Source organism: Microcebus murinus, chromosome 10 (genome assembly GCF_040939455.1).
Source record: "Microcebus murinus isolate Inina chromosome 10, M.murinus_Inina_mat1.0, whole genome shotgun sequence".
NCBI classification, from domain to species: Eukaryota; Metazoa; Chordata; class Mammalia; order Primates; family Cheirogaleidae; genus Microcebus; species Microcebus murinus.
Genome location: NC_134113.1, coordinates 89,648,128 through 89,771,375, shown reverse-complemented (window position 1 = coordinate 89,771,375; position 123,248 = coordinate 89,648,128). Strand labels below are relative to the sequence as shown.

Genomic DNA, 123,248 nt, shown 5'->3' with positions numbered 1-123,248 from the left:
GCACATATGTACCTGTTGTCTCTGGGCAGTGGCCCTAGGTCCGGGTACTGACTTTAAATTCTGAGCTCCCAAGGGAGAGCTGCTTTCCTCCCTTTTAATTATAAATTGGATAGGGGCCCACTGGCTCCTTCTTTTAAGAGCCTCTTTTCCTTCTCTGTCTACTCATCTGTATTTATGAACGCTGTCAAACAGGCGCCTGTCCTGCAGCCTCCTCGTTGCATAGCTGAAGGGCAGGGTTGGTAGAAGCTGTCCTTCACCCCTCGTGTTATGTCATATACATTTATAATAAATGAATTGTGGGGCTAACAGCAAATGATAGTGTAGATTTCATGAGAGCCTTTATACTTTACAGATTCCATGTCCTTTGTTTTGCTCAAAGTTTTATTCTTAGTAATGACATAGTTTTATAGACTATATAGTCTCCTGCCTCTCAGACGATAAAATCCTCAGAATAGAAACTATATTTTGGACTTAGATACCTACGCAGTGTTCTCTGCAGAGTAAATATTTGATGAAATGAGTTTCAAGGACTCTGTATCCTGAAATGTAGGCATATACTCAAGAAATGGGGTGTTTTTGTTTTGGGGGGTGGCATTCCTTAGTATTGCTTTGCTTTTCCTTCAGACTTCTGAAAGAAGCTGGTAACGCTGCCATTATATTACAGGTATCACACGTGGTTTCCAGGGTTACATAAAGGGCCCTGAGGGCTGACAAGTGCCATCTTTGTGTTGATTTGTAGAACTTACTTAGCTTTGGCATTTCCCCTAGTAAGTCCCAAGGCAAAAGCAGGAATCTCCAGAAATGAGACAAGAGCAAACATGTATTAAAATTCTAGTGATTGGGAACTTTGGTCTTCCTGATTTGTTTATACCTCAGCTAAGCCCAGATACATAGTACTCAATAGAAATGACTTAAAATGTTGATACTAAAGATTGAACGATGGAGTGGGAAGAAGTGAAAATTTTTCTTCTTGTGGACTTTTTAGGTGTAAAACTTCCTTCATTGTGAGAGTTTTGCCTTTCTTCCCCACACCCTGACCTTCATTGCTCTGTGAAGAAAGATACGGTGCCCCAGAGGGGAGGGTTCACTGTTGTTCACTAATTTGTAATAAATAACACTTTCTTGTGGTTTTTGACACAGCAGGCATGTACCTTCCATTCAAATGTCATGGCTACAGAGGGGAAGGGTAACCAGGTAATTATTCACATGCCTCAAAAAATAATATTGGCAACTAATTCTAGTTGTTTACTAGTGTGACCAGCATCATGCGGGTGTATATGTGTGTCCATTACTCTTACGATTTTTTTCAGGGTTATCCGTGTCCATATAAGACCTGATAGAATTTACTAACGGCCTAGTTAATTTCCCTTCACCAATCAAGGCTCATTCCTTGAGGCATGGTTTATGCCAAAGCTTCTGTGAACCCAGTGCTTTTAATCCAGTCTTTGCAACTGTCATAATCCCCTGAGCAGAGAGAAGCCAGACCATAGCTGAACTAACTCTGCAAGTCACCCCTTCTTGCCTGTGACGCTGCTTCTACAAGGTCGTGCCCTGCATTTCCTGTGGGACAGCATTTTCAAACTGATTTTAGTGTTTCAGCTAGAACCAAAGGAATGAAACTCGTTTTTTACATAAATGCAATTTGATGTCTCTGCACATAAACGGCAACAATATGACTGATTTGTAAATATCTTCCAAGACAGTGCTGTAATTTTCCAGTTGGTTTCGCAACATTTTAAAGATATAACCAAGTATAATTTGTGCTGTTCAAGGATGAATGGGTCCCACAGAATGCTAGAAATAACTTCCCTCTTCCATTTATAGATGCAGAAAAGTAATATTCAGAGAAAAGCACTTAAACAAATTTTGTTTACCAGACCTAGAGCATTCCTGCTTAATGTCAGAAAAACAAAACTGGACCAGAGTATTTAAGATAAAGTAATGAACGCTTTGAGGCTAAAAAGCTTTCGCCACCTAGTTTCAGCACACACCCTCCTACCCCTCACATAATTTCTTTGCACAATCAGGGCTCACTCCAATTTGGCCACATTTTCCTTCACATCTCAGAATCCACATCTTCCCAACTTCACCCTTAGTTTAAGTCCTGATCTAATTTAGTTGTCAGACCCAAACTAGTCCTCCAGGAGCAGCCTGCTGAGGCTGGTCTCTAAGGAGCTCCAAGGTCTGTCTTCAAGTAGGCAACTGGCCTGCCCACCAGGCCTTTTTTTTTTTTTTTTATTTAGGCATATTATGGGGGTACAGATTTTAAGATTTCAATAAATGCCCTTTTCCCCCCTCCTCCCATAAGTCTGAGTTTCCAGCATGACCATCCCCCAGATGGTGCACATCTCACTCATTATGTATGTATATACCCGCCCCCTCCCCCCTGCCGCCAGGCCTTTGCAAGACCTGCATCTTCTCACCCGAAGCCTCTCATAGAAACACCTGTTCCTCCTGCTGCCCTCTGTCCCTGGAGGCCGATTTAGTCCACATTCCCTTTATTTGTCTGTCCCACTCCCACCTGTTATTCAGCAGTGTCCTGGCAAGACAGCTCTTCTAGTCTAGCTCACTCCATCCAATCCTTGCTTTTAAATTTTCTTAAATCCAACTTCAACTCAGAAGCCTGTTACAACCAACTTCAGTGAGGTCACCTATGATTCTTTCTATAGTCATTATTTTGTGTGCTTGCACTGAAGGAAAACACTTTATTCCTTCAATGTATAATTTTTATTAAACTGACGAGACTAAGCTGCTAGTTTTGTAAGCGGTCATTTCAGTGCATGAGCAGAGATGTATACGGCAAGGACGGAGATCAGCTATGTTTTTTTTCCTCTCTGAGGCAGATTCTCACTGGGTTGCCCCGACTGGTCTCCAACTCCTGGACTCAAGTGATAATCCCACCTCAGCCTCCTGCGTAGCTGGGACCACAGGCACACAGGCACACCTGGCTCCAAGAACAGCTCTTTAACAACTATCCTTCCTCAGTTTTTCCTGTAAGAATCATAAAATCATTTACTTGTTACATTATAATGTACCACCAGTTACTGTAGCTGGTCTTTTTTTTTTTCTTCCTACCCTTGTGTGTTCTGCAATGAGTCAACAGGAAAATATTCACCAAATGCCCTAAGTGTGTACACTGTGGTGTACGTTTGGTATACACATTAAAGAGTGAAGGCAGGTGCTGAACCGTTAGCTAATGATCCAGTGCTGCCTATGAATGATAGAGCACGGAGCGTATCTGACACCACCACCACTTTATTTTCAGCTAAATCCTTGTTTACGTAAGAACAGGACAGGTTCCACTACTGCCTCCTTTGGCAACTTGGGTGATATGGTTCCCAGAGCATACAGCTGCAAAGAGAGGTCCTTTCTCACGGTTACGTATAAACGGGTACCAGTTTTGATTTTATTTCATCATATTAACATACATGACACATCAAAATGAGAAATGCACAATTAAATCATTCAATAGCTTGCCTTACTCCAAAAGAACACTATATTCATATTAAACATTTATACAGTCTTTCCACCTAACTTTACAAATGTCCTAAACCGTTTTCCAGCATTTCTCACGTAGAATTCTAGTTCTGTTCTTTAAAATCACCACCTGTAGCATCCTAGTAGACTCCAGGGCTTCCCCCATGACCCCACGCTGAAGGAGCCGCCAGGCCGCAAACGCCCGGCAGCGCCAGGCTTGCCTGAGGCCGCCCCTTCGGCATGGTCGTCTTGATTCCAGGAACTGATTATTTGACATTAGTGATCAAGGACTAACGGTCGTAGTGTGTGACTACATCACAGTTAAAGGAAGGAAGGGGACCAGGGCCAAAAGAAACCCTAAATGACGGAATGCAAACTTCTGCCCAGAGATCTCCTTAAAACCAAGTCCTCCAACCCTCCTGAAACATACTCAGCTGTGGAGCTATTGCTTTCATTTCCGAAAAAATGTTTGACAGATGTGACCAGATTCTGGAAGCGGTGAACTGTTACACATTTTGTGTGTGTGCATACATAACACATCAAAAATTACTGTGTGAAACTTGAGGATGTATGATTACTTGAAGGATGTAAATGTATATATAAAAACTCAGATCACTTAGCAGAACTTTTTCAGAATGGTAACAATGTACTCCCTGTGTAGTTCACTCTCTTCTGTCTTCATTTTATACCCATGGCACAGACACATTATTTGTGCATAACTTGTTATGTCTGTGAAGCTCATATCCTCATGATCAAATCAGTCAGTTTTGAATCATGTCATTCTATGCTGGTTTTAGCAGTCACCATAGGAAACATTAAGTCACATCCTAGTCAAAGAAATGTCCATTTCTCAAACATAGAAAAACCTGAGATATGAGTCAGCAACTAGCTACACTTACAGTAAAGGAAAGAACAATGGCAACACCCGTCCCACACCCCCACCCCAAGAAAGCTGCTGACGTGAATTAAGGTTTCAAAAGAGGACCACACTGTCACTGATAAAACTCAAGCCAGGAAGTTTAAAAGCAGATCTGTACTATCGCTTGTGTACTTGCTCTAATCACCTCCAATTTTCAGCTGCCAGGACTGATTCCATACAGTGATTGTAGGTCAAGGACTGAGAAGCCACCTTGGTCTCGCTCCACATGGATCTGCCCCTTCAAAACCATGCTGCGGGGAGTTTCTGGAAATAGCTTGGCTGTGGCTTTCCACTCTACTCACAACTAACAAAACAGTCTTCTCCTCACCTTCCTATACTGTCATATTCAGAATATTCCTTGCTTACCAAAGCCTTTATCAGCCGTCTTGGTAAATCTGAAAGTCTGAAGAAATTATAGAAATACCACCCTCTTCACATGCTATCAGGGAAAAAGTTTCCTGCTTCTCCTCAGCGATTTTTACCTTCCTTAATCTTTCCACAGTTCTTCTCTTGGTAGTTTCCTATAAAATTCTGCCTTGTTATTAGGATTTTACCAACAATCCATGCAGTGAAACAGAAATGGAGAACATCTACTTTAGCTGAGAACTCGAAGGTGCTGTTGCTTCTCTGCTACCAGCCCCAATAAATTCACATTTGGCTTTAAACCAAGTTAATCTTTCTTGAAAGGATTAATAATCCCATTTTAAACAATTCTTTGATTTATAAAGAGGGAGGTAGACTATTTTAGCCTCCCAACCTTAGCTTAAATCATTAGGCTGCCAGATTCCTGGCCATTAAATTGAATCCTAGGCGGTTTCCCCTCACTTTATTCATAAAGCTGAGAAGGAAAAAAAAAAAACCTACCTCCATCCAGGCCCAAATGGAATTTTGTGCATAGACAGTTTCAATTGGTCTGAAAAGTGTGACTAGCTACCTACCTATTCACAATGCCTAGAAAACGGGCCACCAGACACGGCAGTGGTGAAAGCCCTGACTTTCCTGTCTGAGGTACTGGGTTGGTTCTAAAGTAGATCTTGGCAAGGCCCCTAATGGTCCGTCCAGCAGAATGATGCGCGCGTCACTCGGCCGTCAGGTGAGCTTGGATCTGTGCATCGGCTTTGGATGTGACCATTTCTCTTGGATTTACCATTAGGCTCTGTCCCTAGCAGGGTCTACCTACCCAACCCACAGCTGGCTCAGTCTCAGCGCTAAGGTGCACTAGGGAAGGGTCTGGACAAAGATGAGTATTTGAGATCTCCTTGTAGCACAACATGAAAATGGTGGGGGATTTTGTCCTCTAACACCAAATGCCCTTGCTTTTGTGAGAACAAGAGCATGTGCAACTCACTGAATAAAACTGTTTCCTCCATCTAGGGGGAATTCTAGCATCTGCCCTTCCACTTTTGTTGAGAGAAATATTAGCTGACCTCTCAAATGCAGATGTTAAGAGAGAACAACTGGGTTGATCCATCTTTTGATTTTACACCATAGCTCCATTTTCCAAAAATATATATGTATGTACATATATATATTTCAGATTTACAGGGAATATTTTTTGTGAACAAGAAAAAAACTGTCCATAGAAGTCACAAGTGTCTTTCTTCTCAGGAGACCTCAATGATTTCCATGCTGCCTGAGAAGCTAGACTGACTGCCCACTTTCCCCAGTTCCTCGCGCGACCTGTTCTCTGACATGATGCTCTCTCCAAATTCCATCTGGCAACTTCTGCGTTTAAACTGCTTTTCAAAAGGGCTCTCTTCATGCCAGCTCCGCCGAGAGTCAGCTCTGTCACTTGGCTTCTGCCGCCTGCGCACAGAATAGACCGGGTCACTGCAGGTGGGCAGCTGGCTACAGCTGTAGGCAGAATAGCTGGCATTGCCTCCATAGATGGCCGAGGCAGAGTAGAAGTGAGCGGGCTCTGCAGCAAAATACCAACTGTTGGTCAGGGAAGGGGTCGAGGTCTGGGGAGCCCAGATATCCGAATGCCAGCCCTTGAGGCCCAGGCCGGCAGTAGACTTGGTGAGGTGTTGCTGGCTGGTGGAAAGGCCAAAAAGGAAGTTGGTGTGGTGATTGTCCTCCACGCTCCCACTTCGGTGCAACGGAGACAAGAAGGACCTCTGGGTGGCACCACTGTTGCTGGTTCTTACTGAGTGCAATCGCTTGCTCTGGCTCTCTGAAGGCCTGGCGGCCTGGGGCGTCTTGGGGATGTTGGCTTCCTCCTTATCGGGGCTGGTTTCAGGACTCTGCTCTGACACTTCCTGAACCGGGGAGAACTGGCATAGCTTGTTGGACCCATCCAGAGCAGTGGAGGATTTATAGTATTCCAAAGCATCTTCTGATGAGGAGAAACCGTGTAAGGATGCTGCCACGCTGGCTGAATACGACACTGATTTGATATCGAGAGAGAAGGAACGCTTGAGCTTACTGCTGTCTTCCAGCTTGTCTGAGGACAGGTGGATCCCATTGAGCGCCTGTACCAGTGGACTGTCCCCTAACAGTGACGGCTGTACGCTGGGCACACTGGCAGCATGCACAGGCCTCTGCCCCGCTGCCTCTGAGGTAGCAGAGTCGGCACAGGGTGGACCGAGGGACATCTCGCTTTTCTGTCCACCCTCTGAGACCGCAGGGACGGGTTCATTTGGCTTCTCCAGGTGCAGCAGCTTGAGTTTGCTCTTTGGCCCTGATGCTCCAGTCTGGTTCTTAATCTTCTTCTCATAGTCCAGGAGTTGGCCCAGAAAATTGAAGTTTGGAGATATAGTAGGTCTTTTTTCTTTCACAAATCTGTGAAGAAAAGAAAAAACACAAAAAATCCTGTATTTTACAACTACACTGTATCTTAGGAGTATTAAGGGAATAAATGAGATAGGGAATTATTAGACAGACCTTCTCAAATACCTCTGGACAAGGACTGGTTTAAAAGTTCAGGGAGATGCCCCAAGGGGAGAACAGAAAGCTCTCTGAGTCGGGGGAGCTCCATGTCCCTGGAGCATGCCAGACAGGAGTCAGGCCCCCAAAGCCCTAGTTTTGGCCTCCTTATTTTCAAAGATCCAGGGCTCCCAATGCAACTGATAAGAGATGATTCTCTGGCACCACCAAAGAACCCCCACAACACACACATACACCCCCCCCCAGTGCTACCATCAGGAGTGCAGCGTAACGCCCACTCTCCAGCCACAAGTTCCAATATGACCCTTCTCAAAGTCCCCACAGTCACTTCTCAAGATATTTCACATTTTAAATTAATGGCAAAAAGACAATGATATCAGATGGTCAAAATATCAAAGCACGTATTTTTGAATTCTTTCGTTTTTTGCTCAACGTGATGGAATAACCAAACTGCTAAGCACTACACTAATGCACTGAATTATTTATTTAATCCTCAAAACTACCCTATGTGAGGTGGGTGTAATCATCCTCTTCATGTAGGTACACAAAGTCCATAAGTGACTTGCTCAAAAATCACACAGCTACTAAATGGTGGCACTGGATTCCAAACCAGGTCTGTCTAATGTCTGGGTCCATTTTTGTAACCACCACATTAAAAAAGATTCATCAAGGGATCAAAACTCATAATAAAGAGCTTTCATGTTTCATTAGGGAAACACACTCTCTTAGAAATGGCAGACAAATTCTTCAGTGGCCCCGAACCTCATGAACACTCCCCTCAGATGATGCAGGAATAAAACTACACTGAAAATTTTGCATTTTAATAAGGAACCAGAAAAACTAAAACTCCATGGAAACCAAGTGACCTAAAGCAAATTAACAAAGCCAGAAATAACTGGCCCAACCATAACAAGTATAAATGTAGGAATCTGAACCCCCCGTATTTACACAATAGCAAGACCCCATCTCCTAAATGAATTAATGAATGAATGCAGGGTCCTCATAATGAAACTTTGTAACATGACACAAGGGTGCCTTTTCTTCTAGTTTCCACATGGAGCAGGAGGACCTCAGGGAGAAAAGCCTGAATGGAGGACTCGGCCGCTCCAGTCTCCTGCCTCAGATGGGAGCTGTTCAGGCAGCTCATTTCTGTTTTTCAAATTGAGAAAATAGTCCAACTGTTAAAGGCTTGCTCCATGTTTCTATTTTTGATTCTTTATCACATAAAAACTAACCACTTCTACCCACCAAGGCATGCAGGGGACTCAAATTCATGGAGACTAGGGGGCAACCCTGCCAAAATTAAACACTACAAAATCTGGCCAACTCTAGAATGTAGAACATTTCACTCAATGAATGGAGACTGACACTAGTTTTATACTTGCATGCATTAGGCATTTTCCTCACAGCAATACAAAGTTTGAAGCAAAGTAGAGATACTATAATGAGCATTCTACTAGATGTTTTTTTCCCCTCATGTATAAATTAGAACAAACAGTATTTCCCCACTCAGGGAAAAGAATAAAACTCCCATAATAGGATAGGAATCTCTGCCTGGACTTGTTGTTCCTTGGGCTCACGATGTAGCTGACAATGATTTGACACGGAAGGGCAGAATTAATGCTAAATGATAAAACTGCGTTCTTTTCCAATCTTTGCAAGACTGTTTAAAAACCCACAGTAATCTGTAGAGAATGTGACTGAAATAATCAAGATCTGCTTCAAACTGGTTACCCACCCTCATATCTATTCATGTTTCAGGTCAAATGAAAAGCCAATCACAGGGGACACGATCTTGTCCTCACCTGTAAGCTTCATCTAAAGACAGGTCCATCCTCTTCATGATGTAGGCAATGGCGATGGTGGCAGAGCGAGAGATCCCGGCCAAACAGTGCACTAGGACACACCCGTTGGAGGCTTTTGCTTTCTCTGTATGAGTCAAATTCAAGAAAGATCACTATGACAATTTTGTTCGCCAGTGAAATCTTGTTTCCATTCACTCAGTATCTTTCATCTGAAAAACCCCAAAGAAAATCTCATCTATTTATATCATAGTTATTCTTTCAACATCCATTTGAGGAGGTAGGGAGAGATAATTTCCTCACCATTGACATGCAGGACAATTAAAGTCCAAAAAGTGTTAATGAGCAATTTGTTACTAGCTCAAGTTGCCTGACTCTTACTTCGGTACTTTTCACTGTGTATTTTTTACATTTTCATTAGCATTATTAGTATTCTTTAAAGACAGGGTGCTGTTCTGTCGCCCAGGCTGAGTGCAGTGGCACAGTCATGGCTCACTGCAGCCCCCAACTCCTGGGCGTAGGCAATCCTCCTGCCTCAGTGTCCAGAGTAGCTAGGACTATAGGCGCATACCACCACACTCAGCTAATTTTTAAATTTTTTTTTATAGAGATAAGGTCTTACTATGGTTGCCCCAGCTGGTCTTTAAGGATTCTGGCCTCAAAGGATTCTCCCACCTTGGCCTCGCAAAGGGGAGGCCATGGGATTATGGGCATGAGCCACCACACACAGCAGTATTATTAATAAACTTTCCTGGATATAAATGCTATATTGTGATTATATGATTCTATTTGCTCAGTGTAGAACATTTCAGAAACAGAAAAGAATATACAAAAGGAAATAAGAGCCATCTAAAAGCCTCCTAAAATATAATTAATATTTTGTTTACTTGTGTTATCTGACACTTTAATTTCTTTCCTAATTACATAAGAGAGTTAAATTTTTAAAAATCCATTTTCATTTCAAATATATGTGACATACATTACTATTTAAAAAGGAGGGAGCTGGGGGAGGTCAGAGAGATCACAATGATATCACAACACAAAAAGATGCCTGACCAAATAACTTTTACAATGCTGAAACTCATAGTACCTGTCTTCATATAAATTCCCTATTTTTCTTTAGGAAACTTTTCTGTATGTCATAAAATGACTCAATTTTATTTGCTGAATTTATGAAGGAAAATCATGTAATATTCTATGAATCAGGCTTAACAGGTAGGTCACTTTAATGAGAACCAAGAGAACTTTTAGCCCTTCCTTGATACCCAGGAGTTACTTATTGCATCATCTTAATTCCCTGTAACATGGTGGAGGTACTCATGGTCACTTTGTTAGAACCAAAGAACCAAACCCAAACAGTGTTGCCAAATCTCACTATTGAAAGGCTTACATGTAGAAGTGGATGAAGTTATGCCCATATATCCAACATAACACAAATGTTAGTTGCCCGGAAACAACTAGTATTTTAACCAGTACTATGACTGCCCTAATTCTAAACAATCAAATGCATACTTAGTCATGAAGCTGTTGCTGAGGAACTAAATTCTTCCCTTTTCATTCTTGGTAGATGCCACCAAAAGTTTACCAAATCTTATGTTAAAATTTTTATAATAAAATTTTTATATGCAAGGAATCTGTTCTGTCAGCTGAAAAATATAAGGCTGCTCAATCTCACTGCCTATGCTATATATATTACAGATTTCTAGTGTATATGATTTACTATTCATTCATTATGTACAAAACAACATGCGGATTTTGAATAGTGTATGAATAATCAAGCAGCAAGCAGCTTTCCTTCTAAATAGGGAAACCAAATCCAATAAAACAATAAGTGAATACAAAACAACACTGAAACAAAGAATTAAGTATTACACAAAGTAATATATAAACCTGTGCACATAAGGTCTCATGCCTTCCTGTGCCTACAGTACTCTTCCTTCTCTCAGCTATAATTCATCCTATACTACCTGTTTCCCCTTTTGCCATGGCTGCTAAGAAGCTCAAAGCTAAGGTTTTCACTCAATTTCAACAGGAAATGGCAATTTAGATTTTCTGTCATAGTTACTGTAGTCTGATATGACTTGGTTCTTGCCCTGTCATCCACTTTATGTGTATGTGTGAGAATATGTGTATTTTTTGGTCCTAATCTCTTATTGTAACATACTTCAAATCCTTATTGGAAGTAGGCTGGTTTTATTATTTATTTATTTATTTATTTATTTATTTATTTATTTATTTATTTATTTATTTATTTTTGAGACAGAGTCTCACCCTGTTGCCCAGGCTAGAGTGAGTGCCATGGCGTCAGCCTAGCTCACAGCAACCTCACACTCCTGGGCTCAAGCAATCCTGCTGCCTCAGCCTCCCGAGTAGCTGGGACTACAGGCATGAGCCATCATGCCTGGCTAATTTTTTTTTAAATATATATATATTAGTTGGCCAATTAATTTGTTTCTATTTATAGTAGAGACGGGGTCTCGCTCTTGCTCAGGCTGGTTTCGAATTCCTGACCTCGAGCAATCCGACCACCTCGGCCTCCCAGAGTGCTAGGATTACAGGCGTGAGCCACCGCACCCGGCCAGTAGGCTGGTTTTAAGTGGGGTTTTTTTTGAGTGTTGACAATACTCTTATTATTTTTAATAAATATTTCAAAAACTAGACATAAGAACCTAGATGAGTCTTGCTTCTAACATTCCCCTCCAAGAGGTCTAATACTAGGCACATAGCAGCACATGTCCAGTTAATACGAGCTGATAGATACATATTTTAAAACAGCTATCTTTATAAAAATTTTTTTCAAAGGTTGGAAAGAAATAAAACAATCACAGTAACATGTGTTATGATGTTGAGGTTAAAGGGGGGGTTTTTTGTTTTTTGAATGTAGGAAATTAAGGAGCCTCTGTGGGTTTCTGAACAGAGAACAACCAGAAGACAATGATGGTGAAAACTGGAAATTCAGGTTGCCATTACAGAAATTCAGGAATAAAATCTAGGTTAAAAGGGGGAAGAGAGAACTGCAAAGGGAAAGGGCAATTACAGTGAACACGGGTGAATTCAAAAAGTGGGCTGGTGATTGTGCCTGGAGTTACATGCACAGGATAAGGACGATGATGCTAGCGAATAGGACCAAGCAAATGAAATACTGGTAAGTAAAAAATATCTGCAGGTATCACAAACAAATTATGGTATGTGTTTGTGTGGAGGTGTTTAGCCAAGTTGGAACGTAGTAAAGTTCCTTGTGTTTGAAAGAAAATTGGCATGATGACCTCGTAACTTCCATGGAAAAAGAAAGTATGTTGGGGCAAGCTGCTTCACATTCTCTTTTCTTCTCAGCCCTCCTAAAGCCGTGTACAACTTAACAGAATCAGGTTCTCTTCTAGACAGATCCTGAAATTGCATTTTTAGCTGAAAATAGAGCTAAATGTCTCTGGATCAATGTGGGAACATTAATTATAATTGTTATTTTTTAAAAAGGCAAAAAACTGAATGATATGCTTAATATTTCCTAGAAGTACAATGGGGGGATACCAGATACTAATTTGGGGTGTTTTGTTTGTGATTATTTTAATGTGAACTGTCTAGGTCATTTATCTTCAGATGTTTCATACAATGAGTCCAGATTGAAAATGAAACCCTTGTCAATCTGGAAATCTTAAAAAAAAGAGACAGAGAACTGTTTTGGAACTATTCAAATCTCCAAAAGCATTACCTGGAAAATTCCTCTTATAGATGAAAAAATATAGTGAGGTGTTTACTTTACATAATTCTACCCTTTAAAAAAAAAAAGATATGAGTTCTTGCTCTGTTGCATAGGCTGGAGTGTAGTGGCATGATCACAGCTCACTGTAACCTTGAGCTCCTGGGTTCAAGCCATCCCATTGCCTTAGGTGTGCATGACCAGGCCAACCTAATTTTGGGGGGGGTTAGAGACGGAGTCTTGCTATGTTGCCAGGGCTGATCTTGAACTCCTGACCTCAAGCGATCCTCCTGCCTTGGTTTCCCAATGTGCTGGGATCATAGGTGTGAGGCCACCACACCTAGCCTACATAATTCTCCCTTTTTAAAGGCACAAGTTCTTTTATTTTTTAATTATAATAATGAATTCAGAGTGTTTAATTGTGGATTACAGTGCTCAAATTTATGTGACTGGGGGAAAAAACAACAAAAACTCCTCACACGGAACATTGAGACTCACACTCCTTGCTATGCTGCTCAAGAGCCAGCAGTGTTTCCCCTCTGTTCAGACACCCTCAATTAAAAAAAGCATTTCAAGCACACAGTACCAGTTTACTATCAGCAGACCTGATCCTGTGACACTAAAACATCACAACAGCACCTAGGACTCAGAGAAGCTCCAGAATTGAACGTGCCCAGGAAGAAGAACGAAGCATGGCACAGACCAGATCCTGTCCCAGCCACCGCAGGTGAAATGACCAAATGTATGTGCTGGGATTTTGTTAGATCCAATACTATTTGAAATTGTTGGCACATGGACTGAGGCTTAACAATCTTGTGACATAAAGACTTTAAATGTAATGAGACTTATTTTCACAGTATTTGACTTTTCTCTAGGTAAACACAGCAGCAAGGTGATAGGGAATATGACCAGACCTCCCAAAAGTTTTTTATAGGGTTTGAAAAAGTGGGGTAGGCCAGGCGAGGTGGCTCACGCCTGTAATCCTAGCACTCTGGGAGGCCGAGGCAGGCGGATTGCTTGAGGTCAGGAGTTCGAAACCAGCCTGAGCAAGAGCGAGACCCCGTCTCTACTATAAATACAAAGAAATTAATTGGCCAACTAATATATATAGAAAAAAAAATTAGCCGGGCATGGTGGTAAATGCCTGTAGTTCCAGCTACTTGGGAGGCTGAGGCAGCAGGACTGCTTGAGCCCAGGAGATTGAGGTTGCTGTGAGCTAGGCTGATGCCACGGCACTCACTATAGCCTGGGCAACAAAGCGAGACTCTGTCTCAACAAAAAACAAAAAAGAAAGAAAGAAAAAGTGGGGTATTTAACTCCAAAAGCTTAACCAATTTTCAAACACTTGTAGATACATAATGACCGATCCTAAGGATTAACGTTGGCAGTGTTAAAAGTTGGCTAGAATGTCACAAGGCCAGTCCCTTAGGGACAGCACCACACCTGGACTACTGCATGAGTAAGCATCCTGTGTTGTTTTCAGACTTGAAATCTCTGAAACAGGCTCCTTTTCTCTAATGAAAAAAAGGATGGGAAGGAGTACACCCATATGTGAGACAATAACCCAAACGACTTGTAATATTACTTGAGCTACTTACCAATGAAATCTACTGATTTGTCCAACCATGGCAAAATTTTCTCACAAAAGCTATCATTCACAGGCACTCGCAGGAAATGAGACTCAGGGATAAAGTCTGGCTTTGGACAGGTATTGCTGGCATTTAACACGTAACCAATCCCATTCTGCTGCATCAGCTCCTACGGAGAGACAGCAATTAAAATGACTAATAATTTACTACCATGATATGTTGAAAGAGTAAAATTACATGTAATGATAGATAAAAATGACCAATTTCCTTAAAATAATCACAGTTTATTCACATCAGAGAAATCCCAAAATCCAGCAAAATGACATCTAGAGACTTAAGTGTAAAGCAAAAACAATTTTAAGGACAAAAAAGGATGTTTAAAACAGTACACTTGAAGGCCACATATCATTAATATTCACAACTCTCTATTATCTTCATTACTGCAGAGAGAAGTAGAAAATACAAAATAAAATACAAAATAAAACAGCAGTTTACATGACTTTAGAATATATGCACACACAACAAGAACATTTCCTTCCCAAGAACACGGTGGTTGTTCTCTAAGATATAATCCTATGCATTCCTCTCACTCTAAATACTCTCTTTGAAGGCTGCATCTATTTCTATAGCTTTATTTATCAGCTCTACATGCTCATGATGTGTGCATGTATGTGTGTGCACATACATGCATGTATATGTATGTATCTATCTCCCCTTAAATTTTTTTTTTTTTTTTTTTTTGAGACAGAGTCTCGCTTTGTTGTCCAGGCTAGAGTGAGTGCCGTGGCGTCAGCCTAGCTCACAGCAACCTCAAACTCCTAGGCTCCAGTGATCCTTCTGCCTCAGCCTCCCGAGTAGCTGGGACTACAGGCATGCGCCACTATGCCCGGCTAATTTTTTATATATATATCAGTTGGCCAATTAATTTCTTTCTATTTATAGTAGAGACGGGGTCTCACTCTTGCTCAGGCTGGTTTTGAACTCCTGACCTTGAGCAATCCGCCCGCCTCGGCCTCCCAAGAGCTAGGATTACAGGCGTGAGCCACAGCGCCCGGCCTCCCCTTAAATTTTTAACCATATTTCTATCTACCTACCAGATATCAGAATATTCCACAGGCCCTTCAAATTCAAAATGTCAGAAACTAAACATATTATCTTTTCCCCTTTTCTGCCCCAAACTCCTGTTTCCTCTCTGTAATTCCAAAATTAGTTTTGGGATCCAAATGGTTGTCAGATCCTTTTGGAATTATTAATACCTCTTCCATTCATTCTCTTCTCTCTGTTCCCATTCACTGCTCAGTGATCAATCTTCATCAAAATAACTAAAAAAACCACCAAAGAGTTCTTAAAATCTGCAGTGGTTTTCTCTCCAAATCATATTCTGAACAAATTAGTAGTCTTTCTTTATTTTTTTTAGAGGTGGGGTGTCACTCTGTCATCCAGGCTGGAGTACAGTGGTGTGACCATAGCTCACTGAAGCCTTGAACTCCTCGGCTCAAGTGAGCCTCCTGCCTCAGCCTCCTGAGTAGCTGGGACTATAGAAATGTGTCACCAAACCTGGCTAATTTTTAAAAAATATTTTTGGAGAGCCAGGGTCTCGCTATGTTGCTCATATTCCTGGGCTCAAGGGATCCTCCTGCCTCAGCTTCCCAAAGTGCTGGGATTACAGGTGTGAGCCACCATACCCAGCCTTAGAGTAGTCTTTCTTATAATTAAACATGGGCTAAGTGCTTTATCCATATTCTTTTACTTTATTTCCTGCTCTGGTCCCTATAGCCCCAACACTCCCCCACCCCATCACAGGTCCATCCACTACCCTGTGCTTTTGTTCACACCTTCCCTGTGCTCATAAGGCCCTGATGACTCTTCCCACTTTTCCTGCTTTGTTCAACCTTATCTATGAATTCTTTCCCACTGATGCATAATTACCCATTCATTTCTGTCCTTCCACAGTACTTTGTTCACACCATTAATAAAGCACCTAGCAGAGTGTGTTATCATTAACAGATAATTCTTATCTCCCTTGTTAAGTAATGAGGTAATGAGAGAGGTATTGGACTGAGTCTTGCCTGTCTTTCTACCTTGCACCAGGTACGCAGCTGCACTCACCAGGAGTCTGTTCAGCTGACATCCCGCCTACCACGGGCCAGGCAAGCCCACACAACCTCGCTGCATTTAGTCATCCTGTTGCTGCCCTCCCCACTGGAAATGCTCCAAGCCTGGAATAATTCTCTTATTCTGAGCAACCTTGGTCATTTCTTCCTTTTCTTGGAATACTACCTTTTCTACAAATCTTTGCAACTACCTGAAAGACAATTAGGTAATTTTCTTCCCATTTTACCCTCCTGAAATATGCCAGTTCCCTAATCTCTTCGTTTACCATTTGGCACAATAAATATATTCTATTTTACATAAAATGTAGACATAATAAATCCAGATGGTATGTGCAACCCTTTCTCATCTCTGAGATGACAATGTCAAGAAATAGATTTTGGAACTAGGTGGGCTTCTTAAATTGACCAATACCTTTCAGCCACACCAGAGCCCAAGTCTTCTGATGGTATTATGTGCTTCTGTTAGGTTAATAATCAGGCCATGAAGATCTTAATGGTGTTTACCACAACCTTTAAACTTTGTACATGTAGCAAAGGTGACATTTGTTTTTCCATGACTAAACCAAAGCTACACTGAGTTTATCTAGTACCAGTTGATGAACCACAGTATACAGAAACTGGTTCAGGATCTCCCAGGCAAGAAAAGGAACGGACCACTGGAGTTGAAGCAGCCTTTGAGGCCTTTCTCAGCAATAGATAAAGAAAGATGCCATGTTACATTTTTTTCTCCTTTTTACCAATGGTACTACAGATTCATTTAATTAAAAGTAAAGGGAAATATCTTATATTTTCCTGGTTAGAGCTAGAACCCATACTACTAAGTGAAGTATCCCAAGAATGGAAAAACAAGCACCAGATATATTCTCCAGCAAACTGGTATTAACTGAGTAGCACCTAAGTGGACACATAGGTGCTACAGTAATAGGGTATTGGGGAGGGGGGAGGGGGGCGGGCATATCCATACATAATGAGTGAGATGTGCAACATCTGGGGGATGGTCATGATGGAGACTCAGACTTTTGGGGGGAGGGGGGGAAATGGGCATTTATTGAAACCTTAAAATCTGTACCCCCATAATATGCCAAAATAAAAAAAAATTAAAAAATTAAAAAAAAAAAAGTAAAGGGAAATAGTAATATCCCTTTCTGCCCAATTCAATAATGAAGACGCCACAGAAGTTTCTGAGAAAAGGAGTAACAGAGAAGGTGTTAACTAGCATATAAAATTAAAAGACAATAGGCAATTCTCACTAAAGACATGTTATAAGTCAATAATGACTGTCAAATTTGATTTTTCATAGAAAGACTATAACCATGTACACTTCTGACAAGTAGCCTAATAACGTACATTTTATAGAAATGACAACAATTTAATCAACCTATATTGGGTCGAAAGATATTATTGAGAACCTTTGTTAGAAGCCTATTAATAATATATTATAATATTATGACACATGGTAAATATTAAGAAAATAGTATCTAACATTTAATGAATGCTTACTATGTGCCAGGTACTGTGTCAAGCATTTAAATGGATTGTCTCATTTAATTCTCACAACCAACCTTTCATGCGGGTACTATTATTATCCTCATTTTGCAGAAGAAAAAACTGAGATTTAGAGACGTAATGTGCTTCCAAAGTCACAGAGCTAGCAAACGGTACAGTCAAGATTCAAATCCAAACATATTCATTTCTAGAATCTACCCAGTTAATCACCATACTCTACTAAACTTAAGTTCCCTCCAAAGCAAATTAGGCAAAGCAATAAAGTAACCAGCCTACATAAATGTATCTTTTAAACTAAATGAAGTATTAGATGTTAAAGTTTTAATTTTATTCTTTTTTGCCCTTTTAAACTATAACAAATTAGAAGGCCTTTTCTTTTCTAGGTTAGCTGGCTGAAGTTCTTGAGCAAATCATACCCAAATGCATCTACCACTTACAGTTTCCAAAGAACTAGTGAAACACTATTGGTACAGAAGCCTTCTAGATAAGACTGTGCCCCAAATATTTTACAGTTGCCTTATTCCCATCTAATCTGACAGAAAAAATATACAAAGCAATCTGTCTTTCCCAAATCTTTCCAAAACATTTAACTTAGGTCATAGAAAAACAACTCCCTTCTCTCATTCATGTTTCATCCATGTACGTAATATTTTAATTAATGTACATAATTCTAATAGCAAGTACACTGGCCTAAACAGGTTCAAGAACAAGCACAGCTGACTCCTGGTAAGTATGTTCAAACAGCAGAGGCAGATGAGCCACAGCAAGAGCCTACTGCTGGCGTGTGCCAGGCATTCGTTTGCTGAATGCACGGCAAAGAGATGTTCCTGGACCTCTGAAGCCAGTAAGAAAATTTCTGAAGTGTCATGTAACTATTCTATCAGCTTGCTTTCTTCATTATTTTTTCTTGATTTTTTAAAAAATCAATGTACATACAAATGGCTGAAAGGGCATCTTAATGTTTTTTGTTTCTGGTCTTGAACTCCTAGGCTCAAGAGATCCTCCCACCTCAGCTTCCCCAGGCAGCTGGGACCACTGGCACGCGCCACCAGGCCTGGCACATACTACTGTTTTTAATGTTAGAACTGAGATGGAACTGTAATTATGAAGAATGATTCTATTTCATGGAATAATGATTGCTTATATTCATAGATGGATGTCAATGACTTCTTACTAAATTAATAAGAGATATTTATATAATCCATTCCGTTTTTTTTTACCATGTTATATAAAACATATACAACTGAATACTTATTCTATCTCATAATTAAGCATCATTAGGCTTCCAGAGAGCAGGCATCTTTTACTGTTAAATATGTAGCTCAACTTTGTGCTAAGTCTACTAATACATACTTTCTACTGATAAGATAATCATCCTTCTCTGGCCTTAAAATATCCTTCTGACACTTTGACCTTGCAGTTCTTTGAACTCCTCACCTCAGCCATTCACTCTTGTGGGATCTAGCCTGGTATCTGTCTTTACCAATAACCACAAACCCTCTATAATGTCAATTCCATGCAACCCACCCTTGGACCACTCCTCCTCTCTCTGGCTCTTGTAACGCCATACCCAGAATCCTTCAGTCCCTCCAGGACCTACAGTCTGATGGTTCTACCCACTTTTCTGTGCTTCGTCCCTTGATGTCTGTCTTCCCCTTCCTTGCCCAACTTAACTCTGGTCAATCATTACAAGCACTCCCTTGCTTGTGCCTACAACTCCCTCGCCTCCGTGTCACTACCTCACACTTGCTTGGCAGGATGACAACCTTAGTTAAATCTCACTCTCTGCCTAGTCTCCATTTGCACTCCTGCAGCTGAACACGGCCAGAGAAAAACTCTCGACAATGCTAATGCTACCTCATCTTACTTTCAAGTCATGCTCCTCAGCAACTGCTATATTTCCCTAGTCCATTCACTTTCCCTCTCTCCTATATACCAATTCCATCCACTTCCCCTTTTCTTCAAACTCCCTTCTCTATGCATCCCCACTCATCCTCACTCTTAGCTGAAACATGATCTTATTTCCTATTACACTGGAGAAGTTGAAACAACCAGAAGCAAATTTTGATAGACTACCACCACCACCTTTACCCTTCAACCACACATGCACCTATACTCTGCCTTCTTACCTGTTATTATGGATGAACTTTCCATGCTCCTAAATCCCTCATGCTCAATAAATCCCATCCACTCTTACTCAAGGATATGGCTCTAGCTGTTCTCCCTTACTCCTACATCAATTTCTCACTCTACTGGGTCACTCTTCCTAGCCATAATCAAACAAACACTATTTCTCCCATTTTAAAAATATTCTCTCTCACTCTCCACTTCTCCCTGTAGCTATTACCCCATGTCTTTGTTCCTCTTATCACCAAAATTCCTTGAAAGAGCTGCTTATACTTGCTATCTTCAACTCCCCCCCTTCCATTATCTACTGAACCCATTCCCTTCTGGCTTTCACCCCCAACACGCTATCAGAACTGCTTGTGGATCACCAATGATAGTCACATTGGTAAATCCAATGGCCAATTCTTAGTCTTCATCTATCTTGACCTATATAGGACCACTTGGCATTCTCGATTACTCCTTCCTCCTGAAGAACGCTTTGTTTATTCCTCCCTTCGTCAATATTTATCTATACCTTCAAATTATAGCCAGAATCTCACCATGGCTACCACCTTGATTCCAACCCACTACCATGTAGCCTCCTAACTGGCCTCCTTGCTTCAGTCTATTTTCAACACAGGAGGTAAAGTGATCCTAATAAAACCAAAGTCAGATCATGCTCAGAACCTTCTAACATCCCCCGTTTCTCTGAGTAAAAGCTTCCGTCTTTACAATGCCTATGATGTCTTGTGAAGTCTTGATCTGCTCCCATTTCCTCTTTGACCACACTCCGCTCTTCCTCTGCCACCGCAGGTGTGCCATATGCAGTCTTTGCCCTGGTGGCTTCTTCTGTCTGTACTACTCTTCCTCCAGAGAGTCAAACGGCTCACTCTTTGATACCTCCTTCACATGTTTGTTCTAATGTCGCTATCTCAATGAGGCCTATCTTGACCACCCCATTTAATGACAACCCATATCCCTACAGGTAACTCCCTGGTCTTCTTATACTATTTAAGTATAGTCTATTTTACTATATAATTTACCTCTATTATGCTTACTGTCCAATTTCTCTCCTCTAGAATGTGCACTCACAAAAGCAGAGATCGCTGTCTCATTTACCAATACATCCCCAGCACCCAGAACACTGTCTGGCATATAGGAGATCTTCAATAAGTGTTTGTTGAATGAAGATGTGAATGGACCATTATCCCTTAAAGTTACTGAAGTCAGGATCTAGTAACTCGTTTATTAGCATCTTTTAATGAAGAACCTTTGTATATTTTCCTGGCACATTTTCATTTTGCAAGTCATGGTAAAATGTCATTACCTTACATTCCATTCATTTCATAATTTGTAAAAAATAATTTTACCTGGATTGAAAATTTTAGTTTCTCAAATTTACTAAGAGAGAATTTTCTGAGTAAATTACTTGCATAAGGAAAATTGTTGGGAGGTATGTTTACTTAAACAATTTTTATGGATATGGTAAATTGCATACAAGTGGCACTGGTTACAAACTACACTGGAACTATTAATATTTATTTTGAAATATAATCATGGAGGGCTTACTATGATCGAGGTACTCTGTAGGGGTGCTCTGGGACATAAAAAGCAAGTGTTCCACTGAGGGATAAACAGTCTACAGGCAGATATAAGGCAGCTGCATAAATATCGACAGATACAAAGAGGTATCTGAGCACTAGAAAAGAGGAGCAAAGCCAAACGGAAAGATTCTGAGAGGACCATTTATAATAGGAACTACAGTTTTCATCTGAAGCTCAGATGGGGGTAGAGGCATTCTGGATGGAGTGGAGAAAATGAATAAAGACAAAGGAAAGTACGGCAGTATCTGGGGCACACTCATTAGTCTAGTATGTTCAGACGAGACAGAAAGAGAACAGAAGAGGTAAGAAATGAAAAGACAGAATTAGATCGTACAGGGTCTTAGATATCTAGCTAAAGAGTTTTAATGCCAAGCCACAGAATTTATATCAAATGTCATAATGAGAAGGCTGATCAATGTATTAAAGCAAACTCCTAAAGATCTTATTAGAAACAATTCATTAGTAGTTAATGTGGAATCTCAGTGTGGCATGGAATAATGAAAAGTATGTGGGAACTGGCCCCGGAAAAACCAGAGCCGGCCCAGCATATTACTGTTCCTTACCTGAATGATCTTGACTTTAACTTCCTCACCTGTCAAGTAGAGCTAATGACATGGATTTTGCCATGCCAGTAAGAGGATAAAGTGTCTGACACACAATATAGCAAGTCTTATTAAATGTTAGCTTCTGTATTATATCTTATTTTAAAAATAGCTTGTAAAGCTGGTATGTGAACTATATCTTAATATGGGTGTTACAAAAAAAAAAAGTCTGCGATGTGTATTTTTCACTAACCCAAACTGTCCTTTCTCCTAAATGGTGCTAAGCAGGGAAATTACACTGAATATATCAGGCCAGGTTCATCTGCAAAGTGGAACACATGACCCCTAAGATTTTTAAAATGGCTTCTGTATTCAACATACAATTAAGTAAATTTTCAAAAGCAATAATCTATGAGTAAAAAAAAAAAATTTCATTTTATTTATTTTCCCTCATACCGCATCAACAGAAAATAATTTTATTTTTTATTATGATTTCCACTCATTATTTTTCTCTTTAAAATTTTCTCTCTTCTTTATTTATTTATTTTGGGGGGGGGGACAGAATCTCACTCTGTTGCCGAAGCTAGAGTGCTGTGGCATCAACTCAGCTCGCAGTAACCTCAAACTCCTAGGCTCAAGCAATGCTCCTGTCTCAGCTTCCCAAGTAGCTGGGACTACAGATGCATGCCACCATGCCTGGCTAATTTTTTCTATTTTTAATAGAGATGGGGTCTTACTATTGCTTAGGCTGGTCTCAAGCTCCTGAGCTCAAGCAATCTTCCCACCTCAGCCTCCCAGAGTGCTAGGATTATAGGCGTGAGCCACCTCGCCCAGCCAGTTCTCTCTTCTAAACCCTGACATAAACTTTCCCCTGTAGTTGGAATAGTTTCTAAATATGGGCTCTACGATCTGCTGATGCAGACTGTGGAGTAATACATGGAGTACAGGTTAACATATGGCCCTCATAAAACTGCTGTTTGGTCAAGTTCCTCATGTTCAGCTGGGCTGAGGACAGAGGAGCCCATTAAATCACTGAGGGAACTGCAATTCTAGATAAGAGAATTGTAATTTTTCTTTCTGAAGTCAACTCCACAACTAACTGTATATCTGCCACTCTATTTGCCTTCAAAACTGATCACAAGTCCCACTTACACCAAGCCTTCCTCGAACAAACCCCACTGTGTACCTACCACTCACCCTGGTGTCCTGCATACTCTACTCTATGATGACAATAATGATGAGTGTCCCCTATGGACTGAGAACTGTACTGGGTGCTTATAGTATGTCATTTCATTTGAAAATCACAGGGACACTAGAAGGCAGGTGGTATTGCAGGTGTGCAGGTAAAGAAATCAAGATCTAGTAACCTGACTAAAGTGGTATGTCTGGCAAGGTGGAGAAATGGGATGCAAAACTGTCCACTTCCAAGCTGGCTTCTGAACCATCACACCATGTTGCCCCAGTACTGGACTCTATCTGGTTTGTCATGTGGATTGTTGTTTCATGAATAGGTTTTGTCTAACCAACCAACTTGCACACTGGTGTGCTAAGCATAGTGGACACTTAATAAATATTTTTATTGATAATTTTAATGGCCTTTTGTCTTCCTAGATCATATAGTGTTCTTGGAAACCCTGAAAACATTATTTGGTTGTATTGTGTCTAAGCTATTGCCTGACCCTCATAAGACAAAAGAGAAAGCAGCAGTAGTCCTAGTGGCAAGGCAGAACAATAAGGCAGCATAGGAAAACCAATTTTGGCCGGGCACAGTGGCTCACGTCTATAATCCTAGCACTCTGGGAGGCCGAGGTGAGAGGATCGCTCAAGGTCAGGAGTTTGAGACCAGCCTGACCAAGAGCGAGACCCCATCTCTACTAAAAATAGAAAGAAATTAGCCAGACAACTAAAAATCTATATAGAACAAATTAGCCCGGCATGGCGGTGCATGCCTGTAGTGCTAGTTACTTGGGAGCCTAAGGCAGAAGGATTGCTTGAGCCCAGGAGTTTGAGGTTGCCGTAAGCTAGGCTGACACCACGGCACTCTAGCCAGGGTAACAGAATAAGACTCTGTCTCACAAAAAAAAAAAAAGAAAAGAAAACCAATTTTACATGTTAAACAGCTGAAATAAGGAGCCACACAGAGAATGCTGACAGTAGACTGTTCAAATGGAGAAGGAGGGACAGTAAAACTGTTTTAGAAAAGAAGCTGGAGTGGTTTACCTCAGATACAGTTCTGGCTTAGTAACTACTCAAAATAGGTAATTCCGTCATACATTTCATGTACTTAAGTGTGAAACAAAAGTCCCTATTTGAAATTTTAAGTGATAAGAATGAAAAACGATCAAGAACTTTTTGTCTTTCACATAATAAAACTAGAGATTCTTTCTCAAATCCCACTCATTTCAGATATGAACTGGGCATCCACAAATGACTTTCAGTACAATAAGCTGCTCCCATTTCACCTCTAGTATAAAGACTAGAGGATGAAAGCACAGAGTGTTGAGAAACAAAAGTACAGTTGTGAGGGAAAAGGAAATAAAAGTATGCTTTTGCCACCAATGACTTCTTACAGTCTTTTGTAAAAGAACCATGTCTTTAAAACATCAGTAAAAATTAATACATGCTGACAGTTCTGACCTACACTGTCTAATAAGGTAGCCACAAGCCACACGTGGCTATTAAGCACCTAAAACATGACTAGTCCAAATTGAGATGTGTAGCAAGTCTAAAATACACACCAAATTTGAAAGATAGTATCAAAAAATGTAAAATATCTCAATAATTTTTATGTTGATTCCATGTTAAAATGATATTATTTTAGATATACTAGGCTAAATATGTTATTAAAATTAATTTCACCTGTTTCTTTTTACTTTTAAAGGCTACTGGAAAATTTTACATTATGTATGTGGCTTGTATTATGTTTCTTCTGAATAGTACTAGTAAAGAAGATGCTGTGGAAAAACCAGCCAGGAGAAAAAAATATCAACTGTGATTCAATATACTTAAGATCTGTCAGTCCTTTAAACTGGCCTGCTAAAGACATTTCCTTTCTCCAGAAGATGGGTATTTTTGGTGTTATATATACTTAAGACTTAAAATGAGAGCAGCTTGGGTTTACATATGATCTCTGCCACTGACCAACTCTGAAGTCAGTGACATAATCTAGGGTAAGTAACAAGGGCAAACCTACCTCCTAATCTTATTATGAAGGTTAAATGCAATAATATAAATAATATAAATATATAATAATATAAAGAACCTAGCATTTTAAATGGTAAATATTATGATCCTCCTAAGAAAATTTCTGTGACATTCCTTTAAACATATCTTGGTGGAACTTCATTTAAAAAAAAAAGGACTAATTAAACTAGTGGCCTCGTGGTTGCTGTTTGTAAAGACTGAAACTTCTGAATTTTAATAAAACAGACTGTACTGTTAGGGACAATTATAAAATCTTCATAAGATCTTTAAGAAGAAAAGAAGTTTATCAAGCAATGTTTGCTGTAATTGAAAGAAAAAAGTTTTAAAAAAGAAGATCTAAATGTGCCATTTAATTTAACGTCAAAAGTAACAAAAATAATCTGTAACACAATTATTTGTGGAATGGCCTACTGACTGACTGGTTAAGGTTTACTAGTATTAACAGGATTCTTAAGCAGGGATTTTATTTTATTTTCTGATCTAGGGATTAAATAAATCATCTCCAGCTTTGCCCCAGGAATGTGTGCAACTTTAGGAAATTAATCTTGCTTTCTGTTACATAGTTTGCTATCTCTAAAGAGAATTAGTAATAATCACATGCTCAATGGCATTGTGATCCTACCAGAAAGGCTCAGTACAAGAATGAGCTATCAACTCAAATAGGCAGTTCACACAGTAAGAACAGACATATTAACAACACAGTGTTGGGGCAGTTTTGAGAACAAAAAAGAAAAAAAAATAAGAATGCCTCATTGCTGCCCAATGATAGGGTATCCAAATCCCTGCTTTTCATATGCTAAAAGAAAAAAAGCCAATCTGGAAGTTTATAGTCAGCCCAATTCTTCTAGTTAATCACAGAGAAAATGTTAAGAGGTATTCCCCTTCATATAGGAAAGCAGCACTTGTAAATCACCAATAGTTGAATTAAGATTTCAGATTGCTTTTTCAATTAGCAGTAATATAAATTAAGAGGTTTTGGAGGAAAAAAATCACTTTTCTAGGCAGTAAGAGCACTGTTTTATAGCACTATTGGTTAAAAGCATATAAACCGTGGAGTTAGACTGTGGTTCTCCTGTTATGCTCGTACCCTTCTATACAAAGGCCTCAATTCAATGTGTTCCTCCGTCAGAGCACACCTTGTCCAGCGCAGCCCATGTCACTTCACCAAGAATCCATGCTCCTCCCTCTTCTTTTTCAACCAAACTGCTCCAGTAGTCATTAGCCAAGGGAGGCTGGCAGTGCACACTTTTAGCCTTTGTCCTCCCGTCTTTCTATCCCCTCGTCCCACCCCTACAGCCACTAGTCACCATGAGGACCTTCCTCCATTCAAGACAACCTGAGACCCTTTCTCATCTGCTGCAGTACATAAATAAGTTCCCACATGTGACATAACTTAGGAAGTATTAGACTTCCTTAGCGTGCCCAATTACTATAATAGAACAATTAATACCCTAAGAAAATAAGGCTGAACTGAAAATTCCTGTTCTATTTATTTCAGGTCTCTTGGACCTGTTAGGAATAAGCAAATATGACAAAGGTTTAGGTTCCCTGTGCCAATAAATAACATCAAACAAATTAACACTCCAAAAGATGATGCAACTGCTTAACTGGGCAGTCACCCTGAGAATGGTGCAATAACTTCCTTTCTGGAATTATGGTGTGTTTCAAATGACATAATGGGCAATTGCAGTTTTTCTCCAGCTGCTAAACGATAAATGAAGGATTTTTCAAAGTACCCACCTTGTTGAGGACATCTCGCTGGCAGCCAAGATAAAGATTGGGAAGAATTCGGGTTGGCCCAATGTTGGCAACAGGTAAGCAAGGCTGAGAAATGCAGGTAGGGACTAGAGTGGATTTTCCTTCACAGAGGCCAGGGAAACAACGAGAGAACTCAGCAAACCCACCTAAAAATAAATATTATAAAATTATGCCAGGCACAAAGGAAAAACCAGCTTTCTGTGAACTACTCAGCTATAACTGTTTAAAACAGAAAAATAAAATCCCTCAGATGCAGGTGGATACCACTGCACACATGCTCCTTTGTACAGCTGTTGGAGTATATTCTAACACATGTGAAGTATATTCCAGCACCGAGCCTTGAGCCTGGGCTTGTAAGGCTCCAATAGGGACACTCAAACCCTTAAGGCACTTTAGGCTACTCCCTCCTTTCTGAAACATTCTCTTCATTCTCACATATTTTACAATGTTGGCTCCCCACTCCTCACACCCCATGCAGACATTTTTTTGAGGACTATAAAGAAAATTCAAATTCAGTAGCAAGTAGCCAAGCCAATCATCCACAGAAGCAAAAAGGAGATGTAAAAAAAATGTGAATTGAAGCTCAATGTCACTTCTTCAAAATAAAATCGATCAAGTTAAACATTCTTTTTAGAATTTACTTTCAATCTTCCTACCATATGCGTTTTTTAATCTCAGAGGTATCACACAAATACTCACCCTTAACTCTTACAAATATCCTCTCTATCCAGCACTTGGGATTCCCTGGGCAGTTTGTCAAGGTCTCCATAATTTTTGTCAAATCCCCATGATTTCTGGAGCTCTCCTATTCATTTCACTAACACTATAAAGAAGTGTTGACAGACCTAATTGCTGAGGGGACAGGAGGGCCTGTGGCAAGATTTTTGGACTCAGAATTAGAAGAATTCAGTTTTTTTCTGTTTTGCCCTTGTAATGATGTACTCTATGACCTTCATTAAGTCACAATCTTGCCACCACTCAGTGGAGAAAAATCTATGTGGCCAGAGGAGGCACTCTCACCCTCTTTGGGAAGAGAAAAAAATGAATAAGGTCTCCTTTGGGGTTTCTAATCTAAATTTTCCTTGCTACCCAAATAGAAACACAGGAGCCAAATAGATTCTGATAAATTTTCAGATAATTTCTTTGCTATCCAAACCGTCCCTACTCACTTTTAAATCTGAACTCAGGAACCAAGGAGATTTGGACTATAGGGGATACTTATATATTTTTAATATTAAATTTAAAAACAAGTAACATTTTCATACTTATTAGAAGATAGTACAACCTTACTTTTACCTTGTTAAATGAGCCTTGAATCTCACTAGATTCAAGACCCTAGAATCTCACTAAAGTATTTATCTCCATCTCTTTGAGTACATTGTATTAGACTCGACCCCATTCCCCATTATTATCCCCTGTATTATGTTCATGTCAAGAATAACTCAGCTGGACGCCTGTCTCTACTGTCCGTGCTCAGTACAGGGTCCCTGATGCACGAAGCTGACAGCTATGCGACCTGCAAAATGTAAGACAGTGCATTCCTGGCCTCCAAACTGACTAGGTATCTGTACCTTTTTTTTACTCAAAAGCAATTAAAGTTCTTAATCTTATTTAATTTCTTAAGGTAATCTGATAGAATAAGTGGACTTATTAGAGAAATCACAAATTCCTTTGTATGATAGGCCCTTAGGATCTGTACCTATACAGTTTCATGGATTCATTTCTTACCATTTCCAATCATGACCTCCAGCCACACAAAACTCATTGTTATTTCACACTGCCATGCTGTTCTCTTGTCCAAGAATCCCATCCCTACCCATCCCAGGCATGTACTCATGGAAGCCACAGTACACACAGCATATGCTCTGTACACACACAAGCCACATGATCACACAGCAGAGAAAGTAATAGCACAAGCTGTTATACCTGAGTTCATGTCCTGGCTTCACCCCTTTCCAGTTGTTTGATTTGGTCAAGTTACTTAACCCCTCTGACTCCTAGTTTCCTCATCTATAAAATGAGGATAATGATATAATGATCATACCTACTTCATAGTTGTTAAGGGGAATCAGTTAATACATCTAAAGTACTTTGTGCCTGCCACATAGGTATCAGTGATTACTATTTCATTACAGTGATCGTACATTCAGGACCCAGCGTCATCTGCAAGGCCTTTCTCTATCCTTGATCTGCAGCTAACTGTTTAGGATTCACCTGAGACTTGAAGTGAAAAAAGGAATGCTTCTAAGGTTACATTTCCCAAAGTGAAGTGTCCTCCAGAATGCCGGTGTCCTGCAAAAAGCTGTCGGATGGGACATTGGTCCAAAAAGTAAGAGAAATACTACATATCGTAGCTCCCTGGGAGAGTCATAGCACATACTAACATACTATAGCCTCCAAAAAGTATCTTCAAAGAAACTGGTTTAATTTATTTAAGTCAAATAATTTTCCACCAACTTATGACCATGGAATTCTCCCTGAAATACATTAACAGTTAGTGGAACTAACACTTATGGAAATGCTATACAAGGGCCACTGCAACTACTGAGTCAATTAGAAGTTCTACACCTATGAGTATAACCACAAACTATCTCAAAAGAAGGGCTCAGCCAATATTGGTACATGAATGTCCACTGTTTAGGACTTATAATTTTGTTCTATTAGTGTTTTATTCCTTTTTGGTCTAATTGGATGATATAGTTATTATTTAAGGTCAGGTTTTCCCCCCAAGGCTGTTCTTGTAACTATAGATGTTAAAGACTCTTATCATTCTTTGCTTATCCTACACCTACCCAACATTAACAACTGACAGGCACTATTTTATTATAATTTAATTGTAGGACTTAAATTTTAACTTTTGTTAACTTATAAAGTTCTAGTACTTCTCTAAAAAACTGTTTTCATATTTTTTTCCTCTTCTGGTTCCAAAAGAGTTCGTGGGATGGTCTGTTATTTAAATCCAACAAAACAATATTCCAGTAAATGTTCTTAGAAAAGGAGAAACCAGAGAATCCAAAGAAACTCCACTTGAATTCCCCTTTAAATTTAGAAGTAACCATTTTTATAAATAATATAAGTAATCATAAAATGTACTGAATAATTAATATGTGACAATCACTGTTCTAAGCACTTCACAAGTATTTATTTAATCACAACTGCCCTATGAGGCAGGTGTTACCACCTATTTATAGATAAGAAAATAGAGGTTTGGGATTACATCGTGTAATAACCAGAAGAGCTAGGTTATAAATCTACTTCTCTAAATCCTATGGAGTTAATTTCAACTCTCCCTTGGATGTAGGGATAGCCTTGCTGATATCTGTGGGGTCCTGGCCTTACCAGCTGTGACCTGCCAGTTTTCAGTACCAGACTAAAAAGGCCATGGCCCTCTCCCTAACTGATGCAAGAGCCTTGCTTCTCTAAAGCTATATAGCTCAAACGCTTTGATGAGGGAAAAGAAAAGGAAGATCTGACGTGACCAGAGATATGAGAGTCTCTTTAACTGCACTTTGCATGAAACCAGTAACAAAATTTACAGATGAACTAGCTGAAATGTAAATATAGACACTGGTTTGCTCATGATCACAGTTTGCAAGCTGGCAGTAAAGCTGAAGCTATGTGTTGGCTTTCAGGCCATCCTCCACAGAACAACTTTCAAAAGGGATATAATTCTGCAATAGTCATAAACTGAGTCATCAGCCTGGCAGTTCAAGGTCCATCACTATCATTAATTAGTACAGTCATCCTAGATGACTTTAACTTTGGTGGACCTCAAAAGTAACTGTAGCTCTAGAAAATTCTAAGACAAGGGAACAGAAATAAATGAGAGAAACTATTGTTCAGTCTCAAAACAAAACCAAAAAACCAACCAAACAACATTACATTATAAAACACATTATAAAACAAAATCAAACCTTCTCCACAAATCTTTTCAACTAACATCTAGAACAAACTCAAATAAGACAAATATTTTAAAACGTTTAACAGATTTCACTGAAATTGGAGCATTCATGTAACACTCAGTTTGGCTTGAAAATTGTCCCAAACTGTGGCTCCCGCTTTCTTCAAGAAAACACTACCTCAGCCAGAGTACATTTTCCCTGATCTTTATCTATGACAATGTTCCACTCTGCTGACATCCTCCTTCATTGACAGTTTTTTCCATTCACTGACCTTTCATTCACTGTTGTACTCTACTGACTCCAGTTTCATTTCATTAATTAACAACAGATGAGACACTGCCTGATTTCCCCTGAACTCTTGAAAAACTATCTGTGGCCTTACCAGCAACCCAGTTTTGAAATATGTCTAGAATGTCCCTCTTCCTTTCATCGGTTCTCTTACAAACAAGATCTACATCAGAAGAAAAATGCAATTCATTTACGTAAACTTTCTGTTACAAATGGCTGATACAGACACAGAACGCAGCATCGCCTTATCTGTCCTTGTCATAACTCTGCCGTCCCATGGACTGCAAGTCAGATTCCATTACAAGACGTCACATCAGTTGATTATCTGCTGTTTGATGTAAAAAACAGTAATGAAAAACTGAAAAGTTTCTTGAAAAGTTTTCAAATATTTTTTTAGAGTTGTTCAAGGACTTGACTTACTGTCCAATATTGCCAAGTTTCTCTAATCCCTAAATTTTATGCTCTTTATCATCTAGGAATGCAAAAACAGACAGTTGTAGTAACCCACATGCGTTTCACTAATGTAGACCTAAACCTAAGAATGGTTGTATCCACTATTCCCCCCTACTCTGGAAATACTTCTGTTAAGATGAAAGAAGACACATATACAGACACCTCCAGCCTGCTGAGAACCAAGGATGGGCAGTCTTAGCTGACAGAGATGTGTCTTGGCCTCCACAGCTATGGGCGCATGGGCAGACAGACTGCAATGCTGAAATCTGTTTCTGTCAGTCTTCCACAAATCCAACCAAAAGAATGCATGTTTATAAACAAAAACTTACATATTACTTTGGACAGAGAAAACATTTGGTATAGCTTCTAAGGCATTCATAATTAAGATACCATTTTATTATAATTCAGCCACAAAAACACTTTTTCCCTTAAGAGCACCTCCTTCACAATTCCAATCATAAATACTATTTTCTCTAAAAGCCAATGTGAACCAACATTCCATGGGGAGGGGGGAGGTATGTGTGTGGAAATCTGCCAAGTAAAATAAAATACACAGAAAAACTTTACTAAACAATTCCAATTAGTCACTCTCTTCTCTTTCCTCTCATCCATACAATCAGTTATAAATCACAGGGTATTTTCTTTAAAATTAAAGAACATTTATGTAATAAACAAAAGTAGCACATTACTACAGCTTAGTGATAGTTCTTAAAATATTTTTACGGCCCAAATTCTAAAAATAGGTCCCTGTCCTTTTAGTCAAACTAGAGACAAATGGCAATTCCATTATTTTAAAGGTGGTTCCCTGCAGGGAGAGACAGAGGACTTTTCCACTTAAATGCTTTCATTCAAATAGGTAGCAAGTCTTTAGAGCTTTATCAGTCCAACTGACAGAGCAGCCCAAAGTGGGAAGGTAGAATTAAAGAGAACTCTCCTGCCTCATATTGTGAATGAATTCCATGGTTATACACAGAGATAGTATTGATCCAAAGCTCTACTTTATGGAGGACATTTTTCTAAAAAGTCACATGCAAATTTAACTTTCGTGTTTTAAATCATTTGCCTATAGTTCATATGGTTTCATAGTTTTTAAAACTATGTAGTTAAATCCTTTTGTAGTTCTCATGTAGTTAAATCCGTTTGTAAAACAAAAAAAAAATCTCCCTTTCCGTGACATAAACACAATCCTTTCATGTGCTTATTTTAAAATATATATGACGAAAGGCTATAGTACACCTGTACCATAAAGAACAGCTCTCTCTATACTGAAAATAAAGTCTGTTGCTTTACTATTGCATAAAGGAGACAACTCCAATATTAAAAATTGAAAATCTGAAAATGTTTATCTCACAATATAAGTATTTTAATTGCTCTTAAGAGTAATTCTTTTAAGCCTTAATCTGGAGTGACTGATTCAGGCAACTTTGGTCTCTAGACACTCAAAAACAGACTCAAGTATGGTTACAGTTCTTCCAGGGTCAGTAGACTATATGGAGAAATAAAACTATTTGAAGAAAAAGAAAGGCAACATAATTTTTTACTCCTAAAGAAAGCAAAAGAGGCTGGACGTGGTGGCTTATGGGAGGCCGTAATCCTAGCATTCTGGGAGGCCGAGGCGGGCAGATTGCTCGAGGTCAGGAGTTCGAAACCAGCCTGAGCAGGAGCAAGACCCCGTCTCTACTATAAATAGAAAGAAATTAATTGGCCAACTAATATATATAGAAAAGATTAGCTGGGCATGGTGGCTTATGCCTGTAGTCCCAGCTACTCAAGAGGCTGAGGCAGAAGGATTGCTTGAGCCCAGGAGTTTGAGGTTCCTATGAGCTAGGCTAACATCACGGCACTCACTCTAGCCTGGGCAACAAAGTGAGACTCTGTCTCAAAAAAAAAAAAAAAGAAGCAAAAAAAAAAATGCAACTGTAAATTTTCAATGTAGATATGTTGGTCTATGTAAGCCAAGCCACACAGGTTTGATAAAATCATTTCTGGGAGGGTAGAAAGCATGGCCTAATTTTCACAACATCAACAACATTCTGCCTATTTTCTATATAGCCAATCCTCCACTGAGCAGCACTGAAAAGAAAAATCCTAAGTGATCCAAAACATTAATTTTAAGTTCTTATTCCATCCACCCCCTATCTACTGGAGCACAGACCAAGAGGAAGGTGGACAGAAATGAACTTCTCTAGAGATTCTTCTGGAAGCCTGACAAGTAGCTTACATGCCATAAAACTTGTCCTACAAATGAGACCTCCAAGAAATCTCACCCTATATGAAACAACTCTATTATATAACACAGCTGGAGCACGGAAAGATCCATGCAATCTAATTTTGGGGTTAACAGTTACTATATACACAACAAATGAATCAAAAATTTTGAAAGTATTAACATACAAATCACTAAGCACTAAAATAATGCAACTTGTAATTTCTTGTGATTTTATTGTTTTTCAGGATAATATTATCTAAATCAACTCAACTGGCAAAATCCAGAAATGTTATTTAAGAAAAAGTTCTCAGAAGATGTAGAGTGATAGCTATTTTATTGATCTTTCAACCTGGCAATACATAACTATGCCCAGAAACTCTTCCTCTTAAAACAAACACACATCCCATGACTTAAAATAAACGGGGAAAAAAAAAAAAAAAAAGCAAAGAGGTTTAATTTAATTATATATATATATATATATATATATATAAACCACACACACACAGCCAGGACTCAATAAATACCCTTGTAGAAATATAAAGAGTGCAACCGGAATAACCAATCAAAAGGAAGACAGCCAGAATCCACCAGTTGGCTGAATAAAATTAACAACCTCTGTAAGTAGGACAGCCAGATTCATAGAGGCACCCCTGACTGGTCCCCCAGTGACCTTAAGAGATGAAGACAACAACCAAATTAACAGTATCCTGGAACTTCCTGAGAAGGGAGGATTTATTAGGACTCTACTTCTATAGGTGCTGAAGGAAGGGATTATTAAGGAGATCACATTTGCTCATTTTCACCTGAAAACCAAAGATTTCCCAGTTTGTACTTTTGGGTTTAATGTCCCAAACTCCAATCTAACATTTTCAAGGTCATTTTCAATGACCCCCTTTGGTCATTTCCACTTGAAAAATCTGTTATTGTCACTGCAAAAATAAATTCAAATTTAAAACCTCCCTCTTTCCTCTGTATCCCTGTCCGGGTCAGCACCACTCCCCGGTGCCCTCCGCAGTCTCAGCTGGTACATGGACTGGCTGATTGTCTCTCCACTCCTGACTTCTGTCTGCTTTCTCCACCGTAGTCCACAGCCTTCCCACCTCAGGCTTGGATAAATTCAGTTCACAGCTCCCTCTGATCCACTTATCCTTTTTTGCAACTCATTTCTACTCTACCGCCAGATTAAGCATTATAAAATAAAGTTTTGATGTTGTTCTCTGCTTCCAAACACCCACAGAATAAAATCCAAAATTCTTGGGCAGACATTCAAGACCCTTCCTAATTTCTCCTACCACCACCCTACATGCACCAGACAAATTAGACTTCTATTTGCCTAGCACATCTGTGCTTTCCCATCTCTAGCCCTTTGACAACTCAGTCTTTCCAATCCATTTTATATTTCCTTCCAAACCACGAGTTACACCTCTTCTACAGCAGCATACTCCAAAATTTTTTTACCATGACAAACAAAATGCATTTTACATCAAAATCCTCTGAACACTTACACATCCTCACCACACGAAACAAAAATTGCACAATATAATCTTCCCTTACTCTATGATGTTGCATTAAAAAAATATATATCTTCCCTGAACAGCATAATATGGTCTTCCCAACTTAGAAGTTCTATAAAATTTATACCAATCATTTTTGGCAGTTTTTACCACTGACCTGGTAACTGTGAATTATTATTATTATTATTATTTTTTTTTGAGATAGAGTCTTGCTTTGTTGCCCAGGCTAGAGTCAGTGCCGTGGCGTCAGCCTAGCTCACAGCAACCTCAAACTCCTGGGCTCAAGCAATCCTTCTGCCTCAGCCTCCCTAGTAGCTGGGACTACAGGCATGTGCCACCATGCCCGGCTACTTTTGTGTGTATGTGTGTGTGTGTGTATAAAATTAGTTGGCCAATTAATTTCTTTCTATTTTTATAGTAGAGACGGCGTCTCGCTCTTGCTCAGGCTGGTTTCGAACTCCTGACCTCGAGCAATCCGCCCGCCTCAGCCTCCCAGAGAGCTAGGATTACAGGCATGAGCCACCATGCCTGGCTTTGTGAATTATTTGTGTGTGTGTGTGTGTGTGTGTGCGCTGTGACCTGTCTTATTTCTCCAGTTATGATACAATGTGAATTGCTTATAGACAAGAATTATATCTTATACTTCTTTGTAATCGCCTCAGAATTTAGTATAGTGCCTGACACATAATTAGAATTCAATAAATGTTTATTGAATCCTTCCTTGTTACAATGAATAGCTGTCGACGGACATAAGTCTTGTATATTTTTGGTGTTCAAAGGATTTCCTGATTGCATTCAAAGCCAAAAGCTAAGCTGGCATGGGTGGGAGCACAAAATCTGCTTCCTATTCCTAGACCACAATGCCCCAGAAGATTCTCAGGGGGAGAAGGGGAGGCACAGCACAAGAAAAATGTTTTTCATCTACTAAAGGAAAAGAGGTAGAAAGGGCACATGTCATTTTGGTCATCCAGAGGCAACACTGAATCCTCATTGTGCTCCTGACATATCCAAAGGTCTTTGTATGAAAGATGAAGAACAAAAATTTTCTCTGATGCCCTAAATGGTTCAGGCCTTCATAGCTTGGGGAATCAGGGCACCTCCCTTAGGAAACCAATTAGATACTAACTACAGTTATACCCCAGATGAGGATGAAGTGGCTGCTGGATGTGTCTATGATGACTGTCAAAGTGCACAATGAAATGAAATTATCAATTGTGGTAACTATATGAGTCAAGAGGAAAAAGGAATACAAGTTTGGTCTCTGGAGAATGACTCAAGAATCAAATCTGACTAACTCATTAACTGTCCATGAATCACTACACAACTCATTTCTCGGGTCACCTTTCTGTATGAAGCTCAAAGCTTTCTACTCTACCCTATAGCAGGTTCTCCACAGATACTTCTGTGTATTCCACTCTATCAACAGTCCTCCTCTTTGGCCAAATGCAGTTTTACAGAGATTTCAAAGAGCAGTGAGGAAGAAAGGGACAACTATTCAGTCAACCAAACAACACTGGAGACCACTAGGTTTCACACATAAATTCAAAAAACATTTAATGAGCACCTACTGTGAGCTGGACACAGTGCTAAGTAATGGGGACAGCAGTGGCCAAGACAGAGCCCTTTCTGGAGTTGACAGTTTTACAAGGCAAACTTTAACCAAATAATTAGATAAATAATTAACTAATTATGGTAGGTGGCCAAAGGTGCATGGAAACCAACTTTGCCTGGTAACTAGAGAAGGCTTGATAACTGCTTTGAATGCAGTGGGAGCCACCAAGGTTTGCAGCAGAGAGGAGAGGACAGGTCAGATGAGAAAGCCTCTGCAAAGACCCAGAGAGCATGACGCTGTAGGTTTGGAGCAGCTGGGATAAGGCCTAAAGAGCTAAAACAAAACTTCTGAGGACTTAAAAAGTGGCATTAGATGAAGTTAGCAAGGTAGGTAGAAACCAGCCATTGTAGAGTCTTGTGAGTCAATTAAAGTTTTTGTAATTTATCTTAAGGGCCCTGATGCATATTAAACTGGGAAGTGATATAGTTTGCATTACTTTAAAAATACAAAATAAAATAAAAAATAAAAATATAACTTTGGTTGCAGTATGAGCAATGGATCGGAAGGTGGCAAGACAGAGGATATGTAAAGACCAGTTAAGTACTCCTGGAGCAATCCAAGGGAGGGATGCTGTCCGCCCAACTTCGTTGGTAGCAGGACAGCAGAAGACCAGATAGAACTAGGAGGTTAGAAGAAAGACCCGGAGATTAAGATATGACCGGGGTTGCAGCTAAATGTCCAACAGCTCACAATGCCCAGCCCTCAAAATATAAATTTTTCCTTCTGGTTTAAAGGGCTTATATAATTTGATCTCATTTCTTCTCAATTCCCATTTCTCTCCTTCACAAAAAATATCCACTCTGGTCTCCTCATTGTCCTTCCCCCAAATCTATGTTCATTCCTGTCATCTTTAGTCATGTTTTCTTTCCCCCTCAAAATGCCAAGGACCCTCCTCACTCAAATCTTACTCATCTTTCAAGGTTCAATTAAAATTCCATTGCTGTAATCAAGTCTTCCCCAACTTTCGCAGATGACATTGAATCATCCCTTATCACTATACCACATAGTTTAGCACATGATCATATGCTTCTCTTTGTTTCATCCACTTTGGGTGTGTTCCCCAAATTAACTGCTAGGACTCAAGGGCAGGGCCAGCCTTTTGTTTGTCTGGTATCCCTACAACCTAGGGGCCAGTCCAGGCACAACCACAGAAGTGCCCATCAAACACTGAGAGGCTGACTGAGTGAAAAGGCTGAAGGATATGCTGGACCTGGCGTTTCTCCAGACCACACAGATGGCACAACTAGGGCAAGGGAAGATTGATGTCACTGTTGTCATCTAGGGTGATTTTGTTTGGCTTGTGCAAAGTATCAGGATGAGGAACTGAGAAACTATCATCAGTTGGCTCTGTAGTCTGTTTTTTTCAAAAGACAATCTCAGGCATTAAGTATCAGTCACGGGTAGCTGGGAAAAGACATAAACTGACTTACCACACTGGCAGGTAGCAAATGGAGAAAAGATGATCCAACTTAGACAACCAGTGGGCAAAATAGCACCATTTTCCCCCAGCTTTACTTAAATATGATTGACAAATAAAAATTATATCTATTTAAGGGGTACAGCATGATGATTTGATAGACATATATGTTGTGAAATGACTACCACACCTCATATAGCTACCCTTTTGTTTTGTGGTGAGAATACTTGAGATCTCTCTTAGCAAATTTCAAGTACAAAATACATTAATAGTAACCATAGTCATGCTGTACTTTAAGTCTCCAGAACTTACTTATCTTGTAACTGAAAGTTTGTACCCTTTAACCAATATCTCCCCATTACCCCAACCCTTTAGCCCATGGTAATCACTGTTCTACTCTGTTTCTATGACTTTTACTCTTTTAAATCCACATGTAAGTGATGCCATGCAGTATTTGTCTTTCTGTGTCTGGCTTATTTCACTTAGCACAATGTCCTCCAGGTTCATCTATGTTGTCACAAATGATAGGATTTCCTTCTTTTGTAAGGCTGAATAATATTCCATTGTGTACACATGTGTACGTGTGTATGTGTTTACATACAGCACCTATTTTTAGTCCATTTTCAGTGACTCTCTAAGTCTTTGTAAGTTTTAGACACAAGAATAGCCAATTCCTGGTGTACTTTTACTGAAATCCATTAATTTCAACCTCTTTTACCAAATGCTACAGAATTTGAAATGGAAAGACTGAAGACTTCCCTTCTCTAGACAAAGGAGCAGAAGAAACACCCAACTTGATAACAGAATTGATAATAGCAGAGATAGCAAAATCTGTCACCAAGATGAGGTTCTATTATATGTTCATTAGGAAAGATAGTAACTGATTCTATTAAATTAAAAATATGCATTCATTACACAGAACTGTTGACTGAATCTCTAGGCCCCTATTAAATTGAAAATGTGTACAGACTCAAATACATTTTTGTTCATTCATAGATCTAACTACACTAGCAAATCTAACTGAAAACAAGTTAAGTATTTGGCCTTTAACCATATCAAATATTAATCTAAGACCTTAGCTGTGTTCAGAGACTCAATGTTTATAAAATATTGAGCACAATACCTTAGCACTATACCTAACACTGTAACACTACTAACCTAACAAAGTGCTTAATAAATGACATCTTCTGTCATTATTCAGAGCTATACTTCAGCACAGAACAGAGTAGGTAGACTTTTATTTGATGATCCCCTCTGGCTAAAACAGTTTAATGCTTTAAAAATTTTATATACAGTATATTCTGATATTAATACATTGCTCTGTTCCATTAAGTATAAAGTAAGAATATGGCTCTGAAATCCACAAGGAGGCTGAGAAAGAGCTACCACAAAAAGTGCCTTTCAGAATAAGCCTGATTTGAAATGCCCACCCTTGATTTCCAATCCAGCCTCCTGATGAAATAATTCCAGAAGACTCTGGAATTATTTGCAGACGAGGGCCTTAGACATACAGTGAGAGCCTGGGAGAGTGTCACTCAACAGCTCTGCTATTTTCCTCATTTGTAAATGAAAGGGCTGAAGTCTGTGATTCATTTATGGTTTTCTTCCCCCTCCTCCTTGCTGTAGGGTTATCCTCTGCCTCATCACAGGACAAAAGTGAGTGCTGTTGAATTAAGAAGCTGTTGTGGATCCCTTTTGCTTCTGCTCAAGCTACAGCAGTGAGGAAAGAGAAGGAAATAATAGACTGGTATTTTTCATCTGTAGGTTGATCTTTATTTCTACTAAATTAACCCATTTATTCTCTTTTCTGTATGTTAGCACAAATTAAAAACACACATTCAGTAGTTTTTTTTCTCCTATATTTATTTATAATCTGGCATTTTTAGAAATAGACAAGAGCAAATAGAATAAAGTGGCACATAGTCAATGAGTAAAAGCCAAGAAACAAGTTTATTTTCTAAAGAGAACTCATTTTCTGAAGGTTAAAAAGACCAAAAAAGTTGATCAATAAGTCAATGCTGGCAAGTGTTATTTTGTTTCCTAACTCATAATGATCACAGTTTTGGTTTTTTTTTGAAGAATAGTCTAAAAAGAATAGTCCTTTTAAACTATGGATACAGAGATTTCACAACGCATTATCTAGTACAATTCTCACAAAACGTGGCAGGGTTTTTGTGTTTTTTTTTAAGAGCTGGAAAAAACTAAGATAACTCAGGTAAAATGATTTATCCAAAGTCACTGAGCCATAAGCAACAGAAACAAAAAATATGGGCTGTGGTTTTAATCCCTAGTAGTGTGTAGGTCCCCAACCCCTGGCAGTGGCTCAGTCAGTGGCATGTTAGGAACTGGGCCGCACATCACTGCCTGAGCTCTGCCATCCACCCCTGTCTGTGGAAAAACTGTCTTCTATGAAACCAGTTCCTGGTGCCAAAAAGGTTGGGGACCACTGCCCTAGTACACTGTTCTTTCTAGCTTAAACAGGCTTCCTCGATGCAGATTTTAGCCCACTTAGGGAACAGGCGTGGGCATGGCACTGAGTGGACCAGAAGACCCTGAAACCTCCTGAGGATACAGACCCTGTGCAAAGAGAGCACCTTAACCTAGCTTTCCTTCCCTCCTGCTCTCTTTTCTGATGCTTTTCTTCTGTCAATATCTAAGCTTTAGTAGTAAAATTGTTAAAGGTAATAACAATCTATGAAAATGGGTTAGTTTGGGTTCTCCCAAACCCCATCTCTCCCTTTCCCCTCAATCTTACATTTTATGTCTGTTAAGGAAATAGCAAGGACAAGCCCTGCTCGTGGTGTGGTATAACTCAGGGCAACTACCTCTCTCTTGCTCTACCTTCTATAATTTCTACACCAGATTGCTCCCATTAAGTTGGCCCTGTCTACATTTGTGACTTTTTATTCTTTTAATATATTTAAAATAATCACAAAAGCTTTTCTGAAATATTCTCAACAGAATTAGATTCTGTTCAAATTATTAGAAGTTCTAACTTTTTTTTAGCCAAATAGAAATTATAGCATTTTTCCCTTACTAGGCTATAAAGCCATTTTAATGAAATAAATATTTATGTCACATCCATCCTGTCACTCCATTCACATGAGTCCTTAAGTTTTAACTTTAAAGAGGGCTGTAGGAAAGATATATAGGTCTATAAATTATGCTTATTCAGTAACTGACTTCAAAATTGAAAAAAAAAGGAAAAAAGAGTCTGATATTATCTACCCATCAATGATGATGCGGAACTTTCTAAAGAGATCCTAACTCATTCTTTTTTGCCATGATGAGGTTGCTGATAATTAAACTCTTTAATCCATTGTGGGGGGTGGGGTGAAACAATGCTATGGTAGAACATTTGATTTATACTTTTTAAATATAAAAATTATTCTGACTGTTCTCAACATGGATTCAAAAACTTGTATATTCCTATGGTAGAACTAGGTTTCCAGAGTTGTTAGCTCTTACCAAATTTTAGTATTTAAGGACCACACAAAATTAGCATTAACTGCAAGCAGTATTTTTACTGGATTCTAATATCATGTTTAAATCTACTTAGATAAAAATGTTTTCATATTAGATACTTTTCCCATAGTAGCCACGTTTGCTCTACCAGAATAAATATACTTTACAAATCATTTATTTCAAAACAAGCTCAAATTTTCTCTACACTTTCAGATCTCATCACTGTCTAATACACTTACATTTTAAACTAATAAAATAAATCATATGAAATATAAATGGTATAAAACCTTCAGGTAAGCTAATTTATATCTCAAATATTTACTAAAAACTTAAGAAGTGCTAGGCCTTGAGGGGAACAAAGATGAACAAGACCTGTTCCATACTCAAGAACTAAGCCTACTCCATCCAGCATAGCTTCCTCAAATCCTATCCTTGCTTCCTTCAGTAATCCTTCATGTTTTATGTCCATGTAACTAGATCTTCCAGGTTAAGTTTCGGTCTCCTCTTGACAGAGGGAAAGAGCTCATTAAGATGCAACAATCAATTTCTTGGGAAGTCCTCTTGCTCCCCTTATTCAGAGTCTTTCTTTGGGTAAAGTAGCCCTGAGAGTAGAACTCAGGCCACAATTCTTCACTGCCATGTCAATGCCATAAAACCATCTCACATGTCTAATGCGTTCTTCCTTTCCTGGCTGCAAGTTCTAAACTGATGGAGAAATTATTCCAAGAAACCATTTTGTCTTTCTACTACCATATCTACATGAGGCTGAAAAAAACCTCTAACAGCTATAAGCCATATGGGCTATTTGTAGTGAAAATCATCTCTAGTGACCTTGTAATTTACAGCAGGTCCTGTAAGAATGTAATGTGCTTTTTCCAAGGTCAGTTCTTCCTCCCTAAGTAAAATATTAAAAAAAAAAAAACAAAAACAAAAAAAACTTTTGTCAATACAGCCTGCCTTTTTTTTTTTTTTTCTTTTCTGAGACAGGGTCTCATTCTGTCTGTCACCCTGGCAAGAGTGAAGTGGCATCATCATAACTCACTGCAGTCTCAAACTCCTGGGCTCAAGCATTCCTCCTGCATCAGCCTCCAGAGTAACTGGGACTACAGACACATACTATAACACTCAGCTAATTTATCTGTTTTAGAGATGGGGTCGGGGTCTTGCTCTTGCTCACCCTAGTCTCGAACTCCTGGCCTCAAGCAACCCTCCCACCTCGGCCTCCCAAAGTGCTAGGATTACAGGCTTGAGCCACCATGTCCAGCCCAATATATCCTCCTATCCTACATCCCTGACTCATCCTCTGAGCAGCTAGACTTTGGCAAGAAAAACAGGTTCCCAATATTCTTTTCCACTTACCCCAATTTTCTATCTACCCTGAGGAACAGATTCACTAACCAAAAGAATTCCCAATTGGTCAGAGGCTTTTGGATGCTAGGGTGACTTCTGATGATCCAGAACCCTCTCTTAGGTGTCAGAAGCGATCTGGCTGCTCAGAAACACCCAAACAAGGCAATTCAGACCTGAAGCCACCTCCTAAGCTAAAAGAAACACAAGATTCCGAAGGTGTGATGAGGATACGGTGCTATCATTACCTTTAGTGAGGTTCTTGGCATTGCTTCAATGCACTTTCCTATAGGCCTAAAAAACATTTCCTGTATGAAGTGGGGAAGTCAGAGTGTTCTGATGCAGTGTGTCTACCATGTGTCCCTATGGTTGATCTAGCTGATCAGACTGAGTCCTTTTTCTTCCTTATTGCCCAAAAAATGCCCCTCCCAAAGGGGCACATGATAAGAGCCTTCCCAGGTAAGAAAGGGATGCTTTTTGGTAAAGGAAGTAATGGGTAAGCAAGTAGCTAAAGCACCTGTGCTATAAATTCAAAATGACCTAATTCCTCTGTGGCGCTGTCTACTTGGCCACGCTGTCAAGTCAGAGACCCCCACAGGGAAAAAGTATTTCAAACAGGAACAGGGTGGGATAACCAATTACAGTCTCTTTAAGAAAATCCCAGATCATATTAATAGGATTCCAAGTTCCCTCACACAGTGGCTACAACAAGCATGAAATGAGTTCTTAAACTCATCAAATTAAGTTTAGTGAGACTCTAAATAATGCTTGTTACATTTAACACAATTATACTCCCAGTAAAAGGATATGCCTATCAACAGAGATAGAACCTAATAATTCCCAGTTACAGAATTCTGAAAACTACATTCTTTTTTTTATTTTTATTTTTTTATTTCGGCATATTATGGGGGTACCGATTTTAAGGTTTCAATAAATGCCCTTTCCCCTCCTCCCCCCACAAGTCTAAGTTTCCAGCATGACCATCCCCCAGATGGTGCACATCTCACTCATTATGTATGTATATACGCACCCCCCTCCCCTCTGCCTAATACCCTATTACTGTAGTACCTATGTGTCCACTTAGGTGCTGCTCAGTTAATACCAGTTTGCTGGTGAGTATATGTGGTGCTTGTTTTTCCATTCTTGGGATACTTCACTTAGTAGTATGGGTTCCAGCTCTAATGAAAACTACATTCTAAGACAAACTGGCTTCACTTAAGGACATTAATGGAATGATTATATAGAATCACAGCATAAATGAAAGGTGTGGCTACAGATGATCTGAAAGAGACTGGAAACTACCCTTGTTCTTAGAGAACTAAAGCAAAAGCTTGTGAGAGAGAACTGGAGACATGGAAATCTTATTTAAACCTGCATAGTTTAAAAGTGCTAACATACCAACAATTGATTAGCCCTATTCTCTTAAAACTGAAATGTTTATACTTCTAATAATTGCCAGTAACATCAAGTTCCCTGTACCCTCCACACAACAAAATACTAAAGGTGTGAATATCAATATTGTGTTTTTCTTAGATCAAATTTTTAAAAGCACTTGTACCTATCACTGTGGCTACATCTACCTGACACAGCAGCTTTATGTTTAAGTTACTATGCATTGTCAAACTATATTCCCAGCTCTTCGGGCCATGGCAAAAGAAAGGATTTTCACTTGCAAAATGGGAAGCAAAGGATGAACAGTCTGCTTTGGAATTCAATGAGATGGAACTTGCACAACAGCACTCCGTCAGAGCAGATATAAAATATTTATGTACTTTATGCAACCTACTGAGATGTAGGTCATTTGGTGTTTCTTTATCACAGGTGAATGAAAAAGTCCCTGGACAGAAGCAGCTGGCTTTGAGTTATCCATGTGGGCAGAGAGAGCTATGTGGCACTTCTAGCTAATAAACACCAAGTGAAGAGGCACTTGAACTAAGTCAAAAATTCACTAACCAGGGTGGAAGAATGACAGTATTTAAGTTAAGTAGAACCCTTATATCAATCAAGAGCTACAAACAAATCATTTTATACATCAAAGTTGGAATGATCTATGGCACTTTGAGCTCACTATGAAATACTGCTGACTCATACAGTTCAGTGAGATTACAAGTCCATTTAATTCTATCACAAGCCTTACCTACAAGCAGGTGAACAGAGTTGAAGCTCTTCTCCAGTTTACCCAGAAGTACAGTGAGAAAACAGTCTGAAGACAGAGAGCCAACATCTTGGGAGCTTTGATCGTAAACTACAACCTTCTGACTGCAATCAATGTCAACCTGAAATGCAAATGTCCTACTTATTAGGAAAGAAGGTGAGGAAAATGATCTCATCAACTACTGGTTGAGTAGGAGCTCATATTTACTGGTGTTGAAGCAAATAAATGCTTCCTGTTTTCAATTAATAATTTGAATGAAAATGAGATGCTGTGAACTTACTGGATAAACTTAGTATACAAATGGTTTAAATGCTTGTAAAAAATCAACTTTTAAAAGGCAAAAATGATGATTTCTGTGTGGATGTGCTCAGAACTCCTTGGTTTTAAGTCCTTGACACTATAAAATGATAAAGTTCATAAACCAAGTAATATGCAAAACAAACATAACAATCTCAACCTAAAGAAACATTAAAAAATAGGTTCTATATAATAAAAAAGAAATCAATTGTTTATCAAAATTAAAATGTGAACTCATTTTTATTCCTGAAGAAAAGAAATAGCCTTCTCTACCACACAGGAGCTATTTTGGGATTCCAGGAGTAATTTTCCTTGAAGATAATATCCTTAGGTCTTGACCAAGGTTACATATAGATGTTGCCACACATAAAAAGTACCACTAATAATTCCTACTTTTTCTCCAAAGCACTTGAAAAGAATGACTTTCCTTTCAGTAAATTTATAGATAACATTAAATAAGGTTTAGATTGATAAAAGAATTTTAGTAAGCCATGAATAGGAAAACATAGCACCTGTCCAAATTAAAGCGACTTAACACTTCTGTATAGTTTAGAAATATTCTTAAATGTGACAACATGGTTATTAGTAAATTATTTTAAGGTACCACAAGGTACCAAAATTTAAAAAGCAACCAAAAATTCCTCAAATTACTGTCTCCACTTAAAAATAAGGTTTCAATTAAAATTATCCCCCATTCAGTGTGTCCCTTTATTTTAAAAAGGCAAAAAAGAAAGCATTTACCTTATGTTTCGCTGAATGCTGGATGAGTTCTGTAATTAACACTTTGTCCTGTTGCAACCTTCGCTTCATAAGCTTGGAGCAGTTGATATTAATGGCTTCCAAAATGTGGGATGTATTGTATTCCACAAATGGCCGGCTATCAATTAGCAGCACTTTTTCCGTTCCACTTTCCAGCAGAGCCACCAACCTCTCAGTAACAATTTGAGTTCCAATCATCTCATGGGCCATGACAACAATAAGTCCTCTTTTTCCACCACCTCCTTTAATTTGCCACGATGATGTAATGGTGGTGTGCTCAAAGGCTCAGCCACTCCATTGTACTAAAAATGCATGAGGTCAGGCTGGTGGTGACTGGCAAAAGGAGAGTTAAACCCATTTTCAGCAAGAGCCCTCCAAGTGAATGTCTCTTTCTCTTTCCCGTTGATGTGCTCTTGCAAAGGACTCTGTCCACAAAGCAGCCCCTCACATTTGATTCATAAAGAGATGACTGGAATAACCATTCCACAACAAAAGATGCTTTGGGGCAGCCAGTGCATTACATCATTCTTTACCTTTGCTCCCTCTCGCCAACAGCTTTACACTGGGCTGAAAGCCTACGCGGAGAGAGAAAGACAGAAAACAAAACATGAGGTCAAAAAAAGAAGAAAGAGTATCGGATGAGAGAGAGTGTATGATTCATAATATTTACTCCATTAATCTAATTCCATACTTGATGCACTGCTTCATTTGAACAAACAAATAAAAAAGGACAATTATGTATGGCTTCAGGAAAATGTGTTAGTGATAATTTAATTTTACCTCAGGATATAAAAAGCCAAAGAAAACAAAACAAGACATATTCATGAATTATAATCACCTGGGGCCCAGAACTAAATGACTTGTAGTATGAAATTAAAGGGGCTATAAAAAGCTGAAGTATTACTATTCCAAATGGTTTTCCTCCATTTTATTTGCTTATTTCTTGAAAACAGCATAAAGAACAGCAGCCTAGGAACCAAGTTAGCAATCCCATATTATCAGAACAAAAAACATTTTTTCTGATGGCTTGGGAATGACTGTGATGAGTGTATGTGGGTGTGTGAGGGGTGCACACACGTGCATACATCCAAGCATACGCAAGTACCAAGGCGCAAACACCAGCCCCTTTAAATTGCCTTCACAGAAGAGAGAAGATGCAGGGAAATAGGAGGGTCTATAAATTTCAGCTACCTATTAAGGAAGAGGAGTGACAAAAATGGCTGATATGCTTGTCACAGCAACTGCTAAGCCAACCGCTGGGGGCTGTCATGCATCAGCTCCCCCAGGCAGTCTCACAGTGGTGACCCTGAGCTGTCTCCTTCCCGTGACCACCTCCCCAACCCTGTTCCTGGAGCCCTCCTCTCTAGCCTTACCTTTCACTCTCTTGTGCTGCATTCTTCAGAGACACACTGACTCCCAGCCTTAAAAATCTCACCCCTTTACCTGGGCCTCTAAGTCAGCAACTCAGACATACAGAACCCTTAAAGCTAGACCCAATGCTTCCCTGTTCTTGTCACACTCCTATAATCAACCATTTCCTAATTAACACTAGTTGGAGTTTTGTGCTCATTGCTTGGACCTAACTTTGACCTTCAATATTCTCAGATTCCTATCTTCCCTAGTCCATCTCTGCTTATACGAAATCCTGGCCTACATACAACTAGGTATCTACTGTTAGCATTCAGCTTCTAGAGGATAAATTATTTGATGGCAAAGGTTTTGTACTGTATTTCTTACTTCCACAGAGCTTTGCACATACTCCATTTATACTATTAGAGTAAGCAAAATCCTCCTTATTCCAAAAATGATTTGAGATTCTAAATCAATATCTGATTAACTGATTTAAGATTAGGATGATAGAACCTTCAAACATCTTCGGGTCATATTTCCTAATTTTATCCTTATAAATTAGAAGCTGAAGCATGCAGAAGTAAGAGAAAGCAAGGTTATAGAGAGAAGCCATTTACTTGTTATAGAACTTTGGACAAATCATATAACCACTCTAAACCACAGTTTCCTCAGCTACAGAGTGTAGGTATAATAGTGGCCTTGTCTTCTCGTAAAGTTTGTTCAGGACCAATTATCTAACTTATTTAAGTCCACAGGTAAATAACCAACTGTGCATCGTACAGAGAAAGGAGGAAGCATGCTCTAAAGATGCCAACAGTGAACAAAGCTGGCTTGCATCTGGAATCTAAAAGACATCACTCAGCAGATAAAAACAGATGTAATTCCATCCTTCCATAGTACAGCTGCAACCAAGCTGTGCCCTTTCTCACAGAGCCTGACACACACGGAGTTAGAAGGCACCTGAGATACCATCGCAATCACCCCACATTTTACAAATAACTCCACTTAAGACATTATATGTCCACTTCTCATTTTCCAAGAAACAAGCTTCATTAATTAATGTATTTATTTTTAGTAAAGCTTTATGGCAATGAAGTATAAAAGCCATTTCTATTTTCAATTAAAGAAACCAGACCAGGGAATTCTTCCTAGTCAATCAACTAATAAACTTTTGCAAAGCACCTATCAAGACTCTGGCACTGAATCGGGTCCTAACTGCTCAGTGACACAGTTCACAGCAACGTGAGGTCCTGTACTCCTGTACTCAGATTGTCTGACTACCAAACCAGAGCTTCTACTACTGGGTTACCCTGTTTTCCCTAAGTGCCTGTTCCCATAATGGAGATGGACTGGGAAAGAATGACGTGACTTGTCCACGAGGGTGCCCGGGTGGCACAGAAAGTGGAAATCTGAGAATGAGAGCAATTGATTCCAACAATGGCATTGAGTCTCCGAGTCTGATTGGCTCCTCTAAACGATTAAATCCGGATGGGACAAAGCAGTTATCTGGGTTAGCAGATCAAGAGACAAAAGGAGGGAGAAGACAGCGAACAAGCAAAAGCTGAATTAGAAAAGTTCTCATCTTTGCTTACCTTCAGCCAAATCTCATATGCCCAAAGGCTATGGCAAACAAACAGAAAATGGTCACTCTTGCCCGAGAACCAGAGTCAGTAGTGACAAATATAAAAAGACCCCTTCCCTAACCAAGAAAAGGTCTGGTCAAAGTGACTCTCATATGAGGACATGATTGAAGCAATGGGGTGAAAGTGACATGAGGATTAAGTCACAGCCTGTCAGTGCTGTACTGTAGCCAGCTGAAGCCCTTCTGTTACACTTTTATGCCCAAGGTCTAATTTTCTGTAGTCCTAAATCGTGTATGTAAGAGGCAGAACCCTGACAAGGGGTCGTGGAGGGTGAGGTAACAATGGCCTTAACTTCATTTATTTACAGCTAGAGAATTTTGGTTAAATCCCCATCGGTGGCTACAACTCTAATTTTAAAAATTTCTGCCGGGCATGGTGGCACAGGCCTGTAGTCCCAGCTACCTAGGAGGCTGAGGCAGGAGGATAGCTTGAGCCCAGGAGTTTGAGATTGCTGTGAACTAGGCCAACGCCATAGCACTCTAGCCCGGGCAACAGAGTGAGACTCTGTCTCTAAATTAATTAATTAATTTAATTAAATAAAAATTTCTCTATATTCACTATTTTGTTTTTCAAAATCTTTTGCACCACGTGGGACTGAAAAGATGACACAAGAATATTTATTTTACTGTCTGCAACACTACCAAGCTAATCTTACCCAAAATTTCTACAAGAAGTCAAAAGGAATAAAATTTCTTAGATTAAACCATGAAGCACATATAATAAAATCCAGGGTAGACCAGCCTTGCTGTTTATCTATCAGCCAATTTTTAAAGTTTTAATTAATTTCTTTCAATTTTTGATAGATAATATATTCATATGGTTCAAAAAAAGCCTAAAAATGTATACATATCATGAACATGTACAGTTTATTGTGTCACTTATACCTCAATAAAGGCATTAAAAAATGCCATGATACTGAAATGATAGCAAATAAATTTAAGTTAAAAAATGAATATATTGAAAATCCTCCTATACCCTTGTCCTCCATCTGCCCAGGTCCCAACCCTGCCCTCTAACTGGTAACAATTATTGGCAGTGTCTTCTGATTTCTTCCAAAGATTTTTTTTTAATGAATATGGAATAAAACACAATTACATATTCTTTTCCTTCTTCTTTGTTCTCAAATGGTTGCACAATATATACACTGTTCTGCATCTTGCTTTTTATTTCACTTAAAATAGTTCAATTTGGTTTTCTTCAACATTTAATTAGAAAGAGAATCAATCTACATATTATAGGTCGTGCGCATATGTACTTCTGGAACTCTAAATAAAATATACAGAAATTCTTAAAAGATAACTCCCCTCCTTCCCCTAGAAAAAGGGAAACTCCCCTCTTTCTTCTTATACCTACTCAATTAGCCATTTACTGGGGCACCTAACGGTTGAACAGTAATTCATAACAGTGTGCTCGAAAGATCAGCAAATGGTTTTATGACATCCTAGTAAAAGAGTACCCTCTATAACTGCTCTGGTTTAAAAGAAAGTTAAAATGTGACAGTGTATATTCATGGAATTATGGTAACTATCTTTTAAAGGATACCCTAAAGTCAATAATATTTAGCAAAGAGTTGTAACCTTAACCAGGGGTACTAAACAAATAATTGCAAAGTATCCCATGTTCAAAAATAAAGGTTTTAAAACACTTTATTGACCTAGGTATAAATATAGGCTGAGGCAACATTTTAGTATAACAAACTGACTATACAGATCAGGGACAAAATGGGCAAATCTGCTAAAGAAATACAATTTCTGGTATATTTTACATTTCAGCAAATGATTTATGTTTTATATTTTATAACATTTAATATTAATACAAGTTGTATAAGAAATTCCCTCTTTAATATACAATTTTAAAGTTTTTCTGGTTTTCTATATGTAATTTATTTTATGTTTTAGATTCCATTTGGTTACCTATAGAAATGTATCCATGACTTTATATGGACTTTATTTACTGACACTCACTCTACATCCCACTTTGCACAAATACAGTATATTAATGACGCATACTACTGAATTAAATTTAAGAACTTTAAGTCCTAAGCCTATTTTAATGATAAAGGTGCATAAGTGTAGCCTGTTTTAATTAAAAAAATATAAAGTCTAACCTTATAAAAACCAGTATTTGCCATTAATTAGCTAAAAGGTAAAATGTTTTATTATGATTTTCTTCTGTACTTGTTACCTTCAAAGTTAGTGCTTAATCAGAACAATTTTTAAAATATTAAGATTATTTTTAAATGATTATATTAAGCATCTTCCTCTTCTCAGATGAGGAATTTTTCTCTTCAACTTCCCAAACATGATCCTGGTCTTTGGGTCAGTCATACTGGCACTGGATATATCCCACTTAGAAAAAAGGTGATAACCTTTCTCACACACGACTTTTCCCCTTCTACCCAGGGGTTATATTCTGCAAACTGCAACAGTTCAGCTGCTACCTGGCACTGCTGCCCTAAAACACCCACTCCAAGGTCTACACCAAGGCCTACAGCAGGTAGGGCAGGGGATGGGGCTCCATGAACACACGTGATGGTCTGAAAAGTGCACCCCCCCAGGAGGCGGGGCCTCTGTTTCAAACATTTCCTTTTATAAAGGGAAATTATCAGAGGAAGGAAAAGGATCTTATGTCTATGGGGTGCTTAAAAGGTCTGTTCAGAGAGGAGAGGAATCTACCTCTATTTGGTTAGGCTATAGTTCAAGTTCAAATTCTCAGAGAGTTTATGGAAAGGATATAATAAGGTGAGAAGTTTACTTTTATTAAACTACAAGCCAGGCTTAAATTTTTTCCTACCAATAAAACTAAAGAAACAGGCAAAAGATAAACCAAACAGCCTTTCAGTAGAACCTTAAACACAGACTTTCAATAAGAGAAAAAAACTGAACAAATCAAAAGAAAAAAAAAGTAGTCTATAATGTCTGGAAGCAAGCAAGCAAGAATGCCTTAGGCTTTGACTGCCTTAATTCTATGAGATAAAAGCAACTTTATCTCATATGCTATGGATTAAACTTGACAAAAATTCTGAGGTCTGATATTTGGAAAATATATTCAATAAAAAAATAAAAACCACCTTCACCAAAGCCAAGAAGGCTATGAACTTAATGTGTTTTTTAGATGCCTATTAATGTCATGACCATAATTTCTTACCTAAAAGGACGCATATTCTGACAAGTGATGGCAATAATGGGATAGACTGCTAGAAACAAAACTGTTTAGACAGTACTAGACATGGAAACGGCAGTTACTAGCACCGTGAAACCCAGCCACTTCTCACTGACATATAGCACCACTGAAAGCAACCACGCCAACCACAGGTTCGGGTTGTTTATGTACATCTCAAGGACCCACAGATAAAGGCTGGAATAGCAGCCAGCTTTCAAAGACTAACTATGCCTTTTCTTTTAGGCATAGGCTAGTCCAGGCAGGGGCCAAATCTGTGAGAAGCCTACTGGTTTCTGCCAGGAGCACTGCATTCTTGGTTCTGGTGAGCCCCATCTCTCTACTTAGTGCTGCTTCCTGCCAATGCTCACCTGTTGCACCAGCTTCCCCTCTCTGACCCACCTGAGCTCTCCTCCTCCATCCCCCTCCCCACATTCCTCTTTCCCTCTGCCCCACAGGTCCCCTCACTTACTCTGCATTCAATGCTTGCTCCTGGCACCCTGCTGAAAACAGAGGACCCTGCTCACTAGGAGAGGGGTCTGGGTATGGAGATGGTCTTGAGGGACAGGGAATAGAAGGACTCCTGGATGGAGTTGCTGGGCAACAGGGAATGTGGCCAGGGGTTGATTTAATCTGACGGTTAAAGAGAAAATGCTGTTGGTGGTGGTTTTCTTGTTTTTGTTTGTTTTTTGAGACAGAGTCTCACTCTGTTCATAGGCTAGAGTGCCGTGGCATCAGCCTAGCTCACAGCAACCTCAAACTCCTGGGCTCAAGAAATTCTACTGCCTTGGCCTCCCAAGTAGCTGGGACTACAGGCAGGAAGATCACGCCAGGGCTAATTTTTTCTATTTTCAGTAGAGATGAGGTCTCACTCTTGCTCAGGCTGGTCTTGAACTCCTAACCTCAAGCAATCCTCCTGCCTCAGCCTCCCAGAGTGCTAGGATTATAGGCATGGGCTACTGTATCTGGCCAAGGAGAAAATGTTTTAAAAGGATTTTTCTTTTTTCTTTTTTTTTTTTTTATTTTATTTTTTTTTTTTGAGACAGAGTCTCACTTTGTTGCACAGGCTAGAGTGAGTGCCGTGGCGTCAGCCTAGCTCACAGCAACCTCAAACTCCTGGGCTCAAGCAATTCTTCTGCCTCAGCCTCCCGAGTAGCTGGGACTACAGGCATGCGCCACCATGCCCGGCTAATTTCATATATATATATATATTAGTTGGCCAATTAATTTCTTTCTATTTATAGTAGAGACGGGGTCTTGCTCTTGCTCAGGCTGGTTTCGAACTCCTGACCTCGAGCAATCCGCCCGCCTCGGCCTCCCAGAGTGCTAGGATTACAGGCTTGAGCCACCGCGCCCGGCCAGGATTTTTCTTTTAATAAAGGTAGGCCGGAGGCAGGAAAAAGAGATTTAGAACAAGCCAAACAGAGGTCAGATGGGGATTAATTTGTGCATCGGTTTTCTTGAGCATCTGTCAGACCTACTATAACTTATTCAGTCAACTAACAAGTACTCATTGAGCACCTAATATATGTCAGGTACTGCTGTGAGAATACAGCAATAAATGAAAACTATTCATTATAATTTATAAATTATAAATGCATTGCCTTGTTATAAGTTAACCAGGCAAAAATTCTTGGCCTCTTGGACCTTCTCATTTAGCTATAGGGGACACATAGCAGACAACAACAAAAGCAAAACATTTTCTATGACAGATGGTGATAATGCTATGGAGAAAAAATAAAAACAGAAGAAAGAAGGGGCATGGGGGGTGGTTCAAATTCTAGACAGAATAGTCAGAGAAGGCCTTATTCTGATGGTATCATTTAAGTAAAGACCATAAGAGAGGTGAGAGGGTGAACTACGTGGATACCTAGAAGACCAGGTATGAATATACTGGCCAATGCTAAATTCGGCAAATGCCAATAAAAGATGTGACAGGTGTTTAGTCTTTCTTCAGAACTATAATTATATCTATTAGAAATGATGCATTTCCAGGAAATTGAACTTTTAAAATTGACAGATAAAATTATATGTATTTATCACATTCAACATGGTGTTTTGAAGTACATTGTGGAATGGTTAAATCTAGCTAATTAACAAGTGCATTGCTTATCATTTTTGTGATAAGAACACCTATCCACTCTCTTTGCGTTTTTCAAGAATATATCTTCAACTGTAGTCACTCTCCTGTACAATAAATCTCTTGAACTTATTCCTCCTATTTAATCGTAATTATGTATCTTATGATCAACAACTCCTCACCCTTCCCCTCCTTCCTAACCACCTCATCACCTGGTAACCACCATTCTACTCTCTACTTCTATAAGATTAACTGTTTTAGATTCCACATATAAGATCATGTGTTGTCTTTCTGTGCCTGGCTTATTTCACTAAATGTCCTCCAGTTCCATCCATGTTGTTGCAAATGACAGGATTTCCTTCTTTCTTAAGGCTGAATAGTGTATATATGCCACATTTTCTTTATCCATTCATCTGTAGATGGATACTTAGGGTGATTCCATATCTTTGCTATTGTGACTAGTGCTATAATAAACATGGGAGTAAAAATATTTCTTAGACATACTGATTTCATTTCCTTGGAATATATCCAGTAGTGGGATTTCTGGATTATCTGATAGTTCTAGTTTTAATTTTTTGAGGACCCTCCATACTGTTTTCTGTAGTGGCTATCCTAATTTACCAACAGTGAATAAGGGCTCCCCTTCCTCTACATTCTCACCAACACTTATCTTTTATCTTTTTGATAATAGCCATTCTACCATGAATGGAATGATATTTCATTGTGGTTCAGATTTGCATTTCCCTGATGATTAGTGATGTTGAGCATTTTTCCATATACCTACTGGCCATTTGTATGTCTCCTTTTGAGAAATGTCTATTTAGGTCTTTTGCCTGTTTTTAATGCGGGTTATTTGTTTTCTTGCTACTGAGATGAGTTCCTTATATATTTTGGATATTAACCCTTTATCAGATGTATAGTTTGAAAATATTTTCTCCCATTCTGTAGGTTGTCCCTTCATTCTATTTGGTATTTCCCTTCCTATGCAGCAGCTTTTCATTTGATGTAATCCCATTTGTCTTTCTTCCTTTCTTTTCTTTTTTTTTTTTTTTTTGAGATAGAGTCTTGCTCTGTAGCTCGGGCTAGAGTGCCATGGCCTAGCTTACAACAACCTCAAACTCCTGGACTCAACTGATCCTCCTGCATCAGCTTCTCAAATAGCTGAGACTATAGCAAGCACCACAACGCCCAGCTAATTTTTTCTATTTTCAGTAGAGATGAGGTCTCACTCTTGCTCAGGCTGGTTTCAAACTTCTGATCTCAAGCGATCCTTCCACCTCGGCCTCCGAGAGTGCTAGGATTATAGGCATGAGCCACCACACCTGGCCCCATTTGTCTATTTTTGCTTTTGTTGCCTGGGCTTTTAAGGTGGACAAATGCACTTTTAACTTTAGTGTAAAGAATTAAAGTTTAGTAGTTTCTGCCTTAAAACTACAAGGAGAGAAGCTGTGATCCCCATATTAGTGCATTTCTTGGCAAAGAAATGAAAAGAAATACTGTAACAAGAAAGATTACTATTAATGTTAATTAAATACAATTCCTCCAAGCCCACAACAAATGTGTTGTATCTAATAACAGAATCTTGGTTTTACTGCATAAATTGCAGTAAAATATCAAAGACATGTCAAGCAAGATGTATGCTTGAAAAAAATCTCTACAACAAGGAAGTAGTATAATGGATATTTACATTAAAATAAAAATGCTTTCAAGGTGCTCTCCTTGTCAGAAGGTAGATCAAATACTTAACCCAAGGATTATACAAGTCAGATTATTATATTCAAGGGACTAGAAAACACTAATGTAAATTTATCTCCTTTATTCACAGTACCATCCTTAGCCCATCCCACCCCCAGAACAAAATTCCACTACATGAAAGAGTTGTACTTTCCTCACACAGAGCTAATTTACTAAAGGTCTTAAGACCAAGGTAAACATCTGGACAATTTGGAACATCATTTAATGGAAGAGAGGTTATAATTTAATTTTTCCAAAGAGAACCAGAAGGCTCTAGGAGCAAGCAATGGAATTCAATTAGAGATCACCAGCATCAATCCTCCCACCCACCTGTACTTCAGCCCAAGTTCACAGTAGCAATATTCCTGAATTTTATCTATTTTAATTCTCTCTTTTTTTTTAATTTTAGTGTATTATGGAGGTACAAGTGTTAAGGTTACATATATTGCCCATGCCCCCTCCCCCCAATTTAATTCTCTTAATATGAAAATAAAAGAATGCCAAACTATATTCTCCTGAAGATAATTTCAAAATGGCTCACAAGGATAATTTCAAAATGAGTTACAAGAAATTGCTTCACCTTTCAGTGAACAAATACAATATATGAAAACTGATGTTGACCCTCAAGGTAAAAGTTAAGTTCAAAAACTTCCACAAAAGCACTTATAAAGAATTCTTTTAAATTGCAATAATGTTTGAGAGGGGGGGAAAATTAGAAAAATTAAATTTTAAATCACATACTTGTGACTATAAACCTGGAATTTTAAAATAAGTCAGTTGAGGTATGATTCATTTAATACAAAAGATTTCTTCTGTATACAAAGGGTTCATAACTGAATTTTTAAATTAATATATTCCCTAACACTCTTAAAATGTGTTTTAATTTTAAAAGTTTCCAAAATAAACCTACTTAAAGTACCACAAATGCAACACAGTATGACTTTCATTCCTCTCACTGAAAAAGTGCAAATTCCTCTAACAAACTATATGCAGCGGTTTTGTCACTATTCTCAGCTCCTAAGTAGACATGCACAACAAGGCTTGAACACATTCCAGGCGTGGCCTTCAAGCCCCGACCACACCTGCTTCCAAGGCCCTGGGGCTAAAAATAACTCTGGGGCCTCAAAAATGGGACACCAGCCAGGCCCAGGGGTAGCTGTAGGCCCCTTGCTCAGCTCCACTAATAGTAAAAGCAGGAGCTACAAAGCTCTACAATCACAGAAACTCCACCACAGACTTCTCTCTCTCAGTCTTCGTGCCAATCACCTACATCATAGGCCTGCTCAGTTTCTTTGCTCCTTGAAGCCAAAACTAATCCTAGAAATTTAGAAACAAGTGAGGATTTATGGTGTATTGTTTTTAAAAAACTGTAACCTAGGACTCAGGAGGCCTAGTTTCTAATTTCAGCTCCTCTCCTAAAATGCTAAAATGACATACAATATCACTTGATATCCCGAACCAAGCCTATGTTTTTCTTAACTATAAAATGAGGAACTGGGTGACCACTAACATCTAAGGATTATTTCATTCAGAATATAAAGATATCTCTGTAAGTGTGTCTTAATGCTTAGTTAAATCCCCTAACCAAAACAGAGCAGAGCACCAGAGCTGATGTGATCATTAAGCAGACTCGTTAAGGCATTAGAGTTTATAACCTACAACACACAAAATGAGTAACTCAGGGGCAATAGTTTCATAACCAATGACAACTATTCCAGATCATTCCTTTTGTGATGAGGGATTTCCAAAATTTGCTCTGAAACAACTATTTCCACTCCACTTCTCTGCCATCCCCATGATATACGGGAGCCTCCTCTGGGACTCCTTATTCTACCACATAAGGAAAACAGAAAGGGAGGTCAGGTGACAGAGGAAGATGCAACAACAGCATCACTGTTCATTCTCTCCTGGGCCGTGCTAATTTAAATCACTGCATCTGTCCTCATGCTTCTCCTTCTGGGACCCTAGGAGTTCATCTCAGGAAGCTGCACCACAAGGCAAAGCATCCAAGAGTGACAGGCCAAGGCCTGGGCAGAAGAATCACAGCACTCCAGGACAGCAAGACCAAAGGCTGGTGGAGCAGCCCCTGTCGGGAGACAGAACATTCACTGTCCTCATCTCTGGTTACTTTTTTCACTTTGTCCTTTTCACCTTCTATCTTTTCCCTATAATTTGGTGCCCTCACATTATCTAACGGCAGTTCCTATATCCTTTTTTTGTCCTCAAAGGCTCTGCTATTTCCCCATCTCTCTCCCTCTCCTCTTCATATTCATCTTAATTTCTCTGCTCAAGCCTCTTCCTGCCTAACATTAAGCCCTTATTATTAATTCATTTTCTGTTTTGTTTTTTTTTGGGGGGGGGTACTGCCAAGGCTCTTGACATACTGCTATTAAAACAAGTAACCGTGGGCCGGGCGCTGTGGCTCACGCCTGTAATCCTAGCTCTTGGGAGGCCGAGGCGGGCGGATTGCTCAAGGTCAGGAGTTCAAAACCAGCCTGAGCAAGAGCGAGACCCCGTCTCTACTATAAATAGAAAGAAATTAATTGGCCAACTGATATATATATAAAAAATTAGCCGGGCATGGTGGCGCATGCCTGTAGTCCCAGCTACTCGGGAGGCTGAGGCAGTAGGATTGCTTGAGCCCAGGAGTTTGAGGTTGCTGTGAGCTAGGCTGACGCCATGGCACTCACTCTAGCCTGGGCAACAAAGTGAGACTCTGTCTCAAAAAAAAACAAAAAAAAACAAGTAACCGTAACTGTCCAGAGTGGTTTGAGACAGTCACCAATGATTCAGATGTTTTATCATTTATCACCTTTACAATCTTTTATTTGTTACTCTAAAAAACAGTTTCAGGCCGGGCGCGGTGGCTCACGCCTGTAATCCTAGCTCTTGGAGGCCGAGGCGGGCGGATTGCTCAAGGTCAGGAGTTCAAAACCAGCCTGAGCAAGAGCGAGACCCTGTCTCTACTATAAATAGAAAGAAATTAATTGGCCAACTGATATATATATAAAAAAAATTAGCTGGGCATGGTGGTGCATGCCTGTAGTCCCAGCTACTCGGGAGGCTGAGGCAGAAGGATCGCTCGAGCCCAGGAGTTTGAGGTTGCTGTGAGCTAGGCTGACGCCACGGCACTCACTCTAGCCTGGACAACAAAGCGAGACTCTGTCTCAAAAAAAAAAAAAAAAAAAAAACAGTTTCATTTTGGAAGAGAGAGGTAAAATGTTTCCAGTTTGGTATTTTATACATGGTTGATTATACTATTAACAAATAAAGATTATTAATTCAGTGTGTTACATTTACATTATCCCTTAAATAACCTGATGATCTAGATACTAAAAGTCAGACCTCTATAAAACCTCAGGGGAAGATATAAATTCTCAGAATTTTTACACTAGATTATTCAGAAAACAAGATCTGAATTATTTTACAATCTAGTGCTCAGATTCTTAAAGCAGAAAGGAACCTCTGTCTCTGTAGGTGTGGACAAAGTGGGCTTCATTGAAAGTCTGACTGGCAAGTCAGGACTGACACCTGTATTGAGCTGCTCTGCCCTGTCTTTCCCACCCTCCCTTCCCTCAGGTGAGCTGTTAGTTCTCCTCCGAGTTGAACACAAACCTGATTCAGAAAGAACTTGAAAGAGAAATAAGCCAGAGCAGAAAACTTTAAATAAGCCCCTTATCTCAGCTCCCAATAACTCTATTTTTTAAAAGGATTTCTCACACAATCTGAATAGCAAATAAATAGTACTCACAAAATAAGAACCAATAAATAAAAAAAAAAAAAGGATTTTCCACAAAACTCCTCTACAATTTAAGTTTAAGAGGATAGTGTTTCTCTTTGTTATTCTTGTGCTTTTCTTTTCCCTTTTGAAAGAGGTTATTCTGTCATCTTTGCATGGTACCATATTGGCCCTCCATAAATTCTGGGTGTGATGTCAGCCAGGCATGCCACTAAAGCAGCAAATACCTTCCTAACAAAGGCTCAATTTCCCACTCTAAAAAATACCAACATCTGTATTGGTTTGAGTTAAGTTAGGTTTCTATACCAATACAGAGAAAAACAAAATAGATGGCAAGTTCTTGATATTAATAAATCGAGTAAATAGTTGAAAAATGACATTTTGAACAAATATAAAAAGATAATGTACTAGTGGGATGAACAGCAAGTCTAAGAAGAAGGCTTCCTGGAAAATGTAAATTTCAAAGAGTTTTAAGGGAAAACAGGGACATGAACTGCCAGAGAGAAAAGGGGAAGAGAATTCCAGACGAAGAGAATGCATGAGCAAAGGCAGAGGGACAAGCAAGTCGTGTGAAGATTTTCCTGTCTAGAGCACAGATTATATCAGCAAGCCACAAAACAAGCTGGCCATGTAGAAGGGGCTCACTGGTAAAGTATTCTGAGAGTCTAAGGCCCTCTAAGCCCTTATGTAAGCTTTATGAAAATAACGTGAGAACGGTACTAGAAGAATTTCACTTCTTCTAGTGGCCAATAATTATTGAATTATTCCACCATAACAACATATGAACAATCTCAAAACTCTAAGATGTCCCTGCTTCAGATGAGCTAGTATAAAGCAAGATAAGCACTACATATAGGTTCAAGTTTTATCAGTCAGGTTGCTGTTTATACTGGAAGAATCAGGCATAATAAAAGGCTGAAATAAAGTAAGCAGAATGCAAACAGAAGTGGACTCTGAATGTTGGCATTATGGGTGACTTTCTTCCACATATTTTTTTGTAATTTCTAAGTTTTATATCATACTTATACATAACATTCACAACAGAAAACTAAAGTATATATTTTCTGAACTCATGTCATGCTGTTCATAGGAAGAAAGACACGGAAGTCGAAATGAAACCAAAATGAGTTAAGACACTATCATGAGACTCACCTAACAATGACTTGGTAGCGTGAAAAACAATTTTTTAATTTTAAAATGTAATTACATGTCCCTATGATAGCCATGCTACAAGGTACAAGGCACTCATATATATTCCTTACAAAGCAATTTAAATATATACGGTTTAGTACAGGACAATGTTCTTTTTCTATAGGTAGCCTTCAGTATCAAAGCTCACATATTCAAAATCAAAAGTATACATAAAACCATTACAAATATAATAAGCTTGGCTTGAGTGAAATTTAGTATAAGGCAGACCACAGGATTGTCCATTAAGACACTCAACAGGTTAAATACCAAAAACACCTATTTTCACTATCTCATCTAAAATGTAGTCCATTGTATAGATCCTAAGGATAACGTTCATGCAAAGTTCTACTGTTTAATCCCCCACTGCACAGATTCTGAAATAGGTTCAAAAGAAACCTGTCACCATTTGCCATCAACACATTTAAGCATCATAAAAGCACTAAGTATCAGAGACTGAAAGGCCCTCTAAGTAAAATATAACAAATGTTCAGTTTCTTCTTTTGTAATTCTGGGGTGTGGATCTCTGCTACTCCGCAAAACTCCAGGAAGAAAAATTAAATGGGTTAGTGGCCAGGCATGGTGAGACCCTGTCTCATTCATTCATTCATCCAGAAATAAATAAATAAATAAATAAATAGATGTGCTCATGTATCAAGCATCAACTATGTTCAGTTTCCTACAATGCAATTTCCCACTTCTGTCTGGTCACAAGAATCACTCAGGAACTTGATAAAAATGGCCACCCAAGCTCCAGCTCTGGAGATTGATTCTTGAGTCTACAGTAGAAACTGTGAATTTGCATTTTTGACAAACATTCCAGGAACTTCACTGGATCAGGCAAGTTTGAAAAATACTGTCCTAAAGACAGCTTCGGTCCTTGTTTCAAAGTTCACAGTTAATCAGTTAACATGTACTGATGTTCAGTCCCTCTCACCTGGAGGATATAAAGGCACAAGAGTTGGATTTGAATTAAAAATAATGGTTAAGATGAGGAATGGGAAGTCAGCCAGAGACACGTGAAATCTCATAGCTGAAGGAGGACTTCCATTAGTTTAGTGCATGCCTTCTAGTAGGTTAACATTGTCCCTTTTACAAAATGTTAAGTATTTGCCGAAAGTCACACACTTCATCAGTAGTGGAAGAGACAAAAGAGCTTCCGGGGAATAGTGCTTTCTACAACCCTACAGGACTTACCAAATATTCTGCAAATTTTAACAAGTTCCTAGAAAGCACATAAGGAAACAGATTTCAAAAGTTGAGGGATAATGTACCCTTTTAAACACTTGGTGTGTGTGGCTATGAAGAGAGCTGGCCTTACCAAAATGTCGGCCTGCCATGAAGTTACAGATGAAATGCCACGTATGAAGTAGAGAACCAAATGGTGAGGCTACAGCCCCCACATGACAATAGTGAAGAATGAGGAACCCTGAAAACAAAAGCTGTCTACTTAACCAGGTCACAGTGAAAACACAATTAAGATAATTAACATATGTAAAAGAATAGTATTTTGTAAATTGTAACATTCACGGAAAAAAGGGAATAACTGAGTAAAGGATTAATGGAGGAACATTTTGGCTAATACAGCAGTAGTTCTGAACCTTGGCTGCACATTCAAATCATATAGCAGTTTTTAGATGTGTTCAGACCAATAATTCAGAATCTCTGAGGAATGGAATGCTGGCATTAGTATTTTTGACACAAACAGGTGGAGGTGGATTCTTTACCTCTTCCCAAGGGTCACAAAGGACAGTCCACTTGGAAGGCAGAGTTTGTAAGAGAGAGCAAAAGAGAAATTTGGTGACACACATAATTATTACTTGAGGTGTTTTATAATATATGCCAGAATATATTATTAGGTAAGAGAGAAAGTTCTCAAAGTTCATAGCCTCTATAGTTCCAATAATAACAAAGGAGCACAACACTTATGATACCCAACATAAGAGCACAAAGATAAGCTGGGGCATAGACTAATTATAGCTCAATAAAACACAGTTTATCGCTGAAGCAATCTAGTTTCCAATCCTTCTCCATCAATTTCTGGATATAGCTGTATCAAGGAAAGGTTGGGAGGAGACAGAGCTCAGTGTTCACCTGCTTATGAACACAAGTTAAATAAATATCCACCCACCCAGGAATTTCCCATTACTAAGGCCTAATCACCATTACAAGGACATACAATCCTTTGGAATTCCTCCCTCCATCCAATCCTGTAAAACTTCATTGACGTAAAATGATGATGGAAACCAAGATTTTGGCCTCCAGCCACACAATCTATATTACATTAAATAAAGGGTATCCCCACCCTTCTCAAGGTTGGGCCAGTAGTCATCAAAAAAACAAAACAAAAAAGATGGTATCCAACTAGAGTGAGGAGTTTGTATTCAGATCATACCAATTGTACAAGGCCTTTTGCTCAGGTAACTTTGGAGGACACAACTTTAAGATAAGTTCAAAAGAGAAATAAAATTTGTACATAGATATCTACAACGCTCTGTTTGACAGTCCTGCAAGAGTGGGAGAGAAAGAATTTCCAGTGGCGATGACTGGAAATCAACAAGGAAAAGGTGATAAATCTCACCAACATATATTTACTCCCGATGCTCTCCTACCCCAACTCCTTAGGGTGCTACACCATTTCTTTGTATTCACAAATAACCTCTGGCCAAGGGAAGTCTGGAGGGGAGCAGGAACATCACTGGCCAGCAAACTTCTACTAATTTTGGAGGCAACTTCCTTTCAGCTGGTCCCTGAAGGCTGGCTGCTTCCTTCCAGGAACCCCTCAGCACAGATTCATCTTCAGGAGGCAGACAAGTTGCTCGTTCTTACTGTGGCACTGACTTAGCAGAGGGAAAAGGAGAAGGGGGAGACAGTTCATCTCCTCTCAGACCCCAGGAACATACAGTTCCCTCTCTCCACACAAATACAAACATGAAGAAGGGAAGTATAAAAGAGACGCACAAGCCTTATAACTCCGGTAGTTATTTGACAAGATTACTCTGACATTATTTCTACCCAACAGCATTTCCCACATAGCATAGCAGGAAAAATAAGAGAACTCATTAAAAAATTATTCCATTTTTATTGGAAGGCCCAGTAAGGTAGGCAAATGGCATAAACACTCAGGAGCTGCTCAATCTTTAATAGTTGTAGACAGGAGAAGTTGGCTCTCTAGACCTGTGGTCCTCAAGCCCACTCCAGAGTGACAAAGTGCCTAGTCTGTGTCTTCCTAACAACTGTTTCTCTGACTACATGTGACACAACACAAACCCTAGAAGGAAGTAATGGTGAAGAAAGTTCTGCTGAGTGCTATAGTGAGATGTGAAGCCTAGATCAGAACATAAAATATATACACAAAAACCTATACAAGAATGTTCACAGTGGCTTTATTTATAAATGCAAAAAAATCCATCAACTGATAAATGAATAAATAGAATGTGGTATGTCCATACAATGGAATGTTACTTAGCCATAAAAAGGAATGAATATTGATACTTGCTACAACATGGGTGAACCTTGAAAACATTATGCTAAGTGACAGAAGATAAACAAAAAAGGCCACATATTATATGAATTCATTTATATGAAATGCCCACAATAGGCAAATGCATAGAGATAGAAAGTAAATTAGTGGTTGCCAAGGGCTGGAGAATGGGGTATGACTGCTAATGTATATTGTGTTTGTTTAGGGTTGATTGTTTTAGAATCAGATAGTGGTGATAGTTATACAATTCTGAATACACTAAATACCACTGAATTGCATATTTTTAAAGAATTAATTTTATGGTTGTAAATTATATCTCAATTTCTTTAAAAGAGTAAAAATTTTATGACATATGAATGATATCTCCATCTGCTATTAAGAAAAAAAGGGCAAGCAGACCAAGAAACTATGACAGATTAAAGGAAACTAAAAAGACACATGACAAATTTAACACATGATGCTTACCTGGATCCTGTATGCCATGGACTGAATGTTTACGTACCCCTCAAAATTCATTAAGCTGAAACCCTAATCCTATTGTAATGGTATTGGGGGTTCCTTTGGGAAGTGATCAGGTAATAAGGGTGGAGCCCTCATGAATGAGATTAGTGCCCTTATAAAAAGGACACCAGAGAGCTCTCTTACCCTCTGCCCACCATGTGAGGATACAAGGCAAAGTGTAGTAGTCTGGTAGTCTGCAACCCAGAAGAGGGACCTCACCAGAACCAGACTGTGGTAGCACTCTGATCTCAGACTTCTAGCCTCCAAAACTGTGAGAAATCAATTTCTATTATTTATAAGCCACTCAGTCTATGGTAATTGGACTGTACAAGAGAGTAAAATGCTATGAAGAATCTTGCTGGGTCAACTAACAGAACTGGAATACAAATGGTGGGCTGGGTAGAGGTATTACAGCAATGTTAGGTTTACTGGGGTTGACAACTGTGCTGTGGGAAGGAGAAAATGTCCTGTTCTTTGGAGACCTGCTGAAGTGCTTTGGGGATAAAGGGCCATGATACATGCAACGTATTCTCAAATGGTTGAGAAAAATGTATCATGTATATAAATGAAGTGAGAGCAAGTAATAAAGCAAAGGGGCAAACTGTTAACAATAAATGCTGTTCTTTTACCTTTTCTGTAAATTTAAAATTATTTCCAAACAAAAAGATACAAAATATTCACACTCTAAGATCCAGAAATTCTACTTCCAATAATTTAGCTTATATAAATACTTGCCCAAGTACATTACATGTGAAATATCGTCCACTGAAACATGTTTATAACTGTAAAACGAAACAATTTCAAAGTCAATGAATGATAAACTGGCTAAATATATTGATTCAATGTAGTATACTGTTTAGCTGTCAAAAAAGAAAAATGTCTATCTATACGTACTGATATAGAATGATATCCAGAAATATATTCTTTTATGAAAAAAAGAGGTATAGAGAAGAATGAATTTATCCCTAGCAACAAAAGTAATTAAAAAATTCAAGAAGTCTAAGAATGTCTGGATTTAGTTAGGAAAGAATCTAAGCCTGTTCTCTGTATTTCTTTGTGGAGCTAGTTATTTTTATTTGTAGATACAAATAATTTTCTCCCTTATGGCATTGATAATATAAACTTTATTAATGAAAAAAGAAACTAATACAATTTTGGAAGTCATTTACTCCTATGGTTAACTCCAAACATATTTAAATAAACTTTTTAAGAATTCAAGTATAACATATATACCAACAAGTAAAGCATGAATATACAGCTCAAAGAATTTTTACAAAGTTAACACACTCATGCAACCTTCACCCTGATGAAGAAATAGAAACTCACCAGTACTCCAGAAGTTGGCTTCACATACCTTCCCATTACTCATCTCCTGCCTCTCAAGTAACCACAATCCTGACTCTTACACCACAGATTAGCTTGCCTGTTTTCAATCTCTTTAGTGTCTGAACTGTTTTGCACAAAATTATACTCACACCCATGTTGTTTAAGTAACACTTTTTTTTCATGTTCACTGCTATAGAATATCTCATTGAATATACAATTTATTTATCTGTTCTTCTACTGATGGACACCTAGGTTGTTTCCAACTTGGAGTTATTAATTATGCTGCTATGAACATTCTTGTACATGTCTTCTGGTGAACATAAGTACACATTTCTGCTGGATATACACCTAGGAGTGGGTTTGCTGGGTCAGAGACATGATGAGTATATGGAACTTTAGCATAACAGATACTGCCTAACAGTTTTCCAAAGTAGTTGTACCAATTTACAATTCTACCATCAGTATAGGAGAGTTTTAGTTGCTCTACATCCATGCTGACACAGGTATTTCCAAGTTTTTGTTTGTTTTTAAAATTTTAGCTACTCTGGTCAGTGTGCAGTAGTAATTCACTGTGGTTTTATTCAGCATTTTTTGATGATTAATGTGGTTGAGCACCTCTACAAGATTTAGTTGTTTAACCTTTCACATTTAGATCTACAATTGACCCAGAATTTATTTTTGTATATGATGAGAAGTAGATGATTAGTTTCCTCTATATGGATAGACAATTGACCTAGGATCATTTATTGAAAGATCTTTCTTTCCACAATGCTATAGAGAACCACTTTAATCATAAATTATCTATCTATAATATCTATGTATATTTGGGGGTCTGTTTCAGGACTCTATTTTAAATAATTTCATTGATCGATTTGTTTATTCCATACTGTATAATTCAATAGTGTGAATTCTGTAATTTTGCTCTTCTTTTGCTTTTCGGCTATTGTTGCCAACTGCACTGCCATATGAATTTTAGAATCAACTTGTATAAAGGTTTTAGATATCTTTTATTAGATTTGTTCCTAAGCATTTGGTATTTTTTGATACTATTATAAACATCTTTCTAAAAATTTTACTTTCTGATTATTATTGTCATATAGAAATATAGACTTTATATGTTGACCTGGTATCTAGCAATCTTACTAAATTTATTTTTAAAGTATTATTTTTAATCTACATAAAGTAAAATTCATGCTTTTCAAGCACAGTTCCATGAATTCTGACCAAATGTATAGAGTAATGTAACCACCACCAAAAGCAAGATTTCCATCACTGCAAAAAATTCCCTCATGCCACTCCTTTGTAATCAACACCTATCCATCCTCAAATGCTGGTAACCACTGATCTGTTCTCCATTCCTATAGTTTTGCCTGTCTAGAATATGACTGAAATGGAATCATACAGTGCATAATCTTTGGAAAGTGGCTTCTTTCACTCAACATGAGATCTTTAAGATTCACTCATGTTGTTGCATGTATAAGTTCCAATATAACATTACAGGGATCTAACATAGTTTTTACACTTACCAGCTAAGAGACATTGGGTTGTTTCCAGTTTCTGGTGTTTAGGTTTTTATTAGTGAACATAAATTTTCATTTCTCTTAATACCTAGGAGTGGGATTGACAATCCATATAGTAAGTATATATTTAGCATTATAAGAAATTGCCAAGCTGTTTTCTAAAGCTGCTGTATCATTTTGCTTTCTCATCAGCAACATATGAAAGTTCCATTTGCTCTGCATCATTACCAGCACTTGGTATTATCAGGTTTTTTTTGTTCTTTTGTCATTCTACAGATGCTTAATGTTACTCCATTGTGGTTTTAATTTGCATTTCCCTAATAAGCATCATTTCATGTGCTTTTTGCTCTCTGTATATCTTCTTAGGTAAAGTGTCTTCAATCTTCAGCTCTTAATTTTTATTGGCTATTTTTTTTCCTACTTTTAAGTTTTTTGGATTTTTTTTTGAGACAGAGTCTCACTGTGTTGCCTGGGCTAGAGTGCTATGGCGTCAGCCTAGCTCACAGCAACCTCAAACTCCTGGGCTCAAGTGATCCTTCTGCCTCAGCCTCTCAAGCAGCTGGGACTACAGGCATATACTACCATGCCTGGCTAATTTTTTTCTATATATTTTTAATTGGCCGATTAATTTCTTTTTATTTTTAGTAGAGACAGGGTCGCTCTCTTGCTCAGGCTGGTTTCGAACTCCTGACCTTGAGCGATCTGCCCCCAACCATCCACCTCCCAGAGTGCTAGGATTACAGGCATGAGCCACCGTGCCCGCCCCTACTTTTAAGTTTTTATGAGTACTTTATATATTCTGGATACAAGTCCTCTGTCATGTGTGTGATTTACAAATATTTTCTACCAGCCATGGTTTTTCTTTTAATTCTCATAACAGTGTCTTTGGCAGAGCAAAAGTTAACTTTGATAAAGTCCAATTTATCAATTTTTTTTCTTTTATGGATCATGCTTTTGGTATCATATATACATATATTATTAAGAGATAGGGTCTTGTTCTATTGCCCAGGCTGGAGTGCATGATACTAACTCACTGCAACATCGAACTCTTGGGCTCCCGCTTCAGACTCCCAGTAGCTAGGACTATAGGCACACACCACCACACTCAGCTCATTGATTTTTTATTTTTTGTACAATGTCTTGCTATATTGCTGAGGCTGGTCTCACTGGTGTCGTATTTAAGAACTCTCTACCTAACTCAAGTCACACAGAATCCCACCTATGCTTTCTTACAAAAGTTTTATAGTATCATGTTTTACATTTAGGTCAATGATCCATTTTGAGTTAAATTTTGTATAAAGGTTAAGGTATAGGTTGAGGTTCAATTTTTCACATATGGACGTCCAACTGTTTCAGCATCATTTATTAAAGAGTATTCTTTCAGGCCGGGCACGGTGGTTCACGCCTGTAATCCTAACACTCTGGGAGGCTGAGGTGGGTGCATTGCTCAAGGTCAGGAGTTCAAAACCAGCCTGAGCAAGAGTTAGACCCCGTCTCTACTATAAATAGAAAGAAATTAATTGGCCAACTAAACATATATATAAATGTAAAAAGAAAAACATTAGTTGGGCATGGTGGCGCATGCCTGTAGTACTAGCTACTTGGGAGGCTGAGGCAGGAGGATCACTTGAGCCCAGGAGTTTGAGGTTGCTGTGAGCTAGGCTAACACCACGGCACTCTAGCCCAGGCAACAGAGTGAGACTCTGTCTCAAAATTTAAATATTCTTTATAGAATTAAGAAAAACAATCCTGGCCGGGCGCTGTGGCTCACGCCTGTAATCCTAGCTCTTGGGAGGCCGAGGCGGGCGGATTGCTCAAGGTCAGGAGTTCAAAACCAGCCTGAGCAAGAGCGAGACCCCGTCTCTACTATAAATAGAAAGAAATTAATTGGCCAACTGATATATATATAAAAAATTAGCCGGGCATGGTGGCGCATGCCTGTAGTCCCAGCTACCCGGGAGGCTGAGGCAGAAGGATCTCTCGAGCCCAGGAGTTTGAGGTTGCTGTGAGCTAGGCTGACGCCATGGCACTCACTCTAGCCTGGGCAACAAAGCGAGACTCTGTCTCAAAAAAAAAAAAAAAAAAAGAAAAACAATCCTAAAATTGATATAAAACCAAAAAAGAGCCTGAATAGCCAAAGCAATCCTAAGTAAAAAGAACAAAACTGGAGGCATCACATTTCCTGACTTCAAATTATACTAAAAGGCTATAGTAACCAAAACATATGGTACTAGTGTAAAAGTAGCCATATAGATCAATGGAACGGAATAGAGAACCTCGAAATAAAACCATATACCTATAATCAACTTATCTTCGACAAAGTAGACAAAAACATACACTGGGGAAAAGACATGGTTTTCAATAAATGGTGCTGGGAAAACTGAATAGCCACATGCAGAAGAAGAAAACTGGACCCCTATCTCTTACCATACACAAAAATTAACTTGAGATGGATTAAAGACTTAAATGTAAGACCTGAAACCATAAATATTCTAGAAGAAAATCTTGGAAAAACTCTTCTAAACACTGGCCTAAGCACATGCATAGAATTTATGACTAACACCCCAAAAGCAACACAACAGAAACAAAAATAAATAAATGGAACTTAAAAGCTTCTGCATAGCAAAGGAAATAACCAATAGAGTAAAATAGACAACCTACAGAATGGAAGAAAATATTTGTAAACTATGCATCTAACAAAGGACTAATATCTAGAATCCATTAATATAAAAATTCAAATCAGCAAGAAAAAAAACATTAAAAGTGGGCAAACAATATGAACAGACACTTTTCAAAACAAGATATGCAAATGGCCAAAAAATACTCAACACTAATCACCAGAAAAATGTGAATTAAAATCACAATGAGATACCTCCTTATCCCATTCAGAATAGCCATTATTAAGAAGTCAAAAAACAACAGAGGCTGGCATGGATGTGATAAAAAAAAGAACACTTATACACTGTTCATAGGAATGTAAATTAGTACAACCTATATGGAAAACAGTATGGAAATTTCTCAAGGAACTAAAAGTAGACCTACCATCCGTTCTAGCAATCCATTACTATGGATCTACCCAAAGGATAAGAAGTCATTATATCAAAAAGATACCCACACTGGTATGGTTATATTAGCACAATTCACAATAGCAAAGATAGGAAATCAACCTCAGTGCCCGCCAACTGATGAGTAAATAAAATGTGGTACACACATTCACACACACACACACACACACACACACCCATGGGATACTATTCAGCCATAAAAAAGAATGAAATAATATCTTTTGCAGCATCTTGGATGGAACTTGATGCCATTACTCTAAGTGAAGTAACTCAGGTATGGAAAAATCAAATACTGCATGTTCTCAGACTCATAAGTGGGAGCTAAACCAGAGATACACATGATCAAACACAGTGGAATAAAGGACAGTGAAGACTCTAAAGGTGGGAGGGTGGTGAGGGATCAAAAATTACCTGTTGGGTACAAGGCACACTACATGGGTGATGGGTACACCAGAAGCTCAGACCTCACCTCTATACAATTTATCTGTCTAACAAAACTGCACTTGTACCCCCAAATATACTGACATTAAAAATATTAAAAATAAAACTACTATAAGATCCAGCAATCCTAGATATGGGAACATATCCAAAAGAAATGAAAGTAGGTTCTCAAAAAGATATTTGTACACCTATAGTCAAAGCAGCATTATTCCATAATAACCAAAAAGCAGAAGCAACTCAAATGTCCATTAACTGATAAACGGATAGACAAAATGTAGTATATACATACAATAGAATATTATTCAGCCCTAAAAAAGAAGGGAATTCTGACATGTGCTACAACATGGATGAACCTGGAAGTCACTTTGCTAGGTGAAATAAGTCAGTCACAAAAAGACAAATACTGTATAATTACTCTGACATAAGGTGTCTAAAGTAGAGACAGAGGGTAGAATGATGAGGTAACCCAGAAGGAAATGAGGAGTTATTGTTTAATGGGTATGAAAAAGTTCTGAAGATTTCAGAGCACAACAGTATGAATATACTACTGAACTGATGATACAGTACTGAACTGTACACTTAAAAATGGTTAAAACAATCAATTTTAAGTTACATGTTTTTTACCAAAATTTTTCAAAATATCAATTGAGCATATTTTTGTGAGTCTATATCTGGACTTTATCCTATTCCATTAATCTATACAGTTATAGTTTTTAAATTTCTGAGTCTTCTAACTTCGTTTTTTTCCAGAATTGTTTTGGTGATTCTAGTTCCTTTGCTTTTCCTTTTTTTTTTTTTTTTTTTTTTTATTTCTTTTTCCTCAAGTCTCATTTTAGCTTAGATGCTTTTCCATATAAATTTTAGAATCAACTTGTTGATACATACAAAGTCCTAATGGGATTTTAATTGGGATAGTGTTAAATCTATTGAATCAATCAATTGTGGAAGACACGTCATTGTAACAGTAAGTCTTCCAATCCACGAATATAACATAAATTATTATATGTTATATGTAAGTCTTTGCTACCTTTCATCAGTTTTCATCCGTGTTTTTAGCATAGAGACCCTGCACGTATTTTGATAATTTTAATCTTAAGTATTTTGAGTTTCTGATCATGGTAGTTTAAAAAAATTTTTTAACTCAAATTGCTTATTGCTAATATACAGAAATACAATTCATCTTTTTTTATATATTAACCTGTATCTTCTAACTTTGTGAAACCCATGTCTTAGTTTTGGAACTTTTTAAGCAGATTCTTCAAAATGTTCTATGTAGACAATCATGTCATCTGCAAATAGGGACTACTTTATTCTTCAGTTACAATCTATATGCTTTTTATTTCTCTTTCTTGCCTACTACACAAGCCAGAACCTTTAGTACAACAATGAGTAGGAACAGTGAATGGACATCTTTGCCTTGTTTCCAAACTTAGGGGGAAAATATTCAGGCTTCCACCATTAAATGTATTTTTTTAATTCTAATAATTTTTTGTAGATTCTTTTGGTTACACAATTGTGTCAGATTTTTTTCTCTTCCTATCCAATCCTTTAACCTCTTATTTACTTTACTGCCTCATTAAACTGGCTAGAATCTCCAATATAACATTGAGTAGAAGTGGTGATAGTAGGCATCCTTATCTTGTTTCCAATTTCGATGGGAGAGATTTCGATATTTCTTTATTATGTGAGTTTCTGCTATTTTTATAGATATCCTTTATATTTAGGAAGTCTCTATTTTTGTTTGCTATGAGCTTTCATCATGAACAGGTATTAGATTGCAACACTTTGTATCTACTGTACTAGTCATACAATTTTTCAATATTTTTTAATAGTTCATGTAATGAATTATATTAGTTTTTGAATACCATCAAAACATTTTGACGGGCACACTGGCTCACACCTATAATCCTAGCACTCCGAGAGGCCAAAGTGGGAGGATTGCTTGAATTCAGGAGTTTGAGACCAGCCTGAGCAAGAGTAAGACCCTGTCTCTAAAAAAATAGAAAAATTAGCCAGGCATCATGGTGCATGCCTGCAGTCCCAGCTACTTGGGAGGCTTAGCAAGGAGATTGCTTGAGCTCAGGAGTTTGAGGTTGCTGTGAGCTATGATGATGCCACTGTACTCTACCCAGGGTGACAGAGCGAGAGACTGTCTCAAAAAAAAAAAAAAAAAAAAGTTATGCATCTATTCCCTATTTACTTAGAAAATCTTACTTATCTATTATTACACAAATCATGATCAAATCTTAAGTTACTATAATAATAGATAAGAGGGTATACAGACAAATGAAGTCTAATGATATTCTATACACTACCAGCTGGTCATAATTTTATGATAGCTTCAGTCTCATTTTCTAGGAAATCTTTCCCCGCCAAATACAAAGCAGATCAGAAAAATGGTGACACATCACAGGCCTAGACTCTAATATTTAATATGTGGATTCTGAAGCATCTGTAAGGAAAAAGAACTTCTGTATGTTGATGTTATAATAATAGTTAAATCATATACTTTTAGAAAGCAAAAGTGAAATTTAAGTATATTCTGCTTCTATCTTTGGCTTTCTAAGGGGAAAAAAAAGAAACTAGTATAAAAATAAGTTATATTTCCCCCACATGTTCTCATTAACAAGTGGGAGCTAAACAGTGGGTACACGGGGCACAATAAGATCTTTAGCACACTGGAAACTAAGAAGGTGGGAGGCTAAGAAGGGTGTGAGGGATACAAAACCTACCTATTGGGTACAATGAACCCTGTCCTAGTGTCAGGCACACTGAAAGCCTTGACTTCAGCATTATACAGTGTATCCATGTAGCAAAAACATTTGTTCCCCCTTAATATTTTGAAATTTAAAAGAAGAAAGACATTTGAAGTCTTAAAAAAAAGTTACATTTCCCATTCAATATAAATGGATGAATAATGAAAACATTTGATAGTTCTTTATACACTATTATAAATTTATGAAAATACTATCATTTGCAGGGGAAACTTTATACCCTTTTGATAATGATTACATTAATGAATTCTGGTCTACTAATTATCACCCATAGGTTAGTTTTATCTTTTGTCTTTACCTGTGTCCTGGTGGCTGTGTTTTTTTCACAGTTAAATGACTAACCTATAATCAGAGACGCAGGGCAATGAGTAACCCTAAAGGGCCTAGATAATCTTTTGCAATAAAATTGTCACAGTGCTACTAAGTTTATTTTCAATCCTTGAGTCAACTATACAATCTAAGTTAAGAATGAATGGGCCGCTATGAAGCAATCACTCTCTTAATGCCAGTGCCACCTCTAGCTCCCCAGCCCCAGCAGACAGAGAAGGGAATAAGTAAGGAGGTCTCCACAGTGTGGCTCCTACAAAGCACATGGCCTCAAAACAACCCTTGAAAAGCATCCAGGAAGCAACTGGCTATGAAAGCTGCTCCCAAGAGTGCACCCTCTACTGGGGAGGTGAAGAAACCCCACTGTTACAGGCCTGGTTCCGTGGCACTGTGTAAAAATAGACATTATTGAAGTCCACTGAACTTTTCTGATTCACAAACTTGCCTTCCAGCATCTCAAGGACTTCAAAATCTCAGGACTTTCAAAACAGATCTGTGCTTCCAGAGTGTAGCTACCAGTGCTTTGTAAGGAAGCAAGTGAGGCCTATCTGGTTGGCCTTTCAGAAAACACCAACCTGTGTGCTATTCATGCCAAATATATAGCAATTCTGCCAGCAGACATCCAGCTAGCACACTGCACACGTGAAGAATGTGCTTAAGAATCCACTAGGATGGGAAACACTTCATTCTCAAAAAAAAAAAAAATCTCTTCTTCCTGTTGTTAGTAGTTCTGAAGGTTAGATATTTTTTCCCACAGGGTCAAAGGGTACCTAAGTATGTGATTAAGAATGGAAAAATAGGGGACAGAAATCAGATATAGGCAGTTTTTCCATATTTATTTGTAGTACATTTCTAATATAAATGCAGAGATGTAAAGCATTAATGCAAGTCAAAATGTTTCAGTAAACAAGATTCAGCAGTTCAACTTTGTAACAGTGATTTTTAAAAACCTGTTAAATTTTTCTGGACAATGCCAGCATTTGGATCTTTTTTTAAACAGGTAAATGTCTTATTGACAGCCAGAAAAAAAAATAAAAAGAATCTAAGGTAACTCTGAACATTATAGTAACTTTCCACAATGCAGTTCTCTGAAGCTGTCTCAGTCCCTTGCATTACCTCCTCTATTCATGCATCCAGCTGTGTTTAGTATTTTGGAAGAAGGGACTGATTATGTTCCATCAAGACCTGGCATCGTTCCAGAAAACAATAGAGATGGTCATAGGTAGTCCAGCACAAAGACACTGCCAGACTAGAAATCTCGGGTTCTATCGCAAACACTACTAACAACTCACACAGTCTGCATCACCATACATATTCCTCGCCCATTCCTATTTGGTTTGCTGGATTTTGCTTGTTTACTTTCTTCCTCCTAAAGTATTGTCAGCATGAGAGCATTTTAAGTCACAGCACCATATGACAGTAACATATAACTTCATAAAACTAAAACAAACACCCTCAAGATTGGTTGTCTATCAGAGAGTATCTGTTAAGATGCAAAAAATTTTAAATATCAAGTACCTGAAACCTAAAAATAATTTTATAAGCATATCACAGCAGAATACATAGTACCTTTCAACCTCAAGCACAATCACATTACTTCTTCCTCTTAGTTATTATATCATTACATGAGAGCCATAAACAAGGAATAAATAAATCAGTTGATTAATATTGCTTTAAACCTGGCATTTAACAATTAAAAATATAGCTATTCTTACAGAAATAAAAATTCACTGAATTTGGATTGGTTGTTCTGTTTGCTCTATGTATTTAAAACAACAAATATATACTGTCCAATGAACTTTTCAGCTTCTACTTCCTCATGATTTTAAGTAGGCATAAAAAAAAAAAACACTTATCTATCTCCAGGGCAAAGTACAAGCACCACTACCATATGACGTACCCACTATAGGACTTGTGTATAGCAGCAGTTAAAGAATTAACCCTGGCTGGCCACGGTGGCTCATGCCTGTAATCCTAGCACTCTGGGAGGCCGGGATTGGAGAATCACTTGAGCTCAGGAGTTCAAGACCAGCCTGAGCAAGAATGACAGCCCTTCTCTACTAAAAATAGAAAAATTAGCTGGGCATGATGGTGTGTGCCTGTAGTCCCAGCGAATTAGGAGGCTGAGGCAGGAGGATTGCTTGAGCCCAGGAGTTTGGGGTTACAGTGAGCTATGATGACGCCACTGCACTCTAGCCAGGGCGACAGAGCAAGACTATGTCTGGGAGGAAAAAGAAATATTAGCCAGGTGTGATGGCCAGGCCAGTAGTCCAAGCTACCCTGGAGGCTAAGCCAGAAGATCACTTGAGCCCAGGAGTTTGAGGTTGCAGTAAACTGTGATGATGCCACTGCTATCTATCCTGGGCAACAGAGCAAGACCCTGTCTCTAAAAACAAAAGTTAGGAAACTGAAGATCTAACATGCTACTTACTAGCCATCAACTGGCAAAGATTTCTCAATCCAAGAGTCAGTACTGATATTCCTAGGAAATTTTAGGCACAAGAAGTCAGTTGGTAAACGGCAATACGTTCAAAATTCAGAATTTTAGAGCTGGAAGAAACCTCAGATATCACTTAGTCATCCCCCTGGTTTATAAATAGTGAGGAGGCGGAGGAAGAGGAGACTAAATCTGAACCCTCCAAATCTCTTCTAAGGATTTGGAAACCCTCAACTAAGCAGGCTGTACTTATAATGGCTAGTGATGGGAGAGGCAGAAACAGCAGCTGCTATACTCCACTCACTCCATTTTTGAGTTCCTGCACTATATATATATATATCACTCTTGATCTGTGAGTAGTTCTAAGTTGCTAATTCATATTATTAAAAAAAAAAGGTATCCTACAACTCGACAATAAAAAAAATCAAATACCTCAATTAAAAAAATGGGTAAACAACTTGAATAGACATTTCTCCAAAAATGATAAACAAATGGCCAACTACATGAAAATATGCTGAACAATATTAATCATCAGAGAAATGCAAACTACAATGAGCTATCGCCTCATACTCACTAGGATGGCTACTATTAAAAAAACAGAAAATAACAAGTATTAGTAAGGAAGTAGAGGAACTAGAACCTTTGTATGCTTTTGGTAGGACTCGAAAACAGTGCAAATGTCCCACTTCTGTGTATATAGCCAAAGTAAATGAAAGCAGGGCCTCAATACGATATTTGTATAACCACGTTCACAGCAGCATTATTCACAATAGCCAAGAGGTGGAAACAACCCAAATGTCCATCCACAGATAAACATATTTTTAAAATGTGGTATATACATACAACGGAATATTATTCAGCCTTAAGAAGAAGGAAATCCTATCACTTGCTACATGGATGAACCTTGAAGACATTACTGCTAAGAGAAATAAGCCAGTCACAAAAAGACAAATATTGTATAATTATTTAAGGTATCTAAAGTAGTCAAATTCATAGAAAGAGAATGTAGAATGGTGGTTACCAGGGGCTAGTGGTGGGAGGAAAAGGGAAGTTGTTGTTTAACGGCTATATAGTTTCAGATTTGCAAAATGAAAAAATTTTGGAGATCTGTTTCACAACAATGTGAATATACTTAACACTGCTTAGCTATACACTTAAAAATAATTAAGATAGTAAATTTTTTTTAACAATAAAAAAATGAAGAAAATAAAAGAAAATGGCAATAGATCTTTTGCTTTTTCTTCTTGTGTCCCTCCAAATCTTTCACACTCTAAAGGGGCCAAGAATTGCTCCAGGATGTTGTCTTCCTTCTCCCAACCTATCCTATAGCTCACATACTGCTCTCAGAGCAAGCAGGGTAGGTCTGCAATCACAGGACTAAAGGGGAAATGGTCAGGAGAGGACTTCAGGTGGACTGTCCACTTCTAATTATGACTTTATCCCTTGGCCTAGGAAAGTGGAGATGGGGTGATGGGCCCCCAGTTAAAGAACACTTAAAGCAAAAAATAAGGAGTCTTTAATAGTGTTTTATTTAAACTGTGAAGAGTAGACAATCAATAAAGAGATGCCACAAATAAGTATAAGCTCCTTGATGACCAAGGCCACATGCATCTTTTTTGCATTCTTTTTAATACCTTACTCGTAGAAGTTGCTAAGTACATATAACTCAAGCTGATGACAAGGACACTACTGGAAAAAGAATGGATCTTTTATCCAGAAAAATGCCTACTAGATTCAAAAGTCAATGTACTTATTTTAATGAATGAATTAAGGTCATTTCTATAATTAAAATCTCCACTGATTTCACAACTTTTATTAAAAACTGCTATACAACTACTTTTTCCTGGCAGGTGGATACCATACTGCACAACACTCGGTACTTGGGAATTCCCTCAAAATATGCTGTATTTCTTTAAATTAATATCACATTAATTACTCTATAATGAGATAGCCGCTGGCAGCATGTAGGAGCACACAAACCATTCATTTACAACAAAAACCACTCAAATCTGTCCTTCAGTTGGGACTGCTGGTAGACAAGAGAAGCAGAGGTTTTTCATTGCACATGATTTTTATTGTTGTTTATAAAACCAAGAAGCTATAAAATCAAGCTTCCTGAATATTTACATTAACAAGGCTCTTAGTCATTCACAGAATAAAAAGTGAAAATAATTGCTTTAATTACATTCTTCTACTTGGATGGAAATAGCTAAAAAAAAAAAAAAAAAAAAATTACATTCTTCTTTTTTAGAAGACAGGGTTTCACTCTATCGCTCATGCTGCAGCAACAAAGGCCTGGGCTCGAACAATCCTCCTGCCTCAGCCTCTCAGGTAGCTAGCACTACAGGTATATGCCACCATGCTCAGCTAATTTTTTTATCTTTTGTAGAGATGGGGGTCTCACCATGTTGCCCAGGCTGGTCTCCAACTCCTGGCCTCAAGCAATCCTCTTACCTCAGCCTCCCAAAGAACTGGAATTACAGGTGTGAGCCAATGTACCAGCCTAATTACATTCTTTTTTTTTTTCCAAAGAGTTTCAGTAGAAAGAAAAGGTTTCTAACTGATATTTGAATATGCTGACCTTAAATTGTTCAAAGCAGCTGTTAGAAATGAATGTACACATGCATTCTTAAAAATACACCCTACATTGCAGATGTCTTCTTGCCCTTAAAATAATACATTTAATAACATTTATCTCCAATACCTACCAACATAAATAAAATGCAGTGAAATCCTTCCATAAGACTTTTGTTGGAGTCTGGGCACAATGGCTCATGCCTGTAATTCCAACACTGTGGAAGGCCAAAGCAGGACTGCATGAGCCCAGGAGTTCAACACCAGCCTAGGCAACATAGCAAGACCCTCTTTCTACAAAAACTTTAAAAATTAGCCAAGCAGAGTGGCCACTGTAATCCAAGCTACTGGGAAGGCAGAGGCAGAAGGACCACTTCAGCCCAGGAGTTGGAGGTGGCAGTGAGCTTTAATCCTGCCACTATCACTGCATTCCTGGCTGGGTGACAGAACAAGATCCTATCTCTTTAAAAACAAATGATTTTTGGTGGGTATAAGATTGATACTTTTTAGGCTAACATATTTTTTTTTTTTGAGACAGAGTCTCACTTTGTTGCCCAGGCTAGAGTGAGTGCCGTGGCGTCAGCCTGGCTCACAGCAACCTCAATCTCCGGGGCTCAGCGATCCTACTGCCTCAGCCTCCCAAGTAGCTGGGACTACAGGCATGCGCCACCATGCCCGGCTAATTTTTTGTATATATATTTTTAGTTGGTCAATTTATTTATTTCTATTTTTGGTAGAGACAGGGTCTTGCTCAGGCTGGTTCTGAACTCCTGACCTTGAGCAATCCACCCGCCTCGGCCTCCCAAAGTGCTAGGATTACAGGCGTGAGCCACCATGCCCGGCCCTAGGCTAACATATTTTAATAGACTCATTTATAAGCAGAGTAATTTCATGATTTGATAGAGGTGGTAAAATGACTTTCAACTCATTGTATATCCGAATTCACACAACCTTGATAAAAGATTCCATATGAGGCCAAATCATCACTCTCTCTGAAACAGAAGAATACCATTTTAAGGTATTAGAAACATCAAAGGTTCTGCTTCATTCAAGTAAAGTTCATAAGCTACAATGCACAAAGGAAATCATTTTCCTTTAGTTGTCCTTTAGTTTTATCTAAGGCAAAAACACAGCATGAACAATACTAACAAATAAGAACAAATGCCCAGCAAGCAAAAGGGGATGTTTTACCAGCTTTTTTTTACAATAGTGCTTAAAATACCTACTCTGTTGGGATAGAAGGCACTTCCTCAGAACATTATACTGAGGGTATTTTGCTTATAGAAAATACACACATATGTATATCTTTCTCTATTAAAATAAAAATGCAGTTAGTTTTTCATTTTCAGTGGAAATTTGGGACAGAAGTTATGTAACTGGCTCAAAAGCTAAAATCTAATTTTAGCTTTAGCATTCTTTACCATCAAGATCTTGATTAAAAGCCAGGCGCGGTGGCTCACGCCTGTAATCCTAGCTCTCTGGGAGGCTGAGGCGGGCGGATTGCTCAAGGTCAGGAGTTCGAAACCAGCCTGAGCAAGAGCGAGACCCCATCTCTACTATAAATAGAAAGAAATTAATTGGCCAACTAATATATAGAGAAAAAATTAGCCGGGCATGGTGGCGCATGCCTGTAGTCCCAGCTACTCGGGAGGCTGAGGCAGAAGTATTGCTTTAGCCCAGGAGTTTGAGGTTGCTGTGAGCTAGGCTGACGCCATGGCACTCACTCTAGCCTGGGCAACAAAAAAGCGAGACTCTGTCTCAAAAAAAAAAAAAAAAGATCTTCATTAGAGATACTACCCAGTAGTCGATATGAATAAAAAAAGTGGCATTGTTATTTTTCCCTATTATAACTGAACATATAAGTTAATAACAGAATTGGGGCTGTGCACAAATGCAGCGGTTCACACCAGTAATCCCAGCACTGTGGGAAGCTGAGGTGGATCACTTGAGCCCAGGAGTTCAAGACTAACCTGAGCAACATAGCAAGATCCAGTCTCTTTAAAAAAAATTTTAAATTAGCTAGGCATTGGGGCATGTGCCTGTTGTCCCAGCTACTCAGGAGGCTTAGGCTGATGGAACTCTTAAGCCCAGGAATTTGAGGTTATGGTGTGCTACGATCACACCACTGCATTCCAGCCTAGGCGACACGGCGAGACCACTATCTCTAAAATAATAATAATAATATTAATAGAATTGAAATATTGGTATCACATTAAAAGTCAGACTACCTAGTACAGTTATTTTAACCACATTTTGATGGCAATCTTTCAAACATATATTTATCTACATGACTCCTATTGCATCCACCTCACGCCAATCCATTCTTCAGCATCTAGCACACAGGGGAACCCAGCTAAACCTGCAGTCTTCCTCTATGCCCTCCAACACTCATGTCCACTGTTCACAGCCCAGTTCTGCCTATAGCCATTCCCATGATCACTAATGCCTATTCCATTCACTTTCTTACCATTTATTCTTTCTAACCTCATTTGTCTTCCGTTATCCCTCGGCTTTCCCGTTATCCCTCGGCTTTCCCGGGGGGAGAAGAAAAAAAAAAGGTTGGCTCTGCCAAGCTGGATGGAACAAACAACAGCATGAGTGCTCCATTCTCCTCTCATGTATATTACTATCAGTCTTCCCCCTCTTGTCATTCAAGGAAAAATATAACTCAGTACTCCTGATTTTAAATAAAAATATAAATGAGTATGAACAAGTATTTGTGCATATATGTGGGCACAGTGCTTTTTATTTTTAAAAAGAAAGAGCAAATACTCATTTTTCAGTAAGTTATAAAGTGCTTTTACTGACTCCTACTTTCTACCTTTCACCCACCACCCTCCAATGTTACATGACCTCCCTTCCATTGTGGTCTCTGGGTCAAATGGCTCATAACCACACACTAGCACAGTCTCTTCTCCCTGACAAATTAATCAGTTAAGATGGAAACATTACTTAATTGACATAGATGTAGATATGTATGTCAGATTGCTCTAAAAAGATTTGCTTGGCCAGGAGCAGTGGTTCATGCCTGTAATCCTAACACTCTGGGAGGCTGGGGCGGGAGGATCGCTTGAGCTTAGGAGTTTGAGACCAGCAAGGGCAAGATCCCATCTCTATTATAAATAGAAAAAATTAACCAGGCAACTAAATGAGAAAAAATTAGCTGGGCATGGTGGTGTGCACCCATAGTCCCAGCTACTCAGGAGGCTGAGGCTGGGGGATCACCTGTGCCCAGAAGTTTGAGATTGCTGTGAGCTAGGCTGACACCATGGCACTCTAGCCTGGGTGACAGAGCTAGACTCTGTCTAAAAAAATAAATGAAAAATAAAAAGATGTTGTTAGCATATGACAGTTTATACCAGCAGTTTTCAAAGTGTAATGCAGAGACGGGAGTGACAGGCAATCCCTTCAGAGGATCCACAATGTTAAAACTATTTTTGGTAATACAAAGATGTCATCCGCCCTTTTCTCTTTCATTCCGAGTGTACAACAGTGATTCCGGAGGATACATCGTATGCGATGATGATGTATCACTTGGACAGCTAATGAAAATGCCTGTATATTCTTCACTGCCTATCATTTTTAAAAAGCCAGTTTCACTTAACAATGTCCTTGATAAAATAATAAAAGGTATAAATTTATGAAATTTCTACTCTTCAGAACTTGGTTGTTTTAATATCCTGCATGATGAAGTGGGAAGTACACACATAAAGCACTTCTGCTGCATACCTAAGCACAATGCCTATCTTGAGCAAAAGCATTTATGCAATTGCTTAAGTTATGAGCTTTTTTCATAGAATACAATTTTTGCTTAAAAGAATGACTGGCAGGACCAGCTGTGGTGGCTCACACCTGTAATCCTAGCACTCTGGGAGGCCGAGGTGGAGGATCACTCAAGGTCAGGAGTTCAAGACCAGGCTGAGCAAGAGTGAGACCCCGTCTCTACTAAAAATAGAAAGAAATTAGCTGGACAACTAAAAATACATAGAAAAAAATTAGCCAGGCATGGTGGCACACACCTGTAATCCCAGCTACTCGGGAGGCTGAGGCAGGAGGACCTCTTCAGCCCAGGAGTTTGAGGTTGCCGTTGAGATAGCCTGATGCCACAGCACTCTAGCCCAGGCAAAAGAGTGAGACTATGAACGATCGAATGAATAAATAAATATGACTGGCAGACAACTTATAGTCATTCAGACTTTGGTAACTGGCAGACATTTTCTCTAAAATGAATAAAGTCAGTCTGTCGCTTCAAGGAAAACTGACAATATCTGTTGCCAATGATAAAATTTGAGCTTTCAAGAGAAAATTCGAATTTTGGAAAACTTGAATTTGTCACCAATAAATTGTCCCCTTCCCAATTCTTAAAGACTTTTTTGATGAGACTGATGGTCATACTAATCAATGTGACTTGTTTAATATTGTGTAATCAAATGTGCCAACATTTTAAAGATCTGCATAACTCAGTTATTTTTTGAATGACCAATGTATGATGCTACAAAATCACACACAGGTCAAAGATCCATTCCAAGTGTAAGACAGACCAGTGATTTTAATGTTACAGAATACAAAAAATTTATTGATATGGTTTCAGATTTAACAGTGCAACTAACCCTTAAGGATCTGCCACTTGTTGAGTTTTGGTGTAACAAAGATTATTCACAATTATGTGAAAAGACTATTATAACAATATACTCCACCCTTTTTCAACTACCTATCCATGTGTAGACAGGTTTTTTTCAAATATTTCAACCAAAATAACCTATCACAGCAGATTGAATATAGCAGTTATGTAAATCAAGCTATCTTCTATTAGGCAGTACACTGAAGAGAATGGCAAAATGTAAAACACTGCCATGCTTCTCACTAGATTTGTTTTAGAATAGTTTTTTCACAAAAGCATGTCATTTATGTTAACCATTTAATGTTTGCTGTTTTTAAATAAGCATTCCTCAGTTTTAGCATCTAATATATTAACTAATGATAAATATATAGTCTACAGAAAAGGTTTTTGGTGTCCTTAATAATTTTTAACAGTGTAAGAGTATCCTGAGACCAAAATGTTTAAAAACTGGTGGTTTATACTATCACCAAAAAAGAGCACTTATAGGTGTGTAAGAGAATGGGCACCTGAATACAAATCAGAAGATGTCATCTCCAGTTCTAGCACTATTTCTTACTTGCTTTGGGATCTGAATAAATTACCTAGTCTTTCTAAGGCCTTAGTTTCCTCATCTGTAAAATGGATAATTCCTGTCTTGTTCTGAGGATAAGAGAAACAATCTATGAAAAAGGAATTTATAAACTATACAGCATATTACTATTATAAGCTCTCAAAGTTTAAAAGTTTTAAGTACTTTTTATGATGTTTCTACAAAATTCTCTGTTCTTAAAATTTGTTACTAAAAACAGAACTTATAGAAAATGCAAAGTGGAGGTTTTTGATTTTGCCAACTAGTTCAAATGTCTAACCAAATAATTTTATTGCATTAAGTTCCTGTCCTTACAGTTACAATGGTAATATATATTTTAATTCATTATTATGGACATTTCCAAAAATACATAAATGTACAGAAGATAACAAACTCCAATGTATCCATTACTTAGCTTCAACAATTTTCAAAAATTTGCCAATATTGTTTATTTCTCACTTATGTTTGTGCCTATCCTGAAGTTTTTTAAAAACAAATATTAGAGGCCAGGTGTGGTGGCTCATGCCTGTAATCCTAGCACTCTGGGAGGCCGAGGCAGGCGGATTGCTCGAGGTCAGGAGTTCGAAACCAGCCTGAGCAAGAGCGAGACCCCGTCTCTACTATAAATAGAAAGAAATTAGCCAGACAACTAAAAATATGTAGAAAAAATTAGCCGGGCATGGTGGTGCATGCCTGTAGTCCCAGCTACTCAGGAGGCTGAGGCAGGAGGATTGCTTGAGCCCAGGAGTTGGAGGTTGCTGTGAGCAAGGCTGATGCCACGGCACTCGCTCTCGCCTGGGCAACAAGGCAAGACTCTGTCTCAAAAAAAATAAAAAAATAAAAAAAACAAATATTAGGTATCATTTCATTTTGCCCATAAATACTTCTATATATATCTTTAACAGATGTTAATATTTTAACATAACCACAATACCATTATTATAGCCAAAAACATTATGGTCATAATTCTTAATTATCACCTAATATACACTCCATGTTCAGGTTCCCTGATTGTCTCAAAAAAAAAAGTCTTTGTTAGTTTTTAGTTGGTTTGTATTATCAAAATATCATTCTTACCAGTTCTTTTCCAAGTGAAGCCAACATTTTTAAAGCTAGGAAGGAAGAGGAAATAATACCATGCTTCATATACCATGTACAGTTTACAAAACAAGGTCAAAAACTATCTTCCTGAGGAATGTGCTTCTCTACCAACCAAACAAACCAACCCACTATAAAATATGTCAGCATGGTGACACATTTACTGTGGTATTCTGAGAAGTGACCAGAAGAGGACACAGCTCAGCTGTTCAGGGAGAGAAGGAACTGTTAAGACTGTGGGCGGAAAAAGGTGACAGGAAACAACCACCCACCATTTCGGAAAGGATGAGGTCTAAGCTGAGGGTAAGGTCAGGAACCTGGTTCTAGTATGAGCATACTCAAATAAGAGTCAGGTGCCCAAGACTGTGAGTCAACCCCTGCAGGTTGCAACTCAATAAACAGTGCTCTAACCTAAAGATATGATGGAAGTGCTATAGAAAATAACAGTTGTGAGAATTAATTCAAATTATTCAGCAAACATTTATCAACAGGTGACTCTACTAGGCACGACCCTAGGATATGAGCTATGAGCTATGTATTTTAAAGATACATAGTGGTAGTGGTACATAGTATAGTGGTATACAATGCACACAACGAGTAGCATATACTTCTCTATACAGGTCATTTCCATTAATTTTAAGAGGAAGAATGGATATATATAGTATTAATTAAATTGCCATATCATTACAATTTATCCTTTTCCTGTAAACTGCAGTTTGCCCCCCTACTTCCCGACAGACATTAAAACAAATTTGAATTTAGTTTAGAACACTAAAGAATTTCCTACCTTGTCCTTTTTTTTTTTTTTTAAAGAGTGCTGGAGTGCAGTGGCACAATCATAGCTCAACGCCACCTCCAAATTCCTGGGCTCAAGTGATCTGCCTGCCCCAGCCTCCAGACTAGCTGAGAGTACAGGAGCACACCACCATGCCCAGCCCTTACTTTGTCTTAAAATTTTGTTTTCCATAGGTTTATCTCAAGTGTATTGTAGATGAAAATTGGTTAGGTGTATATAGAATAATTTTCAAGAGATTTGGTTCTATAGAAACACATACTTAATATGGAATCCTTTACCCCAATTTCACCTACAAAAGTTTTTTTAAATTTAAAACTGCAGGCCAGGCGCGGTGGCTCACACCTGTAATCCTAGCACTCTGGGAGGCTGAGGCCGGCAGATTGCTCAAAGTAAGGAGTTCGAAACCAGCCTGAGCAAGAGCAAGACCCCGTCTCTACTATAAATAGAAAGAAATTAATTGGCCAACTAATATATATAGAAAAAATTAGCCAAGCATGGTGGCACATGCCTGTAGTCCCAGCCACTCAGGAGGCTGAGGCAGTAGGATCGCTTAAGCCCAGGAGTTTGAGGTTGCTGTGAGCTAGGCTGATGCCATGGCACTCACTCTAGCCTGGGAAACAAAGTGAGACTCTGTTTCAAAAACAAAAAAACTGCAAAAAGAGTGGAGAAAGGGGGAGAACATATTTTTTAAGGAATGCTTGAGAATGGCAGAGCACAGTATCTCACGCCTGTAATCCTAGCGCTTTGGGAGACTAGGGCAGGAGGATCACCCGAGGCCAGGAGTTCCAGACCTGCCTGAGCAAGAGTAAGACCCTGTCTCTACAAAAAATAGAAATATTTGGGACTCAACCCCACTGGGTCTGTGTGGAAAAAAAGGAAAGGAAAGGAAAGGAAAGGAAAAAGGAAAGGAAAAAGGAAAGGAAAAAGGAAAGGAAAAAGGAAAGGAAAAAGGAAAGGAAAAAGGAAAGGAAAAAGGAAAGGAAAGGAAAGGAAAGGAAAGGAAAGGAAAGGAAAGGAAAGGAAAGGAAAAAAGAAAGAAAGAAAGAAGAAAGAGAGAGAGAGAGAGAAAGAAAGAAAGAAAGAAAGAAAGAAAGAAAGAAAGAAAGAAAGAGAGAGAGAGAGAGAGAGAGAGAGAGAGAGAGAGAGAGAGAAAGAAAGAAAGAAAGAAAGAAAGAAAGAAAGAAAGAAAGAAAGAAAGAAAGAAAGAAAGGAAAGAGAAGAGAAGAGAAGAGAAGAGAAGAGAAGAGAAGAGAAGAGAAGAGAAGAGAGAAATTAAATTTAAATAATAACAATAATAATAAAGAAAAATTAGTTCCCAGCTACTTGGGAGGCTGAGGTAGGAGGATCACTTAGTTTGAGGATGCAGTGAGCTATGATGATACCATTGCACTCTAGCCCAAGCAACACTACAAAACTGTCTCAAAATAAAACAATATAAAAAGAATGCTTGAGAAGCACTTTGTAAATGTGTCTGAAAACATGAAACAGTCACTGATAATATCTGTTTTTAGTTGACACTATAAAGGATATCTTCAACAAAATAAATCTGGCAGATACTACAACACATTTTACCTACTGGTAATCAAGCCTAATAGCTTACTTACATTTTTTATAGATTTAGTCCTTTTTTATTTTCTTAGAGACAAGGTCTCGCTACATTGCCCAGGCTGGATTCAAACAGAGCTCAAGTGATCTTCCTGCCTCAGGCTTCCAAGTAGCTGGGACTACAGGTGTCACCATGCCCCATCCCATAGTTTACTAACACTGTCTGTACATCTTTTGTTTTATATGCTCTGTACTGTCAAAACAACTATTTTTTGGAATTTAGCTTCAGTTTGTAACATTCTTGTGATTATTGTTCCTAATGAAGAACCTAACCTAAAAATATAACCCAACACACGAAAACCCTAACTAAACAGTGAACAGTGATGTTAACCTCAATGCAAAAAACACGAGACTCTTAACAAATGGCAGCAAAAGAATTGTGGATGAACTGTTAACAAGGAGTAAAAAAAAAATATCAAAGTTTGCATGCTTCAACTTAAAGAAAAAGTCACACAGATTTACTGAAAAGCTTGATGAAGTGAATTAATGTGTAGAATTCTATTCAATTGGTTTGGACTGAACGTGGATATTAAAAAGTTAAAACATTATTCATCAAAATATCATAGGCAAAACAGGTTATTCACAGAAAAAGTCAGAGTCTAGCCCTCTATGATTTCTTTGACCCTGATCATTACCTCCACTACTTATTACTGACATCAGTTTTTCATGTATTGTTTATATTCCCTCTTGCTGTCCTTATTGTTTCTTGTCCTTCTGCCTTCTCCCACTAGAATTTAAGTTCCATAAGGGCAAAAACTTTATCCTTTTTTTTCTTTTTTCCTTTTTTAATTTTTTCTTTTTTTTGCTTTCACAGCTGAGCTACTTATCTTATACTCTAGTGTAAGGCCAGTGTAAGGCTACTGTAAGCCTCTGCTAGCACTTAGCAGAGGCTCAACATAAATCTGCAGAATGATGAAATGGGTGAATAGCCTCCCTCTGTGACCTCCCACCTCCCCCACTTCCCTTCCTCTACACATGTTAACCAACCTTTAAGGCCAAGGCCAAATTCTATTATTTCTAAGAAGATTACCTCCCAGAACCCTCTTTCTCTTTTATACCAAGAATTTGGCACTTATCATCTTATCATCTGTCTGATAATTGTTTCCCTTTGCGTATGTATCTCCCTTAAAATTCTTATAATCCTATTCTCCGTAAGGGCATGGGCTCAGGTCCCCAACTTTTGGTAGCCACCTCAGCACATTAAATAGTATACGATTGATAAATATTTTGCTTCATTGATTTATGTCTATAGTTAATGCAGAAATTCAGTTAATCCAGTTAATAATCCACATAACTCAAAATAGGCCATGAAACTGCAGTCAGTCCCCTTTTACTTTAAATTTATCTCCGGCAATTTCAAGTTTTATATTCATATGCAATCATAATTTATGTGCATCATTTACTTTATCCATTCCCCTCTCCCAAGATTAAATTTTTTTATGTAATAAAAAAAACCTAGTGACTTTTTGGTGATATTTATAATGAAGTTTCTAACCCCAATCTAAAAGGGGGTGAAATTTCATTACTCTCTTCTTGTTGCTGAGGCATGGAAGAGTATTTTTCCATTTATGCCTTTTTTCCTTTCATGCCAAGATGTATCCCATTTCCTTCTTTACTGATCATACCCCTGGCAAGCTTTTATTATTTCTTTGTACCTGTCCTTAGTAATCTGTTTTAGATTCTTCTTTTGAGCCACTCGTTTCCTCTAATTATTTATTTGATTAAATTTCTAACTCCCTGTTCTCAATCATTCTGTATAGAAGAATGGCCTCCTCTTAAAGCCTGAGCCTGCTTCTTTAAATTTAGCCAACCTTTATGAACCTCTCTTCACACAGCCAATCCTTGATCATCTCAGCTAATGAACTGTACAAAAATAACATATCATCTGCAACACAAGAAAATCAGAAAAAAATAGACATCTGGCTTTGGAACAAATCACGTGTAGCTTTGGGAAAAATTTACTTTCTTAGTTATATTCTTGTTTAATCCAACATTAGTAAGATTTTCTTTTATGATGGAGAATATCTGTCTCAGTTTTAAAATTTGATGTTATTTTTTTAAAAAGCCAATCAAGCATCAACTGTAGTTTTTCCTATGAAGTCTTTTTAACTAGTTCCTTCAATCTGTTGGAATCTATCATTAAATCTGTTTTCTGTTTCCTCTGATATATCTCCTTTTCTTGGGATTCTGATCCAAATCAGTCTACCCTGTATTAATTTACCTTTTCAATCTGAAGTACCTTTAGCTTGAGAATGCAAAGCACTTTTTAAGAAACCTGACATTCTGAACATAAAACCATTTTTAAAATATTGACTGTCCAGTAAAAATTTTTTGTCTAAATATCAAAGGATATAAAACTGTTTTTGTCAGATACTATAGGAAAACTTCAGGTTCCAAGGTAAATTACACTGGTAATTCTAGGAAATTGTATTTAATAGTATTTCATGATTCGTTGAAAATAGAAAAACTTTAATACTGGTCAGCTTCATCAATATATTAATTCCATATGCTAAAAACTCCATGGAATTAAAGTCTCAATACAGGCACTTACAGAAAGCATCAAAACAAACTCACACATAAACCCTGCCCCTTTCTCTGGCTCCAACCTAAACTCAGCTACCTTATTAAGACCTATTCTTAAATCCTGATCTTGGCCTCACTTCCACTCCCAACCATCCCACAAATAATTTTTACATGTATAGGAAAAAGGAAAAGAAATGGGTTTTAACAGGATCTTCTCTTTTGGCCCCTTCTCAGTTAATTGCCAATAAGCTTTTGGCCAAAGAGACCCTTAACCCCCAATTTTACATGACTATTTTTCTTTACAGGTATTCAATTACATTCACCAAACTGAACCAAAGGATAAGGACTTCCCAAATTGAAAAAGGAACAAAACTAGAAAATTCTGCAGTTTTGTTCCTAGCTCCCTCCACAGTTATGCACTATCTGAAACACGAAAGTAAAATATGTACAATTTTAAGCCCAGATATTTTACTTTGAGTTGCTGATATACCAGAGGATAAAACTAAAAATGTTTAAATATTACCACAGTTTACACATTTTTTTGCATCTGAATGTAGGTTTATGGTGCTTGAACCATATTTTCATATACTATTCACATTACCAGAATTCAAAACAACCTCATTTCTAATTTTCCCCCATGTGGAATTTTGGTAAGTACAAATTATTTTACCTAAAATCCAACTCTTGGGCTGGTGTTATTTAGCCCAAATTTCTACATAAAATGCTAATTAGCCAAATAAATTATTTTGATAGCAACCTTTCACACTGTCTTCAAACTCAGTAAATTCTACAACTGTATTTAAAAAACAAAACCCTTTCACAGTGCCTAGTCACATTCTGTCTAAAATACCTACACAAAGCCATATATATATTCTTCGTTTTTCATTTTACTTTTCCAGCCTGCTGCCTTTATCAAATACACAACTCTACAAGCCTCAATCACAGCCTTCCAAGCTGTGTCCACCAATATATGCAATTATCAAGGAAAAGTAAATAAAGAGTAATTAACTTAATTAGTAAAAGTTCTTCTTTTAAAAATTTACCTTAACTTTAACAATCTCTTTTCTTGATGGAGCTGAAACAGCATAAATCCTCCGAGGAAAAGTTGTCATCTACATGTACTCTCCATCAGCCCATAAAGTGTGGCATAAAGAGGCATTTTTCTGACAGTCCCCCAAAGAGTAGTCATAAGGTCTTTCAAGGATGGTAAATTTCACACACACGGAAAAGGAAGAAGAGAAAGAAACATACCCGGTCATTTTCTAAACAGGTTTGATAGGTTTGGTTCACTTCTAAGAGCGGAGTATTTACTTATAATCTTTTAAAGCAGAAGTGGCAGCCGGAGCACTGGATAAATAAAAACTTCAGAGAGTTTTAAAACCCTGCATCTTAACTCACTTCCCCTAGGTTCAAGGGGATGGCTCTGCAAACCTCACGGCAAATGAGATTATGCAACAGGTTTTTCCTCCCCACCTTACTTATTCATCACAGGCTGGTTAGAGGTGTGCTTTCTCCAAACAAACTGAGACACCCAGGACTTTAAAACGCCAAGGATCTTTGCAGATGACGTTTCATAAACTTCTTTAGGGTTTTGCAGTATCCATTCATTTTCAGATCTACTTGTATTTTCTCAGGTTCTTTACCGGCTTTCTTTAGGAAATAAACCCAACATCTGAAAACTTAGGTTTTGCATATTTTCCGCCGTGTTTTATTACATGAAACTGCACATGATACACAGACCTTCAGTTGTCTCCCTGGACTTTTTTATTTCTCACGTTTTACAGCTCATGTAAATAAGCCACTAGCGCAGCGGGCCCCCCAACACCATGAACCGAACCCCTGAAGGAAAGTTGAGATTTTTTTGGTTGGTTGAAGAAAGCAGCACCGTCACCACCCAGGTGGCCTCGTCGCTTACCCCAAAGGCGAACTGGGGATAATGGGAACAGTCAGGCCGGGGGCCCACTTGGCAGGCGTGTTGTGTAACAGTCGCGCCTGCAAGTGAGCAGCTTCGCCCGCGAAGGTGCCGCGTCCCGCAGCGGTCGCTCCCCTCGGCGGGGCCGAGTCCGAGCCCGCTCCCGCACCGTGGCACGGCCAGGGGCGCTCGCACTGCGACCCCGCGCCCGGCCGCACGCCCCCTTCCCGCTCGGGCCGGCCCCCACAGAGGCCTACACCCCCGCTTCAGACGCTCGTGCGGCTCCGGGCCGCGGTCGCCCCCACCCCGCCTCCCGAAAGGGTGGCCGGGACGCCCGGGAAGGCAGAGCCTGCGACGCCAGAGCGCAGCGCCCGAAGTCGGGGAGCGCCGCGGAGCGTCCACGCGGCCGGGCGCCCGGAGCCCCGCAGCCTCCCGCCCGAACCCCCCGCGCGGTGCGCCCAGGCCACTTACTTTTGGGGCAGGCGACCTCCCGACTCCCTCTGAGGGAAACGAAACTTGTCACGGCGTCTCCCCGCGGGCCCCCCTCGCCTCCCGGGCTAGCGAGGCGCCGCCGCGGAGCCGGGAGGGCGGTCGGTCCCGTCCCGTCGCTCCCTCCTCCTCCGCTTCTCTTCACTATATTATCTTCTCCTGCGCTGAGGGGTGGGTGGGGGCGGGAGGCTCAGGAAGAGAGGAGACGTTCGCAACTTTTCTTCACTCTTTCTCTTCCACCCTCCCCCCCATCAGCCTTCAGAAAAATGTCGAAAGGGGTGAAGAACTCGAGTAGGTAAAGGTGGGGGGCCGCGTGGTGAGAGGGGAGGGGAGGGAGAGGTGACAATAACCGTTTAAAAACTGATTAAAACCCCCCAAGCAGTGACACACAGAAAGAGGGGGAAAGGCTGGGGGGTGGGGTGGGGGGTTGGGGAAAGAGAAAGAGTCGCTGGTCAGGAAACTTCAAGCGCGGATGAGGTCATTGGTTTAAAAATAAAGAGATGGCGTCACTTGAAACCAATCCCAGTGAATGAACTCAGCAGAGCCCCGGGGAAAGGAGGAGACAGGCGAGGGCAGGGCGGTGGGCGGTGGGCGCCGGGCGGGGCCGCGCGCCCGCCCGCCCATCCATCCCGCGGCCGCCCGAACCCGGAGCGCGGCTCCGCGCCTCGCGTTCGGCGGCGCGGGGAGGGGTCAGAGTTCCCGTCCAGAGTTCGGCGACTCGGAGGCAGGTTCCGCGGGCGCCGCTGGGAGGAGCCGCGGCTGCGGGAGGAAGCGGCCCGCGCCTCCCCTCCCCCTCCCCTCCCGCGCCCGCGCTCGCCGTCCCCCCCTCCCCCGCCGGCTCGCTCCCTCCTCCGGGGCCGGGGTGTCCGCAGCGCTGCGCCCCAACAGGTACTGAAGGGTTCTGCCCCCACCCAGACGCAGAGCTTTGCCCTCCTCCTTGGGCTGTTCCCGGCCGCCTCACCGACGATAAGAAAAGCAAACACTGATTTGAGAGAGTCGCTCTCTTAAAAAGTCTGACGAGTCCAGGACGCAGGGCTCTGCTGCCTGTCTCTTAGGAGAGAAGTTACAGGTACTTCGAGAAAAGTCGCACTAGTGTCTGCGTTTGCGGCTGAAAACCCGCACGTGAATGTTCTCCTAAATTACCTTGCTTATATTTACAAATATGAGTAATAAGCAGCGTAGAAGTCTCTTCAAAACTGTTTTCCACATCGGGCGGCACAGAATCATCTTCAAATCACATCAGGGATTCACTGCCCTCTTGAGAAGTGCAAAAGACCTTACCTGATTTAACTCTACAGACCTCGTGCATTTTTTTTTTTAATTTGAATTCATTAAAATGGCTTTGTTTTGAGACAGTATGCACTTCAGAAAACTAGAGACCTGAAGGGGGTGACAAACTAGGACTTGGAATCACTGAATAGGACAATCGGAGCTTTATTCCTGTGTTCTTTGAGCTGCTTCTACTGAGAAGTACTCACGTGGATATCACATAAAGATGTGATTAATGATGGAAAAGCACCCTGCGAGTGGACTGCTCCATGAGCCAGAATTTATGTGTAGAAATAATCTAACTCTTAAAACATTCCATCTGCAATGTACTGTACTGGGACACCAGCCCCTAAAGCACTGTTCGCTGTGAAATAGCCACGTGGACACTGCCTAAGTGTGGACTTTTTTTTTTTTAATTGGCAAAAGAACTGAGAAGCAGGTTTGGGGTGAGTTAGAAAGATAATACAGCCCTGTTGCTACTTTTCTGCCTTTAAATCCTGCAACTAAAAGGCATTCGTTATGATTGGTAATCATTTAAGGTTAGCATTATGGGGTCAGCCTCTGGGAATTTCTGACCCAGTTTTTAGGGAAGGAAAAGGAGCCCATTTGGAGATGGGAGACGCACTTCTTGCAGTAAGTGAAGCCTGAAGGCCTCAGATGCAGAACCAACTTGCAGCCTGTGCCTTTGACCTCTTGACTTCTGCTGAGGGGAAGCGATCTCTCCCGCTGCTCCCTGTCCTCTGGCGGCCAGAACATGTTACTGCAGCCTTATTGGGATTGCTTGTGCTTGGTGAGTAAATCCCTAAAAATCTAGTAAACTGTAGATCTGCTGTTTTTAGAGTGGTTTAGAGGGGGTAGTTAGAAAGCATCTGCATCTCAAATCTCCTTAGTTGGAGGTGTTGGGATTTTTAGGAAGGAAGGAAAACATAGTCTTTGTACCAGAGGTGGAGATCATGGATCTCTCCTAGATGAAATATATGAGACTTTATGATATGCCTTTCACATGCTGCAGCTCCAGTTGCCTTACTTTAACTGACACGTCTTGAAACCTTTCTCCCCTTTCCTTATCTATACAATGAAGTTTGTGTAATGTATGCATGTAGTGCTCTGATTGCTATCATGAGAGCTTCCTCAGTGTATTTCATCTAGTTGGGGAAATAAGATATAGATTAAAGCTAATTAAAAGCTAAATGAATGATTGAGTAGCATACAATATTGGTTAGAAGAGTCTAGAGGAGAAAAGGAGCAATGCATGCTGGGATTGTCAGGGAAGGCACCTTATGAAGAGTTTTGACCTTACCCTTAAAGGACAGTTAATATTTAATTTGGGATAAAGAAGTCAATGGGGAGACCATTCCAGAGGGAAAATGCCACGAGCAAAGACACGGAGGTGGAATGAATAATGAATAAGGCACATTCAGGTGGGAGACAAGTGACCTATCTAGTAGTAGTAGAGATTGGTGTTTAGCAATTAGGTATGAGGTTAGATTGAAGAGATACAGAGGCACATTGTGGAGGTACTTGAATGTTAATATAAATAGCTTGTTATCAGCCCAGCAAGTTAAGGGAAACCATCAAACAAGTTAACTTCACTGAAGAGTACATTTCTCCTTCTTCTACTAAAAAAGGTTTTATACATATTAGCAATAAATAAATATGTGGAAATAGAAATTAAAAACATAATGCCATTTACAGTTGCTCCAAAGAATATGAAATATTTTAAGTATAAATCTATCAAAACATCTACAGGACCTGTATGCTGAAAATTATAAAAAGTGATGAAAGAAATTAGAGAAGACTAATTGGGGTGACTTACTATATTCATAGATTAGAAGAACCCATAAAGAAGTCAGTTTTTCTCGAATTTATCTATAGATTTAACATAATTCCAATCAAAATCCCAGCAAGTTTTTTATAGATATAGACAAGCTTAAACACAAGCAGTGTCTAGCACATCTAGAGGCATGAGTGAGTGCTAGATTCCCCAAAGGCAGAGGAAGAGCTCATATATTTAGGGAACCAGCAAAACAAGGACTCCAAAATTTACAATTAAATAATCTAAAAAGAAGCTATTTTCACTTCAGTACATGAAAGTGTATGGTTTAGTTTTGTTTTTAGTTAGAGTTCAATGTGAGGGAGGAGCACAAAGATTTTTAGTTAGAATTAAATATGGGGGAGGAGCACCATAATCTTTAGTGTTTAAACCCTATTAAGGTCTTAATGCATCCCTGGCTGAAGTTTATTCATTCATTCAACAAACAGTGATTGAATGCCTATTACCTGTATGTGCCAGGCACCACGCCTAGCTCTAGGAATGTGGTTATAAATGAGATAGGAAAGGCCCCTTCGCTTGTGGAACTAACATTCTAGTGGGGAGAGAAGACAATAAGCAAATAAACAAAAACAATGCCCAGGACTGTGACAAGATCGACTACATAGGGAAAAAAATGGGTGAGGTGATAGTGAATGACTGAAGGTAGGGATGAAGATAGTTGAGGAAGTTCAAGGGCAGTGGGGAGGCATTTGAATTGAGACCTGAAGGATGGCAACCAGGGAAAGTGGTTTTAGCAGAGGAAACAGGTCACTCTAAGACCCCTCAGCAGAAACAGCATGGCTTGTAGAGTGCTGTGTATTCTCAGAGCCAAGGGAGGCCAATGGGACTCAAAAGTATAACACAAGGGTGGGGAGGAGTCAGACTATGTAGAACCTTGTAGTTCATGGTAAGGAGTGTGGGTTCTATTCTAAAAGATTTAAGCAGGCTAGTACATGATCTGATTTATAAAGAAGATATTTGCAAGTAAGCATAATAGGTTAGTTTTTAATAATATTCTATAAATATTTTTTATTTAGCAGCTTCTTTTTCTAATATGAAGAGAGTATTTTTGATAATTTAATCTCCAGGGATCCTTTTAATATCCCCAAATCAAGTACTCTTAGCCCAGGATTCATAGATTCCTAGGTAGTAAATGGGTGGGCTTCAGAAGGTGTAGGAGCCCCCTGAAATCTTGTGCATACATGCTTATGTGTGTTTCTGTGTGAGTGGCTCCCTAGGTTTCCGCAAATTTTCAAAGGATTTTGTCACATACAAAACAGTAAGACCCACTTCACATATATGTCTTGGCTGTGCATTTTGGATAGTAGTTGCTGCTGTTATCTTAGAGTTCATAGCCCTGTACAAACAAATTATAGTTCTGGACAGAAGCAAGCTCTGCCTCAAAGAGATGACACTATGTTGGAGGAGGGCAGTATTTGTGGCAGAGTAGGAGGGAATATTCCACGAGTTTGCCCCTGAGGGAACTCCATGGAAGAAACATTTTACCTATGTAATGTGAGAACTAGAAGATACCTAAGACCTTCCCTGGTACCATCCCACTCACATTACATGTAAGAAAGTGAAGGTCCAGAGAGGTTAAGTGGCTTGCCCAAGATTGGACAGCTAGTTAGGGACTAAAGTAGGATTACAAACAGGTCTCCCAACTCCCAGCTACTCATGGAAAGGTTTACAAAGAAACTCTACCAAATATTGAGCTTAAAAGTTTAATGGGAATTAAATGTTCATTCAATTACATAAATACATGCCTATTCCTGAGGAATTGGAGGGAAATAGGTTCAAAATGTGTAAGTTCTCAGCCATGAAAGAGATGAAAGACATCAATGTTAAGATGTACAACCAAGAAAGAGTAAATAGCAATGATACTCTGTGTCATCACTGTATATCTGATCTTTTTGTGGCATATATATAAATAGACACAATAACTTATTGTGTCTTGTGATTTTTTATTTATGAATTTGGCAATTATTTTAAAAATTGGCATTCCCACAATTAAGTCAAGAGTGTGGAGAAACCGACTTTCTCAATACCACTGGTAAGAGCATAAGCTGACATAACTCTTCTGGAGGGCAATTTGGCAATATGTTTTCGAAAGCCTTTTAAAATGCATACCCAGCAATTCTACTTTAAGAATTAGTCTTAAGGAAATGATAGTACTATTTCCAAAGATGTATGAATAAGGTTGTTAATCGTAATGTAAAATAATAGCTAACATTTATTGAAAATTACATCATTCAATCCTCACAGCTATTTTTACCTCCAGTTTACAGCTGACTTGCTCGATGTTGCACACCCGATGCAAGAGCTGGGATCTGGATAACATGCACTACACATCTAAGCAGAATCAAGATCCTAGGGGCTTTACAAGCTGTACCAAAGGGCTTGGACTTCATTCAAGGCAAGCAGTGGACGCACCTTTGAAAGATTTTTTATTTTTTAAGACAGTGTCTCACTGTGTTGCCCAGGCTAAAGTGCCGTGGGGTCAGGCTAGCTCACAGCAACCTCAAATTCCTGGGCTCAAGCAATCCTCCTGCCTCAGCCTCCCAAGTAGCTGGGACTACAGGCATGCGCCACCATGACTGGCTAATTTTTTCTATATATTTTTAGTTGGCCAGTTAGTTTCTTTCTATTTTTAGTAGAGATGGGGTCTTGCTCTTGCTCAGGCTGGTTTCGAACTCCTGACCCTCGCAGAGTGCTGGGATTACAGGCGTGAGCCACCGTTCTCTACCACCTTTGAAAGATTTTAAGCAGGAGAAATGACAGGATCAGGTTTGCTTTTTGCCATGTAAAGAATGGTTTGGTGGGGTCCGTAAAGGAAAACAGGAAACAATTGTACAAGTTAGAGAACTAAATGGAAATGGAGAGGAAAAAACAGATTCAAGATACTAAAAAGCTAGAATCAAAAGGACCTCGAGATCAGTTAGATAGGAGCTGCTAAGAGGAAAGGCAGCATCAAGGGTGACTCCTAGGTTTCTGACTTGGTTGGATGGTGGTGCTGCTTACTACGGCCAGAGGAAAGATGAGAGGTTGAATTTTAAGCATGTTTGAGGGCCTGTGGAACCTCAGGAGGTACTAGGAGGCTGTTGCATTTATGTATCTGAAGGTCAGCAGCAATTCCTGGGCGGGAGATAAGGATTTGGGATTCTTTAGCCATATTTTGTTGCAGTCCTGGCCAGTAGATGAGATCACGGTGAAAGTGAGGAAAAAAATGTTAGCAGTCCAGGGAACTGTGAGGCTTAAGGCTCATAGGGAGGCTGAGGAGGAGAAACTAGAGAAGTAGAAAGAAAAGCAATGAAAGTGGCAGTTATGGAAAGAAAGCCAAGAAAAGAGTTTCAAGCAGGGAAAGAGTGTATTTCTGGCAGGTTAATACCTCAGGGAAGACCCATGACATAAGGACTAAAAAGTCTTTCTTTGATTTAGCAATAAAGTGACCATGGAGAGGATGGTTTCACGGAAGACAATCTTGTAGAAAGCAAGATTGCAGTGAGTTGAAAAAGGAAGGAGAAGGAAGAAAATGGAAACCGTGAAAAAGAAACTACTCTTTCAAGTACTCTTTCAAGGTTGCCTGTTAAGAATAGAATAATATCTAGTTAGAGACAGATGGAGAATATTTAAACCCTATAAAAATCCTAGTGACCTGATAACCAGTCTAAGGTTTTGCTTTGTTTTGTTTTAATCAAACAATTCATAACAAACAGGGATTAAAGAAATGAGAAATGAGAATTTCTCAGTTGTAACCTCAGAAGAGTTGCAGGCGGACTTTCACTACCTACAGCCCAAACTTTATTTTTAGTATTATGTGGAACACACATTTGGAGGGTTTGTCAAGGATGTTTTGACAAGTCTTATGATAACTGTAAAATAAAACATTAAGAATAAGAGAATTATTTCTAACATCAGATGTATTTATCTTTTAAAAGGCTGAAAAATACTTTTACAATCAGCAAAAAATAATGGTAGTAGTAGGGGGAAAGTAAATAAATAAAAGACTAAAAAAGATTTGTTAGTAATTACTTATAACTTGTCTCAATTGTTGACTCCAGCTCACAAAACTTTAAATGTAAGTGGCAAATACCTAAATTTTTTATTCTGCTTCCAGTTATCCTAAGGATTATATACAACTCTCATAAACTTCCCAATAAAATTAAATTTAATTCACTTTAGTAAATATAGGTCATATAGCACCTTTAATAGAAAGTCTATACAGGGATTGAAAAATTAGAAAACAGTAAAAAGGATGCTGTAACAACCAAAAAATTGTGAACTAGTGGGTTAGGTGAATTTTGCTTGTTTTCATCTGACCCTAAAGGAAAATAATTGGAATGAATACAGTAATGTCCTCTTTTTTTTGACATAAAGAATATGTTTTTTTAAAAAATTGGTGTCTGTTTTTGAAAGTCAGAGATTTTTACGTGTTTTATTTTTTCCCCCATTTTCTGAGTAAACATACATCTTAATGAGCTCAGTTTTTAAATTCTCATTGGCTTCCTGGACTAACAATGATGACATTCAACAACAACATTCATGTTCATAAATGTAAACATTTACCTTCAGGAACAGTTTTTAACCAGTAACTGAATCTCTTGTTCAATGTTGGTTAAAGAGCAAGATGGGATATTCTGACCAAATAACAAAATACTATTTTAATTAAAAATACTCTTTAAATTTGTATGAAATCAATTTTTTTAATGTCTTGACAAAAAGATCTATTCCTCTAGTTTAGGTCACTGAGTGTTAGGAATATCTCAAACCACTACTATAAAGAAACTAGAAATTCAATGGAATTAGAGAATAAACTATCACCATATCAAATGTCAAATCAAATACACAAGCAGTTCTTTTGTACAAAGTACATACTAGATTTTTTTTCTTAGAGACAGGATCTCACTGTGATCCATGCTAAAGTACAATGACACGATCATAGCTCACTGCAGCCTCGAACTTCTGGGCTCAAATAGTCCTCCTACCTTGGGCTCCCAAGTGCTAGGATTATAGGTGTGAGCCACCTCGCCTGGCCCATATTGAATTTTTAACTCTCATAACAAACCCAAGAGTTAGATATTACTATTTTCTTTCCTGTTTTACAGTGCAGGAAATTGAGGCTGAGAAAAGTTAAGGTGTTTGCTCAAAGACACATAGCTAGTAAATAGCAAGTTAAGATTTGAACCCAAGAAGTTTTCCCACAAGATATTGTTGAAAAGATAAACAAAAATACAAAGTACAGGCCGGGCGCGGTGGCTCACGCCTGTAATCCTAGCACTCTGGGAGGACTAGGCGGGCGGATTGCTCGAGGTCAGGAGTTCGAAACCAACCTGAGCAAGAGTGAGACCCCGTTTCTACTATAAATAGAAAGAAATTAATTGGCCAACTAATATATATAGAAAAAATTAGCCAGTCATGGTGGCGCATGCCTGTAGTCCCAGCTACTGGGGAGGCTGAGGCAAAAGGATTGCTTGAGCCCAGGAGTTTGAGGTTGCTGTGAGCTAGGCTGATGCCATTGCACTCACTCTAGCCGGGCAACAAAGTGAGACTCTGTTTCAAAAAAAAAAACAAAAAAAAAAGTATAAATACAGTAGTTCAAAATAATATTATAAGCAATGCTACTATCTTAGAATGTACTTCTGTGATTACTGGCCTAATCACTTATCACTCAGCTTTGAGCTATAAAACTTAGAAAAAATGAGAGCTCACTGACCTGGGGCAGAAAGAGTCAGCCAGCTACAAATTCCAGCTCTGCCACACTTTGGCTATGTGACTTGAGGGAAACTTAGTTTCCTTATCTGTAGAATGAAGATAACACCAACCTTTCAGAGTTATGAGGTTTAAATAAAGTACCAAGTAGAGCTCCAAGTGCAGTGCCTAGCACACATGCTTAGGAAAGGCTGTATGTAGACCTGACTCAGATCTTGAACAATGGATTGAATTGGGGTATTAAAAAAGAATGGGAAGCTCATTCTAGGAAGAGAAAAAAAAGCACAGTGAGACACAGCAGGGAAAATGTGTTTAAAATAGTTTAACTGAAGCAGAACATTTGAATCTTATAGTATATAATAAGCCTGGAAAGCAGTTTGGTCCAGATTACATCAGATCTCAGACAAAGAATTTTAGCCTTTATATTATAAGTAGCAGGGAATGATAGAAAGTTTGATTCTTTTTTCAAATTATGCTTTATTGGCCTTATTTTCTATTATAAAGCAATACATAGTCACTGTAGAAAGTCTATAAATTATAGAGAAGTATAAAATGTAAAGAATATACAAATCACTTTATCCAATAGTTACCTTGAGAGAGAGATAAATTTTTTTATTATTATAGTGTTTGATGGAATTTTTTTTCCTTAGCTTTATTGAAACATAATTGACAAATTGAAATAGTGTACATTCAAGGTATACAGTGTGATATCGTATACACATATTTGTGAAATGATTACCACAATCGAATTAACACATCCTTTATCACACAGGTACCATTTTCCTTTGGTGGTATTTTGATTGAGTTTTTTTTTACCATGTACATTTGTTATTTTAATACTAACAATAAAGTTTATAAATACATGGCAAGCACTAAGCTTTTTTGTAACTTTTCTTTTTATGTAACTTTTCTTTTTATGTGAAGATTTGCCTCTAAAAAATGTAATAGCATATTTGAGATGGTCACATAACCAGTGAGAGCCCCTCAAGCCTGGAACCATACATTTCTAAGGTACAATGATTCCTTGTGTTTGTTATGTATCTTGTCCTATTATTTTCAACATATAGTTGTAACACATTTTCCTTTTCCTAACACAAATAAGTTATTTAATTTCTCTAAAATATATTGCCACTATCACACTATCCAAAGATGACCTCTGAGGACATTTGGGTGTATCTTTTCCAGTTTAAAGGTTTGAACTTGGAGACGAATGGGATAAAACTGGGCCTTCAGGCGACTTCGTCTGACCAAAACAGATTCTAAAGATCTAACCTGGGCTCTGGTAGCAATTCAGGCATAAGTCAAAAAGGGACAAGACTAGTACAGTGACAATGGATATGGAAAAAAGCAACACAAGAAACAATACAGAGGGAGAATTGATGGGACTTGGTGATTCATAAGCTATGGAAGGTGAAGGAGTTGAGTAATGAAAGATGATGCTAAGATGTCACCTGTGTCAGTTTACATAAACCTCAATTTCCTCATCTATAAAATGGGGTTAATAATTGTACCTTCCTTCTAGGGTGGTTGGGAGGATTAAATGGATGACGTCTCACACACTTAGCACAATAACTGGAATGCGTTCCTAGTAAATATTAGTTGTTATTGTTTTTATAGATGTTGAATCTACACAACTTTTGTTATTTAAGAATAACAAAATTCCTAAAAGAAATAGGAAAACCAGGAAAAAGTTCTGATTGAGGATGGGGAAATGGAGTTGGGCTATATTTTAGACATGTCGAATATAGGTTTATGGTGGACAGTCAATTAAAAATGTTCAGCAAGAAGCCACCACTGGCCAGTGATGTTGGATGATGGGTACATTTTAGGAAGACTTCATATACATGAGACGCAGGCGTTTGGAGAGCGATACCACTGCAAAGTATTAACCACACCTCTCTCCCCAAACTCCATTCAATTAGCAGAAATTACCCGAACTAATGAGCAAGCCCTACATGTTGTTGACATCTTGGCTGAATGGCTTTCCAGGCAGGACAGATGCCAAAGTAGTGAAGCACTCAGGTTTTGGAACCAGATAGATCTGTTTGAATCCCAACTCTCCCACTTACTATTATGTGATCAAGGGAAAATTAGCTCTTCTAGACTTTAGTTTTCTTGTTTATGAAATGGGATAACAAAAATTTCTACCTCATAACATTGATGGGAGGATTAAATGACACTATTTAAAAGAAACCCTTTATAAAATAGAAGATGTGATATAAATACCAAGTATTGCTATTAATCCTGTCTCTCCTTGAGGTTAATAGTTATGTTTATATTTCTTCTCCATCCTTTGTGATGTGAAACATGAGAGGTACTCTCTACTAACTACAGGTCACTTTGCCCCCTTGACCTTGATCTCCAGCCTCTCCCTGTAGCTCGATCCCTGTGGGAACTTTGTTGCCCGTGGTTATGTGAAATCCCAGGCAGCATCTCTGGGGCAAGATAGTCTGTCAGTCTTTGTTTGGAGAGGCTCTCCGTGTTATTTTCCTATTCCTGCTATAAACAAATTACCACAAATGTAGTGCCTGAAAACAACACAAATTTATTTTCTTACAGTTCTGTAAATCAGAATTCAAAAATGACTCTCTTTGGGATAAAATTGAGGTGTCAGTGGGGCTACCTTCCTTTCTGGAGGATCTAGGAGGAAACCCACTTCCTTGCCCTTTCCAGTCTAGAAGTGGCCTGCAGTCCCTTGGCTCACAGCCTTTTTCCTCCGTCTTTACAACCAGCAGTCGCAGGTTGAGTTCTTCTCACCTCACCGACCATCTCTCCGGTTGTCTTCAGCCCCGCTCATCTCTTATTAAGATCCCTTGTGATTACATTGGGTCCACCTGTACAATCTAGACTACTCTCCCTATTAAGGTCTGCTAATTAGCAACCTTAATTCCCTTTACAACCTTAATCCCCCCATTGCTGTGTAACCTAATGTAGTCACAGATTCTGAGGATTAGGACATGAACATTTTGGGAGACCATTATTCTGCCTACCATACCCTCCCCAAACAGAACTCCAGGGAGGTTTGCCCCTGCTTTGTCTCTCTGTCTTGCAGGACTTAACTGATTCACTAAACGATGAACAATCAATCACAGTTTGATATTTGTAATAATCTCAGTTAGGAGGTCTTTGATGATAAGATTTTTCTCCTGGTCTAATCCTGATTTCTGCTCTGTTCTTTAAGATTTATTTGCAGCCAAACACAATGAATGTTAACTAAACATTTTAAAAGAAATAGTGATCCTAGTAAATCCTTTCCAGTATGGGAAAAAAACGTTTTCTCATCAACCATTCATTTTTATAAATGATATGAGTGTCCATTCCATTTCTGAAACTAACCCACTCCACAAATCCACCATGATTATTACCAATATGCTTATTTTATTACCAATGATTTTATTACCATGATTATTACCAATATGCTTATTATTACCAATATTCTTATTTTTTTTAACAGAACCTAAACAGCAGTGTTTTCATTTTAGCTCCAATTGATGATTAATGGACAGCAGAATATGTCTTAAGAAAGACAGGTGGAAAATATCAGGTTGCAAGGCAAAGCATGTAAATACACCAGAGATGGGAATTTTTTATTTTTTTAAGGGGTAAGAGGCCATGAGTACTATTTTAGGAGTGCCAAAGGTTCAAACACTGTAGTTGGAAATATGCAAAACCTCAATGCCTTTGAATTTCACATCAAAATTCAGTTATTTCTAACTTTTAACATTTTTTTATCTCAAGGTATATAAATGTGCTCAAAATAAATTTATCCATATCTCCAATGAAGGTACTTTCCACATTTAAAAAAATTTTGTTAATGGTTGATCCTAATTTTCTAGTGAGTAGGAGGCTAGCCTTAGTATGTGATTGAAAGAAAATGTAGCTTGAAAAACAGGAGAGGCTAGCACTAAATTGTTCTGTGACTTTGGGCAGGACACTCAAGAGAAGGAAAAGACAGAGTGCCAAGTATTGAGCATCTGTCATTGCCAGGCACTGTGTTTATGTCCATTACCTCACTGAATTTTTACAATATCCCTTCTAGGTAGGCATTGCGATCACCACTGTAAATATGAGGAAACTGAGGCTCTGAGATGTTAGGAAACTCCCCCAACCACACAGCTAAGCAGTAGCAGCACTGGGATTTGAGTCCACTTCTGCCTGACTCCGAAGCCCATACATGCTCTCTCTATACTTCTCTGTTTCCTCAACTACACAATGAGGGAGTTGAGTCAGATAATCTCTGATGCCCCTCAAGCTCTGACTGTATGGCCTCCATGGTAGGGAAGGGAAGGGGAATCAGGGAAGGGCCTCGGGCACTGTGGTGGGACATCTTTCTCTCCTGAGAGGGGAAGCACTGGAACCACGTGTCCTACCTGTACCGTCTTGACTCCCTGTCCCACAAAAGGAGACTGCTACTGCTGACACCACCACAAATGATGGGACTCCCGGTGCCTGCCTCTTTAAAAAAGAAGCAAGTCTTCTAATTCTTTGTAGGGCCATGTTTTAATAACTCACATTTCCCAAAAGAAATCCATCAACATTTACTGTTGAGAATTTTATTGTGCCCAAAACTGAGTTAAATTGTATTATGAGGCTACGTCGGGGACAAAAAAGAAGTATAAGAGATAGTCTGTATTCTCAGGGGACTTACAACCAGCTAGGAAAACATAACTAACACAAAAAACAATTTTTTGAAATAATGTATAATGCAGGACTGAACGGCATAGTCCAGATAGTATGTACTCCAGGAGTGCAGAGAAATGGGAGATTGATGGAGGCGACAGCACCCATGAGAACTGGGGCAAAGACAATGTTCTTCACCTTGCATTCTTGACTAGTCTTTCTTGGCCTTCTCTGTAATTGTGAAATCCTGGTATGAACCTTTCACATAGTTCAAACATTCTCAGCTTTGCAGGCCACAGTGATGTCCTTCATATCACGTCATCTGAATGCCACTTCATCTTTATTGGCATGTATGGGAGGGATAAAACCCCAGTGGTATGCAAACACCGTCATGGGTACTTGCTTCAAGCCATGGGAAGTTTCATGCAAAACCAGTTTCTCAGTAGGGCAAATGTTGTGTAAAGGTGTGAGAAGCTTGAGAAACTAGTTAAAGGCAAAGCCTGTCATAGCAAGAACCAGATTTGAATGGGGACACTTTTCTGTCTGTGTCAGCAATGGTCAGCTTGCAGCCCCTCACCGGCAGGGTGCCAATGCTTAAGCACTTCTCTGACACCTTGGCACAGAAGCCACAGGACCACGTTCGATGTAACAGGAACTCATTATCCCCAAATCCCTCTGCGTCTGCCCAGCCTCATAGGCCAAAAGTCAAAAAAATTATTCCAGAATGCTGGACCTCTCCCCACTATCAGACAACTAAATATGTGTCCCATTCTCCAAATTCCACCATAAACATAATCTGGGAATAGGATCCCTAGAGATAATGTGAGATGATAAGGTAGCCTAGTAGATTTATCAGTCACTGTGTATTTACTGTGTGTTCTGAAACAAGGCTGAACTGAGGAATGTTTTCCAAACTAGCTGAAGACAAAAAATGAATACACAGGAAACCTAAGTGCACCTGACAGAATAATTGGATCAATGTTAAATCAAGGGTAACTAGTTCAGAAAAGTGAGACATTGATGAGTACAGAAATAATGAGAGAAAGTTTTACCAAGGCAAAGTTTAGAATAGACCTTAAAGAACGGGAAGAATTTACATTGGTAGGGAATAGTAATTATGACATTCTAGAAATGAGGAATACGACAATCAAAGGCGGTAAAAGTGGAAGATATATTCATGGAAAACCAAGGCAGAGTTGTTTGGAGGAAGGGTGGCATGTGTGTTCTGAGCACAATGCTAAATTGCCTCCACACATATTATCTCATTAAATTCTCATAAACCTCCTTATGATGTAGGGATTGTTATCCCCATTTTGCAAATGAGGATTCAAGGCCCAGTGTCAGTGAATTACTCAAGGTCATTTTGCTGAGTACAGACCTGGGATTTGAAATCAGGTCTACTATCTCCAGGTGCATTAAACTTTCCATTACTATATAGTCACTTGGCAGAAGGGTTGTCTAGTGTGGGATCAAATCAGGGGAAACTGACAGCCTGAGAAGAACAAGAAGCCTGTATGATAGGAAGGAGAGGAACTTCAAGGTTTTGAACAGACATGATTTGATTAATGAAGATTGGTCTGGCTTCAGCCTGTCACAGAGAATTGAATCAAGGAAAGGGCAGACATGAGCACTAGATGACATTAGAGGAGGTAAGACCCTAGAAATGGGCATGGGGGGAGGAAAAGACAGAAAAAAGATCAATATTTAAAAGAAAACCTGATAATTTCCGGGACTGAATGGCTGAGAGTGATGAAAGAGAACATTAAATCAAAGAGGGCTTTGCTTCTGTATCTAAATGACTTAATGGACTATTGACAGGGACTGAGAGGTTATATGAGCAGATGGTTTGTGGCAAAAAAATGAAGGCTGTTTTTGAACCTGTTGCAATTTGCTTGGCAGAACAATGACCAGCATATTCCTGAGGAAATGGCCAGTAGGCAGTCAGGGATATGGGATTGGAGCTCTGGTAGAGAGCTGTCAATCAAACCTGACATACGCTCTACAAAGACTACTGAAGGGGCAGACCAGTCAGATCTTAAGGAAAATGGGTTTTTTAATAGTCAGAATAAGCCAGGAGTCAGCAAAGAATAAAAGTGAATAACAAGAGAGATCAGTCCCACAGATCAAGACAAGTAGTTAGGACCAAGGCAGAGATAAAAATTGAAAGGACACAGCAGCAGATGAGATCTCACCATCTCACCAGTGTAAAGGAGAAACGACCACAGAATAATTTCCTGTCCTATTTCTGGCATTTTGGGGTGTTCCCCTATTGCAGGAGCCAAACCCAGATCAACTGGATGTGACCCTGTACTCTGACTCTGCAAAGCGATCAGGAATCTTCCTAGCAGGGAGTACACAGTCTGCATCAGCACAGGGAGAAAATTGAAGTTATCAAAAAAGTGCTCTCCACTGAATTGTACTCTTTACAATGGCTAAAATGATAAATGTTATATATATTTTACCACAATAAAAGGGGGACCTACCGCCTGAAAATGTAAACATCTATGGATCCCCCAAATCTCCAAAAGCTCATCTAATTTAGCATCCCCTGGACCACCCCTCCTTGCTAGAGAATTTGATTTCCTTGCCCAAGTTGGTGGCTGTGGTGCTAAGGGCTTGAAGGGACCTATGAAGCCATGGATGCTGTAGCTACCTGGCTCCCATGTCCCTTCTGATCTGGAAAGAAAATGGAATAGTCAGTTGTGCTCAATTTGTGGTAGAAACTCTTCTTCTGGCCATTCTGCTGCTCCATCTGTCCTTTTTTCAGAACATTAGGAACGAGATACATTGGCCAAAGCCCCACCCTCTGTGACTTTTTCTGCCTGGCAGAATTAAGAAAGTGAGCTATAGAGCGACTCAACCTAGGAGAGACTCACCTGAGAAAGGCACCTAGGCGTCCTGTAATTTCAGTTCTTCCTCATTGCCCTTTGGATACGCCCTTTGGATTCTAGGGGCCTCCTAACCAGAAATCACCTCCAAGCCTATATTCAATTCCCTTTCTGCTCAATATATAACCTATTCCTAGGTCAGGAGTCTTCAACAACCTAAGGCAGCCCAAAGGGGCTCCTACACTCTTAAAAGTAGCAAGGTGGTGTTCCTCCTCATTTTATAACTGAGGAAACGGCCCAGGATTATTGAGAGGTTTGCCCAAGTGCATACACCTGGCTGATTGCAGAATGGGAGGGAGAGTGGGCCTTCTGACCCACCCTCCATGTCTCTTTCAGCCAGCCAAAAAGATCCTGGCTGAAATATTTGGAATTCTATTTTTATTGAAGCTTTGTTTCTCCCAAGATTTAGTCTCTTTTACTTCCTTTTTCTCAAACGATGTTTAAAATATCTGGAAATGCCAATTAGGGGTCTAGAAGAGAATGGTAACAGTAGTGATGGAGTGGGGAGGCTCACTGGTTACCCACAAAACCATCACAGCCTGCCTATTATGCTGTGGCTAAAACTCGGATCCATGCCCTCCCTCAGCCCTTGTACAGCAAAGCCTAGTAAAGGGCCCTGTACTCTAGTGCTCTCTAGTCCTCTCTGTCACAGCCCATGTATGTTGACCTTTGTGTTTGCCTCTGAAATCCTTGATTACCAATGTCAACAGGCAGCCCATTGGCTTGGGAGGGGCCCTCCAAGGCGGTGGCAAGATAGAAGAATGACAGTACAGCTCATCATAAATGTATTTATCAGGCGAACTTCAGGAAAAACTGGTTGCTCAGGCTTGCTACCTCAAGCAAAATAGCTTTGTGTGAAGCTTGACATGGTGTGTGTCTGTGGGTCAGTTCAGCACACAAAAGATTCTTTTTTTCTGTTCTGTAGACCATTCAAGCTATAGAGTTAACCAGGGAAATGGATTATCTGTTTTTATCAAGCCTATATTTTTCTATGGTCATTTTCTGAAAATGCTGGAATGTAAGTCTAGAACTTTTAAGTCATAGAGACATATACTCATAAAACAGTAGAGCTGTATGGGACTTGGACATCACCAACCCAGCCCCTAATTTTGCAGATAAGGAAGCTGCAGTTTCCCATTATTGGAATATTGTGCTTCTGTGTAGCCTAAGATTGTACTCATTTCTTTACAAGCTAAGATCACACTGCTGGCTCTCATGGTGCTGGTGGTTAGCCTAAATAAAACCCTCAGTATTTTTCCTATAAACTACTGCTTAGCTAGATTTTCTGTATCCTGGGTTTATACAATAAATTTCTTAAAACTTTGTTCAGGAGGTTGCATTTTCCCTCTGTATTCCATTTTGCTAGGTTTAACTCCATATTCTGGTCTATGACTTGGATTTCAATTGTCTTAAGCTTTATAAGTGTTTGAGAAAGGTAATAGATACTAGATAATCTATGAGATAGATTCTAATAAAGGTAATAGCAACTAGATAATTTGTTAGTGTTCACAGTGTACCTACTATCTCATATTTAATAGCTAAACTGTTCTAAATAAAACTCTATTTACAAAAAGAATTTAACGTAAAATTCCCCCACTTAGTCTTTCAAATCGTCAAGGAGGCTGGGTAACTTTTCTCTTTTTTTACATGCAGGAGTTCTAAAATGGGTCTTTCCTCCACAGGGCAGAATAATCTTCAATAAATGGTCCTATCAGGACTAGATGTGACTGAGATAATTTGGTAAATGGCCACCCTCTAAACTCCAGCGTCTGGAGGATCCTCTTTTATGTCCATTTTGATATGTCAGTGAACAGTTTATCATCCATTAGCTGCTAAAATCTTTAGGAGTCAAGAAATTTAGGAGTAGGAAGGAAAGATTTCTTACCTCTGTAGTACTCCAAAGGATATCTGCTGTATGCAAAAGGAGAATTAAGTTGAGTGGAATATTTGTGGTTACTTTATATATTGTAAGTAGCCAGAAACTTAAGAATTATCTCTGACTTCTTCCTCTCCTTCATCTCCCATATCTAGTAATAAGAATGGCTAATATTTATCAAAGACTTACCATGTGCCATATATTGTGCTGAATATAAGCCTGATTAATTTAATCCTCACAACAATTATTATGATTTTAAGATGAGAAGACAGGCACTTTTAAGGGATTAAATTACTTGCTTGAACCCACATACCTAGGATTGATTAATGGAGCCAGATTACCACCCAAGCTATTGTAATTCCAGAGCCCAAAATGTTACCCACTATAAGCACTAGTCCAGGTGATCTAGGAGAGCCAGCAGACCTCACGAGACATAGAAGGAAGAAAAGAAGAACAGGAGGGAGGAAAGCAGGTTGGGTGGAAGGAAGGTTGAGCGGAAGAATCTTAGACCGCGGTGTAGTACTTAGGAAGTTCTGTAAGGACAATGGAACATCTTGAAGCTAAAGTTGCCCATCCAAGGAGTCCCACATTCCCAGGAATGGGGCTGCCTTATTTTCCCCACTGCACTCAGTCATAAAGTAGCCTTTGGGAAGCATAAGATCAGCAAGAAGCAGTGATGGATTTCAGAGCACAGAAGTTGGAGTTATCAGTCAACCGTGAACCTTTCTGTGAGGTGCATTTTCATTGTTGCCATCTTATACTGTGTCTTCAAACAAATCTGCTAGTTTTGTCTTCATTGGATGTCTCCACCTACTGTCCTTGTTCAAGCCTCTGTCATCACTCATCTAGACAATTCTGAAAACTTTTTTAACTTTTTTCCTTACTTCCAGTTTCGATACCCTTAAAATGATTTCCCACAATGCTACCTGGATAATCTTTCTGATACATAAATCCAACCATGTCATAATCTAGCTTAAGAACCTAGGTGAATTCATTGAAAACACCTGAAAGGAAAAAAGAAAGAAAGAAGCTAGATAAAGATATCTTTTTAGCAATCTTGTAATAGATATGATATTCCTTTGGCAGATATATGACAAGAATCTCACCAGCTTTTTATTAACTAAACTAATTTCAAAATTGTCTCATACATTTTTGGCAAGGTCATCATTATGATATTTATATGTGGGACTAGCCCACTTACCATATGTCCTTCATCTTCTTTGAAACCCTACAAATATTTATAGGCTAAAACCTAAGCTTTCGATGATGATATACCAGGACCTGGCCACTCCCTAGTTCTCTGACATTATCCCTGCTATTCCTTTCCTGACATTTAAGACTCTAAAAATACAGTCTTGAATTATTCGCAGCTGCTGCTATGCTGCATATCTTTGTGCCTTTGTTTATACTTTTCCCTCTACCTGGAATGCCATTTTCTCTACTCCTCCTCCTTTCCCTCTTGTACCTATTTGAATCCCATTTTAGATTCCGCTCAGCTACTACCAGCGATTCATCCATACCAATCCAAAGATCATTGAGTCCAATCTCCAGCCCAGTTCAGAAACCCTACCTAAGGCGTTTTGGCAGAAGGTCATGCAAGGAAGAGCTCATGATTTCACAAGGCAACTGGCTAGATCTGTGGACTGTGCTCATGGTCACATAAACCAACAATGGCCAGTTCTTATTCTGTTTCTTCAGGGAGTCTATTGGTCCCTGTTTCTCCACCTTTTCTGTGCACAGTGATTAAAATAGTACTCACCTATAGCCTCAAGATGAATGGAGAGTTAGAAGAAGGTGGGAAGCTGACTGAGAAATACTCTTGGCAAGTCCTGTAGAGGTGATCTCTAGCTTTGAACCTACAGCTCCTGGGTAGGGGCAGAGGCAGGGAAGATGATGATGAGGAAGGATAGAGCTTGCCAACAAGCCATTGGTCATTTCCTTCTGGCTGTAATTTCTGAACTTTCTGGCTTTTCATTTCTAAATTCCCTCCCTGTGACTCACAGATGTTCAGGAGGACTTCAGCATGCCCGTGGACTTTAATAAGTAGAGGCATGGGTAGAGGGAAGACGTAGCCAATGATAAACCATGTAAGGATTAGAATTTGGCCACAGCAACTGCAGTTACTGAGATTCCAAATGTTTCTTTAGTGCTTTTTGGTGAAACTCTCAGTTTCCAAGACTAAAAAGTTGCATCTAGAACTGGATACATGGATAGAAAATACTTGATATGGAGAAAAAAACTAGTGAACAAAGGCTAACTCAGAAACCCTAAGCTTATCTTGATTGTGGGATGAGAAGTATGATGAACATGAGATTTCTTTATCCACATCTAGCACAGGCCTAGTGTTTCTAGCTTTCAGTAGGTACTGCCTGTGCTTCTGTGCATTTTAGAGGGTTCAGGATTGTGACTGAGTAAGTGCTGGCACATTGTGAAGCAATTTTCACTCAAAAGTTTATTGTGGGCTGGGTGTGGTGGCTCACGCCTGTGATCCTAGCACTCTGGGAGGCCGAGGTGGGTGGATCGTTTGAGCTCAGGAGTTGGAGACCAGCCTGAGCAAGAGCGAGACCCCATCTCTACTAAAAAAATAGAAGAAATTAGCTGGACAACTAAAAAAAAAAAAAAAAAATATATATATATATATATATATATATATATATATATATATATATATAATTAGTCTGGCATGGTGGCGCATGCCTGTAGTCCCAGCTACCTGGGAGGCTGAGGCAGGAGCATTGCTTGAGCCCAGGAGTTTGAGATTGCTGTGAGCTAGGCTGACGCCACAGCATTCTAGCCCAGGCTAAAAAGCAAGACTCTGTCTCCAAAAAAAAAGAAAGAAAGAAAAATTTATTTTGGAGAAGCACAAGAAGGACTTATAATACATATGGACAAATCAGAAAAATAGATATGAATAAAAATTTCACCACTAGCAATGTTGTTTACACTGCAGTATTGGAAAAGAAAACAATAAAATTGTACCGGCCATTAAGAATCATTAAATTATCTTACCAGCCATTGTTGCTCTGTGCACAGCATACAATTAAAATTTTTATTGGAACTTAAGTATCGATCATCTGGAAATATAAACATGAGAATAGAATGATGAAAGGAAATTAGTTGCATTAGGTTTTAAAATGAATTCTAAAGCTAATTAAAACAGTCTAATTAAAACAATACGTATAGTGCAGAAATAGACAGGCAGATCAATGGGAAAAGGTAGACAATCCAGAAATGGACCCATGTGTAAGCAAAATTAATTTAAGATAAAAGAATCTTCCAAATCAATAGGAAAAATATTCAATAAATGGTGTTGGAATAAATGATTCATCTTTTAGAAAAAAATGAAAAGTAGATCTATATTTTTCTCTGCATGTCAAAAATAAATCCTGGGATAAAGACAAATATTAATATAAAAATGAAATAACCAAAGTACTAGAATAAAATAATGAATTTTTATGTAATCTTGCATGAACAAGGCTTATTATAACAGGAAACCCAGAATTCATAAAGAAAAAAATTAATAAATATTACTACTTAAAAATAGAAACTTCTAAATAAAAAAATACAATCAACAAAATCAAAAACAACAGTCTGGGAGAAAAGTGGGCAACACATATGATACATATATAACTTCTAATTCCTTTAGTAAAGATGGAACTTTTAGAAGTCTGTAAGGCAAAGATTAACCACCCATAAAAGAATGAGCAAAGAATATGAACTGGTAGTTCACTGAAAAAGAAATATGAATGTACTCAACAAACACACAAAAGAATACCCAACCTCACTGCTAATTCAAAAAAGTGCAAATTAAGGCCAGGTGCAGTAGCTCACTCCTATAATCCTAGCACTTTGGGAGGCCAAGTTTGGGAGGATCACTTGAAGCTAGGAGTTCAAGACCAGCCTGAGCAAGACTGAGACATCATCTCTACAAAAAAAAGAAAATCAGCTGGGCGGAGTCCCAGCTACTTGGGAGGCTGAAGCAGGAGGCTCACTTTGAGCTCAGGAGTTTGAGCTTGGGTGAGCTGTAATGAGAAGACTGCACTCTAGCCTCAGCAACAGAGTAAAATCCTATCTCAGAAAAAAAAAAAAGCAAATTAAAATAACAATGAGATACCATTTTAACCTATCAAATTAGCAACTTTTATCTTTAAAATTTAATAATAAGGCCAGGCGTGGTGGCTCATGCCTGTAATCCTGGCACTCTGGGAGGCTGAGGTGGGTGTATTGCTCGAGATCAGGAGTTCGAAACCAGCCTGAGCAAGAGCGAGACCCCGTCTCTACTATAAATAGAAAGAAATTAATTGGCCAACTAATATATATATATAGAAAAAATATTAGCTGGGATTGGTGGCACATGCCTGTAGTCCCAGCCACTCAGGAGGCTGAGGCAGCAGGATTGCGTGAGCCCAGGAGATTGAGGTTGCTGTGAGCTAGGCTGACGCCATGGCACTCACTCTAGCCTGGGCAACAAAGTGAGACTCTGTCTCAAAAAAAAAAGTTTAATAATAAAACATGTTGGCTGGCAAGTGAGGAAACATGCACTACTGGTGAAAGTACACATATTTGTAACTTTGGAAGGAAATTTGGCAATATTTGTCAAAAATTCAAGCACATATATACTTCATCTAGAGGTTCCTTTTCTAGAAATCTATCCTACAGATAAATTCACACAAGAACAGAAAGATGTATAATCAAAATGATGTGTTTCTGAATTATTTAATAGTAAAAATAAAAAGTAAAACAAGAAGTAAATTCTGAAAGGAAAAAAAACAACAGAGGAAGGAGGTAGTGTTCTCTACCGTGATATGAAATAATATCCAAATATACATTTTAATATTATTATTATCATTATTATTATTATTATTTGAGACAGAATTTTGCTCTGTTGCCCGGGGTAGAGTACTGTGACATCGTCACAGCTCACTGCAACCTCAAACTCCTGGTCTCAAGCGATTCTCCTGCCTCAGCTTCCTACAGCTTTCTGGGACTACAGGCACTTGCCAGGGTGCCTGGCTTATTATTCTATGTTTAGTAGAGACTGAGTCTCAGTCTTGCTTAGGATGATCTGTAACTCCTAAGCTCACTCGATCCTCCCACCTCAGCCTCCAAAGGGTGCTAGGATTACAGGCATCAGTCCCACAGCACCCAGCCCTCCATATTTTTAATTGAAAAACATAATACAGTATGTATAATATAATACTATTTGTATAAAAATGAAAAGGAGATCTCTATACTCCTTGTAGTGCATAGAAAACTTCTAAAAGGATATACAGTGGTTGTTATTAATAGCTCGGGAGAGTGCATCAGAAAGGTGGGGAAAGAGGTTTTATTTCTTAACTTACAACCTTCTTTACTATTTGAATGTTTTACCATGGGCATGTATTACTTTTGAAATAAAAAGCTACTTTTTTTCACTTTTGCAAATGAAAAAGTTAAATTCAATCAGGTTAAGGGAAGTTTCTGTAGAGAACATGGAGGGTTTTTAAAAAATTTTGTCAACTTTCTTATATAATATTTGTTCAACTCTATTGAACAAGTAAATGGTAAGAGTCTAAATTCAATCTCACTGTCTACTGATCTATCTGCCCATCCATCAGTTCTTGGTAATAGATATTAACAGTTGTGCCTGGGGAAATGAAGGGCGCTGAGAATTTCTAGTCTGTCTTCTCTATATTCATGACGGGTATCACTCACCTTGCAAATGGACGTGGTTCAGCCAAGTTGAAAACAAACGACTTCTCTAGAGTGAATGCCATATCTTACTAACATTTTAAAAGTTAATTTTGTCCTGTCCCAGATATATTACAATAGATTAAGTTAAAATTTTGGATGAAGAAGGGATTAAGATAATTTCTAGAACATATATTGGGTATTGTCATATAGCTGCACTGCATATCTGTGGGGACATCCCAACAGTTCCTTTGTCACTTGTTGCTTGTGTGTGACAGAAAAGAATCTGGAAAGAAATGAAGTCAGGACACTTAGCCTGTGGTCCTCCAGTACCACCAACATCTGACCAAGGGCGAAAGAAAGACTTATGTCAAGAGTTTTTGTTCAGTCATCAGATATTTAAGTGCTTAGTATATGGTAGGCCCCTGTACTCTAACATTCAATTTTTGTATACCATACCAAAATATAGCATATATTACGAATATGACATAATCTAGTGTAATAAAATATTCCGAAATAAAATAAGAGATATTGAGGAGCTGCCTGTATGTGAAAGAGCCAAGTTCTCCCAGATTTGTCACTCTCCTGCTTAAACCTGCAGTGGCTCCCAGTACCTTCAAATTTGGTTCACACTCCTAAGCTTGATATTCAAAATGCCTCGTCATCTATCACCTGTCTGCTTCTTTGCCCTTAGCTCTTGACACTGCTCTCATCTCCTGAGATGCCTATGTTATACCCAAACCTCATTATTTGCAGTTCCCCACTATAATTTCATAGGACTATGCCTTTGTAAATATTTCTTTTCTTGCCTGCTTGAAAAACTTGAGCCAGCCTTTCTGAGCCAGCCTTTAAGACCTGGCTCAGAAATCAGCCTTTCAGTAAAGACTTGCCTTAGTTCCTCTCTATATGTTATGTATACCTTTATTAGCAAACGTAATATGCTATCCCAAAGTTATTCATTTACATACTTAAGAAGATATATAAATAAAATATAAATAAGCCCCCATTAATGTGTAAGCTCTTTGAGGGCAGAGACCCTATCTAGTTAATCTTGATATCTCTAGTGTGTGTGGCACAGTATCTGCTGAGAAGGAGCAGCTCAATACATTTTATAAATGCATGGATGGATAAAAGAATGAATTAATGATACTGTGGCTGAAATATTTCTTTCCAGTTTGATATTTCTTTTTTTTTTTCTTATGGACCGCTTCACGAATTTGCATGTTATCCTTGCACAGGGACCATGCTAATCTTCTCTGTATTGTTCCAATTTTAATATATGTGTTGCTGAAGTGAGCACGATATTTCTTAATATAGTAACAAATCGAGTAAAACTTGCATCTCTCCTGGACTCCACGTTGTCTCTCTCCAAGGCCCAGCACAACAGGTGCTACTGCCGACATTATAACGGGGTTCCTGTAACAAACACTTCATTGAGTGTCCACTGTACAGTTGGCGCAGTCTTACATGGGGAAAGGTTAACTTAAAAACACACCAAATTGCCGAGTATCTATCATTTAAATTTTGACAGTATACTTTTAAGCAGATGCTTGAGTATCTCTTCCTGCACATAGCTAGCATCTCTCCAAACAAGCCTAGATAGCAAGCTGTCTTCTTTGGCAAATTGATTAATGGGGACATGACTCATATGCCTGGTTGCATGACATTTCCAATAACATAGTCATTTTGTTTATGGAGTTTATGGTGGGTAAAAATATCCAGGAATTTACTACCAGTGGAGGGACCACCTGTTTGCTGAAAGCACTGAAGAGGAAAAGCTGGGGAGGCAGCTTCCTTGAGAATGCTGCAAAGGGTCTAATTCTGTCCCCAGCCCGCCCCGTGACAAACTGCCTCCTCTGGGCTTAGCAGTAGCACCTGTGGAAACGAGAAAACAGCCTTGCTGGGTACCTTCGCACTTTGGTTGGCTGGAGATGGAGCTGCCCTATGGGCACCTGGAGAAACTGCAGAGCTAGCTCTTCCCAAGTCTAAAAGCAGAAGAGTACATTGAGGGGGTGATAAGGGAAGAGGGCGATGGGGAGAAGGAGAGGCAATGGAGCACTGCCGCAGTGGCAAGGAGAGAAGTAGATCTACTATGTGGATTTGAGAGTAGAAATAAGGGAGAAAAAGCATGAATGAGAGCAGGGATGGGAAGGGGTGGGGGTGGGGGACCAGTGCAGCCAGCGTACAGCTTCCACCTCACCTCAGGCATCTCACAGTGTCCTGTTGGGGAGAAAGGAGGTGTGATCTTGTCCTCTGGGAGCTAGGACTGGGCAGGAAGGTAACAGGCAAGGGCCTCACCTTCAGCAGCAAGAACAGGGCTGAGTGGGAAAGGAGGGAAATGCACCAGAAGGCCTGAAGTTTTCCAAGACAAAACAAAATGAAACAAACTGCAGAAAATCTTTAAGGATTAGGGAGAGGCTAACAAAGTCCAGGCTGATGACCAGAGTGCCAAACACCGAAGGAACAGATCAACATTTCTTGCACAATCCCTACTGCATGCTGGCAGCCAGTGACTGGCAGCTATGCAATTCAAGAAGTCTAGTTGAGTCCGGGCGCGGTGGCTCACGCCTGTAATCCTGGCACTCTGGGAGGCCAAGGTGGGCGGATTGCTTGAGGTCAGGAGTTCGAAACCAGCCTGAGCAAGAGTGAGACCCCCCCATCTCTACTATAAATAGAAAGAAATTAATTGGCTAACTAATATATATGGGAAAAAAATTAGCTGGGCATGGTGGCGCATGCCTGTAGTCCCAGCTACTTGGGAGGCTGAGGCAGAAGGATTGCTTGAGCCCAGGAGTTTAAGGTTGCTGTGAGCTAGGCTGACGCCACGGCACTCACTCTAGCCTGGGCAACAAAGCGAGACTCTGTCTCAAAAAAAAAAAAAAAGAAGTCTAGTTGGGGAAGCCAGCATTACTTAAGACAAAACAACTTCCTATTCTACTTTAGAAAAATACCTAGAGACCAGAGCTTCAGTGTAAAGAAAATCAATAAAATTTGCAGTGCTTTATATTGTACTGCTGGTGAAAAGTGGAAGGAAAGTGTTACTCCCTTTGCATTTTGAATCTCATTGTGAGGGCAGCTGAGTGTCAGGACAGGCAAGCGAACAAACGGGCAAGCACACTGTGGTTCATCTACACACGGGAGATGGTGCTGAGGCCTTTCTGGTGACTGCATCTAGAAGGAGAGGTGATGGTCTCAGTAACTGCTCAGAAAAGACCAGTGGAAAACTTTACAGGGGCCAAGGATGGGAAAGGACCTTTTTATTTATTTATTTATATTTTATAGCCAGTCAAATTTATCAGTGGGGGGTTGAATATCAACTTTAGTGACACTAATGTTAATAAGTTCTGATAACCCACTACCATCAGACCAGCCAGAAAGACCTTTTTAAAGCAGCACTTTTCATCTTGGATAGGTAAAAGCTGAGAAATAACATGATGTAATCTATAAAAACCATAAACAGTGAGGATAGACTCAACCTGAGTCTGTTTATAAAATAAGGATGAAAGGGCACCCTTTGAAACTTTTTTTGAGATAAGCTTAGAATACATATTTTTATTTATTTACTTATTTTCTTGAGACAGGGTTTTGCTCTGTTGCCTGGGCTAAAGTATAGTGGTATCATCATAGCTCACTGCAACCTCAAACTCCTGGGCTCAAGCAATCCTTCTGCCTCAGCCTCCCAAGTAGCTGGCACTACAGGCACATGCCACCATGCCCGGCTAATTTTTTAATTTTTTTGTAGAGATGGGGAGATCTTGCTATTTTCCCCAGGCTGGTCTTGAACTCCTGGCCTCAAGTGATACTCCTGGCTCGATCTCCCAAAGAGCTGGAATTACAGGTGTGAGCCACTGTGCCCGGCCTAGAATGTATATATTTTATTTTATTTATTTATTTTTTTTGTTCTCCCCGAATGTATATATTTTAAAGGAATATTTTATATAGCAAGTGAAAAAAAATCTTTAAATGATTTGGACACATTTATGAATGACAAGCTGCTAAGCAAAATTATACTGTCGAACTTCTAGGGATAATGTTAGCTAGAATAGCCATGCCCTCTAACAAAGGACTGCTGTTGGTGACAAAACAGCATGCTAGACAGATTAGATTCCAAGTGACAAAACCTTTATTCTTGTAAGATAAAATTCCTACAAACATTATGGAAACTAAGTGGTATTACTACCACTGATTTTATAATTTATGACACAAGATACTAGGTGATGTATCATTTAGGTAACATCGTATTAACCAAAGAAGAATGACATTAACCACTTTCAGATTTAAACAAACATTATGGAGAACAATTCTATATGTAAGCAGAAAGATTTAAATGTATATCCTACAGTGGGCCAGGTGCTGTGCCTCATGCCTACAATCACAGCACTTTGGGAGGCCGAGGTGAAGGGTTGCTCTAGGCCAGCAGTTTAAGACCAGCCTGGGCAAAAGAGTGAGACTCCGTCTCTACAAAAAAGAGGAAAAATTAGCCAGCGGTGGTGGTAGACGCCTGCCTAGGTACTTGGAAGGCCAAGACAGGAGGATCACTTAAGCCCAGGAGTTTGAGGCTGCTATGAGCTATGATTGTGCCACTTCAGTCAAGCCTGGGTGGTAGAGTGAGACCCTGTTTTCTAAAAAGAAAAAAAAAATCCTATAATAGAAATCTTCCTATACAGATGAAGGAAACCTTTTGAAGTTAAAGAAATTGAAAATATGCTTTTAAAACTTCTTCACCTAAATTTATAAATTAATCAAGAGAATAAGTGAAGACAGGTGGCTGCTATATAATCTCAAATAGAAACATCAGAATATCCATAATATTATAAAGTAATGCCAGAAAGAAAGAGTCAAAGATGTTTACATATAGCAATAGATAGCACCTAAGTAGAGGCAGGAGCTATTGTTAGCATTTAAATTCTTATAAATATTGTTTATGGCTTTTTGAAAGTATTTTTATGGTCATAAGTAAGTTTGATAGGATCCCAATAGTAAATTTTAATTTCTGTTGTTTTTCTCAGAAATGGGGAAGATTAAAGCGAAAATCGGAACAGGTAAGGCTATTTATAAAGAAATGATTCCTCTGTTGCTTTTGTGAAAGTCTCCAGGTACCAAACTTCCTCCTGAATGACCCAGGAGTCCTATCTTTTGCTCCTTAAAAATAAAAGACCCAGAAGAGGAGGAAGAAACTGCTTTTTAAAAAAGGCTTTCAAGCTATAAATGCAGGCTGAGTGTTTTGACTTGCTCCGTATCATGTGCCACGGTAAGTTTAGACATCTTAAGATCTGAGTCAGTAAACGAAAATGTGCCTGGCTCATGTGCATCTGTTGGATAAATCCTCAGGAGAATTGTGAAAGAAAGTACCTGATCACTTGTTCTTTCTTCAGTTCTCTTGTACTTTCCCCACTCCACCCCTAACAAGCATCCAATGCCTAATTGCTGTTCTTTTTTTTTTTTTTTTCTGAGACAGAGTCTCACTCTGTTGCCTGGGCTAGAGTGCCGTGGCATCAGCCTAGCTCACAGCAACCTCAAACTCCTGGGCTCGAGCGATCCTCCTGCCTCAGCCTCCCTAGTAGCTGGGACTACAGGCACGCGCCTCCATGCCTGTAATTTTTTCTATATATTTTTAGTTGGCCAATTAATTTCTTTCTATTTTTTGGTAGAGACGGGGTCTCACTCTTGCTCAAGCTGGTTTTGAACTCCTGACCTTGAGTGATCCACCCGCCTCGGCCTCCAAGACTGCTAGGATTACAGGCATGAGCCACGGCGCCCGGCCGTATTTGCTGTTCTTTAAAGGCTCAAAGCCCACCCATACCAATCAGATCTACCCAGATCTTCC

General features: G+C 39.0%; 1 protein-coding gene and 1 non-coding gene across 4 annotated transcripts; both read right to left on the bottom strand.

Moving 5' to 3' along the window:
* Positions 1-3,385: 3,385 nt before the first annotated feature.
* On the bottom strand, positions 3,386-94,154 carry DUSP16 (dual specificity phosphatase 16). Of its 3 annotated transcripts, none has more exons than XM_076007652.1 (7): positions 92,219-94,154; positions 46,605-47,197; positions 45,549-45,687; positions 27,187-27,350; positions 14,380-14,539; positions 9,088-9,211; positions 3,386-7,177 (listed from the first exon to the last, which is right to left on the bottom strand). In XM_076007652.1, the coding sequence occupies exons 2-7, from the start codon at positions 46,830-46,832 to the stop codon at positions 6,001-6,003; spliced, it is 1,992 nt and encodes a 663-aa protein (XP_075863767.1). In that variant the 5' UTR covers positions 46,833-47,197; positions 92,219-94,154; the 3' UTR covers positions 3,386-6,000. The 3 variants fall into 3 exon arrangements, with proteins under 3 accessions (XP_075863767.1, XP_075863768.1, XP_012629880.1); XM_076007653.1 differs by having other exon boundaries at positions 92,427-94,154; XM_012774426.3 differs by having other exon boundaries at positions 93,559-94,154.
* A 24,460-nt stretch (positions 94,155-118,614) lies between these two features.
* Positions 118,615-118,721, bottom strand: LOC142873538 (U6 spliceosomal RNA). Its single transcript, XR_012921555.1, has one exon. It is a non-coding gene; the product is annotated as a U6 spliceosomal RNA (small nuclear RNA).
* Between the last annotated feature and the right edge of the window lie 4,527 nt (positions 118,722-123,248).

Bases quoted from the DNA above. Each gene is read 5' to 3' on its own strand.
- DUSP16 (XM_076007652.1), bottom strand. From the start codon at position 46,832: ATGGCCCATGAGATGATTGGAACTCAAATTGTTACTGAGAGGTTGGTG. The intron at 45,688-46,604 runs GTAAATGCTTTC...TTTGCATTTCAG, and splicing joins AGCATTCAGCGAAACATAAG to GTTGACATTGATTGCAGTCA. The intron at 7,178-9,087 runs GTGAGGACAAGA...TTTTCTTCACAG, and splicing joins TCTTTAGATGAAGCTTACAG to ATTTGTGAAAGAAAAAAGAC.